This window comes from Physella acuta, unplaced genomic scaffold (genome assembly GCF_028476545.2).
Source record: "Physella acuta isolate Inbredline_101_S28 unplaced genomic scaffold, ASM2847654v3 ptg000487l, whole genome shotgun sequence".
Lineage (NCBI taxonomy): Eukaryota > Metazoa > Mollusca > Gastropoda > Physidae > Physella > Physella acuta.
The window spans coordinates 289,076-433,254 of NW_026732006.1; the positions used below are offsets into that span (position 1 = coordinate 289,076).

The 144,179-nt window shown below is 38.4% G+C and overlaps 2 protein-coding genes across 2 annotated transcripts in view; one reads left to right on the forward strand and one right to left on the reverse strand.

Moving 5' to 3' along the window:
• Positions 1-27,903: 27,903 nt before the first annotated feature.
• LOC131944283 (homeobox protein SMOX-1) lies at positions 27,904-74,536 on the reverse strand. Its single transcript, XM_059304841.1, has 2 exons — positions 73,416-74,536; positions 27,904-32,507 (listed from the first exon to the last, which is right to left on the reverse strand). The coding sequence occupies exons 1-2, from the start codon at positions 74,455-74,457 to the stop codon at positions 32,227-32,229; spliced, it is 1,323 nt and encodes a 440-aa protein (XP_059160824.1). The 5' UTR covers positions 74,458-74,536; the 3' UTR covers positions 27,904-32,226.
• Positions 74,537-137,986: 63,450 nt separating this feature from the next.
• Positions 137,987-144,179, forward strand: part of LOC131944276 (transmembrane protease serine 9-like) — a 13,753-nt gene continuing 7,560 nt past the window's right edge. The window contains exons 1-3 of the mRNA XM_059304830.1: positions 137,987-138,097; positions 139,056-139,973; positions 141,325-142,267. Of these exons, the coding sequence (XP_059160813.1) occupies positions 138,074-138,097; positions 139,056-139,973; positions 141,325-142,267 (1,885 nt within the window). The 5' untranslated portion in view covers positions 137,987-138,073. The remainder of the gene's footprint in view (positions 138,098-139,055; positions 139,974-141,324; positions 142,268-144,179) is intronic.

Genomic DNA, 144,179 nt, shown 5'->3' on the forward strand with positions numbered 1-144,179 from the left:
GTGGGGATTTATATATTAGGATGGTTTAAAAACACTGTATTACAAATTGTTAAAATTATATTGAGTGTGTAAATATTGTAATACAACTTATTAACATTGTATTACAATTTGTTAACATTATATTGAGTGTGTAGATATTGTATAGGATAAATACACCCTAACAAACACAAAATAGACAAAACAAGTTAACACCCAACAGAGAAGAGTAGCTGTATCGATCAATGATACTTACATCAATCAGCTGTAGTTGTATCAAAAGCTGAAATTTTCTAAACCAGTCCAAACTATATTAACAAAACCTAACTAATCAACCAGCCATAGCCATATCGACAGCCATAACTATATTCCATCAACTATAGCCATATCAACCCTTCATTGCTGTTTCAATCAACAAAAGTCATATCAACCAGCTATAGATATGTCAACCGGTCATGGTTGTATCAACCAACATTAGGTATATCAACCAGCTATAGCTATATACAGTGGCGTAGCGAGGTCGGGTGTCACCCGGTGCGGCACTTAATGGTGTCACCCCCCAGAGGCATAGCGACCCTCAACTTTTGATTTGCACCCCCCTCAAACTTTCGATTTGCACCCCCCACCACAAGTTTTTCTCTATATATTTTGCTATTTTTTGCCTTGGTGTCACCCCCCCCCCCCCCTAAATGGTGTCACCCGGTGCGCTCCGCACCCCCGCCCCCCCCCCCCCCCCTCGTTACGCCTCTGGTTATATAGGCGATATCAAACAACATTAGGTATATCACCCAGCCATAGCTATATCAACCAGCAATAGCTAAGTCAACCAGCCTAACTCTTCTTTTGTTTCACCTCACTCCAACCTCACCAACACGCCCACGCGAGTGTTATCGGATTTTACCGATCTTCGCATTAAAAACTCGAAACACATAAAGTTGTTGCGTCTACCCCCCCACCCATTCTCCCACCCCCACCTACCCACTGATTCTTGCATGTCACGTGATGTTCTCAAGGTGTGAGGGAAAATTTTAACGTCCCCCCGACGAGGGCATAAAAAAGCGACGCGGGCAGTAAAGTATATAGACGTTAAATGGCGCGAGGCCTCAATAGGACATTAAGTGTTGAGAAAATCTGTTGCCCAGGCAATTAGTTCTCACAAGAAACAAAGAGAAGATGGGGATTCACCTATTTATTTGCCTGATTTATGGCCATACCTATAGCGGAGAGTAAACTAAAGCTTTAAAAACTACTTGAAAACTCGAATTTCTTTGTTGGTTATGGATCTATGCGGGGAATAAAAAGGAGATGAAGACTGTTTTGGAGTTTGGGGTTAAGTAAAGATTTATTATCGTAGTGGGTAGTTTTTTGTTGTTAATGTTTATTCGGTTCCATAAAGACGGTGGTGAAGATTTTAATGTAGTGGGTTTGATTGTGATTTTGACGGTTGTTGGGTTAGATCGATGAAGAGGTGGAGGTGGGGGTGATATTATAGTTTGGGGGTGGGGGTGGGGTGGCTGCTGTTGACCTCAGTGATGTATGTACCGCAGGTCAAGTACACCTTAAGTCATTAAGTCATTGAGTCATTGGGTGCTAAAAACTACATGATGTTAAGATTTATTACACGTAAAGTCATAAATTAAGTGCGGTCAGGCGGTGTGTGTGTATGTGTGTGTGGGTGTGTATGTATGTAGGTTTTTCTTTAGGTAGGGGGTGGGGAAGGGTAATTGAGTTGTAAAACTGCTATTACCGGAATATCTGGCGACATTTACGTGTGTAACACGGAGAGTATTTTATGAGTTCAAATGAAATAAAACAAAAACCCCACAAGTAATGAGGACGGCAGGTGGTGGTCAAGTGATAGAGCACACGACTACTGTATGAAGATCTTCTGTTCGGCTCCTGCAGTCCCCCCCCCCCCCCTTCAGCTCTAAATAAGTACCCAGCTTAAATTGGAGCAATGAAAACTAACCGAGCACCAGGTTTGTCACATTTTCTTTTACGCGTCGAGTTTTAAAGAGTTCCTTTTCAAACCTTTCAAACCTGACGGTCGTTTGAGCAGATGAAGTAGAGTTCACCTGTTTTAGTGGCCTTGACCTATGAAAGGTAGTATGGCCAGCATATATGTTCCCTTTATTTTCCCCTAACGTGAGTGAGGTAACGATCCGAGCTGGGTCAACTCGGGGACGTTCTACAGACTCAAGTCAGGGATCCGAACTTGAGACTCTCGGGTCAGTAGTCGTACGTTCTACCATCCGGCCACGCCGTCAGCACGGCGAGCTTCTAACAGCAGATCAGATGTGTCTCATTTACCCCAATTAATGTGCTATCATTTTCTAGAAAACACCCCTTCCTAGTCAGCTTCACTGCAAGAGTCGCCATAAGCTTTCGATACCACTGTATCCATTCTTTTTTTAGTAACCATTCTTTTATTAACTAAATAGTATCGGTACTTTAGTAATCGACAAACGAACGTATTTTTTGACGGAGTAGATCAGTAGATTATGTGTCTTCCACGCAGGGAGATAATCAACGTAATCTCAAGTCTAGCAGGAGTTACAGAACCTAATGTCCCTCCCCCCACCCCAGCCTCCACGGGCCGCTGAAACCCCTCCGCCGTTATAAAATTATTTTTTACGACCGTGCTAAAAACACGTGACATTAATTTCTCTCCCACAAACTGGAGCTGTTGGCCGCGACTTGTAACAAAAGATCTGATTGGTTGATTGTCTGCACGTGGGTCATGTCACGTAATCTTAGCTAAATCCCAACAGCATGGAGAAAGCTGTTTCAGCCGTTAAAATATTTTCCTGTTTTGTGAGCAGTTCCCTACCATACCGTAGTCTCTACATGTTGAGATCAGTTCATAATGTGCAGCGTTTACATTCGATATAGAAGATTAATTTAAAAAAAGAAAAAAACTAAAATGCACTAAAATGAAAACATAAATTTAACATTTATTTATCTTAAAATAGAAAACATTATAGTGTTGGAAGATCGATGGTATGAAGGCTATAAAATAAATAAAGAGCGACCGAATATATTACCATTATAAATTGAATTGTATTTATTTATTCCTATTTTGAGCGCATTTAAAAGATTGTAACAAAAGAAGTTTTTATACGTCCACTTAGATGGCGGCCGGACATGGCACTAACCACTCTTTCCTTTCTTATGCCGAGGTCACAGAAACAGATGAACTCTTCTTCACTTCCCCCCCATGGACCGCCAGGTTTGAAAGTGAACTTTACTTTTACTTAAACAGAAAAAACAGCTGAAACGCTTGAAAAGAAATCGTTCATTTAAAATTAATTTTAGGATTTGAACACAAACGAGCAAACAAACGACAATTTTGCACTTTCGATTTGATGTTACCCCTCTACCAAAATTTTCATAATTTTAAATACAATTTCTATTATTTGAACAGTTACTTTTTATTATCTTTCGATTTGGTGGCACCCCGCTCATCTGTGTCACTCTGTCTGGTAATCCCCCCCCCCCCCTCACCCTTGACTCTACTGCATCCAACAAGTATATATCCAGACAAGAAACGTTCATGGAAAACATTGAAGAAAACACATTGAAGAAAACACATTGAAGAAGGTACAAGGCGTTCAACAATGCGACAGGGAATAATTAAAGCTAATTTACCGACTTAGCCTGGCGGAGACTTGTGAAAGGTCAAGATCAAACTGGGATCAAATTCACGCAACAACAAAGGTTGAGGGTCACGTGGGGAGGGGGGGGGAGGATAATTTATGCACGTCTTGCAACACATGGCGGGGAGGTAAGAAAATTTGTATACAATCTCGACAACACGTGTGCTTGCAACAGTGGATTTGTCGCGAGAGAAAAAAAAAAAACGAATTTCATCCCAGGAAATGTATGTGTAGGTGTTTTATTGTTCATACGCAGTGAGCGTGCGCCATGCGTATTTCAGGTGTGAAATCGATAAGCTTCGATACGTTTTGTATTATTATGTGCCGAAACGCTGCCTTTGTCTGAGTTGGGGTGATAAATGGTTGATTCAATGCGCGAAAAAAATATATATTCATATCGTCACGGTTGAATGAACGCACGTGATGCCCAAAATTTTAGCATAATCTGTTTACCAGATGTCATGAATAATTAGAAATTATGAACTATCTTTAAGCGATTAGGGATAGTCCAAGAAGTTATGGGGGCAGAGTAGATTTCTAGGGTATTATTCAATGCGAAAAAGAAAATATTGCCTATTGTAGGCGCGCTTGATCGATAACTTGTGTTGGCTACAGTCTAGGGTGTGGTGGGGATGGGGGTGGGTGTTAGGTCAAGGGTGCTACGCCTAGGGGTTTAGGTCTATGAGCTACTAACAAGGGGTGTCACGGAGGGGGGGGGGAGGCAGGATGTTTAAATTTTTTGTTATGCCCAAGGATAATGTCATTTTTGTTTTGTTAGTTCAGATACCAATGTTAGGAAGACTATGTTATCAACTGGGATCGATTATTTTGAAAATGATAAACTGATCGAATAATGTGATCTTGAGAGAATTTGTAGTTTTCCTGCAAAAGAAGGTGTTCATATATTGTTTAATGAATTTTTTTGTCTTAAATCAATGCTTTCAATGGGTTTTTTTCTTTTGTAGCTTGTCATGCACGTAAACTAACAATCGTACATGATGATCGGCGTGGTCGAATTGTAGAGCGTTCATACGCTAGTCCGAATGACTTGAGTCTGGATCTCGCTCTAGATACTTAACAGCACCGCCCATTGCTGGATACCTGACTCACGTTAGGGAATGTAAAGGCGACTGGGCGTAGTGCTGACCACACCATCCCTTCATATACCGAAGTCAAAAACTCTACTTCATCTGCCCTATTGATCTTTCGATCTGATAGGGGAATTACTAATCATCGGACAAGATATTTCCATGATTTCCCAATACAACGGCTGGCTAATACAGAAATACAGAAGCCTTATCGGATCATTCTTTTTGTTTTATTTGTGATACTTCAAAGCCATGAAACTTTTAATATGTTTAAATCAATTATAGACTGCCTGTTTAATTATCAGAGGCCAGCTTTGATTAAAATGTAATTTTTAAAAAAGTGCTCGTTTAAATTTGTTTAATTAATTCGACGTTATTGGCTACGCTTTGAAGATAAAGATTAACTTGAATTGAAACGCGTCAAGATCTAATAATTTTAACGTAATTTTGGCGCCTCAAAGCTCGTGTTGACATGTACTTAGTATTTAGGATGCTGTATACCGTTATTGGTGTTATATTTCATCCATGTACAGTGGTTTCTGTTATCCTTCAAAAGTATTATCGTTTATCCCACTTATCCCTCAACATTAGTATCCAATATCCAACTTATCCATCAACAGTAGAATCCGTTATCCCAAATTTGTAATATCTTCTATTTCTCAACATTGAAATCCTCTATCCCTGTATAGTATTAGCCTTTATCCCGCTATCCTGATGACATATATCACAGTTTGCTGGTATTTTCTACACCTATTGACTGTTGGGATGTATCCTACACATACATTCTATATCCCATTATTGTGGTATGCTTAATCTCTTTATGGCGGTTTCTCGTATCCGTGTACAGTGCTATCCTATGATATCCTGTATCCATATGATGGTATCTATTATCCCTGTCGAATGGTATCCTATGTTCCCGATAAAGACAGTATCCTATATTTCTGTATTGTCTGATGCTGGATATGGCGGTACCAATATAATCCTATCTTATATCCCAGTATGAAGGCATCCCCTATCCCAGTATGATGGTATCCCCTATCCCAGTATGATGGCATCCCCTATCCCAGTATGAAGGCATCCCCTATCCCAGTATGATGGTATCACCTATCCCAGCTTTGTATGAAGGCATCCCCTATCCCAGTATGATGGTATCACCTATCCCAGTATGATGGCATCCCCTATCCCAATATGAAGGCATCCCCTATCCCAGTATGATGGTATCCCTTATCCCAGTAGGTGGGTGGGGTGTGTTTGGCAGCCCAGTACCATCGAATGATGTCTCCCTCTACCGGTCGATAAAAAAAAAATGGGCTACATTATGTGTGTGTATGTGTGCGTGTTTGTGTCTGTGTGTATAGGTTTGTGTATGTATGCGTGTGTGTGGAGAAAGGGGGGCAATGAAGATGAATTGATTTCAAATCCCCCCCCCCCCCCCCACCCCACCGCAAGATATTTCTTCATCTTAAAGCCTTAGCGTTTCTACACGCGGTGAATACTATATCTATACCAGATTTATCCGGGCTATATACCGTATCCACAATAGGTTTTTCCGGGCTGGATACCTTATCCACATGAGACTTATCCGGGTTGGATACCGTATCCATATCTCCTTTAGGGCGCTTGAATCCACTTCAAACATCACAGCAGTCTCACACCTGTATCCACAACCCCCTCCCCCCAACACACCTGCAGACTATCTACCTCCATTTATCCCCCCCCCCCTTATAGGTTTTACTTATCGTTCCCAATAAGAATTAGCAGAAGTGGAAAACTAGACGTGATTTTTCTTGTATCCCATTACACAGCGGGTGTCCCAGCTTGGGTTAGATCTCTGATCGCTTTGGTGGGAGGCTAATGGGCTCACATGTTCGCTGATGAAAATATCACAAAATAAATTGATAACAGGTGATGTCAAACCTTCATACGCCTGGACCACACTATATCTTTAAATGCTAAGGTCGGAACAACAGAACTCTACTTCAACTACCACATCGGTTGTCTTTACTTTTACTTCTTCTAATATCTTCTGAAATTTTTCTTTTGTTTAGATCTCAATCTGTAATACAAGTTTAAATAAGAATCGTGCTTTACGTAAATCCTTTAGTTTATTTAAGTCGTTTTACAACATTAATTACAAAGCGGAAACGTGTAATACTAATTCGGCTATAACTTTGTTAAATTGTGAAATCCCCGTTTGATTACAAGAATTTCAAATAATACTCTGCTTCAAGATATGCTTGTGTTTTAAAATTTCAGATATATTAATCTCCATTCGCTCAGTAAAAAGTCAGGGTTGAATTTTTTTTCAAACAATCAGATTTCCATTTATCACCCCCCCCCCCCCCCCCAACGATCGCCAGACCAGTCTATCACCATCATTATCACACACCGCTAGGCCAAGCCCCAGCCCTTAAGCTGAAACTCATCTCTAGAATTTCCTCACGCGGCGCCGCCTCTTTGAGTCTAATTACTGCAAGCCCTAACCCCCTGCCCGGGCACCGCAGGCTCACGATCCTACCCCCCTACCACCCGCCACCACAGATTCTTTCATCTTCCTCGCTCGGAAATCTCCCCATCTCTACCACCGCTAACACATCCGCGTGTATCCCTAGGCTGCCGGCAATAAAACTGAGAAAAATGGGGGTATAATCTCTCCACCTTGCCCGTACCCACATTTCTGCACTAAAATGACAACTGTTTACAGATGAAATAACTTATCCCATAATGCTCTTCCTCATCCCATAATTGCATACCACCGTTTAAACGCTTGTAACGCGACCCCCTCAAATCACTCCGGAGTAAAATCTATAGATTTGGACGCACTGGACGTCTTTAGCTGCTGTGAAGCAGGTCGGTATGATGTATGGGAATTTGGAAGTGACTACTACAGGTAAAAGATGGAGTTCTGGATCTACCTGTGTTTTGTGAGTAGTGGGTGGGCCAACGCATCTTGATAGAAAAGATAATTCCGACTTGAATACAGAAGCTAAAGTAACTTCTGCAAAAAAAATTGAAAAAAGAAAATAAAAATTTTAAATGGTTTTCAAGTAGTAGAGTATCAATTAGTCTTGAGCGAAAAAATTGTTTCGTTCTCGGGTTTAAATTACCACGTAGGTATAGAATTGATAAATCCATGAGGCGGGGAAGCTGTTTCAGGGCGGTCTTGGTGCAATTCTGGGGTTTCTTACAGGAGTGGCGTTTTCTTGAGAATGATGAAGATATTCTAGAAGAGTGAAACAGGCAAAGCCTGGCAGCAGAGTCTTACAGACTTGAGTTTGTGGGACGTCATTGAGTCCACCCAGCTATGATAATGGGTACCTGAGATTAGTCAAAGTAAAGTCGGCTGGTCATAGCACTGACCACACTATCCATGGATAACCCGGGGACAAGAAAAAGGTTATCTCTACTTCATCTGTCCTATGGCACATTTGGTCTCTAAGAGGAAATACCCACTGACTGTACATCCCAGCTAGGCACATTCATCTAATTTGCTAAGTCTCAGAAGACAGAGAACTTTAGATAGCTGGTTTGTTCTTAATGAGAACGCCTTAATTGAATTGAGAGAGTTTAATAAACCGAGTAAGTTAAGTTTGAGGTGCTGTTGTTTTCATATTCTTTGTCCAGATGTTTCTATAGGTAAAACTCCGGGAGATATATCATAATTTTCTGGAGTTCAAGTACATGATGTTTTAAGTACCAGAGGCTAGTGGATGTTTGAAGTTTTATATAGTGTCTTTATATTGAGGCTTTATATCGTGTCTTTATATTGAGGCTTTATATCGTGTCTTCTTATTTAGGCTTTATATCGTGTCTTTATTTTGAGGCTTTATATCGAGTCTTTATATTGAGGCTTTATATCGTGTCTTTATATTGAGGCTTTATATCGTGTCTTTATATTGAGGCTTTATATCGTGTCTTTATATTGAGGCTTTATATCGTGTCTTCTTATTGAGGCTTTATATCGTGTCTTTATATTGAGGCTTTATATCGAGTCTTTATATTGAGGCTTTATATCGTGTCTTTATATTGAGGCTTTATATCGTGTCTTTATATTGAGGCTTTATATCGTGTCTTTATATTGAGGCTTTATATCGTGTCTTTATATTGAGGCTTTATATCGTGTCTTTATATTGAGGCTTTATATCGTGTCTTTATATTGAGGCTATATATATCATGTCTTCAGTGGCGGAGCTAGAAAAAAATGGCCACCCCGCAACAAATTTTTTCAGGTCCACCATATATATATATATATATATATATATATATATATATATATATATATATATATATATATATATATATATATATATATATATATATATATATATATATATATATATATATATACAAACACAAAATACGAACAGAGCATAGGATTCTCATTGCTGGCATGTTCGGATTTTGAAAAAAAAATGTTTTTTTTTCAATTAAAACAAATTACTACAACATGTCATGTGTGTAAGTGCATTAGTGTGTTTTGAGAAAATCAGTTTTATTTTATTTGCTACGGATTCTCGTAACATCTATTTCGCCAAAAGAATATAAAACATGAAATCTTTGTAGAAGTAATGGTGTCTCGTGTTATGATTATTTGTATGTTTATTTTTTATTTATATTATTAATTTTAAATACATTTCCTTTTTATATAAGGTCATTTTTTTTAGTAAATACTTTATAAAAAAATATTTAGTAAGAGAAGTAATTGCTTTTTAATTTGTTTAGTACAAATCTATTAAAAGAAACTTATGAGCACCCCAATTTGACTATTTAAAAAAGGGAAATAATTCATGGAAGTGGTTTGAACATTTGCTTATCTTTGTTAAATTTAATTGTAGAAGAGAGGGGACTTGGCTTTCACAGTGGTTTAAAAAGAAAGGGAAAAAGAATATACTAGAGCCTGGGGATGGTGTCTATAGAATAAAGATAATCAAACCTCAGCTAATCGTTTTACAAAACAAGCATCAAGTCAAAAATTGCAAGAAAATTAGATTTTTATAAACTATAATAAAAACTATTAGGGTCGGCCGTGGGCCCCTAAATGGCGTGGGCCACCCCGCATTGCGGGGTCTGGCGGCACTGTAGTTCCGCCCCTGCATGTCTTTATATTGAGGTTTTATATCGAGGATCTTAAATAATGTTATTATATAGAGGGATCATATTAGGGTTTATTGCAGTTTTTGACATCTCTCCAGGTTGAGAAAATCTAATTTAATAATTAATGCAATATTTATATCTTTCATGAATGCACAACAATACAATTGGTGATGGCTCAATTTATATTGCTGGTGTGTGTTTCCAAATAACCAAATTTGAGTAACATATTATGTTTTTGTGAATTAAGAACGAAGAATAAGTTAACGTATTTTCACTTTAAAAAAAATGTCGTTGGTTTGTGATTGGTCTCAGCGGTGAGTACACATTTTATGTCACTCACTCTACGTTGATTTGGCGCAAACTTTTTTTAAAAACCTATGAATAAGGAACAACCAAGGCGTGTATAACAATCAAATTTTTTTTTTAGAATAATTAGGTATTTTTGAGAAAAAAAAAGAAAGACCTTGAAATTAGCCCCCCCCCCCCCACTCCCTCCCTAGTCCACCCAAATCTCAGAATGAAACGCCGCCCATAAAGAATTTTGAACCGCCACCTCCCCCCCCCCACATTATCTCCCCGACCCACGTCTGACATCGTGTCGCCCTTAAATCAGACCCACCCCCCCCCCCCCCCCAACCCCTCCACTCACACGACAGGAGCAGCGCCCGTGCAGGGGGGGGGGGGGAGGGGCGGGGTAGCGAGTCTGTCGCTCCACTCTATTGAACTCTTCCCAATTTCCGAGCAGCTTTCATCCCACCCCCTCCCTCACTCGACCCTCCAGCTACCATCCCCATCCCCATCCAATTCGCTACAGCCTGCCAAAGTTTCAGCCCAGAATGGCTGCTGATTGGGTTTTAACAAAATTCAACCATCACCAGTGCAATATTAAAATAGTGAGAGACCCGAGTTCAGACAACCAACTTCGTGTTTACAACACGAACTCTTAACAATATATTGAATACTGTCTTGTCATTATTTGCAAAGAATAAAAACGAATATGTATTTTACATCACAAGTTACTTAATATGAATAAAAAGTTTTCTGAAGATACTTTTGGCCCAGTCTTCGTGTATTTACCACGAGAACAATAATTATTGACTATTAAAATTAGATATATATTTATCATTTAGTTACTAGTCCAGTATTACAATCTACACATAGTCACTTACCTGCGTGGTATTTCAAAACTCGAAGAGTTTAAAGTGTCGAAATGTTTAAACAAAATGCAAAAATCAGAAACTACCGGCGAAGTTTACATTGAAAAGAAGTTTAAAAGTTTTTAAAATGGTGGCCGAGAGTTGATCAAATATCACACGTTGAATGAAAGTTAAACCAAAGATTATTTAATTTTTTTAAAAACAGTTCCAACATTTTAAATGCAAAATGGGACGGCTTGGTGGAACGGTAGAGCATAGGATTGCTAACACAAAGTTTCTAGTTCGGATCCCAGTACGACAGATTGGACCCACCACGATCATATTAGTAACTAACTTAGCTAAAGGATGTAAAAGTGGCTGTACATAGTGGTGCCCTTTATTTGCAAAACTCTACTTCATCTGCCACGTTTGAGGGTAACGTTACTTAGAGTATCTTGTAGACAATATTAGCCTATAAAACCAATTCTGATTTATTTAAAAAAGTAATAAACATGTATTTCATATAGACAAATTCATACCTAAAATAAAAAATTCCAGATATCTTCTTATGGAAATGTTTTTCGCTTATTTTCCATCAATAAAGTAGCATAAAATTGTCAAGTAAAACGAAAATAACATTTAAAAACAATTTTTCTGACGATTCAATTGATACAAGTCATCTTTATTTTCCAGAAGTCGACGGTTTCCGAAAAGCATAAATTCAGTTTTAAAGGGTTCTCAAGTTTCCATAACTACAGTGCGTCCTTGGTGACCAATGGTCCACTCCAAATTACTAGACGGAAAAACTAATCCCGAATACTCGGCTGTTTTGTGCTGTAGGCGTGGCAGGAACAGCCGGCTGTTCAAGATGTAGGCGTGACACAAATTTTATGACCACGGTTTGATGTCCAATTTTAACTTGGGGAAAATTTTCTTTTTGTACCCCACCCCAAAAAAAAAATCCAACACGCGTAAAGTACTGTTCAATAGTAATTCCGGGGGATTTTTTCAAAGGTTTGATTTAATCTACGGATTGTGGGTGGGGCCGAGGGTAGGAGATAGCATACGCCCCTGCATTAGTCCAGAGCCGCTTGCATATTCAGGGAAGCGCCCAGACCAGGACGGGGACAAAGATCCCCGGGTCTTAGAATCCGTTTCCCGTGGGGTCGGGGCGGATATCTTCGGCTTTGCCGTGGCTTCTGTAAATAAGATATGGGGTAGGGGAGTATCTTGTGGGGGTGGGGGGCTCTTGTGATGTCGCTGCGCATCTTATGTGGTGTGGGGGACCGTGACTGAGGGGTCAGTGACTGGGGAGGGGGGAGGGACATAAATCAGCAGGTACGGTCAAGCCCTCTTTGGCATGACCGGCTGCATCGCCGGCTCAGCACGGCCGGACATCTGCCGGCAAAATGAGGAAGTAAGCCGTGGAATAACTCATGGGATGAAAAGATGGCTAGAGGTTTTTTTTTTAATTGGATGATAGCTATATGAGTTTGATTATGATTATTGGGAAGGTATCTTGTATGATATTTATATGTAAGTTTTATGGGTTTAAAGTCGTATGGGGCATCAGCATATGTCTTATGTAGAATATAGACGCGCAGCCTACTTTCTGTTGAAACTCAACGCATTGGTAAAATGGAACGTTGTTTACATAATTATGTGGGATATTGGTACACAAGTTACGTTGAACTTTGACATATATGCCGCGAAACTAATACGCATACGTTTCGTAGAACATTAGTTCATTAAAATAATTTAATTAATTATGTGGCAGGATAGTGTATTAAGCGTTACGTTTCAAGTGTTAAAGTGACGTAAATATAATAGACGTCACAAATCCAGAGAAAAAAATAAACGGATGAATAGTACAGGACTCATCCAGAAGATATGAAGACCGATGCAATTTTTATTAACATGTTTTTTTTTAATGCAAATTTGCGTATCAAGAGACGAACTAATGTCGGGGTGTTAGTTGGGGGGGGGGGGGGAGGAATTGATAGACGGGTCTTGAACTCATTAGAAACGTGTTGATTAAATTACCAGTTCTGAAGTATCACCCGGACACTTGAGAGATAAAAAAAAACCCTGACCGGTCATGATCAAAGCCATAACCACTTGAGAGCCGCTAGCTGACCAGTACCCCTGACCAGCGGCGGCCTTCATTTGCTAAGTAGAAAAACACGTTTTCAATGCAGATTCGCTTACCACAGTACCGCTATAGCGAAGGGCCCTTAACTCTAGCATTTAGCCCCACTTCACTACTCGATATTTTTATCAGATACACAAGTTCTGAACTTTGGTTTTTCTGTATAGAACTAGTTCTAGAAGCTTTTTAATAGTTGTAGATCTCACGTACCGAACACATGTTTGTTGAGTTTATGTTTAATGTGGTCAACCACATCACAGTATTAGGGTTTGCGTTAAGGCTATTTTCTTAGAAATACAACGCGATATACAGCGGTTGTGCTATGAGAGAACTTTTAAAGGCATAAACATTAATTCTTAAAACTAAATAAATAATAAAACGTTTTAATAACGTTTTACATGTGCACTAAAATAAAATTATATTGCCCCAAATGCTAATTTTGGGGGTATGGCTGTGAATACTAAATGAAACCAAATTAAATTAAATTTAATAGCCTTTATTATTTTTTTTTATATTGAGTAAGATGTGTTCTAATAATTCTGCATTAGTTTCAATATTAGAGAATACTTGGATTAGCAAAAATCTTTAAAAATGTACAGGTGCTAAAAAGTGTGGCTCTTATGGCCCTTCTTTACCCTATATATATATATTTATATGTATATATATATATATATATATATATATATATATATATATATATATAACATTTTAAATCGCATTTTATTGTTATTGGTTTGTAGGCCTATTCAATGTGCCAATTTTAATTAAATCACTACCGCAGTATTGTAGAAAATCTTGCCCACAATACTACACAAAAGACGAGGATGCAAGTGTTAAAGCTAGTAATAATTAGTTTATTAAATCTAATATATAAAGCTCAATTCTGTAACGCATATGTTTGTTTGTCGCTGGTTATCTATGGATTTAAGTGTTAGAAAATTATCGTGCGCATTTGTCTAAATTTATGAGTTAAAAAATTACTATTGAAAGTGTTGGGAAATCATTTTCATTTTTCAAATTATAGTAATAATTGTCGGCATGTTCATTAAACACAAGTTTTAAAAAAATATCATCTTTTACAAAAATTCTAATTATGTTTTTATTTAGTCCTATAGCGCTTACTTCCCTTTGATAAATTAGGCAAAACACAATTACTTCCCTTTATGAAACCATTGCATTAGTTGAAAAGCATTTACTTTTTAATTACTTTGTTTTGGTGTTGGGAAAAAAATAATTACATAATTAGCGGGGATTGATCAAGTGCAAATGTTTTAGGTATTTTACGGATAAGCTTGGAGTATTATAATTGTTCATTAAATTGAAACAGGCGCGTTCGTTTAAGTGAGTGCAAAAACTATGAATAAGTTGGGGTACTATAGTCGTTTATTAAGCTAAAACAGGCGATTCTGCCCCGGGCGTTTATGTTCGCGTTAGTGTTTTCTTTGTGTTTAGGTGGGTTTGCGTTAGTGGTTGCGTTTTGATTTGGTTCGTTTTTGTTCTTTCTTTTTTCGTTTTTGTTTGTGTTTTTTTTTGTTTGGGTTTGTATTTGTGTTTTTGGTTGGTTTTGCGTTTGGATTTGGTTTGTTTTCGTTTGCTTTTTCGTTGTTTTTTTTTTGGTATTGGTGTTTGTGGTTGGGTTTGTTGTTAGGTTTTTGTTTTCGTTTGTTTTTTCTTTGTGTTTGTATTGGTGTTTGTGGTTGTGGTTGGGTTTGTTGCTAGGTTTTTGTTTTCGTTTGTATCTGTAATTGTGTTAGCGTTATGTTTGCGTTTTGTTGTTTTGGTTGGTTGTGGTTTGGGTGGGCAATGCCGGGTTTATGATGATTACTAAACACACAGGTAATGGTCTTTAACGGAAAGGTTTTTCACAGAAGCCAGAGCAGGGCCTGGCCGGGACGGCTAGTAGCTAATAAAGATGATTACTTTAGCAGTGAACATTTCAGTTTTGTTGACTGTTTAAGTAAGGCCGGGATTATAGCTTTAGCAATTTGCAACCATCACAGAAACGCAGATAGTCTTATTCATAACTTCGGAAAAAAACGGTTCGAGATTTTGTAATAATGTTGACATCACTAAATAGAAAACTATTTTCATTATTTTTATAAATTTCAGATACCAACTGAGACTTGTTCTAGAACTACTGACACCAGGCTTGCTACTGTATTCAACACTGTGTGGCCATTCTCTAAAGCTCGGCCCCTACAACTATGGTGTGGCCCCCGTACGTGTAGTAACATATACATCATGTGTAGTGATAGATAAATCAATCTTGAATATGGTCTTGGTCATAGTCGCTCCCTCACTTTCCCTTCCCACTGATGTGTGCCCCACCCCCTCCCCCCCCTCTTACAACAGACGTCTCCCTAAAAAAAATGACGCCCCCCCCCAGACTGGCACCCCCCCCCCCCTCCCCCCCTCATTTCCCACTCCAGACAAACGCGTCCCGAGGTAATCAAGTTTTGCAATCAAGGAGGTCCGGGCTCCGTGACGTCAGCCGCCCAGGCCGCCAAGATCTACGACCCCCAGGACAAGATGTATGGGGGAGGCCTGGCTAGATTTGTGTCCAGCTGTCCACTCTCGGACACAGGCTGGCCCTCAAGTCCAGAGTGCGAGTTATGTCTCCCCCCTCGGACCCGGTGCAAAATAATCAATGCCAATGTCGTTTGGGGGATGGGAACTGTCTACGACTGAGCTGGAATTACAAGAAACTCCTTGATTTATTTCTATGATTATTGCTTAATCAGTGCTCATTTATTGCCTAATATGACTTAGTTTATATACACAGACGTACCGTATTTATAGGTATATTAGACTATAAACAAGTTATGGCGGTAAGAAATGAAGGCAAGTTGTATATCAGCCTTTTAGCAGTGGACGCTGTTGGAAAATCGATATTATTACGAAATGATAGACAATTCAAAGAATTAACATTTGATTGAATTTTTGAAAGTATGTTTTCATTTTAAAATCTCGTTAATAAGCATTCTACAATCCTAGCTGCATCGAAAATTTGAGGAAATATTACGGTAATTAGGGCTCTAACGGTGCAGTATAGGTTGACTATTGGCTAACTATTGTAAAAGGATAAATCTCAACGATTATTCAAAATATAACTTTAGTATTGTATCCTCCATTAGAGCATTACTAAAGTTCTCTAATTGAGGATACTTGAAAGGTTTAAATTGAAAAGGCAATCATTCATGTAGGTCAACTCGTCATTTCTTCACTAATTAAAGTCCAAGGCCTAATTAAAATTATTGCAAGATGCCGGTCAACGATAAATCAGTCAGCGGTCAGTGGCCGCTCACCAGAGCGTGACGTCTACCGTGCCACTGTTCCTGTACTCACGTCATCACTCTGATGTTGTGGCTTCTGTTGCCACCGCTGGTTAAGGCTAGTGTTAAAGTTACTTACAGCTGTGGACCTCTCACTCACTCATTTTTAACCGTAAACTCTGCTGTGTTACTTATTGAATTGATAACCTCTTTTCATTAAAAGGGCTGGGAAGGGGGGGGGGGGGTACTTCTGGAAAAATAATTCTTGTATAATTTAGACCTAATGAAGACCCGAATACATAAAAACCTTAATGTAAACGACATTATTGACATCAATAGTCCCACATATTACATCAACATCAACAAACAGCTGTGACAGATCCACACAGCAACATTCTCTCTCATCTTCAGGTCATCAAACATTACATCACCCTCCTCACACACCACAACATCTCCACACACCAGACAGACGTTCCCAGACTTAACATCACCATCATCGCACATCACATCAATATCAACACACACCACCCATTATCACATCACATCACCATCACCATCCCATCACAAATGCCATCCCATTCCATCCCATCCTCATACCATCACCATCACATCACCATCACATTTACATCAACATCACCCTCACCATTTAACCACAAATATAATCTCATCACCAACACCATCTTATTACCATCATATCACATTATATCCTATTTCATCCAATCCCCATCCCATCATTATCCCATCACCTACGCATCACCATCCTGTTCCATCAACAACTACACACATATGCATACCCAGGCATCACATCACCATCCCGTTACATAACCAAACCATAACATCAACATCCACACATATCACCATCCACAAACAACACCATCAACACACATCACCATCCTCATACACCACATTAACACCCTCCCATATTCCCATAAACACCCAGCCCTCATCTCACCCAAAAGCCTTCTCCACCGATAAGAAAACTTTCTCACCCCTCCTGTCCCAACCACCTGACATACCGGAAGTAGGAAATTTTTCCAGAGTTGCCGAACGTCATTATAGTCTTCATACCTGGTTGTTATACCTCCCATTGTAGTGGTGAGCGATGTGTTACCATGACAACATAGTTTATTGACGCCATCTTTGCTGCTATGATGATGGCGTGAAATGTGTCAAGTGTTCGCAAACGGCCTCTCGTCTTGTGTGGTCAGCTCGAATGGACGTAGTGGTCAATATGGACGAATGGAATCTAGACAGTAGAGTCAATATAGTACAATAGACAAAAAGAGAAGTATGGACTAATGGAATAAGGCCAATATGGTCAATTCAGTATAATAGTTAATGTGGGCAATAATAAAATACGGGCATTATCATAGATTTTGTACAGGGAACAATCTTGGCAAGATGGAAAGTAACTACTATGTACAGACTAGTATCTGGATAGTAAGTAGTAGAGTGCACTATGTAAACATATAATATATATATATATATATATATATATATATATATATATATATATATATATATATATATATATATATATATATATATAACAAGTTGTAGAATATTGGTGGAATGGAAGATATAGACTACATTGACTAGATGTTTCCAATAGTACAGAGGTTTCCAAACTGATTACTGCGATTTACTTGAAAACTCCAGAAATCTTGTGCGCTATTTAAACTTCTATTTACCCCATAAAATATTCTTTTCGGATAAATATGTATTGTTAAATGTATTATCATAAAAATTGGTAAACAGAGGGACTAACATTCCTTGTTCGACAATTTGGGTGCCTTTATATGTGTTTTACTTTATAGAGGTAGTGTGGTGTGTTTTTTTGACACTTTTCGGGCCTCTTTCAGCACTTAGTCTAGTCATCGCGTCTAAGTTTTGAAACCACTGACAAGGCGACCACTAAATGAACATATTGTGGAAGTAACCGCTTGAATATAGAACAGACAGAAATATAAAAGTACATATGCATTAAACATATGGTGATACATTGTTTTACATAGACAGACATGTACACAATGAACTGAGCTTTACAGTGCATGCGTCCATATTGACAATGCTGACTAACAAATGCCATAATGTGCAAATGATGGACTCAAATAAATTAAACTATCCTCTATTAAAGATGTTATACACAAATCCCTCTTTAGGTCCGCGGCCGCAGTAAATGTAAACCTATCCCGCAGTAAATCTACGAAATTCATAGATCTACAATCTACATCCTCGCATAATTCATCTCGGAATATATGTTGCACATAAGTTTTTGCTCATATGAGGGTAAGTTGATGTTGTACATTTGAATAATATAGTAACAATTTAATTTTAATTTGGTTCCACTGATTTTAATCTTTAATTGTCTAATTGCAATCACTTTTCAATTTCTTTTGACATTTGCTGGTCTCGACAAAACCAATTTCAGACGTTTAAAAACTGGTGATGTTATCAAACCCAGTTCAAACATGGCCTGATGCCGCGCCGCTTTTGGTGACAAAAACAGCCGTAAGATGTATGGGTTTCCACTGCCACGACACGACAACAGCAGAGGTCAGTCTTGGTCCCAGGTTGTACCAGCGTTAGGTTGACCTTTCGCTTGGCCTTGTGGGAATGCTTGCTAAACGGCCGAGCTGAAGGGGCCTGCACACGATAAAGCTAGACCGCTTTGTTGATGTGTTTATTCTCTTAGTTAGGATTTATAAAAAATAAAAATTTCTGAATACTGCATGGACGTACAGTGAGCATCGGGCTTTTCTGGGTTTGACATAACCTTTATGTGGTCTGAAATTTATGGCCAGCACGCAACTGTCGATGTTAATTTATTGACTCCAGTCTGTATTTGCCTGCAATGAAGTTTTCTCATATATTCTCAATCATCCAATTCACACTGTTTAACATGCACATAGCTTATCATAAGCGTGTTCTACGACCTAATAGAACAACTCACTCGGGTCGGTCTACATGAACGAAAAAACAAAACTTATTGACAAAAAGATAAAGTTTAAAAAAAAAATCAATTCAGAAAATAAATCACTTCACTACGCGACATCTTTCATCTTAAAATGAAATTTATTTCACAACACTTTGCGTTGATTATATTTCCTTATCCAACAACCCCCCCCCCCCTCCTTTTTTTTAACCTCCGAGCTAATTCGATTAAAAAATATCACAAATTAAAGCCTGTATTGTCTTTCCAGGGGTACCACGTGATCGAATCAGGGGGATTTGGTTACCTCTAGACAAGGCCAACAACTATAATTAAAAGTTCAATGTCCGCCATCTTGTCCGCGCATCCTAAGGGCATCTCCCCATTCAACCTTACGCCGGTGTTCATTGTAATTGTCGTGTTTAACAGGTTGTAAATTAAAAAGAAAAACTTAGCCTTTTCGGACACCGTCAAGGGAAGACTTGCGTTTGATGACATGAAACCTTAGAGCCTTAGCCAACCTTCATCAGTACCTGGTCATAGACGGTGTTTTTTCTCTCTCGATAATCAAGCGTGGCTAATTAGTGGAGTAATTATTGCTTTGAAGATAATTCATCATAGCCGTGAGGTTATTTTGCCGATGGGTAGTGGTTATTTGAATTATTAAAAAAAAAAGTTTAATTAAAGTTATTGGCTTCATCGACCGTCATGTTTTGATTTCCAAAGGGAATAATAGAAGAACGGTCGTTAACTGTTAGATTAGAACTGGTTTCATTGTACATTGGAAGGTTTGACTTCAAGAAGTGATATTAGCAGACAGGCTGTTTTAATGTCACACATTTGTATTGATGTCATCTTTTTTGTGACGTCACCAATTTTTGTGATGTCAACATTTTTTTGGTAATAGCATACTTTGTATAATGTCACCACACTTTTTATGATGTCACCACACTTTTTATGATGTCAACTTTTTGTATAACTTCACTACTTTGTATGATGTCACCATTTTATTGTGACGTCAACAGTTTGTGTTATGTCATCATTTGGTATGATGTCAACCATTTGTTGTAACATCAGCACACTTAATATGATGTCCCCATTTTGTTTTGATGTCACCACTTTGTATGATGTCACCACTTTGTATGATGTCACCACTTTGTATGATGTCACCAATTTGTAACATGTCACCACATTTTGCTATGCCATAATTTTGCTGGTAACCGCTAAAAATAGACTGAAGAAGCCAGATAAATATGTCGAACACTTGCTACAAACGATTCTCTTCCACCAACAGACAGTAACTTGTTTACGTTCAAGTTGTGGTCGAATGGTTTAAAGCGAAATATCCTGCATCAAAGTCTCGAGTTCGATTACATTAATGTAGGGCGTGTACTTAAAGGTTCTCTGTGACCCCGCTCCCCTCTGGAGGGCGTGGCTCCCCTAATTCTGGTGGGTGTGGCTGTAGGTTTTATGTGAGTCAACTCAGCTCTATTACATACCTATGCTATAGCGTCATTTGCCAAACGTAAAGCTGGCTTAACACTGCACAAAATGTCTTCTTACTTTGTTGTCTCTATCTCAATCGGACTCCGTCTCTGTCTCAGTCTGTCTCTGTCTGTCTGTCTTACTACATTGATACCACAAGCAGCACACGATACAACGCAGCTCCTTACGACACCGCATGTCACAACACTGACGCTGCGACTTACAACACAATACCACACAGTATAACATAACACCACACAGTATAACATAACACCACACAATATAACATAACATCACACAATATAACATAACACCACACAATATAACATAACACCAAACAATATAACATAACACCACATAATATAACATAAAAACCACACCATATAACATAACACCACACAATATAACATAACACCACACAATATAACATAACACCACACAATATAACATAACACCATACAATATAACATAACACCACACAATATAACATAACACCACACAATATAACATAACAGCACACAATATAACATTATACCACACAATATAACATAATACCACACAATATAACATAAAAACCACACAATATAACATAACACCGCACAATATAACATAACACCACACAATATAACATAACACCTCACTATATAACATAACACCACACAATATAACATAACACCACAACACAATACAACACCCTACCACACCATACAACACAACACCACACCACATAACACAGCGACACTCTCACACACCACGACACTGATTATCTCACTACCATCACCCTTGTACCTCTTCACTTAAACCTCAGTGGTATCTTCCCAAACCCATATCTAACCCAATTTACAAATTTGCGCTTTTAGCACATTTGGTGTTGTAGCTTTTAATTGTAATTATCACCGACGACCAATGTAAACACAATCTTTACCCGTAGAATGACAAATAAAAGCTCCGTTACAAAACTATTTCTTAAATTAAATCGACTTTAAAATTTTGGTTGTTGGTGGGATAGGACGTTGTGGCAGAAATAGATCTATAAAAAAAGTTTCAGAAGACGTTTAGATCAGTATGGCTTGTCTGGATTCGTGTTGTGATCATGAAACCTGAATAGCGATACTGATCTATCTGTACTAAATCTATTTTCGCTACCTTTGTCTCGTTAGGGTGTTGAAATAAAAGATACTATGTCTATATTTGTCACAACTCAGCACAAAATGGATATCTCTAATCACGCAGTTAACACGAACAAGGTTTCTATTCATGCCAAAAAAAAAAAAAAAAAAAAAAAAAAAAAAAAAAAAAAAAAAAAAAAAACATTAGAAAACAATTCTCCAAAATCCACCCCCACCCACCCCCACCCTGAAGGCGCTACCCCGGTGGGCGTTTCCAGAAATAGAAGAAATAAACCAGATCTATCTGCCCCTGCCAAAATTGGATCGGTTCACACCCTGCTCAGGTTACCATTCCCAGCCTGTCACAGAAGTTAGAATTGTCCGGACGGTGGGTGGAATTGTCCGGACGGTGGGTGGAATAGTCCGGACACGAGGCTGGAGGGGGAAGGAGACATCCATAAAAATGTCAGCCCCGCAACCGTAACCCCCGCCCTGATCTCGCCCCACGGTTTAGGCCGAGGGAGTAGCGGCCCTTACCCAAGTGAAATGAAGTAATGTGTTTCGACAAGGGATGCAACTCGAGTTTCGGTGGGTAATCTGCATTGGGGTAAAAGAAGACATTAAATAATAGTTGAATTGTGATTCGGATTGAGTCATAGCAGATTTATATATTATTATTTTTTTTTGCTGAAGTTTCGAGAAACTGGAGTATTTTGAACTAGGATTATCAGAACAAAATAGTGTACCTCATTTGACGGAGAGCCACAATAAAAATTATGTGTAGAGAAATCTAAATAAAAACATTGTTTTACCCCTAATTATTCATCCTGAAAAGCAATAGATATCATGCCTTTTTTAAACCATACTTATCCTACCATCTTTCTCTCTAGCAGAAGTTCTCTACCATCTCCCGATCTACAAGACGTATCCTACCATCCTACCCCTAACCATCCTTCCTCTATACAACACATATCCAACCATCTTCCACTCTCTAACAGACCTCCTCTATCATACCCCCCTCTACCCCACATACCCTACCATCTCCTCTACATATATCCCACCCTCCTACCCCTAACCATCCTTCCCCTCTACAACACATATCCAACCATCTTTCATTCTCTTCTATCATACCCCCCTCTACCACTCATACCCTACCATCTCCTCTACATATATCCCACCCTCCTACCCCGTCTACCAGACGTACCCTACACCCCCCCCCCCCTCACACCCCACCCCACCCCAGCCCCGCACACACACGAAGACGGTTGACGCCTCAGACCGTGAGTTGTGAAAACGTCAGCTGTGAGATTCCCAGGTGTGGCTCACGTGCAAACAAAGAAAAGATAACCCTGACTGTACGTATCGATAGAGATCGATTGCTGAAATCTCCTCCGCTAGCTACTAAAAATGATTTACCTGGGTTTAGACGACATCTTTTATTTTCTTCTGTGGACAAAGAAAAGTACTTTACTCTCTTTATATTCAAGCCTTCGTTAGTTTATGACTGGGAAAGTCTATATTTAATTGTTGGCTTTTTGTTATAGAAAAAATGGGGATTTTCCGTTGAGTGCCAGCTGTATCCAATAGGGTAACTGAAAGGCAATTGGAAATTCCCGATTTTTTTTTTTGGGTATCTCCGTTCAAATTGCAACGAGTATGTTGTCTGAATTATACGTCATGAAAGTAATTTGTTTTAAATTCTACAAATAGGTGAAAGGTAAATGAATGTGTCTGTGATGTTTCTGTCTTACCACAATGACATCAAGCATAACGACACAACGCAGACCCTTACGTTACCACATGTCTACATACTGACACCACACCCCACCCCACTACACTACACCACACAATCCAACACCACACAACATGACACCACACAACAGGAAACCGCACAACATGACACCACACATGACACCACACAACATGACACCACACAACATGACACCACACAACATGACACCACACAACATGACACCACACAACATGACACCACACAACATGACACCACACAACATGACACCACACAACATGACACCACACAACATGACACCACACAACATGACACCACACAACATGACACCACACAACATGACACCACACAACATGACACCACACAACATTACACCACACAACTTGACACCACACAACATTACACCACACAAAATGACACCCACTGACAAATACACTGGCATTGCACTGATACCACACTGACACCTCATTGACACTAAATTGACACTACACTAACACCACACAATCCAACACAACACCACACAATCCAACACGACACCACATGTCAACACAAACGTAGCCACAAAACACCACATTCCTCACATTTTCCCTAACACGCCCATCCACCAACCCCTACACAGTGTACGCCACTTCCTAAATTTCTAACATAATTTGTGCAACAGGACACTAAACGGTGTCAGGCGATCTTTTTTACACCACAATTAAAGATCCCACCCCGCTACAAGATATATTGTTTAGCCAGGATAATATGTCCCCGCGTACTTCGCTAAAAGACTTTAGCTCCTAAAGCTACATTGACAACTTGTCAGTTATCACTGTTTGTGGCGTAGATAGGGTTTGTGAAGTTCTTATAAGAAAATTATATTTCGGCTTCGGTTGAAAAAAAACATTAACTCGTAACATTTTGTAAATAAAAATTGTACTTCGAAATTAAATATTATGAAAATATTGCCATTTAACTCGTCGACATAGAAACCGAAATCATATCCTGGAATAGAAACAAACTGAACTCTAAACACAAACCACATTAACTGCTGTTATATTTTTGTTTGTTTTTGTGTATTAGGCAGTGGCCAGAGCTAGCTTCAATCCGTTTAGAGCGTGCACATTTATAAAATAAATTTTAAAAAATTTGAATTTTTAAAAGTAGTGTCTTGGATTTAAAAAAAAAAATTGATGCTTATATCACTACAACATAAAATGTTGAAAAGCGTTTAATTAAAGCACTTCTTATGTTCTATTTTCTTCTTTTTTTTTCTTCTACAGGGATTCAGGTTTTTAAATCCGTTCAAATGTCGGATTAAACAACGCCGCCATCACATTGGGATTAGCTATAAACTATTGATTGGGTCACACTTCCGACAACTCTGGAGGTAAAAATAAACTTAATCCCTTGGTGTGTTTACATGTAGATTAAGATTAGAGGATGGTTGGAGATTTGCGGTTTAATTAAAATAAACTATTTTTAGCAAGATTTTTCTTTAGATCCGTTTATAATTGTTTTTAGCTGCCACCACTGACTTCGATTCGTTACTATTAGATATGTTACAAGTAGACTATTTCGTTTTGTTTTAATTATAAACTAAATTGGGATTCAATGCTATGGTTTGTTTAGATTCTATTATACAAAATAAATATAACGTTACATATATTAAAACTTAATTTTTATCTGCCTTTGTTTTGAGTTCAATGTATTGTTTTGTTTTATTTATATTGAATTTTTCAAATGTAGCTGTATATGTTGTCCATAGATATTTTATCCATGATATCCTTTTAGCTGATATATTTTATCCTGAGAAATTTTGTCAGTGAAATAATTTGTTCTGATATAATTTATCATGGAACAGTTATATAAATATATCAAATGTAATTACCCTATGCTATGTGTTTGTTTCAAATGTATACAAACATTAATTTATTTATCGCTTCAAATCCAGAAATCCATAATGGCTAAATTGTGTTTTGTGTTCTTGTTTATGGTCGCTGTGATCAAATGTAAACTCATTGTTAGTTAGATCTCAAATGTGATTTTATATTTTACTGGTGTTTTTTTTTTAAATCTTTCACATTTATTAAACTTCACCTTGATGAGCTATGAACTTTTCATTTCCTTTCGATTGAGCGTTTACTGAAATACTTAAATTTATAGATCTAGTCATTCTATTTTTTATTCCAGCAAACATGACAGCACTCAGGTTTCATTTGTTGAATATAATAAGTATGTAAGGATGGTATATTGTGGAAGTTTATTGTTGAATTAATAACCTGCTGATTTAATATACATGTAAAATTATTCACTGCCCGGTGAATATGCCGGCAAATCATTAAATACACCTCACAATTCAATACCCCTGATAGTTAAATACACCAGCCAGTGGAATATATCCTGTTGATTGGTAGACAGGTGAGTATGGCGACCTTCCGTGTCAGTGCTTTGTTGCCGTGTTGTCAGTGACACGTGGACTTATGTGTCAGTGTCACCTGCTCCGTGTCAGGTCACGCGCGTCTGGTTTCAGCCGTTCAAAAAAAAAAAAAAAAAAATTGCAGCTGAAAAGGGAATTAACTCTAAAAGACAACGTGAATTTTTTTTCCCCCAATCCTAACTTTAGGTCAGAGAGAATCGGGTTGATGAATGTGACTATATTATTTAAAGAGATGAGGTTTAACGTGTAGGGATTAAAATGTTAAATAAAAAAAGAAATTAAATACAATCTTTAAATATAATTACTTTTTAATCTCAACATTAATTTTATAAACAAAAAATATGTGGCATATTGTAGCGTGATAAATGAAGACAACTGACCCGAGACATTTTGTGTTCGTGCTGTTTCTAGCTCTAACGACTGACCACTGGGATGATGAAAGCACGTGCATCGTGAGCAGACTAAATTGTACCAAAAACACACACACATAAAACAAAGGTAAACGTGTAGCGAAAACAGTAAGTCAAACTTAGATCGATAGACGTGACTGGAGAATGAACATTACTTGCCTGCTGACCACCGCACCACCAATCCCCCAACCCCTACAAGCTAACCCACTCACACACTGACCCATACACACAAGCTGACCCACCCCCACATCAGCTAGCCCATACCCCACAAAAGCTAACCCCTACCCCAACACACACACACTTTCCTCAACTTCTCAAAAATCTAAGTGTTTTCATGAGAGTAACCTAAAATCTATGACTTCCTTATCAACCTAAAAAGAATGACTTACACGTTCACTTTAAACTATGCCTAAGATAGTTACACAAAACTATAGAAAATATACTATATAGATATTATATTTCAGATGTTGTGGAACAATGAGATCAACTGATTATTTACCGGAGTGATTTTGTTCATGTTAAACTGTATCCCTCAAGATCGTGCTTGGTTGTGATGGATCCACGTCTGATTGGTTCAAATCATATGACAGTGACACAGTATGTGTCTGTGTATAGCACATGTGACGGTCACACAGTTATTTAAAATAGTCTGATATTGAAGCAGTTATAGGCCAGATAAAATAAATTCTGCATATGTTGCCACACTGTTTCATCAAGTTAGATAAGAAAACAAACATTGACACTCATCCCCCGCTACAGATTGCATTCACAATCTTAATCAATACTCACCCACAGCAAACAATCTTAACACACACCCACCACTCCCCACACATAATCTTAACACACCCCCACCTCTTTCCACACAGAATCTTAACACACCCACACCTCTCCCCACACACAATCTTAACACACCCCCACCTCTCCCCACATACAATTTTAACACACCCCCACCTCTTTCCACACAGAATCTTATCACACCCCCACCTCTCCCCACACACAATCTTAACACACCCCCACCTCTCCCCACATACAATCTTAACACACCCCCACCTCTTTCCACACAGAATCTTATCACACCCCCACCTCTCCCCACACACAATCTCAATAAAAAAGACTTCTACACTCCACGCGAATACAATCAGTAGAACATCGTAACCATTCCCAACCATCGTTAATTCAGTACATTCCCTAAACTACCCCACCCACATTCTCATTTCAAAATATCCCCTCCACAAAATCTCACATAGAACATTCCCTTCACTCTCCCCTTTGGTTAATTCAATTCATACCATAACTCTCACCTTCCATGCAATCTCAATTCAACCCCCCCTCCCACACAAACATAAACACACACGACCTCACTAGATATGCCCACACAACACTCTCTCCATGAATATATTTAATCACAACATTTAGAAAGAAAAACATTTTTTTTTATTTCCTGGAGGCATGGGACTAGTACAGGTAATTTATACGTACCATCTAAACAATGGCTAATCAAGTGTAAGTTTTTTTTAATAATAGGAACCTGCATGTACATTATGATCATATAAAAACAAATGAAAACACAAAAAATGATAAATATAATTTTATACACAAACACGAACATATTTATTTAGCATTAAGTTAAACATAAATTCATCACACAATATAAAATAGATTGATTTTTTTTCTCAATAAAGTTCTTACATAAATTAGTTGAACAAACAGAAAATATTCATCAATGTTGAAGCGTAATGTCTTGTCTTAATAGTACGTTGTCGTAGTGTAGTAGTTAGACGTAGTACGGTAGGGTGTCGCAATTTAGTAGAATGTTACAATAAAGTAGGGTGTCGCAATTTAGTAGAATGTTACAATAAAGTAGGGTGTCTCACTGTAGTAGAATGTTACAATATAGTAGGTTGTCTCACTGCAGTAGAATGTTACAATATAGTAGGATGTCTCACTGCAGTAGAGTGTAACAATATAGTAGAGTGACTCACTGCATTAGAAAGTTACAATATATAGTAGGCTGTCTTACTGCAGTAGAAAGTTACACTTTAGTAGGGTGTCTCACTGCAGTAGAATGTTACAATATAGTAGGCTGTCTCACTGCAGTAGAGTGTAACAATATAGTAGGTTGTCTCACTGCAGTAGAATGTTACAATATAGTAGGGTATCTCACTGCAGTAGAATGTTACAATATAGTAGGCTGTCTCACTGCAGTAGAATGTTACCAGTAAGTAGGATGTCTCAATGCAGTAGAATGTTACAATATAGTAGGTTGTCTCACTGCAGTAGAATGTTACAATATAGTAGGATGACTCACTGCAGTAGAGTGTAACAATATAGTAGAGTGACTCACTGCATTAGAAAGTTACAATATATAGTAGGCTGTCTTACTGCAGTAGAAAGTTACACTTTAGTAGGGTGTCTCACTGTAGTAGAATGTTACAATATAGTAGGGTGTCGTTCCATAATAAGTGGTCGTAATACAGTAGGCAGATGCACAATAGTAGACGGTCACAATGCAATAGGCAGTGCTGTTGTAAGCGTATGCGGGCTCGGTGATAGAAACAAAAAAAAATATCCAGTAAAAACAAAATAACAATAAATAAAACATGAAGTATCTTGTAAGTGTTAGGAAGGAAACAATTATAACTTAAATCCTCCAAATAAAATAAAAGCTAGTAAATTTGGCTGCGATGATCCAAGTTGTATAATGTTACTGAAAAACATGGATCACTGTTACTTTGGTAGAATATTGTAAGTAATTGAATTATACATTAACACATTTTGACCAATGTGAACAACTGAAGAAGATTTTGTACCAGGATATTAGTTCAATGATCGAAGAATTTCTTCACAATAAAACAATAATTAAAATTACTTCCACTGTTGAAAACATCCTATTCTATAATTTTTACTTTCATAACCCTTAAACAAATTTAATTTCAAAACAAGATCTATTAAGCGCTACAAAGAATTCGTCCAAAATCTCTAGAATATTTTAAACCTTCAATTATCCAGTTTTTTTTCAATATAACCTCAGGTTACTGTTAAAATTTTAAAGCAACATTAACTGTGAATATTGTTCTGAAATGGACACAGAATGATATCTTTATTTAAGTACAATCAAAACACAACATTTATAATCTCATTTTTTTAACTAAATTATAAAAATAACACGTATCTTTACACTCAACAAAAACAGCGAAATAAATAAAATTTAAAATCTATTCAAATATTATAAAATTTTCATTTAAAATACCTGTTACATAAAGAAATAAGAATGCCACTTGAAATTGATTTAATTAATTAATCAAACTTAAATTCACAAATTGTACTTCATCTAATGATGATGAGTTTTTCAGATGCTAAAAAATTATATTCAATATGGAAACTATAAAATCAGCTAGGCTTATAGACAGAAAAAGAAGTTAGAAAAACTAGTATGAAAACAAGTATTTTACAAACCTATTTTAGTTGTCCGAAACAAAATTTTGCCTAATTAAAACAAAGGACATCTAATGAGATAATTAGGTTTGACGTTTTTTTTTACACGAATAGACTGGAACTAAGTTTGAAATATGTGTATTCATTAATTAATTAGTAATGCTACAATTACATTAAGTGTATCAGTAAGTTATTTCATAAGGCCTACTATAATTAGTTTTATACTCAGCAAAGATGTATCAAAACACTTATTACATTACATAGGATGTATACGTTTTTCAACGTTCATTTAAGCCAAATATCAACAATACTTCAACGTTCATTTAAGCCAAATATCAACAATACTTTACTGTTCATTTAAGCCAAATATCAACAATAATTTACTGTTCATATAAGCCAAATATCAACAATACTTTACTGTTCATATAAGCCAAATATCAACAATACTTCACTGTTCATACAAGCCAAATATCAACAATACTTTACTGTTCATATAAGCCAAATATCAACAATACTTCACTGTTCATATAAGCCAAATATCAACAATACTTTACTTTTCATATAAGCCAAATATCAACAATACTTTACTGTTCATATAAGCCAAATATCAACAATACTTCACTGTTCATATAAGCCAAATATCAACAATACTTTACTGTTCATATAAGCCAAATATCAACAATACTTTACTGTTCATATAAGCCAAATATCAACAATACTTTACTGTTCATATAAGCCAAATATCAACAATACTTTACTGTTCATATAAGCCAAATATCAACAATACTTTACTGTTCCGAAACAGAACACAGACACTGCACGGCGCGGTTGAGACAAAAGTATAACCCTGACAAAACTAAGTAGATTAGTGGTCATATGTGGACATATAACACGCAGCACATTTGGTTGTATACCATAACATCATAAACAAACGTGAGAACCTCTAGCAGACGCCACAACAGACGACATCAACAACGGAACACACGTCACTTCCGAACGAACGCATTCATCCAGCCCTGTGGTGGTGAGATGCATACGTTAGACCTGGCGACCTGTTTCCGGTCACCGTTTAGCCTGTCAGAACCCGAGCGTCTCACCATCAGTCTCACCATATTGTCTCACCATTAGTCACGGGTCTGAACCAGTCTCCTACCATTGGTATACTAAGTGTGAGTTAGACCCTACTATTTCATATAAATATGTTTATAAATATTCTTGTAGACAATTGTGTTTATGAAAATTCCTTTTTTGTTTTTATTTTGTAATATTATGACAATTGTAAGTAATGTAAGGTTTCAGTACTTTGAGTATGTTTGTGGCGTATAAGTTGTCTAGGTGTGCTGCAATCATAAACATGTCCTAATTCCAGAGAACAAAGCTGAGTACGTTGTAAACACACTCATAACAACAGCTACACATCTCTGGGTACCGATGCACCACTACACACCATGTCAACCCCAACACTACACACCTTGACAACCCCAACACTACACACTTTGACAACCCCAACACTACACACTTTGTCAACACCTTCACAGTGAAACACAGAAACATCCTGTATCAATGACTTGACAAACTATACAACCAGTGACACGAACTACACAGTGTGTTGATGCCATACACCTAGAGGTGAAACCAATGAGATCTATAAAAACAGAGAGCCATTTATTTAAAATGTCACGTGGACACCTGGTGTGTCACACCTACCCTCGTACACACGGCCATCACGTGACCGCCTCATTACTCCCAATCATGTGCATTATATACAAGACAATATTTATATATATACTTATATACAAGATGTATATTCGTCTAGAGCTGATGAAACATCAAGATGTGTGAGATGACATCCAGATGTGTGATAAAGATAAGTTGACAATATATAACTGACATCAATTCATCGCGGCGTTGAGCAGGAACAACATTGGACACTTCCAGAAGTGATTCTGTGGCTTCTCAGAACGAGATATCACGGCGCCTCAAAGCTTTTGTCTTTTCCAGACCACGTTTTTCCAGACCATATTTTCCAGACCACGTTTTCCAGACCATATTTTCCAGACCACGTTTTCTAGACCACGTTTTCCAGTCCGTATTCTCATGTTAACTACACATGTTTAACTTATATTTGTTAAGTCATTTTAATATTTATAAATTCTCGTCATCGCTTAAGTCATTTTTTTTAGTCCTTGAAATCTGACTTGCATTGTATTTTGATATACTGAAAATCCGTTTGCACATGCGTATTCAAGGAACGCTTTCAAAACCATGTTGGTATTCATAACCCAGGCTATCGCTGGGAACAGATTGTTTCTTTATCTGCAGTCTCCGTCGTCGCTGAGGTCATCTTCGTCCTTGAACTCTGACTTGCAGTTGCTGTTGAGCTCCTGGATGGCCAGCTTCTCCTTCTTCAGCTTCATCCGGCGGTTCTGGAACCAGATTTTGATCTGCCGCTCCGTCAGACACAGCGAGTGCGCGATCTCGATGCGCCTCTTGCGGGTCAGGTAGTGGTTGAACTGGAACTCCTTCTCCAGCTCCAGGGTTTGGTACCGGCTGTACGTCTGCCGGCCGCGGCGTCGTTGAGCAGAGTTTGGACCTGGTGAAGAGAAAGTAAAACTCATTAGATCTTGTGGTACCAGAGAAAATTGTTACACATTAGTTGTTTATTCAGACGAGATTTTGTGATAAGAGAAACAAATTGTTACAACAATTAGAAATTTTCCTAGGTACGATCTGGTGTTAAGAACATTTTTTTACATGTTTGCAATTCATCGGGAAGAGATGTTTTGATTAGAGAAAGAAACACTATAACAATTTAAAAGTTTGAAAGTAGGATCTGGTTTTGAAATAGAGTATAAACGTGAGTAATACATCATGTAGTTCTTAACTGAGCAGATTAAGGACCCGGCTATGGGAGAGAAAAAGAGGTCAAACGTTGATAAACCGTCGAGGTGTTTCCTAAGTGCAAACATACCACAAATACTATCGATATTACATTGAATTTCCTAAACCCTGGACCAAGCTTTACCCGAACATTCATTGACAGCCGACGAGCCCATACACCTTTGTAACAAGACTTGACAGTATTGTTGTGGCTGTTGTTAAGTTATTGTTATTTAAACTTGATCATTGTTCTTTATTGCTTTTGTTGTTGTTGTTGTGTTTATTCATTGAGTAGAATCTTTGAAATAAAACTTTTATAGAAAAAAAAAATAATTGTACTATATTTCCGGCTGATTAAAGAGCTTTCACTTAAACCGGAAAGGCGTGTCGCCGCTTTATTTACCGGAATCGCTCGACACTATATTGCCAGGCAAGAGATCACAGAAGAGCCTATAGGTCTTATTTCCTGAACACAACGCCATTAGAGCTACAAGAATAAGCACTCAGTGAATCAATAAACAACAAGGCAAGAATACAAAACAGCTTTACGTAGCAAAAGCTAAGTTTTTTAGTACGTTGATTTTTTTTTTGGTAAAGTTTCATTCGATTTCTTCATATTCGTTATTTCAGATTCAGTATATACATGCTGTTATTGTAAACATATGGACATGTTTGTTGAATACTAAATCTTGGAAATTATGTTTTAACAAACCAATTAAAAATCCAGTAGGATGTGTACCTCTAAACATGATCTTTACCACTAACTGATTCTTTGATATAAATACAAGGTAAAATAAATAAATTAAAAAAAAATATTATAATGTATTTAAACGTTGACTTTTAAATTTTTGTTACTAAATGTGGTGAGTATGTGAAATATGTTGTATGTTCTTGATGACTAAGGTTACATCTTAACTTTGTAGGTCGGCTAACTCAAGTCAGCGGAACATTGTGTAAAGGCAGCCAACCGTGACGACCATTATTTCATCTGACACCGTGTGTGTAGGGGGGGGGGGGGGGGGGAGGGGCGTTAGGCCAGGTAATCCGGTACAGGTGGACACGCTTTGTACAGAGAGCTGTAGATTATATTCAGGTCTAGCTGGCTAACACATTTAGTTATATTCAAGTCTAGGTGGCTAACATTTAGTCATATTCAGGTCTAGGTGGCTAACATTTAGTCATATTCAGGTCTAGGCAGCTAAAATTTAGTCATATTCAGGTCGAGGTAGCTACATTAGTCGTATTCAGGTCTAGGGGGCTAACATTTAGTCATATTAAGGTCTAGGTGGCTAACATTTAGTCATATTCAGGTCTAGGTGACTAACATTTAGCCATATTCAGGTCTAGGTGGCTAACATTTAGTCATACTCAGGTCTAGTTGGCTAACATTTAGTCATATTCAGGTGTAGGTGGCTAACATTTAGCCATATTCAGGTCTAGGTGGCTAACATTTAGCCATATTCAGGTCTAGGTGGCTAACATTTAGTCATATTCAGGTGTAGGTGGCTAACATTTAGTCATATTCAGGTGTAGGTGGCTAACATTTAGTCATATTCAGGTCTAGGTGGCTAACCTTTAGTCATATTCAATCTAGGTGGCTAACATTTAGTCATAGTCAGGTCTTGGTGGCTAACATTTAGTCATATTCAATCTAGGTGGCTAACATTTAGTCATAGTCAGGTCTTGGTGGCTAACATTTAGTCATATTCAGGTCTAGGTGGCTACATTAAGGCCGACATATGGGCCTTGTGATACGACCTAAGCGACATTTTTTCTTAAAATTAATAACAAGAAAAATTATAAATTATTTTACATAATTAATTGCCGGTGGAAATTTATACACTATGAGTAATGGTGATAGACCGAGGTGTAAGTATTAGTGCACTAAAGCTACCTGTAATACAGCTAGGTGTACCTTTGATGGAACAAGTGGTATATATTACAACACAACAAATAACTGTGATAGACCGTGGTAATGATATTACCACACTACAAGTACCTGTGATAGACACTACAATAATCTACACCAGCACTAACATGTTGTTCTACCTTTGTGTGAATGCATGTGTGAGATGTAGGGTCGTTGTAACTCCTTCTCAACTACATGTAAACAGTGAGTTATTCAGTCAAGGGAGATAACCGTGTCTCACCTACACGAGGGGAAGTAATTGTGTCTTTCTACCTCGGTGTCTGTTGTTTGGGGTTTTATAGTCAGGGAGATGGATGGGGTTCTGTGTGGGATGAGTGCCAACATTTTTTTTCGGATGTGTGCGGGCAGTAGGAAGACATGGAAAACATGTTCGGTTTAAAATACTGCACCATGATGCAGTTGCGTGCGTTATCGTACCGTTCTTAAATAGGTTAATGAGCTTTTCTTCTTGTCCTGTAATTAGATTACTAATATCGGGGTAGGTGTCGTGGGGAGAGGAAAAGAATAGACTAATTAAAAATAATTTGATTTGACTCAATGGAAGGTTATGGTTGAGGCTCTATGCTTCACAGGGAGAAAAGAGGATAAAGTCAAGTAAGTAAATCAAGTAATTGGTTCAAGGATTTACAAAAGGCGTTACAAAGAAGTGTGTCGAGGGGAGTGGCAAACTTGCTCCGGTGGTCGTCTATATTTTGAATATATATATATATATATATATATATATATATATATATATATATATATATATATATATATATATATATATATATATTTGAAATTATATTATGTAGTTTCACTTATTTCGAAACGATGATAATCTCGAAGCTAGGCCTCCAGTCATTTCAAATATCTAGGGATTTCTGATGAAGACCTTTTGTCGAAAAGTCACAATATAAATAATAATAATAGCTGAAATGAATAATTGTATAGAGTAGTACAAGTTAAAGGACGCAGGATGGACAGAAGGAAGCAGTTTTAATCAAGAGCGAATTTTCTTGATCGGTGTGGGGAACCCCCACCACGTGACAGTGGATGGTATCCATCCATCACCATCATCCCCAACTTGCCACAGGGTTCAGGGTTCAATCGCCCTCGTTAATATCGGGGTTGGTCCGGCCTCTCACGAGGGAGGCCGTATTTGCCTAATGGGATTGCATCTATCAGCATGCATATGCGGTAATATCGGTGATTTTTGTCATGAAGGGACGCAACCCTGCGTCACCAACTCTCAAGGGGCGGGTTATCCAGCCAAATAAAACGCACTAAATAAAGGCGAAACAAAGGGGACAAAATCCAGATCCCCTCTCCTGAAAGCAATTAGGTAAGTTTATAAAAAAAATTAAAAAAAACTATTCTGGATACGAAAAAAAAACTCATGCGTAAATGCATATTTATTAAAATAGAGATTATTCAGAAATATAAACGAAATAGAGACAAAGGGTATTCTTTTGGTGAAACTATTTCTCAGTTATTCAATGTATTTAAAGATTTGTTCCTCCATCGGTAAACTTCCATCTTCTCACACCCCCCCCCCCCCAACCTCACCACCTATGACGTATCTTTTCAGGATACCAGTTATGAATCTGTGTGCCAAAAAGTTAAGAGATAATCATACGCTTTTTTTCCTTCTCCTTCCAGGGAGACAACTTTTAAGGAATTAAATTTTCGATCCATTCTCTGGAAGTTTTATTGCGGTAGATCTCGGACCCCTGCGCCGTTTGGAAATTACCATCTCGCTCAAGAACGGTGCGGCTCGGTGCAAAGAACTTTAGGGCCGCACCGTTGAACGCAACGGGTGCGCATCTTGTGCGATAATGAACACAGGGAGGGAACTCGAGCTAAAAAAAAAATGTGTTCGACAGATGCGCGTGATTTCACATCGACCGCGGTTATCCTTCTATCTGGCCGCGTCAATAACGACCAACACCTTCAAGGTCCAATTTTTATCGTTTCCATTAAGGAGAAAAGTCTACCGCATTTTTAGAGTTATGGCATTTCATTCCGGACTTATTCTACGCCCGTAACGACGCGCATATGTTAGGACGTCAGCGTATGTTATGACGTATCTACGCACCACGGGCAAGAGGGAAGTTTATGGGATATGTGCCAAAACATACAGCATCATAATACCCCGACATCTTACCGAAAACGTCACAGAATAACCTCTAACCCTCTCTACAACAATAGTGCCTAATGTAAATATACTTAGAGTACAAGAAGCAAGACGAATATAGTAGTAAGAAAACTTTACATTAAGGAAACTAGATGGTAACTAGACGGTAAGAAATAGTAATATTACCGCCTATGATACGTTAAACATTGACCATATAAATGAAAAACTAAATTTAGTATAATGTAAAATACAAAGGGATAGAATATAAACAGGACTGTCGCATATTCTCACTGCGAACAAATGTCATTACCAGAGTAAAATTTTATAATTGTATGCTACCAGGATCATGCGTATGCTTCCCAAATTCAGTAAGGATTTAAAAGCGTTGATTAAAATGACCCTAGTGTGTTCTAAATATAAAGCAGATTAAGTCGAGTAGACCAGGTGTGAGCTAATCCCTCCCGTAGCCGAGCCAGCGTTAGCGGGGACAGTTTCAATCTTGCCACTGTGGAAATCTTGACAAACACTAGAAAAACGGGAATCCATTGTGAAACGTGTCGGCCACCGCACCCCCCCCCCCTGGTGTAGTGGAGTCAGAGTGGAGTCAGGAGTCAGCTTAGTGGTGTTCTCAAGCCAACTTAGCGCAATGTTAAACCGCATTAAAATGGGATTAGGGAAGGTGAGAAAACGAACGTAAACTTACGCTTATCTACGGGGATTAACGGCACACATTTATTTCAGCTATTTGGGGGAATGGGGCGGAGGGGGTGGTGGGGGTGGGGGTTATACTGGTTGTGTAGGAAGGGCCACACAGTCACACAGATACACAGGCATACACACACATTAGTCATATATATATACAGAGGCGCAGCGACCCTTCCTGGCGCCCGGGGAAAAACTTTCGATTTGCACCGCCCCCCTCCTCAAACTTTCAATTTGCACTCCTCTCAATATTGTGATTTGCACCCCCCACTCAACCTTTCAATTTATATTTCCAACCCATTTTGGCGCCCCCTATGGTCGGCGCCCGGGGACATATGTGTCCCCCCCCTGTGTATATATATATATATATATATATATATATATATATATATATATATATATATATATATATATATATATGTAAAGTGTGTAAAGTTTGCGACATGAACAAAGATGTTATTGCTTCATCTAATTTATCACGAACTTGATTATTTTCATTAATGAAGGAACTTCTGAAACTGACTCACTTTGGTGAAAGTTTGAGCGTCTCATGATCCTATCAAGCATCCCAGAATTCCCTGCCCAAGTTGTACGAGAGGAGATGCTGTGATCCCAATGGCTGATTCCATTTCAATTTTTGTGTGCGACAAACATTACATTTGCATAATACATGACTCACTCAACGGTGATACTTCCGGTAAAAAAAAATGTCGAGGCCAATCAGAAATAGGAGAATTAGAAAAAAAAAATCCCCAAATGCAAAGCAAGACATTCCAACTGCATTTCTTAAAGCGGGGAAAACCTTTTCCGAAGATTTTTCTTTTATCATATAAAAAAATCAAGATCGAATCCTTTTCCATTTGACACGGTCAATCCCATGCTTTCCCTCGCTATCTCATGTCCAGTGCAAATACATCTCAACTCTCAATCTCATCCAAAGTTGTATTTCTTATATTTTTTTTCCCTCCAATCTCAACGATTGAACATTTTAAACTTTCTCAACCCAAACCGAAGAATCTAACCCATCTTCAATGTACAAAAAAAAAAAAAAAAAACGCGCTGATTCCAAAATGCAAATGAAATGGGCGTACGGCCTGCGCCGCCATCTTCAATTCCAGTTCCATTAGTGTTAGATTCACCATCCCGCTTGAGCTCGTAAACTACAGGCTCACGCCGGCGTATTGAAGACCGTTTTCAGATGAGCTCGCCTTCGAAAATTACGAGCCAACGAGCGCCGGACGAGCCAGCCAATCAGAAGCGAACCAATGACGTATTGACAGAAGACATTTGTCGCATGCGCATGGATGTTCTTTTTGTTCCAGGTTCCTTGTTCTACGTGGAAAATAAGAGAAATTTCAGCAATTTTTCTGGGGAAATTTGATGAAACAAGGGGCAATTTTCTTAAATTGAGCTTATGCTTGAACGGAGAGGCAGAAAAAAAATAAATAAAGAAAAATCATTCCGTTTTTATTCGAGCGAAAAAATACGAAATAAATCTAGTCTTTACGGAAATACAAGAGATCTGACGTTTTGAAATAACAGAAGACTTTTGTAATTAGTTGGGGCAGGGGTCTGCACGTGACTGGTGCATGCTGGGATGATATATCTACTAGGCATGGGGTTCGGGTTCAATGGTGGGGTGAGCAATATAAGGACGTGAAAGGGCTCAGTATCCAGATGGAGGGGGGTATGTGGGTGATATATATCACAAAATCACACACTATTCAAATATAATTTATCTAAAAAACAATACGACACACAGAAGGACGTAAAGTGCTCAACATCCAGATGGTGGTGTGTGTGTGTGGGGGGGGGGGGGGGTTGTGGGTGCCATTTTGATTAAACAAATCAATATTAATATAGTAAGTTGTCATGAGATATGTATAAGAACATAACACATCATTCACATATAATTTATCTCAAAAACTATACGACACACACCAGATACGAGAAAACGTGGAACCTATGATCAAGCTTGCATGAAATAACATTAAAAAATGTATACTTTATCAAATTAGTCGGAAACTCCTGTCGCGAATATAAACGTATTATAGTGTTAGCCCAATAACATTGAGATTAGGACTCGTGGCGTAACTTCAGCGTTGTGGCGAGAAGATGCAACAATAAAAACAAAACAAAAATAGTTAACTTAATTATCATAGCTGCGTTTTGCAATAAAGAAAAATACGCCTCACATTTCAAACCATAAAACCGACGCGATCTACGCAAGTGGTGATTCTACAACATCGTCACGACAGTTATCGCAGATCTGAAACTACAACACACGTGAGCATAGGCTCAATACTAATTCTCATTGTTCCAGCCACGAACACATTATAGCTGCAGCTACCTGTAGATTGCTGCGTGATGCTAGCTATTGATTAGCCATAGACCCGTACCACCGCAGTTAAATAAAAAAAATATTTTTTTTTTTTACGATTTGATGATAAAAGCAGGCGTATACAGAACCTAACGAAAGAAACCCTGTCTTTGTTGTGTTTCAATAGTTTAATAACATTAAGTTGTAAAACTAAACAAGGGGATGGCGTGGAGGGGCACGATCCCACAATGCACGGGCTTGCGTGAGCGCGCGTGCACGAGGGGGGTGGGGGGGGGGGGGGGACTGCAGAGGGAGATAATAATGTTTCCAATTATGCTTGCAAATCCGTGTGCTGTTAACCGTAAGGGGAGGTAATAGAGTTTAAAATCGGCAACGGAGCCGAAGACAGTCAATTCATTTCGTTCAGGCCGGCTCCATAATTCCGTGCAGCCGTTAATTGCGTCATGGCGTCTTACAAACTGGGCCTCCCTGGCCCTTTTTTGTTGGGTCCTCGGCCCGGGCCATGACAGGGGACGACAAGCCCTGTTTTTATAATTGGAGGGGTGTCCGGGGACACCAAATCTCACATTAAAACTCGGGGTTTTAAAAGGGAAGTTACGCGTCGTGGTGCGCAACAAGATCGGCGCGAGAAATGGTTTGTCGCGATAGCCGTTTAACCATGTCGCGGTTGATAGGCTTGCAAGTTTTGCCTGACCTCCCCAACCCAACCAGAACCCTCCCGGGGTTCAAAACAAAATTTTTAATGAAGTTACTACCAATCAGATAATTAGTTCATAATTATGTTAATGAATTGTGGTTAGGTTTTTTTCCTTAACACCAACCGAAAATAATTTGAAAGGTGACTATATTTGAGAACTTATAATAATGCATTTTATCAAATATTCCCCATACAGCTGCTAAAAATAAATTGGAACAAGTTTGTTTAAAGTCAATGTTTATGTTTACTTTATAGAAAACGCAAGACAATTTTTGCTCATAAAGCAACAACCACAACACAGCTATGTAAATGCTGCTGTAGTCTAGTGCATGAGTTTGGTTGTGATGTATCTAAGCTTTAGACACCATCTTTGTTTACCAGGTTCATACATGCGTTCTTTCGAGAACTACAAAAATAAACACAATTTTCCTTTTTTTAACTGTACCATCAAATAAACTAATCTCAAGTCGGTCGGGTTCCAATGTTCCCTCTAAGGGGGAAAAGCTAATGTGCAAAATGTATTTTCTGTGCGCGCTGTTCTAAAAACCTTCTACAAGGATAGATTTATTTTACAAAATCACTGCGCGGCAGCTCAAACCACTGCGCGGTCGCGCAACCGGGCAGCTTAGAGGGTTAGTCCTACTGTTTCGGGTTAGCGATTGAACTTATGGTACGGCTAACCCCTTGTGAGTTTGACGTTGTATAAGAAACACGCAGTATCAGTGTAATGTCTTTACATTTAATTTGACGCTGTAAGTATTTAAAACAAACATCATCGCCGGTCAAGAGCCGGTCGGGAGCCGGATTACAGCTACACCGGCTTCCCACCGTGTTTTATGTTAGAACGATTTCATTGAGGAGCCGGCAGCATGTTGCTGGTTGTAACCATAGCCGTAAAGCCGGGCTGATAAAACGTAAATCTGCTCATGAATAATAAGTGTGGAGAGGGCCCCCCTTCACAAGCTTGTACTCACCCATATAAAATGGTAGTCGCTTGGTGTAGGCTAGAGGCGAACGGCGATCACCCTCTGGTTATTTATAGATTTTCTCAAAATCAATGCGCAGGCTTCTAGACCACTGCGCATGCGTTAAAGCCCGTATTGCCATTAGTGTTGTGAGTTTTCACTAGCTCAATATTAGAATCGTTTAGGGAGGGAGGTGATTTATGGGAGGCGAGGGGTGAGGGGTGTTTTAAAATAAAGGGGAGGGGGTGGCGTACGGTCAGTGAAACAGATTGCACGAGGGATTTTTGTGTACCACTATAGGATGGTCAGGTTTGTAGTCGTCGTTCACAGTTAGTGCTAGATCTGGCTACCTTGATTGGGAGGTTTAATTACACTTTAAAAAGTTGTTAATGCATGAGCCTAGTCCGAAATTGAAAAAAAAAACAACCACTTGTTACATTAGAATTTCGATTGCTAAAACACTGGTCGGATTTATTCTTCACCAGTAAAATATTAATGAAATTTGGAATGCGACAGTAAAAAATCTGGTTAAAGTTTGCGTCAATTAAAAAAAACGGATTTATTTGAATCTGCGTCATTATAGTACTGGTCGAAATTATACAGCTTGATTGGAAATCACTAGCTTGTTTAAGAATGTTGACATGTAAAATAAAGTTTACAATATGATAGTTGACATGTAAAAAAAAATAATTAAAATCTGAATGTTGACGTGTAAAATAATGTTTACAATCTATTTGAATGTGTACATCTTATCGATGAAATCTGACCAATTTGTATGAAGTAAGAGAGAAACAAAGACAACAACAGCTACCATATCGAACAGAGAACAGCAACAGCTGTGGCTAGTCAATAGTGCATTGATAGCAATTCGCCTACAACTTGATACAACGTTAAAGTTTCTGTAAACATGGGAAAGTTTTTGTGGAACACACAGGGGCATTTTATTACAAAGTGGGTGTTAATATCTAATTTTACCACACAATAGGCCTACATTTTATTATAAAGTGGGTGTTAATATCTAATTTTATTCTACAATAAGCCTACATTTTCAACACCCAATACAATTTAATTTCCACGTTCAAAATCTTAACGATTGAATTACTACACAACAAAGATAATTTACATTTCGTGATACAGATATATTTTAAAGTAGAAAAATAAATTTACAAAAATTGAAACTCGTACTTGAGAAAAATGATGTCATCGTTACAGATTTTGTTTGAAATTATAATTTTTTAAATCAAATTTCTAATTCTGGAGAAATTAGCACGTATTTCCACAAGGTTCTTGGTATATACCCAAACTGCTACTACTAATACAAATCACCAAACAAATCGGCTAAAAAACCCAACCATAATTTGTAAGACTTTTTGCTTCTGCTAAAATGGCCTCATAATTCTTTCTGTATTAAATTTCTCGAAAAGATAAAAACAAAATAAGATCGCCCTAACGCCCAGACCTTTAGATAATATTTCCTTCGCTGCCAAGAAGCCCCCAAATTTATAGCCCGTCTTGACTTACGCCCGTGCATGCTGTTCAGGAAAAATATGCGTATAAAACATTATCAGTTGCATGTTAAAGAGAATTTATTAACAGATATACCAATCCATTAATTTTAGCTGGAAGCGGAGCCCTTGGCGTATAGAGGGGAAGGGGAGGAGGGTGTGTGTACAGTTAACTGCTATGAATAACCTCCAAGATAATATTTTTTTCGCGTCCGCTACGAGCTTTTATTTCAACACGTGCGAATATAAATGTAATTAATTCATTTTTGTAACGATGAGTTTAAATTACATTCATATTTAAGTCTACGGAGTTATCCCTGCATAATGTTTTAAAAATAATTAAGTTGGACTCCAAATGAACTAATTTAAGATACGTACTTAGAAATCAGTATTTTATTAATATTAAACATATTATAATTACATTAATTTACAGTACCTTTCTGCTTTACGCACTTTATTAAAACGCTTGTTCAAAAATACATTGATCAAGTCTTACCATGAGAGAGGGCAGTAGATGGCATTAAAACTAGAAACCCTTACCGTTTACCACTAGGCACATTCTATTGAGTCTTTACGATTGATTCGTTTCCATTGAACCGGTAGCCGGCGTAATTGAGCCGGTACCACTATACTGTTAGCTGGTAGTGGCCGGTACTATAATACTGTTAGCTGGTAGTGGCCGGTACTATAATACTGGTAGCTGGTATGGCCGAACCTGAAGCCTGTACTAGCGATCCGTTCTAATCAGTAGCCGTACAGTAAAACCTAGCCGTACCGTTGTGCCGGTACCATTTAGCCGGCACCACTGAGCCGGTAGCCGGAACCTAACGACGTGGACCTGGTCTGGACAACATTAACGCCTGGCCCAGCAGGCGGGATGATAATCACGTGATCTGGCTTTCAAAACATGAGCACTTCCTGGAGAGAATCCATCAGAAATATGAGTGCCCTACGTTAAAACATCTACGTCGCGAAATAAACAGCGATTTCGCTATTTTATTAGACAGAGCGTTGGTCAGTAAAAAATACAATCTCTTAGCTATTATCTGCAATGTTTTCTAGGACTGCCCGGATAGAGGGCATCTAAAGTCTAAAGCTAGCAATATTTTAGCTGGTATGTCGGACATAGGGCATCTAAAGCTAGCAATATTTTAGTTGGTTTGTCGTACATAGGGCATCTAAAGCTAGCAATATTTTAGTTGGTTTGTCGAATAAAATTTCTCGAATAGACATTTTTTTTACAAGTTTTTAACTTGCTTCCTCTGTCTGTCAACAGTCTATCTGACATAATAGATCGAAACGCTCGAGCAAAAGTTCAGACACCTCTGACAGATTCGGTTCAAAGTTAGCACATGGGTAAAGACATGAAGACAATGTAATCTGACTAGATTGGTTGCCTGATTAATTTTTTATGAATTTATTAAAATTTTATACAAATTAGTAGGCAGTCTTATCCAACTAATCCGCATTATTATACTCGCGTTATACCAATCATTAGGTGCGCAATAGTTTTTAGTCATGCAATTCTATTGTAAATAAAAAAAAATATATCATAAAAAGCGTTTTAATAGCAAGCTTTTACGTAATAATGCACTAAAAAGTAGAAAAATAAATTATTTTGTTTAAATATAGGTAATAATACACTACTTTTTGAATTACTATAAAGAAAAACGTGGGTCTTCTCTTTTATATTAGTAAAGGTATCCAATAGATAATAAAGTGATTCAAGCTAACTAATTAATACAATGTTATTATGACAATAAGGATTTCAAAAAAAAAAAAAAAAAAAAAAACTAATAACATCAAATTTTGTATATTTCTATTTCTAATCTGGAAGTTAATTGAAGTAGTGTTTGTGTGTGCAACTTCTTCTTCGTTCTTAATTTTAGTGTTGGGAGGGATTCTCTCCAACACAATTAAGTCCACGTGTCAACTGGTTTTGAGCCATTAGGACGTTGACTTCAATTTCAGCCTGCTTTTCTTTTTGGATTTGCTTCCATAGCATTTGTCCTACCAAGCACAAACTGAAAGGCGGAAGGTGTTATGAAAATTTGGAGTTGTCTCTCCTAGAAGAGCTGCTTTCCCCAGGTTTCGAACTCGGGACTTTTCGGTTTTAGCAACCATGAGCTTTACCGACTCGACCACGCCAACCCCTGTGTGTGTACGATAGTATATGTTTTCATACCACTGATTGCTACTCCTACAGGGAAAAGTCAAAGTACAATCTGTATCCGACACTTGCAATAATAAGCTCAATTCTGTATCCATTCCACTACACCAGTTCCTCACTCAACATGCCCTCAGTCTCCCCCTCACAGTCCCTTCCTCCCCTAAAACCCCTCCATAAAAAAACCAACATGCATTTCAGCACCCCCCCCCCCCCCCCCCCCAGACGACCTTTGACGTTTTCCGTTCATGTCCGCATCCAGACCGCTATAAAAAATTCATGAATGACCGCGGTCATTAGTGGCCAGGGAGGAACATCCGCTGGCCGGGCCGTTATCCCCCCTTTATGGCCATGCCGGCCCACGCGGCCAATGAGGAGCCATAAATTTCACGGGCCGAGCCGGGAGAGAGGGCCAATTAAAATATCACCAATGAATGGGGACGAAACCCCCCAACCGGACAATTGATTTTTTTTAATTGCTAGAACCCATGGGCGAGTACTGTGTTCAGGTTTTCACTTTTACAGTTGGAGTTTTTTTTTTTAAAGTGGTGGGAGGATAGGTTGATTTAGAGTCCTTAAGTGACACGAATTGGATCAGATCAAATTGGTTACACGTGGTTCTAGCGTCAGGCACCATGTATGCCAGAAAAAAGGTAGATTTTTAATTCCTGTGGTCGTCTGTCTTGAGGGTAATGGTTTGAGCCGGACATGTTTGTGTTAGAGAGACAACTAGTCAGGTCCATGCAGCAACTTTACGATACTATACAGACCACTTAATTAAAAAAAATATAAAGCGGTTTTGTTAATCACTTAACATAGCGGATTGGAAAGGAAAAAGACAGTAGGATGGAGGTGGATAAGCTGTATTTAGAGGAAAACGAGAAGTATTACAAGATGATGTATATCATAGAATCCACACGGATCTAGATGAAGAGGGCGACCCAGAAAAATTTATTGTTGAGAACTCCAAAAAATGCATGAACATTTTTAAGAGAAATGGACAAAATTAGCAAGGGACCGAAAAGGATAGGATATTGTAAAGGGTTTATGCGCCATTGAGAGTTGAAAAGGATGAATACAAACAATTGTATTAGGCATAGATATATTATACTATTAAATCTTTGGCGTGTGGTTTGTATGATTGCTATTTTATGGGGGTGATGATGTATCGGGTCACAAGTAAATCATGATACAACTTTTGAAAACGTACACTTACTTTATACATCTGTAGTAAAAATACACTTATGCTATACAGTTGTAGCACACGTACACTTACGTTATTTAACTGTAGCAAACGTACACTTAAGTTATACAACTGCAGCGCACAAACACTTAAGTTATAGGGGCTATTTATCAGATGTATTAGAATACAGTTATTATCACGATTACAGTATACATCAATAATCAATAAAGAGCGGACGTCGGTGATTTAATAGTATACATTCATCTAAGAATAAAATATATTTGATTTCAATACTTGTATTCTTCAAATAATATTATTTTCTATTGAACATACATCACTATGTTGCTTAAACAGCAGTTGTTTTCAGTATTACGCCGCGGTAAAAAAAAATTGTCAATGAAATGTCCATTTAATGAGGGTGACAGCTGCATGGTTGTTGCTGTTTGCTACATGACGTCTTTGTATGGTGGTGGCTGGTGTAGTTCAACGTGAGTCGGGTGGTGAACATGGACAGGGAAACGTGAGCAGTATTGCCAGCAGGCTGCAGACATGCATGCTATGACGAGCGTGAGCAATAAATTCATGTCTACAGTATATTATGTCTGTATAGTGCCTGTGGCGCAAGAAGCATTTTGAATATTTTCTACACGTGTCATATGTTTTATTGTCTGCATTTGATGTAATTTTACTATCATCTATATTGTTGTAATTTTCCCTCAACTTGAGTTGTATTGAATGAGTACCTCTCATTACTATATCCCACAACATTGTTCTATCCTACACATGTAACTCTAGTTATGTTGTTTATGTTAGCAATATTTAGTAGGCCATGCCTTCTATTTACAGCGTTCTAGGTCGGGGACCAATCATTCAACTCACAACTGCTATTTTAACAGAGAAGGCGAACGCATGTGTACGCGTTGGAAGTCTCAAGTTATTAAGTTATGTAAACTCTATATGTGTAATGAAAGTTTATAATTAAGACATCACATACGCAAAACAAAGTTTGTAATAAATTTATTAATAACCTTCTAGGTTATTAGCGTTATTATTTTAATATCAGTAACTGTTGTACTATATTCCCGGTAGAGAAGCGGCACAGACCCTCCTACCGGTTGAATTCACAGATTTTACTACTATCACGGTACAAATATACAATTTTACCGTTAACATTAGCTACTGATTAGGTATGGTGTGTTAACCCTAGGTGATGCATTGTACTGATGTTGAATGGTGACACTGCGTGGTTGCGCTGTGTGGTGACGCTGTGTGGTGTCACTTCACCGAGGATGTTAGTAAAATACCTTGCTGTCCCTAAACTATGCACATACAGACCCACACTCCCATATCACTCACAACCCCCCCCCCTCCCCACGCCCTCCCAGGGACACCCACAAGAGCTTATATTTCTGAATCACTCCTAGCTCCCCCCCCCCACTGTCACCGAACCGTACCAGCAATGACGTCACAAGAAGCCATAACGGGCTCACAATGGCCGGCTACTGACATCCGAATCGTAAAACCCTGCCCACAATAAAGCCGACAGAATGTGACAGACGACCAAGATCACCAGACGGTCAGCGCCTCGCTAAGTCTAACTACTGTCTAGCCCTTATAACTGCAGCCATAAAAATTTAGCTCCAGGCCTGCCTAGCTGGGAGGCCCCTTTGTGTTTTAACACCGCCCTAAAACAAATTCCAGTCATAAACCCCCGTGGGCCGGGGATGTGGGCCGGGGGTGTGGGCCGGAGTTGGACCATTCAGGTCATGTCCAGATGTCAAAATAAAACTTGGACAGGTGAAATTGTACCTGATGGTCAGCCGGTCTCAAGCGGAGAATGGGCAATAAGTATTAAACGGGATTGGTAGAAAAATGTGCCGGTAAACTGAAGTGACTTTTTGAAACTCTCAAGGTGAAGGACGATGAAAAGGTTTGACCGGAGCCGTGCAATAATTCTGTCGCATTCAACTTCAGTGAGAATTTATTTTAAGAATTCGTTTACTGATTTAAAACTTTTTTGTGGTTCTCTTTTTACAAGGAATTTAAATATCTGTCAACAAAAATATACACATTTTAATACATAGCCTTGACGGTATGCTATGCTATTAATTTTTATATATAGCCTTGAAAATGTGTAGTTATGGATTTAATATCTACCAATTTGAATCTGCCGTTTTGACAAAGTTTAATTGAAACCTATCTAACCGTGAAATATCTGATTTACAAATCTGCTACTAAAAACCATAGACTTATTTATGGACCAAATCATTTAAATTTTCAGGTTAAATATCTGTAGCCTAATAATGTGTAATACACGATTGGGCCTTTAAATATGTAATATATTTATATCCGTGGCGTTCAAAAATTTGAGTTTAGATGATCCTAGCCGAATAAAGTTTGCTATTGAAACTGTAGATATAAAATATTATTGTTAAGTTATGTCAACACGGTTATTTATTGTAATAAAACCCATCGGCTTAGAACAATTTCAAATCTCTCTAACACAAACACACATTATTAAAAATGGTGGGCTTGGATTGTATGGGTGTAGCTGTTGGTGTCAGTCGAATACATACAACACAGAAACAGGAACAAAAAAAAACATGATGCAAAAACTAGACTGATAAAAAAAAATACATGGTGACCTCTTTGTACTAGCCCATGAAAAATGTTTTAAATTTTATTTCTGTCAGAAATAGGATGTCGCATTTAGGATTTTGTTTTTGGGCGTATACAAAAGAATTAATTTAAAAAAAAAAGTGTTATAATAAAAATAGGCAACTGAATATAAAAGCAAAGGTATTCGAGTCGCCGACTTTTAAAGAAAAAATATTTAAAATCCGTCAAAATTTCTTTTTAATAACTTTTCTAAATTTAAATATTTCCTTTATAACTTAGTAATTAGTTTTTACATATACAGCTGTTTGGTGTATTACTAGGATTTGTAAGCATAAAAATTAATATAAAAAACGTTTTATAAGTCTAAATTGGATTACATCATGACACACACCTTTTTTAAATTCTATAACCATAAACACTATTAAAATGTAAAATACCTTTTTAAAAAACAAACAAAAGAAAACTATTCAAATGTTACAGGTACCATATTACATATTTTAGAATCATAAATACATCATACTAATAAATGCATACTAATTTAATATATTATAAATAATACTATAATATACAAGTCCTATATAAAGTTCTCATTTTACATTTTACAAATCCGCACGTTAAATATACCTTTTAGACTGTTAATTAAACTGACTAATGAGATTAATTTCTCGGACCACCCTAAAGAACACTTGTACTTAGTTGTGTGTAGACCATGTACAACAACTTTTAAAAACATGTTGTGCATAATGTGACATGAGCACAAACAACAATTGGATGTCACACACTTTATAACAACATAAACAACAATGGCGACCTCACATAGACCACATATACAACCAGGGGTGGACCGGCCCGCCGGTCTACCGGGAAAATTCCAATTGGCCACTAAGAACGTAACTGTAATAGTACTAGTAGTGTTTTGATTTAACAATTTAACAATTTCTTTTCCATTCATAAGTAGACTTAAAATTCAGGCTTTGAAACAAATGCAAAATAAAACTTCGACACAAAACTAACAAAAAAGAACGCAACACAAAAATAACAAAAACGCTCAACACAAAACTAACAAAAACGTGCAACACAAAACTAACGGCAACACAAAACTAACAAAAACGCTCAACACAAAACTAACAAAAACGGTCAACACAAAACTAACAAAAACGGTCAACACAAAACTAACAAAAAACGGTCAACACAAAACTAACAAAAACGTGCAACACAAAACTAACGGCAACACAAAACTAACAAAAACGCTCAACACAAAACTAACAAAAACGTGCAACACAAAACTAACAAAAACGCTCAACACAAAACTAACAAAAAAACGTGCGACACAAAACTAACAAAAACGTGCAACACAAAACTAACAAAAACGGTCAACACAAAACTAACAAAAACGCGCAACACAAAACTAACAAAAAACGGTCAACACAAAACTAACAAAAACGCTCAACACAAAACTAACAAAAAACGTGCAACACAAAACTAACAAGAACGCAACACAAAACTAACAAAAACGCGCGACACAAAACTAACAAAAACGCGCAACACAAAACTAACAAAAACGTGCATACAAAACGAACAAAAAACGTGCGACACAAAACTAACAAAAAAAAAAAAAAAAAAAAAACACGCAACACAAAACTAACAAAAACGTGCAACACAAAACGAACAAAAACGCTCGACACAAAACTAACAAAAACGCTCGACACAAAACTAACAAAAACGCCAATGTATTCCGTCTTGTTGAGTTTCTGCCTGTCTTGTTACGTTATGTCGGATGACACAGCAGGTCAAAGTTCAGCGTGCTAATTTTATATAACAAACTTTTTTTCTGTTGGACGATAGAGTAAAATTCTGCTTTGACGGTATAAACCATTGTTCTGATGGTATAATTTGGGCTAAATATATTGGAGAGCAATGTTGGGAAGCATCACATTATTTTAAAATAATATATTTGATAAGTTTTGTAATATATGATAATTCATTTTTACATCTTTATTTCCGATTTTGGGCTCGCATAATTTTAAAATGTATTTATTTGTGTCTTGTTTTTTGTAAAGGTGTCCGGTTAGATGGGCATTAAAAAAATAAAATAAAGTAGACCTCATTGAATAACTTAGAGTTCTTTAGGGTATAGAATATAGATTTCAGATGGACCCCACTAGACTTAGCTGACCCACCAAACATACCAATAACTCAGAAAACACAAATCACTTCACCAAACACAAATGAACCCCACGAAACACATATGACCCCTCTAGACATAGCTGACCCTCACCAAACACACACCTGACCCCACTTTGCTTACACTGTAATTGAAATCATGATCAACCCGACATAAGCGGCCACCATCAAAGCCGAAACACCCGGCCAACGGGGGCGCGGCCATCCCGCGGCAACAGTTGATAACGGGAATACCCGACCCAACGTGTTGGACTAATACCCGCACCTTCACGAAAAAAAAAATCACAACGATAAACTCCACAGCAGAGCTTGACGGCAATCGGACCGGCAAGGGGACAATACTCGTCCACTGGTAGCATAGCAACGCGGACGTACTTGCTTCCCTTTCTTTGCCTGTGCGCCCCGAGCTCAAAGAACATCAGAGGGTCGGCCCGGGCGATAAATTAATGGAATTAGAAGGGGCGTCGCGCCCAGAATTCATTGGGGCTCAGAAACTTATCTGCATATTGATTACAGCCGCAGACTGATTTGCCTTATGTGAGGTGAATGTCGGGAACGGGGGGTGGGGGCGGGGTACAATGGGCGCTTTGAAGCCGTCTTTATTTATTCACTTAGGTTCTTTCTTTGAATTGACAAAACTTGTATCAGGTTTATAATATTCGGAGAGAGAACTAGAGATACTTAGAGAGACAGAAAGAGAGAGAGAAAAAGAGAGAGAGATGGTGTGTGTGTGTGAGGATGAAAGAGGGAATTTGAAAATGAGTAAAATAAGAGGAAGAAAAAAAAACATCTAACAAATTAACCACTACTATTCAACACTCATTTAGCATGACGACTAAAACAGAATAATTGTATTAGCAGTAGCCTAGCCATATCATTAGAAAAATCTGTTGCTCCTTATACAAGAGAAAATGTTCATGTGCTTAAGATACGGGGACAGTTTATTTTAGTGAAATAGCTCCAGCTTTAATCTAGCTGTAACCTAACCTTAACCGGATCTAAGCTCCGTAAATTGATAGCAGCTGGGGTTGAGTTGGGAAAAAAATGGCTAAGGGGACGTTGTGTGCATAAATAGACAGAGATAGCTCTGTAAACACGTAAGTGGTAACAATTACACAGAAAATAGGACCGGACAGTAGAGCTAAAGTGGATTCGAAACCACGACCCTACATCGGTAGAAATTCTCAATGCTTTTTTCTTTCATCCCTTGAATGGAAATAGTCGTTTATCTGGTACAATATAACGTGTGTGAGTTTCTCTTTTTGTAGACAGTGAGCGATGATGCCATGCCAACATACAATATTACACAAATACATGACAATCGTAACCACTCCCGTACACATTTAACTTAATGTATCAGTTTCATATCATTGCACTGTAGCACACCATCCTACCACGTATAATACTACAACAACACGACAAACTATCTCCTGTATGTGTATTATCCCAGAGGATGCAATGTGTACCTGTTAGTGAAATTTATGTAATTGAGAACACTATGAATGAAGTTTTTAATTTTATAAAGATACACGTCACTTCCGCTAAAAGTTATATAAAGGGAATGACCTGCTAAACATTGTGCACGTCACTTCCGCCGTGTTTCTTTATTTGGAAGAACCGTTAGAATTTTAACACGCCATTTCTCAGAGTTGCTTTATGGGAAAGAGCGTGTACTTGTTTTACAAGTCACTTCCGCTGTACTTTTTTTTAATTGGAGCGAACTGCTAGAGTTTGTACACGTCATTTCCGCTGTGTTGTTTTATCAGAGGGAGCGTGTAGACTTTCGCTCACTGACTAATGACACACGCGATAAGGACAAGCAGATGGTGAGCATGGTCGGGCGTGCTTGTAGCTCACGATAAAACAGCTGACCCCCGCCCCGGGGTTTTTGTAGCAGGACGCACCATGACGGGGAGCTAGGAGCGGTGCACTGGCTCGGTGCACCGCCGTGGTGCGCGGGGAGTTGGCGAGGGGCGCGGGGGGTAAAACACAATTCCCATTGGCCGGCACCCTAACCAACGCACACAAAAGTTTGAACGATTTTTTTTTTGACGGAGATAACACGCGGAAATTTTGGAACCTTTTGCTAAAGAACATCGGATGTTATTGGACGCTGGAGACTGCCGGACTGAGCATGCTGGCGGGGATGGTAATTGGCGGAGTGTGGGGGTGTGCGGGAGGGGGTGGTTTTTTTTTTACACACATATTAAGGCGTATACAGAAGTTGATTCTGATGGAAACTAAGCAAAGGAGAATGCCGTTGTGGTGCGAATATATGCTGTTGAATAGTTATGAAAGGTTAAAAATAATCCAGAAATAATATTAAATGAATCTGTATAGGCTTATAGATAATGGCGTGGATTTGTAGGGAGGGGGGGGGGTCATACACTCAATTCTATTTTGGTTTGATAGTTTTATTTTCAATAAAACAGATAAATCAACATGTATGCGTATGTTGCGTTAGTCTGTAATATATTTCAAGAATTTGCAAAGATTTTCGTTACATCCATTCAACTAGCCAGCTGATTAATAAAACTGTGCTGGACATTTTAAACAATGAGTAACAGTTACACATTTCTTAATGTTTATTCTAGATACATATTATAAAAAGAAAAAACTTTTAGTTGAATAAAAAATATTTAATTTCAATCTCATACTCAATAATTAATACTGTAGTTGTATTATGAAAGAAATACACTTTCACTTAGTATCATGGTATTTATTTCGGTGTTTAATGATTTAGACAAATAACACCGGATAACCTCCCCTGCCAATTACCATTTGAAAAAAAATATTTTAATGGAACTATTACCTTTAAAATACGGAGATCTTTATTATCACAATAATCTAGCTAACAATCCCCCCCACCCCCACTCACTCGACACACACACATACTTTTCACACCCCCATCCTGATGCACGCCATCCAACTCCCTTTCAAAACCCTGTCAGCCAACCCCCACTCGAACCCTCTCCCCACTTCCACCCTACACTCGAACCCTGTCCCCCACATTCACCCCACAAGCCGACCCTGTACCCCATCTTCAGCTCACCCCCCTTCCCCCCCCTCCCCCCAACGACCGCTGCTGGAAGCGAGCCCCCACTGACAGTTATGTAAACGGAGCGAGGCTATCGCGACACAAGCTGTCGACGCCGCTGTAAAAACGCGCCAACGGCTCTGATCTGCGACGCTGGGAGCCGGGCCGGCTCCCGTGTTGCACCTGAGGTTTACGTCCCGTCCGTCATCCCCTGGTCAACCCCGAAGACAGCATCCCAGCAGACTTGAGACGGGCCGGTTCCAGTGGAGAAAAGGTGTTTGAGACTGTAGTAGATAAGGGAGGGAAGTAACAGGGAGATAACTCCAACGGTTCATTTGTTACATAGTGGAATAACAAATCACTTTGTTTTCAGGGGGCAGGGGAGAGAGTGAGGGGGTGGGGTGATGAAGAACGTACCGGCTTTAAAAAAAAATCTAGTGTTGATTACGAGGTGGTGAAACTGTGGACCTTGAGTTGTGTCGTGTTGAAGAAAAGTATTTCAATTAAGATTTAAATGTATGAGGAATCTTGTGCAAGAATTGATTACCTGATTGGCCAGGGCCTGCTAGATATGTTTACCACTTAATATTCAAACTATTACATAAATGCAGTTAAATTTGCCGAATAATATTTGGACTGATGTTTGTATGTTTTATATGAAAAATTGTATTTGATCAACATTACTCTTACTTGACTCTTGTTTTTTAAATAAAAATAGGAAATAAAGTTATGTTATTATAATATCTTGCTCGTGTTTTAATTGTTTTTAAAATCATTACTCCGTAAACAATTTATCAAATTGTGAAATGAACACTATTTTTATTTTTTATTTTTGGTTCAATATTAATAAATAGGTATTATATTTTTACAGTGTGAACCTTTTTCATTTTTTTAATAATGAAAATCTTAGAAGGCTTTGGATAAATTAATATACCTTTAGTTATTCCTTTCTCGATGAATTTATAGTTATAACGTTTCCCAATGAGGAGCCTAAATTTTGGACATTTGTGTTGATTTTGTACTCCCCGGGCACCATATTACAAGAAAACATAATCCGTATTTTTTTTTAACACCATCAACTGAAACAGACTAAAAAATTCTCCCCCCCCCCCCCTAAGTTCTCTGCTTCATGACCTAAACAGAATACCATGTGTGCATCTTCATTAAATAACAAAATATCATCTAGCTCATAAAAAGAAAAAAAATATATCAAGTTTTCTACATCGCCAATCAAACAAAATATGATATTGCTACATTATAAAAAAATTGATTGAATATCGCGTTATCTACATCATCAAATAAACATGACCCCATATAAAATTGTGTTGTACAGAACTGTCCACGTCTACCACCAATATTTACAAATAAAATTAAAACACAATTTTAGCAGGTATGAAAAGTTGTATGACCCAACTTTAAATAATTACATTTAAATCTCTAAAAACTATGAGTGCCGCTGTTGTAGTAAAATATTCAGCTAACATTCAGTTAACAAATTTTTAAAATGAAATGAACAAAGTGTGACTTAAAAAATTTTTTCTTCTGTGTACAAATGATACCTAAACATGCAAAGTTGTTTGGTGTACATAGAATGTAAAAAAACAAACAAACAATTAACTTTTAACCTTCGACCTAAAATAATCTGAATAAGTGTCCAATGTAACGGTGCTTGCTTAGCCCTAGCAATCTTATATGTAGGGCTGTACGCCATTGTGTTCCATGACATTTAAATCACTCGGCCTTTATTCGGTACCCAACTAGTGTCCGACCAGCGATAAGAGGGGCAGGGCCCATTAGTTCTGGCACCGGGCAGGGAGGGGCGGGGGCCCTGATAATACAGGTCTGGCCAGTTTTATGAGTGTCTGTTTTTTGTTGGGGTGCCAGGTGGGCTTGCTCATGGGAACACAGGGGCTGTGTGTTTTGTGGGCGTGTTGTGGGATTGTATAACACAGGGGCTGTGGTTTTGTGGGCGTGTTGTGGGATTTTGTAGCACAGGGGCTGTGTGTTTTGTGGGCGTGTTGTGGGATTGTATAACACAGGGGCTGTGTGTTTTGTGGGCGTGTTGTGGGATTTTGTAGCACAGGGGCTGTGTGTTTTGTGGGCGTGTTGTGGGATTGTATAACACAGGGGCTGTGGTTTTGTGGGCGTGTTGTGGGATTTTGTAACTATATGCTGTAGTGGGATTGTATAGCACAGGGGCTGTGTGTTTTGTGGGCGTGTTGTGGGATTGTATAACACAGGGGCTGTGTGTTTTGGGCGTGTTGTGGGATTTTGTAACTATATGCTGTAGTGGGATTGTATAGCACAGGGGCTGTGTGTTTTGTGGGCGTGTTGTGGGATTGTATAACACAGGGGCTGTGGTTTTGTGGGCGTGTTGTGGGATTTTGTAGCACAGGGGCTGTGTGTTTTGTGGGCGTGTTGTGGGATTTTGTAGCACAGGGGCTGTGTGTTTTGTGGGCGTGTTGTGGGATTTTGTAACTATATGCTGTAGTGGGATTGTATAACACAGGGGCTGTGTGTTTTGGGCGTGTTGTGGGATTGTATAACACAGGGGCTGTGGTTTTGTGGGCGTGTTGTGGGATTTTGTAACTATATGCTGTAGTGGGATTGTATAACACAGGGGCTGTGTGTTTTGTGGGCGTGTTGTGGGATTGTATAACACAGGGGCTGTGTGTTTTGTGGGCGTGTTGTGGGGTTTTGTAGCTATATGCGTGTAGGGGGATTTTGTAACACTTTTATATGCGTATAGTGAGATTTTATAACAAAGTGGCTTTGTGTTTTATATGCGTGTAGTGGGATTTTGTAACACGTTGTGAGCGGGTAGTGAGATTTTATAACAATATATATGCGTATTGTGGGATTATGTTAAACTTTATATGCGTGTTGTGGGATCTTAAAACACATTATATGCGTGTAGTGGGATTTTATACCAATTAATATACCTGTTGTTGAATTTTTATTACACTTTATATGCTAGTAGGGGAATTTTATAATACAGTGGCTTTAAGTTTTGTAAAAGTGTGGTGAGATTTTTTAACAATTTTTATGCGTGTAGTGGCAGAGGCGTAGCTAGGGGGGGCGGGGGGGGGGGGGGGGGGGCGGCCGCCCCGGGCGCCGACCCTATGGGGCGCCAAAAGGGGTGGAATTTTTTTTTAAAGCTGGTTTTATGCTGCAGTTTTGAATTATAATATTTATAAACAGTTTAAGATAAGAAATGTAATGGCTAAGAGCCTTTACATACTGATTTAACTGTTTTCTACCTTGATTATTAACTGTAAAACATATAATCTTAAGAAGCAGTGAGCGGCAAAACCGCTTTCCAGCTTTTCCTAGATTGTGTGTTGGCGGGGGGGGGGGGCGCTTTTTCGAGACTAAAATCGGAAGAATTTACACTAGATTGGTGGGTCAATCAGCGTTACCACTTATCAAAACAATCAATTGTATTAAAACGTATTGTACGATTGTTTAACCGCAAAATATGTTAGTGACTTATCAAGATGTTGCAAGGGGGGGGGGGGGGGCACTTTAAGGCTTACTAAAATTGCAAAATTACACTGGATTTTGAGTAAACAACCTTTAGCACTTCTTTAAGAAACTAACTGTGCTAAAGTGCATTGTACGATTGTGTAACATTTTTTTAAAAGTTAGAAAGTTGGTTACATTAAAACCCGCTCTACAAACTTTGTCCAATATGGTTGGGAGATGTGCATGGGGGGGGGGGGGCGCTTTTTTCGCGAACAAAAATCGCAAAGTATTTGTACTGGATTGGTAAGTAGATAACTCTTTTCACACTTAGAAAAGAAACCATTGTATTAACGCGTCATGTACAATTTCACTAGCCAGTGTTATTAAGTAATGACGCGACGTTAGAGATCAGATACTTTTACTTGATTGTATTACATCTTGCCTGGATCACTGTATTAAAGAGGACTAAACATCACGGATTCTTGAATCGCTATCCGATCAGTAAAATAGCATACGTTCGGAGCGAGTGGGCGGAAGACGATATTCTTGCCGAAATTTTAAGAGCTAAAAACATAAGAATATTGTACAGAGTAGATCATTTTTATTGCTTGTTTCATTACAAGTCCTAATACTGCAATTTTCATATAGTTAAGGCCACTAGACCTACTAAACGATGTAAGCAACACGACAACAGGTGATGCTTTGTCACTTTGTTCAACCTAACTGATAATTTAAAACTATAATACACTATTATCGAAATTGTTCTAAAGACACATCCAAAAGTAGACCAAATAAGCTTGGATCTTATACAAACTACACTCTAAAGCTGTGGTTCTTAACCTTTTGGAGGTACCGAACCCTACCAGTTTCATATGCGCCTTCACTGAATTCTTCTTAATAGTTTTATCGTCCACATCTACAAAATCTTATCGTGAATCATATGAGTCGGGTGTGTGTCTTGACATCCGCCGAAGCTCTGAGACTTACATACCGAACACTTGGATTCGATCGATCGAACCCAAGTTAAGAACCACTGCTCTAAGTTCGTTTGATTTTCTTTCTTTTTTTTTGTTTGTTTTGATTTCATATGGGTCATAGGCGTAGGAAGTAGGCAACACTTCGTCAACTCACTTACTTTTTATAAAGATAGAACCCTAATAATCGAACCTCCCCATTCTCTAGTTCAAAAGATTTTTTTTTCAGACATTTTTTGTCACCTTCTCTTCCTCTTTCTCGTGGAATTTACATCAGCACCTGCTTAGTGATGTTATTTACTGTCTTTCTTATATGGTGCCCTAACCACCACTTTTCCCATGCTCTTATTTCATTCTCCGTTGTCTGTAATCTAGCTGCGAGCCATACAGTAAAAGAGACTTCACATTTAGTTATAGATCATGAATGAATTTTTTTGACAATCTTGAATTCCACATTATCTTAGAGTGCTAAAACGCATTTTATTGCTGCTCATTATAATTAGAACGTCATGGGCGGTACCACTATCTTTAAACTGGTTATTACTGCTTCTTTAATCGGTACAATTCGTTCTGCATTTGTTGTTGACTATGTGCGAGCAGGCAGCACACTTCTGCGAAATCCAAGACTTCGAGCTGCTAACATCTGTTGGATTCCAGTTTGTTTTCTCTAGCTTGTTTCGTTATACCAGGGGTCTCCAAACTTTTCAGCCCGAGGGCCGCATTGACTATCAAATATCGGTTCGGGGGCCAGAGTTATTTGAAGGCACCTCTTCGGGGTGACGGAGGCCTTTAGGTGGGTGTATAGATCAGAAATTAGATTTCCCTCTCTTCTAGTTTTAGGTTCAGAAAATTTAATGACTAGTTATGTCAGCAGCAGAGGCCAATTTCTATACCCACTCTTCATCAGACATTAATGGCTGTAGCTTGCCTTTACTTTCCAGGAAGTTACCTATTTCCTTTCTTAACTTAAATACTATGCTAAGAGTTATATCACAAGAGCCATCTTACTACTCTGTATTATGGTAAATATTAAGATTCCTTGTCTGTACCTCTCAACGTGTCATTGAATTGTCTGTGGTTGAGCCCATGTAACCTCATGAAATTCTCCATCTTCAAATTTTCCGTGGACAAAAAGATCTCCGCGGGACGGATGAGAGGACCTCGCGGGCCGCATCCGGCCCGCGGGCCGTAGTTTGGAGACCCCTGCGTTATACCATCCGCCAGTCAACGAAATACCCATGTTGTATTCCAATGCGAACAATACATGTTTCTGAAAAGTTGCTCTTGTATGTCACTTGTTTGTCCTTATTCTAACACACTTATAAACCAACCATGTACCATATCACAAAAGAGATCGTTCCAAAAAAAGAACATCAAAGGCTGGTCTAAACAAATTAGCGTTTGCTACAAATCACCCTTTAACTCAGATCAGGCATATTTGTTTCTGACATTTCTAATCTTTTGTAAAAAGAAAAACGCATCTTAATGGGAATTCAATTTTACGTAAAGTTTTAAGGAACGAAAAACATACACTGTAATTATTAAACCTTGTCCGGACTGTCGCACACACGCTAACACACACACACACACACGCTTACACACACACGCTTATACACACACACTTAAACACACACGATTATACACACACACACACACACACACACACATATATATATATATATATATATATATATATATATATATATATATATGAAGGGGGGGGGGCGCCAAATTGAAAGTTCGCCCCGGGCGCCGGGAAGGGTCGCTACGCCTCTGTGTAGTGGGATTTATAAATATGAAAATAAAAAGGAAAAAAAGAGGATTTTGTCTGTATATTTGTTGCCTTCTTTTATGTGTACAATCTAAAATTAAACACAACAACAAAAATATGTATATTAACAGAAACTCCCAAGTAAATATAGATTACATTTTAAAAAAACAAATCTCGTTCGAGGTATTATGATTTACACATCAAAATGTGAAATAAATAACGTCTAGTTATGTAAATTTATCATTTAAGATATAGATTGTTGTTGACAGTAAATATGTATGATTTAAATAAAACTAATTTCTCTTACGCTTACTCCATTTTCCTGAGATATAAATTTGGGTTCCAATTTAACAGCTGTTTAATGTAATTTTTGTACCTAATTTTATGTTTAACAATTATGAACAATATTTTGTAGTTATGATATGTATGTATACATTTTAAAGTATATACTGGAGGTTTGAAATTTAGTTTGATGCATGTCTTTACATTTGTTGAGCAAATGGAAGTGAGTTACATTTCTCATAATGTGCCTACTGCGTACACGTCATAGTGGCAAAGACATGTACATAGATTTGATAAAAATGTTAAACAGATTTAATAACAGAATTAAATAATTATAACAAATTATTTGTCTCTTATGTGACTGACAAATGTAGTGGTAGCGGGGTAGGACGATGGTTGTTACTAAACCAATAGCAAATTTTAACAAACCTGTAAGTAGGTATGTTATTTCCTGCAACACTGTTTTTTTTTTTAAAAACAGTCATATAATAATTGTAGTTTATGTTATATTAATTGTCTATTTTACAATATTTTCGAAAATACACTCATAATAATTTTAAAAAAAAATTAAATACAAAATTCTAATTTTTTTAATATTCATCAAGTAATTTTTTAACAATTTGTTTTTTGCTAGATTCAAATTATTTAAAAAAAATAATAGCAAGTGTCATTAATATATTTATAAAAATATGAATCATAATTTTAAAATGTATATCGCATAATTAAACATAATTAAACACTATAAATTATTGAAAATTGTCCTAATTGATCAAGCTTATAAAATATAATGTCAATAATACTTCTAAAATTACTGTTCAAATTTATTAAATAAAGCAACACTTAACTTTTTTATAAACATGCTAAAATATAAGTAAAATATAATATAATTTAAGTCATTTGTTATTAATCTAAATTTGCATATTCTAAATTATAAATAATGTACACTTATACTAGAAATATTGTTGTAAAAAATTTAAAATATTAAAAATATTTTTTGTATTTTTTGTTGTTTTCTGAATAAACATTATGTGTACATGTCGCATTAGATATTTAACATTTAAATATCCACTTTACATGTAAACATTTAACTGTATCCTCTATCCACCATTTTCGATAGTGCGATGTTTAATGAAGATCTCTAATAAATGTCATATTAATTAAGTATGATAATAAGATCGACGTATTGTTTAATATTAGAGGTACACTGTGGCGTGAAAACATTCTACAACTATTTTTTTAAAGTAACGGAGCAATGCTAGTCCAACTGCGGCACTAAACTGTAACAATGTACTAGTATTCTAGCCCGTCATGTTTATACGGTCACGGCCTATACTAAACAAAACCACACTGCAATCACATTACTGTTTTCTGGAGACAGCTGTATAAAAGGCGACACAGCGAGCTGTTGGTGACCTATACCATCCTATGGACCCGCAGTGCTAATTAGTTAATTAGTATTCAAGTCATTGACATTTCTTAATTTGTAATATGTGTATGTCTGTGTGTTCCATTTAATTATGACCAATGTCCATTATCTTGTTTATAAGTTATGGCATGCTAAACGGATCTATAAAATGTAGGCAATATATTATATTGGATTAGGAACTGCTCAATGCAAGGCATATATTCAATTAGAATGAATTAATTCGACAGTGTAATCTGCTCAATGTAGAAAAAAAAATTACAATGGGTAGGCCTATAGTTTGATATGGTGTATCATTCACTGAAGTGAATTTATTACAATGGATACAGTTTGTAAGAGTAAATATTCCAATGAGTGTAGTTTCTTATTGTATATTATTCAGCAAAATGAAAGTAATAAAATGGGTATAGTTTGATACTTTATATACTTCAATGAAGTATCGTTTTATATGATATATCATTAAATGAAGTAAATGTATTACATTTGGTTAAATACCTCTCACCAAAACCTTATAAACCTATTTAAATTTTAAAAAATCGGCTAAACTATTTTTTTTAATTTCACCAAATGGCGATTAATTTTTGATAAATGTTATCAAAAATATTATGTAAAGAAGTTTGTAAAATGTGTATGCAAAGGTTTTAACAAAATAAAAAATAATCATCTGAGAAAAAATGAAATATTTGGGTGTTTTTTACGGAAGTAAATCTTTTGAGTATTTACTAATTCATAAATTAATTGAAACGTTTTAGACTTTTATTTTTAAAAAGAGTAACGATTAGCAATCAAACTTTTAATGTTAAATCGTTTGACTAGTTGGTTGCTAGTAGTTTATAGAACTAATTAATGAACAAAATATAAACATACATTTTAAAAAACCCACATTCATTAATCAGGCAGTCGGCGATTTGAATTAAGCTTAAATATAAACTTAAAGAAAGTTCAATTTGTTATTTTATACTTCTTGAATGTATAATAATTAATAACTGCACATTTCCTGATGGTGAATTCACATATAATTAACTATTAATTGAATCATTTGGACAAGCAAAGCAAAATGATAAAAATAAATTAAATTCTTCCAGTCCGGTCGTAATACAAGAGAAATAAATCAGAATTAGACATATATATATGTCAATACAGCGCAACAGCTTAATCTGGTACATTTATTATGGTACTGCAAAATACCATTTTACACTGTTAACGTTTTACCAACACTTGTATCAGATTGCATCTCAATTAATGGAATTTGTCATTTTTTAATTTCTTAATTTTGAGCAATTCTAATTTTTTTTCAAGTATTTAGTTTTTGTTTATAAATTGTTATTACAGAGTATGTAATGTAAACATTTCACAAATTGTGATCACCGAATAAATATTGTAAACATGTCAAAAATGTGATCACTCAGTAACTAAGTATGCTAGTGATACACACCGTGTCAATATGTAGGGACTCCAGGCATACAAACAGTTATATGTAACATCAGTTCTATCACATAACACAAAAGTCACAGATCATACAAGTCACATACATAGTGACCTGGCCGCATACAAGTTATGTTGAACAAAAGATGCTTCCAGTGTTTCTTCCAGACTTTTTTCTCCGGGGGGGCACTTGAAATCTTCGGGGGGGCGGTAAACTTTCTTCGGGGGGGCGGACACTGTTAAAAGTATATATTTTCTATATAAATTATATAAATTTCATTTCGTTCGGGGGGGCGGTAAAAATTTTTCGGGGGGGCTTCGCCCCCCCGAAGAGATGCCTGGAAGAAACTCTGGATGCTTCACATTATCACACAACATAAAACTATACATACATCTTATTGCTCATAAAGAAAGTTAATTAGGCATCAAAAACTTAGTAGAATACAACTATAACACAAGAATCAACAATTACAATACGGTATGGGTTTTAATTACTTTTTAGCTATAAAGCTATTGACTAATAAGCTAAATTTTGACAAATTGTGTAAATAAATATGGTTGCAATATTATATCTAGACACATATTAGAGTAAAAGGGTAACAAAACTAAAACCAACATTGACAGCGCTCGAAATATGAATATTCAACTATGACAAAATTAGACAAATAATTAGCCAATAAAAGTTAGCAAATTTGATAAATACAAACACACAATAAAAAGATACAATATATGACAAAGTATAAACAAAATACGGATTAAATAATTACTTAAAACAAAATTAATTAATAAAATTCAGGCTAGACCACAGAATCATTTGTATTTATAAACGCACCGTGACAAAAATATAGGAATAATGACAAATTCAAACTACTAAAAATACACCTAATAGCAAAACTATATAATTTACAAATGTTGACAAAAGCAGAAAAAGTTAAACAAAAACAAAATTAAACAACAAAAATGACAACAGACAAGTAGTGACTAATGTTGACAAAAGCAGACAGATTTTGACAAAAAACATACAACCAAAATGACGATAGAAATGTAGTGGCAAATGTTGACAAAATCAGACAAATGTTGCTGACTACAGACAAGTACCGACAAATTTTGAAAAAAACAAAAAAACAAACATAAATGACGACAGACAAATAATGACTAATGTTGACAAAAGCAGACAAATTTTGACAAAAAAAAAACAACAAAAAAATAACTGACGACAGACAAGTACTGACAAATTTTGACAAAAAACACAACACAACTGACGACAGACAAGTACTGACACATTTTGACGAAAAAAAAACACAACACAACTGACGACAGACAAGAAGCGACAAATGTTGACAAAAGCAGACAAATGTTGTTGACGACAGACAAGTACTGACAAATTTTGACAAAAACACAACACAACTGACGACAGACAAGAAGCGACAAATGTTGACAAAAGCAGACAAATGAAGAGAGAGGACCCCAGTGAGTGCCTCACGTCTGCCGGTCTCGCTTGAGTGATCCCAGAGGGGTGGGAGGTGTCGGCCCCAGTAGCAGAAGTTGTTGAAGTGTGGAAAATGGCATTGTAAGAACCAGTCGTAAAAACCTGGTCCAAACGACTCGCCCAAATTACGAGATGAAACGACCGGGCCCTTTTGTCATAGTCGGGGCCGGGGTTCGCTACGCTTGGGTACTTTTGCGTGGCTAGCAAAGCGTATCTGAGTAAAAGACCCTAATGTTCAGGAGCCGACTGTACCTGAATTTAATGGCCTCAATACGGCCCTAAACACGAAAACATTGCGCCGTTTGGCTGGTATTTCAAACATTTTTTCTTTCCTTTAGTTTACACCACAGCTGTAGGATTTCGTGATTCTTGTTGTCTAGAAAAGAAATCTTTATGTGTATCTTCTCTTCTTTCTCACCAGCGTGTTTTACGTTTAAAGTTTAATACACACTAGCATAATACATCCACCAGTTTTATAGCAGGAGGCTAAAGCACGTACATTCTCTGATAAGATGAACATGACTTAGATACACATTTATTCTTTTTTTCACGACTCTTGGCACGCATAGTGAAACTTGATTCTGGGAGAGAACCGAACCCAAACCCCTAACGTGAACTACTAACTTTCTGACCGAGGATATTTTCATGACGCGGGTGTCGGGCTAGTACAACAACACCCCCAGGGGTAGGGGAGCTAGGAACGCGGGGGTGGATCAAGTACTGGTAGGTCATATACAGATCAATATTTTATAATCAAAGAGCCGCCGGTAAAATCAACAAGGAGATTGAAGTCAGTATAGTTGATTGGTAATGGTAGTGAGATATGGTAAAAACTGTATGGTACTGGTAGAGTGCTAAGACTCTTATCTTCATTCGGTAATACAGAAAAGTAACTTTTTTTTTTTTGTAGTGTGGGAATGTAGTTAGTAGTATGCCGATGTAGTTGTTTCTTTTTGATTGGTGGTATTGTAATCGTGGGGTAAAAGTTTATTTCTATCCGGTGTTATTGTAATGGTGGTGTAAAAGTTTATTTCCAATTGGTGGTATTGTAATCGTGGGGTCAAAGTTTATTTCTAATTGGTGGTGTGGTAAGAGTGAGATAACAGTGCTGTTGTTACCGGTAATGTGCTCAGAGGCAAAGTACAGTTTATAAGATGTTGGTAATATACCGGGGTAACACCCATCTTGTATTGTTAGCTTGGGAAGGTAACCATGAATATTGTAACGGTAGTTTGCCGACAGTGAGATGTACCTTACTACTGGTGTGGTACTTGGCTGATGGTGAGGTATAAGTTACGGATGGTGTGGTAGTGTGCCTACAGTAAGATATACGCTATTAGTGTTGTTGTAGTTGTCTGAAAAACAAAACTACCTGTGGCTGAAGCGACGAAACGTTGAAGCATTCAGTGAAATACTAAGAACAAATACACAAATGACCACAGTGCGATAAGCCAAATGTTTTTCTGTTGGTGCTGTCTTATCGTTACCGTTTAAATTATTACCACGGTGGTAAGGTAAAAACCACCACAGAATGTGACCCGACATATTTGCATTAAATGCACGCGAAAAGTGTGTATACACAGTAAATAATAACTTGACTTATGAGTAGGTCACGTTGGTGAGTCGTTAAGCTGACTTGTTACATCACAGTTGGTTTGTTTTGTTCATTATACAAACATCCATTGGTTAATTAAACAATTAGTTAACTGCTGGTACGTACGACTAGTTATCACAGTGATTTTACCTCATAGATTAATGTAAACTTTATACCAAAATATAGGACAAATACTATAGAGTATAAAGAAAAAGATTGATTGAATATCGATAGCGGGTACCAAATATCGATCTTATGCGATGATTAAGTAGGTATTTATGGGGACTTAATCAGCTTTGTTTGTTTATTTTCAGACGGTAAGCACAGATAACGTCCCCTTCCCTAACCCTGACAAACACAGGCAGGCACATAATCAAGCAATGTTTTTTAAAAAATATAAAAGTCTTGTTTTCACGAAGGAAATAAATTGATAAGCAATTCAATTCAAAGCAAACATAAGATTAGCTTTCTGCGCATGCGCGTCGTGATAGAGGGCGCCAGGGGTCTTTCACAGATGTGACCACAAAAAACAAGAGGATGTTGGGAAATAGGTGTGGGAGGGAGTGTGGGGGGGGTGGTGTGTGTGTGGGGGGGGGGGGGGTCAATTTAACTCAGGGAGAGCGTGGTCCTGCATTTAGATTACATATTTCATCCGAGTCAAGGTCGGCATTAGCATACGCTTGATTGACGCCACTGGCCGTACAGTGTGTGAAGGTGTGTGAGGGTGTGTGTGTGATGGTGAGGTTAGCTGGGGGTGGTTAGAAACCGTTGATGTCAATGCAAACACAAGGGGGTAGATATCTATTAGAAAACGGACAAATGATTAGCATAGATCAAGTATAAAATGTGCTAATTAATACGGCGTGTGTTGATGTGTGTAGTGCACGTCACCACCTAGTGTAAAGCTAGATAAGTGGTTTCACACACACAAACAGACATATCAACACACACACACACATATATATATATATATATATATATATATATATATATATATATATATATATTTATTTATTTATATATTTATTTATATATATATATATATATATATATATATATATATATATATATATATATATATATATATATATATATATATATTTTTTTTTTTTTTTATATTTATATATATATATAGGTATACATCCCTATGTGATATGAGAGCAATACTGACAGTTTGAATGAACACACAATCAACACGAACCGAAACATTGACTTTGTACGTGTGTAGTGTCTGTTCCCCCGTCGCTACGTCTCTCAACCCGGACAAAACACTGCCGTGATGGTGTGGCTTACCAGTAGATTACCATCACCAGAGGTAACGATGCATGGACGCCGGGAGAAACAACCACGACACCAGCAGGACCGTTAAGTTGCTTAGCACTTCTACGCCAGAGATGGTATCGCGACTACCCTGACATACCGAGTAGATATATAGACATACATACGCATACAAGAAGACATGCTTGTATACATATATATATATATATATATATATATATATATATATATATATATATATATATATATATATATATATATATATATATATATATATAAAGAGACAGAGAGAGAGTGTGAGAGAGACTTTAAACGTAAACCCATATAACCATTCTCTACATAATTTATGTACACACATATTTTCAACTAGATATCAACGCAAATACAAATAAACACACACACACAAAACAATGCAAGCGCTCGAGAACATCTGTTACCAGACATACACCCCCACAACACATATTTACATATGCACCATTACACATATGTTTGAACATATTGCTTTTGTACGACCGTACCGTATAAACTGTGAAACTACACACGTTAGCGTTTAAAATATATTTCAACACACGTTACAGCCATACTTTCCACTTGATTTATGTTTAAGACATTATTTTTAAAACACATTCTTTGTCAACAGTGTCTTTAAATACTATTATTTTGTCACCCGTTACTTTCAACTCGTTATGTATGTAAAGCATTACTTCCAACACACATAATGTGTGTATTAACATTATCATCTGGACCCGACACACATACCAACACACCATGGTTGTGATTTCACTCGAGTGTGTCCTACATCTGACACGGTCCGACACGATTTCTAAATGTATGTCACGACACGTCACTAATACACACAGGACAGATGTCTTTACCTCGGCGCAGGTGTGTTATGCCGTGCAACACAGGTGAGATGTTTATGTTAGCTTACACGACAAATGGTACGTTTAACCTACATGTTTGTGTATGGCTATAACACATGTGATACGTTTAACCAACACATATCTTTAAGGCTTTAACACAAGTAATACGTTTAACCAACATATAAATTTTTGGCTATAACACAGGTGCTATTTTTAACACATATAAGGGTTCTAGGTTGACAAACAATTGCGTTAAGACAATTTTCTGTGTTAGATAGTTTAACCAACATATATATGAAAGGCTATAACACAGGTGATACGTTGAACCCACATACGGTTGCTAGTTTGACATACACATGCGTTAAGACAATTTACTGTGTTAGACAAAAAAACTGACTTTTAATCGACTGAAGAGCTATTCTAACAAATAACATGTCGTTTAATTTAAACACAACATGTACAATGGTATAGGTTCAACCACATATTGTCCCTTTAACTAAAGCATACCAACATATGTAAATCATGTTAATGTTAGTGCTAGACAGCAAAACTAACTTTAAACTAAGTGCTAGTCTAACGAATAACGCACCGTTGAATCTAAACACAACATGACAGTCGCATAGGTTCTACCAAATGTTGTTACCTTTAACTAAAGCACACCAACTTAAGAAAATCAAGCTAGGGTAAGAGAGAACCGAACCCAGTTCTTTAGAACGTTTGGTGGGATCACGGCCACAGAGATTACAAAAAAGCACTAAGACAAGGGGCTACTCAATTATGATATATCTCATCACTAACCACTCTATAACAAGACATTGGCTACAAGACAAACCCGTAACAAGACAGTATTTAGACTTTTCGCCACTAGACAAACCCATAAGACAGTATTTAGACTTTTCAAAACTACACAAACGCAAACTACAAACATACATACAGATATCTCTATGTACATTTGTTAAAAGTCGTAAAAAGTTGAAAATAAATTAGATGAATATTTATATATTGATTTCGATATTACAGGGTTAATTATTCTAATTAAAGAAACGAATGCAATTATTTATTTAAAACGACCGTGCCTAAAAATAATGGAAACTTTTAACTAGAATATATATATATATATATATATATATATATATATATATATATATATATATATATATATATATATATATATATATAAATATATATATATATATATAATGTCTTAGTCCTAGCACCTCCATTGCTCACACTTCAGCTCTTAGAAGAAAAAATAAAATTGACAGAAATTCTTTTACACTGAGAGCAAAATAAACGACAATTTCAAAAACACTTTTAATCGTTTCATTTATTGAGAGAGGGACCGTAATTGGAAATGGTTAATTAACATGCAGCGAACTTTCACCCCGGGCCGAAAGCTGGGCTAAATGATTGAGGCCCCGTCATCACTATGACGACTGCGACACAGTAGCAAATAATTGATTAGACGCGTGTTGGCTGTATTGATTAGCACACGGTGCGTGTCGAAACAGTGGCCCCCCAATGCCAGTGTGTGCGTGTGTGTGTGTGTGCGTGTGTGCGTGTGTGTGTGAGTAAAGATGGCGTATATGTTAAGTTAGGTGTGACGTAGCACTTTAAGCACGGACATTTATAAAAGTGAGAGTAATGTACTAACTGCTGTTAAAAGTAGTACTAGCCACCTACAATACTAGACAGACGTTTGAGAAACAGCAAACTATAATAAACTAATCACCTGATTCATATCAGTTTATATATATATATATATATATATATATATATATATATATATATATATATATATATATATATATATATATATATATATATATTATATATGAGTGTACATAAGCATATCCATATGGTTAGTTAAAGGCCTATACGTTCATCACTAATTAAAACCGTTCGCAGTTGGAGTTCTAAAATTAACCAAGTGTACCCGTGAATTGCAGTAACAATTGTGACTGGTTTAAGCTATTTAAATACAAATGGTATAATTATCAAGTTTTGATAATAAAAATGCATAAATTGAACATTGATTATCAAACTAATAATAGTTTAAAACAAGTATATGATTTTCAAAATAAGAATTGTACTAAATTATTTTTGTTCTACTTTGTATCAAAAGTTTTTGCAAATTTTGAAAATTATGTAACAAAAGTGCTGTTTTCTGTGCAATAACTAATACCATAGCTGTTTACCTCCCTTATGTTAAAACAATTCAGAGTCATCTATTTTTTAGCTTTTAATCATTAATATTTTAAAATTGTGATTACAAACACCAAATCGATTGATCATATATCGAGTTCTAATTTAGACTTAACGGCTGATGAGGTATTGGGGTGTAATTATGATTAATAATTTAAAAACTATAATCTGGATTGTTTAAATCTTGAACCACCCGGCATTTTTAAAAAATCCGATTAGAAACAAGTCATAGAAAGAACAATGGAAACAAAAATCTCTGTCCCGACGTTATGTGTTTGTGATTACAGTAGACCAACAACATATTGTATATATGTAGAAGATGTAACATATAGACTACACGGAAATGGTGAGAATTTTTATCGGAAAAATTATATCACATATAGATGAAGGGATAAATAAATCTCAAAAAGATGAAAGAATATATGGGCCTCATATATATGTTGGGATATATAAGATGTAACATAGATCACATATAGATGATTGAAAGAAAATATAAGCCACACACATATGGTAGTGGACTATGTAGTCTACATATGTTTGGAAGTGGAAGATATAGATTAGCTGCTCATGATACAAATCAAGCTTGTCTGACTAAAATGTGCATCTTGTAATCAAAACATTTGGAATTGTGGGAAATATCTTCTTTTGTATCGACACAGCACATTAAGAGATAATTATTTTAATTATTCCCAATTTGTTATAACATTAACTGTTAAATTTACATTACCAAACAACATGAACTGCTCTGTTTTAAAACTCTAATGAGGAAACTTTTTGTGTTTCACTACCAAATGTTTTAGTAAGCATTATCACGGCACAGTTTAAAGTATTTTAGAAATTAAATTTACTTGCCAAGTTTAATGACCATTATTTTCATGATTTATTTTTTGTAGTTTTTTAAATGAGAAAGTCATTTAAAAATGATTTTTTAAAAAATGTTTAGCAACAGCTGAGTATAAATTTGTAGATTGTAGTTTCTGATTTGTTTTGTCTTACTATTTTGAATTTTAGCTGCAAATGTTTTTACGATAATATTCAACTGTAGTTTCGGATGTGATGGCATACATTTGAAAATAGTGTTTTCAGATGTTTTGATAATATTGGTTATAGATATATTTTGATAATAGTGGTTTCAGATATGTTTTGATAAATCTGGTTATACGTATGTTTTGATAATAGTGGTTTCAGATATGTTTTGATAATATTCTAAATTCTAGTTTAAGACGAATGCAGATTATATTATAATTTGTTGGTCATGTTTCATGTGTTAATTTTGTAAAATGAACTTACAGATGTGTTATAATAATCAACTAAATTCCAGTTTTAGACTTGTCATGATTATATTATAATCTGTTGTGTTATATGTTTTATTATGTGTTTATATTCTAAATTATAATTTCAGTTGAGTAGTTATTTTGTAAAATGTACGTTCAATTGTGTTTTGATAATATTCTAAATTCTTGATTCATATGTATCATTATATTACAATTTGTAATATTAATATTATTAAAGAAATTTAGATGTTTTTGGTGTTATTAAATTTCGTATATTGTAGTCTCAAATTTTTTAGGATAATATGGTTACTTATACTTCCAGATGTGTTGTATGATAAGAAATTGATGCGCCTGATTTGTTTGAATGATAAATCAGTATGTCAAATGGTAGATGCCTAACTCTGATGTGCTACATGTGTATCTTTACACATGTGCTTATACTGAATGTTCTACACACCGTAAAGGGGATTGTCATACAGTTTTGGATGTTTATTCTTTTCACGATAATTAAAAATATATAAACTCATATTATAGCTAGATAACGATATATACCAGAAATCAAATTTTAAGTCTAGAAAACTTCAACAGCGAATCCCTTGTTGTCGCAACAATATCAGCAACCTAGTTCACAACCCAACCACCGCAACAACAACAACAACCTAGTTCACAACCCAACCTCACTGTACTAGAAACTAAAACATTCCATAAACGGCATAAACCCATTAATTAAGGAAAGCGTGAAAACTTTAATCAGGCACGGTTTAATTAATTGCGAAATGTGTCGCCGAGCAGGGAAAAAATAACTAGTCGGGTTGTGGGACAACATCTTTACAGGGAGGGACGGGACAGGTGGTTTAAATTTGGCCGAGGTGTGTAAGGTGTGTAAGGCCTGTGTTCTGTGATGTGTAACACACCTATACACTTCTAGCAAATTGTCTCTTAGCGGTATACACGTGTGCGCAGTGTGTAGATTTATGTAAATTTTGACATTTATTTTTTAGACAAAGTTTTATTAAGTACTGGTAAATATAATTAGAACTAGATCTAGATCTATATGTTGATGTATTTGAAAAGCATTCTTTATATGGGGTAATATTGTCAGTGGTTTTGTTTGTTTATAAAGCGTATAACTTACCGACAATTCCCATCCAAGGATAGAAGGGGGCGGGCTGTTCTGGTGATGAATTGGATGATCCATTCGCTTGTTGTGTTTGAGTACTTAAATCGTCGCTCCCTGCCTTAGGGCTCAGAGAGCACGAGCTGAGAGCATTGGGCTCCCCCGGGCTCCCGAAGGGGCTGTGTTGGCTCCGTGTGGGGGACGGTGTGGATATGTGGGTGTGGGTGGGCCACTCGAGGTTGGAGCCGTACCCGTTGAGAAAGTTGTTTGGATGGCGTTGGGCTGAGCTGTTGGCGGTGTTGGGCGTGCTGTTGACTGTGCTGTTTTGTGTGCTGTGATGCAGGCTGTTTGAGCTGTTCGTGCTGTTGGCGCTGGTGGGTGTGTGGGTGTGTGGCTGCGGTGTGTGGTGGTGCGTGCTGTGGTGTGGGTTGTGGTGGTTGAGCGAGTGGTGGTGCTGAGTGTGAGCGGTGATCAGTGGGGGCGTATCCGCGCCCGTGAGTCCAGCGTTGGCGTTGACGTTGGGGTTGACCCCCCCACCGGTGGTGGTACCCCCGCCGTGGTGAACCCCCGGGTGTAGTCCGTACGACGACGACGACGACGATGAAAGTTTGTTGTTGTTGTTGTTATTATACTTATCATGCCCAAGTGACGTGTGGTGAATCGACGAGCTGTGGGAATGCGCCGGGGTGATCGGGTACCCCGGGGTCACTGTGAGATCATTCGGGGACCCTAGGTTCCCGTGGTGGCCGGTCCCGGGGCTCACGCCGGAATACGGTGACGTATGCAGAATACTGGACGACTTCTGAACATGGTAGGAACTGTACGGCGACGCACATGATTCCGATATACTGGACACACCGGACGGATGACCGGATGAGCCGGATCCACACACAACACTGCCGTATCCAGAACTTGTTGTTTGGTATCCAGGGATGTGGTCTGGAAACCGTGGAGAATAAAGTCCATAGTTAGGTGCCGTACTGGAGCCATATCCATTCGAGACATAATGGCTTTCTGGTGGGTATTGCGGCAAGAATGGGGTCGCAAAGTAGGAATTCATGACCGCTGGATATATGATCGAAGCACTATCCTCACTGCATGACCCTGGGTCCAGAACTTGTGATTTGTGAGGCTCCTAACTCACAAACAGCCCGGAATAAATCACGCGCTGGAGAATGAGATGGTGTTGTGTCAGCCGGCGACCAATCAAAAGCCTCGTCTCTTGGAGTGTACTGTGCGCGCGCTGCGTCGCTTGGCTCGGCCCACTTTTCGTGTCCCGTGGCTCGGGCCAGTTCTGCTATCGACTTTTGGTTGGCGAACAGCAGACGAACAGTGCGCAGCAGATGTGGCTGTCTTTGCCTCCCATATTCACTACAGCAGATAGCATATTGAAAAATTTCGCACGAGAATATTATTCTGTCGTGTTCGCTCAAAAAATATTTTTTTCTCCGATGAACATGGGATTATTTTATATGGGATTACCTTATTTAGAAGCACAAAACGAACAAAAGTTTAATTGCATAAAAATTCATTTCACAATTAATCCGTAGGCAGGCCGAATTATATAGTTTTGGATTTAAATGGATTTTACGTATGTATGTTATTTTCTAAAAGAAATCGCGAAAAAAAAGTTTTATTATTTTATTTTTATTATTTTAGTTTTTTTAGGGTAGTTAATTCAGACTTCAGTTAAATTTGAGAATTCTATAAAAAAAGAATCACAGACTAAAAGGATTTTTACACAATAAAAATAAATAGTTTTACAAGACTTCATTGTAGAAAAAACATGTACTACCAGCACTGCTATGAAGTTTTATTTCTATAAATTGCTGTTTAGTCTTTTCAAGTAGCTTATTTATCTCAGGTTAAAGTCGAGTTTAACGTTAGGTATGAAACAGATAGTTCCACGATAAGGTTAGATCGAGATTTCCAACTTTCAAATGGAACAGAAGAAAATAAATTGATTTACTGGGGTAGATATTTCCCACACAAGCCCCCACACCACACGCCTGAAAATCACATGCACACTCATCACTGCCCCCCCACACACACCCACACATCACATGCCCCCACAGGTCCCCACACATGCCCGAAAATTGCATGCCTACACATCACATTCCACACATCACATCCCACACATCACATCCCACACATCCCACACATCACATCCCACACATCACATACCTACAACACAACACATGCCCACACATCACATTCCACACATCACATACCCACACATCACATCCCACTCATCACATGCCCACACATCACATACCCACATACCCACACATCACGACCCACACATCACATCCCACATATCATCTTCCACACATCACATACCCACACACCACATGCCAACATACAACACTTCTCCTTACCACCTTACATTGGTGTGACGTCAATCTCCCTTCTAATTAAAATAAGTTAACTAATTAGGCCTACAACATACATTTAAGTTTCTAAATTTGAAAGAATGAACCCGCATTGTTTGTGTTAATTTAATTTGTATTTGTAAAATGTTTATCCACATTTCTCTTTGTAAAACTACTTTGTTAAAAAAAAAAAACACAATTTTTGTTCAAATATTTAGTCAACAATTTTTTTTTTAATTGTTTTCGAAATAATTTTTTTTTTTTAAAACATTCAATCGTATTACTTACCTTACTGTCGCTCTAATTATTAGGGTAATTAACAAATGTTAATTAAATTATTATAAATGAAAGGAGAGTCTTCAGTACTAATTAACAGAAAGTCGTTAAGTTTTCCTTAATAGTCCTTTGTTTTTAAATGGTAGTAAAATAATATTTCTGCAAGATGAACCGACGGGAAGTGGTATTCGCTGCGGAGTACCAGTTACGGGCGTGTCTTGCTTGTCACAAGCAGAGGTGGGCGTGTCGAGTTTCTTGCCAGTAGCGGTGGGCGTGTTTTGTGGTTGGGGGTGGTGCGTGTTGTTTTGGAGGGACATCATGGGGGGGGGGGGTTGCTCATGACTCGGTCAAATGTCGGTATTCACACAGAGCTTGACACCACCAAGTGTAACCCCATTAATGGCTGGCTAAATTTAGCAAACCTTGGTATAAACGGCCTTGCTGTGTTTATGTGGTTTATATGTTCCTGTTTATGTGGTAGCTCTCACCAGAGTACGCTTACTAACACATAAACATACAGCATTGCATATGTCACATCAACAATCGTACATGTAACATTCAACATTGCTCTTTCAGAATTGCACATAACACATCAACATTCATACATTCAACATTCCACATAACACAACACACTTACATTTAGCATCACATCTAAACACATACATAGAACATCGCACATAACTCATCAACACATTCATTCAGCATTGCACATAACATATCTACACATAAACATTTAATATGGCACATAACACATCAACACATTCATTCAGCATTGCACATAATATATCTACACACATACATTCATCATTGCACATAACACTTCACCAAGCATCATACTAGTCCGCTTAAGATTCTCCCGTTTTAGGATTCGGCATCCGAATCTCTCTATTCCAAATAGTGTCTTTTTGCACCCTCAAAAAGGCTGTAGTGTCGATGCTATTAATAGATCTGATGACGTCGCCATCGCTGATAGGTGGTCGTATTTTGGGCTAGGTTAAGATTTGATTAAGTATACGGATATAATGAATTGAGATCACTGACTGCACATTTAGGCACGAGGGTGGCTAGGACTTTAGTGACGCGGTGTGACCAGCTGGGGCGTAGCTTTTGTTTTGTTTAAACAATACATAAATGAGGAATCTACGTTTGATTTGTGTTTTTTTTAAAGGGGTGGGAGTATTGGACGAAACTGTAACTTCAAAATAGGGTGTGTGGGGGTAGCGATAAGTCGATAGTAGAGAGGTGTGCGTGGGTGTGTGGTGGTGGTGGGGAGGAGGGAGAGGGGGGGGTTGTTGGGTAGGCATATACAAATCGGCTGAAATAGCGTGATTCATCTCGCCAATCATTTCAATAAATTACTTGGCTGTGGTTTAGTCGTCTACCCTATGGTCGTCCATGTGAGTGAGTGAGTGTGTGTGTGTCTGGGTGTGAAATGGGGGGGGGGATGGTTAAAAAGTGTGGGCCTGAATTTGTGGAGTGATGTAAGGGATAAGATGTTTGCAAGCGTTAAAAAAAAAGAACCACAACTCCCAATTTTAAAATGATAATATGCCTAAGCTTGCGTAACCCTAACTCTAATTCTAACAGGCACTATCGAAAGTAATCAAGATGTTAATTAATATCTTTGGCTTAAAGTTTAACAAACATGTTTTAGCTATCGTGCAAGGCTTAGGATTATGTTTTACACAGAATTAAAGGAAACATTTAATTTTATAAGATTTTTTAACAAATAGTTTTAATTGAAATTACTTTTAAAAAATAAGCTCTACTAATTTTTCATTTAATTACAAAAAACAAAAACAAATTAAACTCAGGATTAAAATGTTAAATGTCGTCAGAAATGGCTAATTAAAACACGTTAGCACTTGAGAAAGACAATAACGTTAATTAAGAAACGGTAATTACCATCGATGCTACCGATGAAGACAAAGATAATGACGAGGGCGTCGTTAGGATACGTTTTCAGTCGACTCATATTTGTTTTCTTCGTCAATTAAGATGATTATCTTATGTTAATTAGCGATGAAATCACTTCACTAATTAAAATAGTTGTCTTAAAATAAGCTAGCACTATCCGCACAAGCATAGTCGTATTTCTTGTATAGGTAAACTTTGAGGACAGCACAGCTAATCTAAGAGTATCAAAAATTATGTAACCTACCGTAACATTTATGAAGAGAATGAGCAATGGAGCTAATATAGCAAATTGTATGCCCTATGCATAGCAAAAGATGTTTCGATCATGGTTTTCATCAAAGTTTTAATTAAATAGTTTTAGGAAAGACTAAGCAATTAAATATAATAATTGATAGGCATTTCTTATTCGAAAGATCCCAACCCCCCCCCCCCCCAAAATGTACATACAGTGGCGTAGCTAGGGGAGGACGGGTGGGGTGGCCGCCCCGGGCGCCGACCCTAAGGGGGGCGCTTTTTCAAAGGGGGAGGGGGGGGGGCTTTTTCAAAGACAGGAATAACTATAAATAGAATGGGTAGGAGGGGCGCAAAAATGTATAGTCCGCCCCGGGCGCCGGAATCGGTTGCTACGCTTCTGTGTACATAGTGGGGCCCCATTTCATCTTCCCCCCCCCCCCCACCCATACAAGTATACAGGTATTTTGGATTGACTGAAACCATTACCCTGGAACCATTACTATAACGGAACCTAATCATAATCCTGATCCAATTCTCGAGATAAATCAAGACCAAAATACTATGTCTGAAGCTACAGTAATAATGACGTATTTAAAAAAACGACGCGTTTTTTTTTTACTTTCTCGTATATACGAAGTAGGCCTATAGAGAAAGTCTTGTAATTGTGCAAAAAAAAAAAAAAAAAATCGAGATTTTTACAAATCTCGACGTTTTACACCTCACTGATACGGAAAAACATAATTTTTCAATCTTGTCCGTATGTCTGTGTGTGTTTGTGTGTCTGTCTGTCTGTCTGTCTGTCTGTGTGTGTGTGTGTAAACAAAATAACTTGAGTACCGTTACAGCTAGGTTGATGAAATTTCATATAAAAGTATTTTATCAAAATCGTAGATCCGTATCAACTTTTGAGCGATTTCCGATAACCGGAAGTGGAACTTTTTCTACTTTCAATTTTTCAAATGCCTATATCTTGAGTACTATTTCAGATAGATAAATGAAATTTCACATATAAGTCAAAGATCTAATTCTCTACCTTCTGTCAAATTTTGAGTAATTTCCGTTTACCGGAAGTACTAACTTACGCTATTTCCGATTTCTCAAAAAACGCATGTAAATTTATAAAGTACTAATAATATTGCGCACTATTAAGAACATCTTTATTTAGCGTTCGCTTGGTGCGCAATTCTTTTTTCTACGAGATTCTATTCTATTTTTAAAAGTTTAAGTAATTAAAAATCATGTCTATATTCCGAGTTATATAAGAATATTCGAGGAAGTTTAGGGAGATCACTCCCGGTTTATTTATTTTTTAAATCTGTTTCTATGAAATACATTTTGTGTTGTTTTTCTGGCCGCACACTGTGGTTGGTTAGAAGCAAGGTATACGCAGTGTTGAACTTACGTTTTCTGTAGGTTGCACAAGACACTGAAGACATGTTATAGACATTCAGAAGACACATGGGTGGTACGTGCTGGAAACACAGAAGACACATCGTGGGACATAAACAAGACGCAACGAGGACACATATAAGACATATTAAACACACACCGACGACACATATTTTGTACATCCAGGACAACGTGTCTTTATTGAAGAGACATCGATGATTCATCACGGACACACAGAAGACACATCGTGGACATACAGAGGACACAGCGACGACATATAGAAGACATATTGAATACATACAGAGGACACATTGATGGTACAAGCTGTACATAGTGTCTTTATTGCGGACAGATCACTGATTCCCCCAAGACACATTGATGGTACAAGCTGTACATAGTGTCTTTATTGCGGACAGATCACTGATTCCCCCAAGACACATTGATGGTACAAGCTGTACATAGTGTCTTTATTGCGGACAGATCACTGATTCCCCCAAGACACACTGAGGACACATGGATGGTACATGAGATATTAAGGACCCATCGTGGACACATAAGATTTACTAAAGGCGAACCTAGGACACACTAGGAAACATCGTTCACACATCAAAAACTTAAGAGCACATGTCCGACATATCAAAGAATCATCGACGGCATACCGAAAACATATTGAGGACTTGTCTTGTGCATATCGACGACATCTAGGCGACTCATTTACGACATATCAAGGACACATCAAGAACATACTAAAACACATATTAAGGACACATCAAGAACATACTAAGACACATATCAAGGACACATGGAGAAATACAACTAAGCATGACATTGTGTTGTCACAGCTATCCCCCCCCCCCCCCTTACCCTACCCCTAGGTGTTGTCAATTCGTCTGTCAAACATAAGGCATAGCGTGTCAGACATCCATAAATTACCGCTAGCCTCGTATCCAAATGTTGAATCTCGTGACGTACCGGCGCAAACGTCATACGGGTTCGAGGTTGGTGACCTAGTTTCGCCGCATCTATTCCCATTGGCTGAATTATTTATAAGATTTGATGCTAAAATAATGGAAATAATCGCGCATCATGTTAAAACAAAAAAAAAAAAACGATTTATTATCATTTTTTTGTATTTGTTTGTTTCTGGGTTAATTGTGATTACAACTAATCAAGATTTAATCCGGTTCCGGTGGGGGGGGGGGGGGGGGGGGGTTACGGACAAGGCCGGTAACCCAATGCATCGACCAGAAACCAAGGGCGATAAATTACTAGTCAACTTATAAATTAAAGACAGAGAAAGGGAGATAAATCTCTGCCGCATCTTACCGGGGATTATTGAACAATTAATGCCTTAGTCGGCGGGCGACGGGCCAAACAAAATTAGCCCATCCATGATTTACAGCCAAAACAAAACACAGGCCCCGAGGTCACGTGACAAGCTCGCCTATTTGACTAACTAGTATTAGCGGCCCGGGGTACCGTTACGGTCGTTTAGCTACGACCGTTGAATTACCCCCCCCCCCCCCACCGCCTTCCCTCCCCATACTCTTTCTCCGTTCTCCTCCACCCCCTCCCCACTGCCTTCCCTCCCCATACTCTCTCTCCGTTCTCCTCCACCCCCTCCCCACTGCCTTCCCTCCCCATACTCTTTCTTTATGCTCCTCCACCCTCTCCCCTTCCTCTTCAGTTATCCCGTTTGCTTGCATGCTGTAGCATAAATAGTAAGAAGCTCAGAACAGACCCAACAATGGGGCGGGGTCACGCAATGTTTGTAGTAGGTGGCCTCTAGTGCTCACGGTGATGAGGTGTACCACAATGGTTGGTCTCAAATGATTTATTTTTTAGGCTACTAGACAGCGGTGTGTTGGGTTACTTGGAAGCGAGGCATCTTTGTGCGACTAGCCAGACAGCATTGTAGGGCGGCTAACAAGACAACACTGAATGGCGACTAGCCAGATATCATCTTAGGGAGACTAGCCAGACAGCAACATGCACCCCATCAATACGTGGCACAGAATATAGCATCACGTGATCCACAAAGCTCTTGTCAACAATCGCCTTAAGTAGCTCGCCATTTAGACCACAAGAATCACGAACAGAGTGTAAACTATATATGGAATATCAGCATTCACTTATTTGTGTCAATATATATAAAAAAAACATCGAACAAAATGACTTTGTATCGTCTGGTAGGCCATGATTTGGTCTCCATCTGTCGAAAATAAGTCGTTTCTTTAACTGGAGAGAGTTTTATGATTTGGATAAGATTGTCTGTTCACGTACACCAAATATAATTGTATTAATACCTGCTTGTAATAAACAGCATTTACCTTTACCGACTAATTCACGTGTACGTGCGTATCTGGGCTAATAGTGAAAGTAAAGATCATTCTCAGACGAGACTACCATTGAGATTAACACTGTTTCATCCGCCTCGTTTTTTATTTCTCTGACCCCAATCAGGTACATCTCACAGCTTGATGAACTGAGGAACGTAGTGCGGATTCGAACCGGTGAATCGAAACTCTTCAGTTCCTTTCCCTAACTACCACCCGACCACGCCGCACCAAATCGAAACACAATTGTTGTACACTCTACAATGGATAATGGCAGATGAATCCAGCCACAAATGCTAATTGATAAGTCTATTAACAAAAAAAAATAATCTAAAATCAATACATTGTTTTGAACAGTCTTTTTATTATGATACAAAAAAAACTAAACTAAATCACGACTTTCCGTGAAACTACAATTGAAGTTAATGCAACAGCAAAATCAAAAACGGCTTCGTCCGCACATCATAAAGAGCCTATCTAAAAAATACAAAAATAAACAAGCAGCCTCATAGGATATATATATATATATATATATATATATATATATATATATATATATATATATATATATATATATATATGCATGTAGCGAGCCAGCCACAAAAACCCAATCAAACATTATCTAGTTCATCAAACAAGAACACATTAATTTTATTGTAGGGTTCAAAAAACGACACCGACTTTACCGAAGAGTTTTCACATAACAACAAACGCCAGCACTGCAGATCATCAGCTCCGTGGTTGCGGTTTAACAAAAACAGATGGTAGTCCAAACAAAATAAGGGTTTAATTAGTAGTGATAGAAAATAAACAATATCCACACCCCTAACTAGTTGTTGACCTCTAATTAACGTCACACCAACTATATAAGCCAGTATCTGACAATGTGTTAAGATCAAAGGTTCCACCAACTATATACTTGAGGGTCCCACCAACTAACTATATAGACGAGGGTCCCACCAAGTAGATACACGAGGGTCCCACCAACTATACACACCAGGGTCCCATCAACTATACACATCAAGGCCCCACTTACTATATACACGAGGGTCCCACCAAACCAGAGTCCGACAAACCATATAATTGTACAGCTAGATCTACCAGAAACTCTACCGTGAGTACCATCAAAACATGGCGGGGCGCGTGAGTCTGCGGTGAGTTCCTCTAACGACGTGCTTAACATAACCGGCACAGACACACTAGCAGGAAACATTACCCCACAGATAAATCACACTGGGTCCTCCATTCAGGGGGGATCATCATCAGCACAGCGGCAGGGGGGTGGGGGAGGCAGGTGGTACACGCTGGAGGGGATTTGTTGCGCGAAAATGAGACATCATTGAGCGAAATGACGAGGGCGCGCAGTGAACATATGAGCTACGAGTTGTGAGTTACACCGATATTTAATCGGGGTGACAGTGTGGACTGGGTTCAGGGGGTGGGGATGGGGGGTGGGGGTGTATGACCTGTGTATGACAGTCACACTAGAGATGTAGCGTTACAATGGAGTTTTTTTTTTAAAATGATATGCTACATATGTACTCGTTGGGAACGATATGGTGTTAGAGGCGTGCAGATGTTGTTTTATAACAGGATTGCGAGGTGGATGTGTGTGTGTGTGCGTATGGGGAGGGGGGGGGGGGTAGGGGGGGGGGGGTTGGGTGAATGTAAAGTCATTTTGATTGCATGTTTTTTAAGGAAAGTATCAATACAGTAGGCTTGCTGTTTGTTCTGCATCTTTGACACTAAAACCCGAAATGCTTCTCTACATTATGTTTCATGTTTTATAATATTTTCTTTTTTAAACTTTCACACCGTTAGAACCTGACCGACAGGATACCTCATCCTGCCGCTTCTGCTTTGCCCACCTAAGATTATCTCTCCCAAGTTCTCCCTTTGGGCTAGAGGTTGTACACAGGGCTCCAGTTGCACGGATTTAAAGCCTAATTTTCACAAGGCCGTTTTCAGAAAACTATTATGAATAAAATAAAATATTTAAGAACTGATACTTCTTCTGTGATGGAAACGGTCATTGACTGGTTGGCAGCCAATTTATAAGAACACGACTAAATTACTTGTAAAGTTTTTTAAATTTCTAAATGCGATTAAAAATACTTTTTTTAATTTTTAGAAAACAAAAGTTATTATAAAATTCCATTTAAATTTATGTCTACTTATTGATACATTTAAACGTCAATATCAACGCAAAATATTTTGATTTAAGTGCATTTAAAAAAAGTTTGTGTTGTTCTGGTTGTTTTGAGTAATGAGTTCCCTTGGCTATTCTTAGCATCAACATGGGGGGTAACTGCCACTTTAGTCCGGCTTACTAGTTTAGAGAAACTGAAAAATAAATTTACTTTTTATCACTCAGTAAACTGCTCGTTTTATTTTATTCGTTTACGCTCAGATTTTTCAATACGTTACCTGGACCAAGTTCTGTCTAATTTGACAGATAGATAATTTAGTCTGTCAGATAGATGCATTAGTCAAGTCTTGTCATAGTATCTATGTTTTAGAGCAATTAAATTGTATGCATACTTTAATTAAATTATATAAGTGTCGTAGCATACAGGTTAATAGATACATTCAAACACACAAGCACATTCACTACTTTAATAAAAACAAGTTTAAGCACAAGTTAATGTTCGCGTACCTGTAGTTGTACACGTACAAGAATGCGTACGTATAACAAGCAAGGCTACATATTCTGATTTTTTTTCCAAGCAATGGGAACCCCATAAGCTTAAACTGCTATTAGAGTCAAATAAAGCTAGCCCTGGATATTTTAAACAAAATTATAAATGTTGTAATGTGGTCTGACATCCATTTTCTTTGTATCCCTATCTCCATATACTGTAGCCCCAACTCCATATAGTGTAGCTACGATTTCATATGCTATGATATAACTTGATACTAATGGGCTATACTGGAGCCCAAATATTCGTGTTATGCCAAGGGTAACTCTGTCGTCACCAGTGGTTTTCTCCTGAAATTATCTCCCTTCCCTTGTCCACTGTCTCTGTGCCCGCCTACCAACCCCCGCCTCGCTGTCGCAGAACGGGAAATCCCGTTTTTATGTACGTGTGTTTTACTCACCACTCCATCCGGCCTGCGGTCGGTGGGCTGAAACTGAAGGTCCTTCATCAGTGGCCTCGTTCTGGTGTTTGGGTTGTCCGTGGTCGCCATGTTGTTGAGATTGTGACGTCACTGACTGACCCACAGAATCGAGATGTGGATTGTCACACACACGCTCGGTTCTCCAGGGTAAATGGGTGACGCACAGGGTTCATGGCGGACAGGGTTCATGGCGGACAGGGTTCATGGCGGACAGGGTTCATGGCGGACAGGGTTCATGACGGGCAGGGTTCATGGCGGACATGAGGGTTCATGGCGGACAGGGTTCATGGCGGACAGGGTTCATGGCGGACAGGGTTCATGGTGGGCAGGGTTCATGACGGACAGTGTTCATGGCGGGCAGGGTTCATGGCGGACAGGGTTCATGGCGCACATGGTTTAATCTACGCTCATAGTTCAGTATACATGAATGATGTGGTTGCTGAAGGGTTTAGTCTATACACAATGACCAACCACACTCAGGGTTCACACACGACAGGTACTCACGTGTTGATGATGTTGACGGTGGATGTTTGTGTGAGGTGATGGCTACCTCACAACGTGACGGGAGAGGCAGAGAGAGAGAGAGAGGGGGAGAGAAAGTTGAGTCGAATATTTTAGTTTGTTTTAAGACTAGGTTTCTTAAAAAAACAAAAAAAAAAAACAAAGAAATGTATGGAATTTTTGCTGTTATTTCTTTCGATGTCAGATGGTGTAGGAATACAGTCAGTCTTACTGTCAGGATTTTGTTAGGGTCAGATCTATGGTTAGGATTAGTGCTAGGGTAAAAGCCAATTTTAGGATTAAGATACTAGCTAAACACTAATCTCTAATTCTAGCAGTCGACTTGTGATGAAATGCAAAGTTTAGCGTTAGGTTTTGGGCTGGGTTTAAGTTATAGATCTAGATAGAAACCATACGACATACAAGGGTATGGATAACTTGCCAGTTGTACCCATAGCTTTAAGTAAGATACTAAACTAGATAACATATGTAACAATCCTGCTATTCCTTACAAGTCTGCAATACATTTGTATTTGATGACGATAGATTGATAATCAATGAATATTTAGGACTGAAAAGATTTTCTTTTTGGCGTCTCAGAATCTTTCAGAAGTGGCACCGTCTGACTCAACAGAACGGTGACCAGAGAATTCCAAAGTCTGTATCCCTGTTATGCCAGCAACGCCAACATTTTAGAGGTGTCGTCTGCTGATGTGGCACCCACGGCTTTCATCTGACGGGAGCCACGTGATCGTGGAACACAAGAATCCTGGACTAACGTCACTGTCATCGCCTCCGTTAGCCCTACGGTTGACTGTTAAATTCCACCCCCCTCACCCCCCCAACACTGAGTTATAATTCTATCCATAGTCTGGTTGTTATACGATATCGCCTGCTCCTATTTCAAAAGAACGTATCATTCCTTAAACACCGTTCTCTCAACGATTTGATTTCATCAGTGAAAACGGGCAATGGGTTGTGGGAAATCCCAATAGAAGAGTTCAACAAGTTGAACGAAAACTGATGCGACTTCTAAAGTGTATCGGGAATTTCCGCTATGTGTCGTTGCGACTTAAAACTTTTTTACCATAAAAAAAAAAAAAAAAAAAAAAAAAAAAAAACATTTTCTCGAGCAAGCATTAATATCATCTTGTGTAAAAACGAAGATGGTTTAGTACGGGTTTAGGGGGGGGGGGGTATTCTTGCTGGTAATCTTTTTTTTTTAAATTAAATCGAACGTAAGTATAGATTAAACAAAAGCCCACCTAATTACTACACAAACTCACACACGTGAAAATGATTTCAACATTTTGATTGAAATTTGTAAAAAATGTGATTGATATTAAAATACCGGCTACATTGTATATTTTCAATGGAGGTCGAACAACTGTTAAGAGAAGTAGAGCTAAAGAAAATACCACCAAAGCTAAAGAAAATACCACCAAAGCTAAAGAAAATACAACCAAAGCTAAAGAAAATACCACCAAAGCTAAAGAAAATACCACCAAAGCTAAAGAAAATACCACCAAAGCTAAAGAAATACCACCAAAGCTAAAGGAAATACCAACAAAGCTAAAGAAAATACCACCAAAGCTAAAGAAAATACCACCAAAGCTAAAGAAAATACCACCAAAGCTAAAGAAAATACCACCAAAGCTAAAGAAAATACCACCAAAGCTGGACAAATGTCATCAAACTTTAAAGAAGATGCAACCAGAACTAAACCGCCGCTTAAGCTGCAGAAGAATTTACCAGAAAAAGGTAAAATACCACCAATGTGAAGCAGAGACCACCATAGTTGCCGAAGATACCCCCAAAGCTAAAGAAGATACCAAGAAAGCAGAACATGATACCACCAAAGCTGAAGAAAATACCAACAAAGAAAGCTGAAGAAGATACCACCAAAGTTTAAGAAGATACCACCAAAGTTTAAGAAGATACCACCAAAGTTTAAGAAGATACCATCAAAGTTTAAGAAGATACCACCAAAGTTTAAGAAGATACCACCAAAGTTTAAGAAGATACCATTAAAGCATAAGAAGATACCACCAAAGATGAAGAAGATACCACCAAATATAAAGAAGATACCACCAAAGATACCACCAAAGTTTAAGAAGATAACACCAAAGTTTAAGAAGATACCACCAAATATAAAGAAGATACCACCAAAGCTGAAGAAGATACCACCAAATATAAAGAAGATACCACCAAATATAAAGAAAATACCACCAAATATAAAGAAGATACCCCCAACTAACACACCAGCAACAAAACGAATAAAGTCTGGCTATGTAACCTTCCCTCGTAACGTTGCGAGTGTTAGCGTCTTACCAAACCATCCATCATCCATCATCACTCACCGTGTCTATTGGGTGACCTTGAGATGACGTCATGTACCTGAACCGTTCTTGACATATCTGTACTGAATGTGTGAATAAATCATACGAGTAAATGTGTTACACACATAAAGTAAAACAAACACTCATCCAAAGTATTATAAAGCATAACAATATATCAATATTTGATAGAAGCATTAAGATCTTTGAGTGTCGTTTTACATGAAGTGAAGTATTACAGTAACTGAATGAAATATTACTCTATGAGTAAAATAACACAGTAATAGGGCTGGTAAGTAGGCCACCAACCAGTTCTACGGCTCAATAAAATATGCATGAGCCATAGAACTGGTTGGTGACCTACTTACCAGCCCTATTGAGTTAAGTACTAAAATCAATGAGTAAACAGTCGCAAACACAAAAACATATAAGTCTATGTAGTTTATATCGGATCACAGGTATGTGTTGATGAGAATATGTGTATGTGAATATGTATATGTATATCAACACAGAAGTGACAGGTCTTGTGTTAAGCATGCATACAGACAGCGGACGTGCGTTAGGTTTGTGTCTAAATACATTTACACTCAATCTCTCACACAAATCCCCTGACCTTGTTCTAGGTCTTTGGCCACGTAAGTATCACTGTCTCACGTGCCCTGTGTGTGGTGCCCTAGTCTAAACTACCCAGCCACCAAATGCCCCTGTACATAATGCCCTAGTCTCAACTACCCAGCCACCAAATGCCCCTGTACATAATGCCCTAGTCTCAACTACCCAGCCACCAAATGCCCCTGTACATAATGCCCTAGTCTCAACTACCCAGCTACCAAATGCCCCTGTACATAATGCCCTAGTCTCAACTACCCAGCCACCAAATGCCCCTGTACATAACGCCCTAGTCTCAACTACCCAGCCACCAAATGCCCCTGTACATAATGCCCTAGTCTCAACTACCCAGCCACCAAATGCCCCTGTACATAATGCCCTAGTCTCAACTACCCAGCCACCAAATGCCCTAGTCTAAACTACCCAGCCACCAAATGCCCTAGTCTAAACTACCCAGCCACCAAATGCCCTTGTACACAATGCCCTAGTCTGATCCACTCAGCCACCAAATGCCCCTTGCACACGATGCCCTACTCTGATCCACCCCAAACATCTCGTCCCACTGTTCCTGCCAAGTCTGCCTCTCCCCGCCGCCACGCGAGATCTGGAAAAACGTTTACCTCTACGAGTTGTCTCACTGCACAGGGAAGTATAAACACAAATAAGAAGTTGCTCCCCTTTGATGCAATAATAGAAAGTATTTTTCTGTGGGCATCCATCTTACCGCCGAGCCCGACATCAAAGGAGGCGTCGGAGTGTGAATGACAGTGTTGCCAGTCTGTAGGAATCCATCCGACACGAGCAGGCGTAGTGTGAGTCTAAAAAAATGTAAACACTTTTCGGCGTGAGCTACAGAGAAAATTTTGGCGGTTTTTTTTTTTTTTTTTTTTTTTTTTTTTGTACTGGGTCTAATGTAACGTGTTTAAAAGCAGTCAATACGTAGGTATTTGGTTGTTGTAGGGGAAAACACAACAGAGGTAAGGAATGCTGTGTTCCTGTAGATTTTTGGATCACTATGCCAAAAAAGTTTCTAAAATATTTTTTTTGTTTTGTTTTGGATTGCATTAGCACTGACGAAAGGGGGTTTGTTTTATTGTTTTAAAAAGATGATTTGTGTGCAAGAAATCTGAGAACTTGCCGTTTGAAAACTTTTAAGTTTTAAATATTAGTTTAAAATTGTTAGTTTTTTTTTTACTGTTGTAGGTTCGCTGTTACGTTATGTAATTGTCAAGTTCTATACTATGAGTTAAATGTTATTTTTTCCACTTTTCCCGCATCAAGAGATATTCAAAGACTAAAAAATGTGTTATATTTGAGATTATTCTAATTTGTTAGGGATGTCATTAAGTTGATAACTAAAAATTAATCCCAACTAAAATTGTGACACAACTTTAGTGTAAGAACACTGGTCATAATGGTCACGGCAGGCTGAATTTTCCTTGGCGAAATCTACGTCTTTATGTTATTTATACACAGCTAACCACAATATTTCAGTTAACAACACGACACTGACCACATCATCTAAGTCACCAACACTACACTGACCACAGCATCTAAGTCACAAACACCAAACTAACCACAACATCCGAGTCACCAACACTACACTGACCACAGCATTTAAGTCACCAACACTACACTGAAGACAGCATCTAAGTCACCAACACAAAACTGGCCACAACATCCGAGTCACCAACACTACACTGACCACAGCATTTAAGTCACCAACACTACACTGACCACAGCATTTAAGTCACCAACACTACACTGACCACAGCATTTAAGTCACCAACACTACACTGAAGACAGCATCTAAGTCACCAACACCAAACTGACCACAACATCCGAGTCACCAACACTACACTGACCACAGCTACCAACTCATCACACATCTCCCAGCACGTCACGTTGTACTCACCTACTCATCGCTTGCCACCAAACAACAACAGCAAAAAGACCTGTAGAAAATGTCAAAATCCAAAATAAATTTAAATTTTTTTAACTTAAAAAAATTACAAAACAATAAAAACCCGGTACCACTAGTGCAAAACAAAAACAATGTATTAAACAAAGACTGGAACAAATTTACTTTATTAACGAATGGATAGTCTCCTCTGGCAAACAGAGATTATGCAAGTCGATTAATTGCTTTACAGTATCTAATCCATTATCTAATTTTACTACTGTAAATCTCAATAGAAACGTTCATCACACAATATCACCCTGATATTGTGTAAATCTTACAATCACAATCCAAACCCACATCACACAATCCCACACACACACATTGTGTAAACCAAACAAACCAAACATGTCACGCCACAATACAAACTTTCATGCTAAATACACAACACACGTAGACATAGACACAATGTCAAGGTCATACAAAAATCGCACCTTTACTCTACAAATGATAAAACCAGATTCTTCAGATTCCCCCTCCCCCTCCCCTCTCCCCCTCCCCCACCTAGCATCTCTGTCAGGCATCTCTCAGCTAGACATCTGATACCTTCATTGTTGGATAAGCTTTTGATGGGAGCTTTCCCCACCACTCATTTCTTGTTGGATACAGAAAGTCGGTTAGACAGTTTCTAGACCCTTAGAAAGTTACAAAACAATCAGAAAGTTACAGATCCTTAGACAGTTACAATATTGTCAGAAAGTTATAATACTCTCTGTCATTTTTCTAGATGTTTTTGAACAAAGTTGTTCTGATACATTAGAAACATTTTGCCCCCCACCCCCCTACCCCAAATATATTTTTAAAATCCAGAGCAGAGTTTCTTCCAGGCATCTCTTCGGGGGGGCGAAGCCCCCCCCGAAAATTTTTTACCGCCCCCCCCCGAACGAAATGAAATGTATATAATTTATATAGAAAATATATACTTTTAACAGTGTCCGCCCCCCCGAAGAAAGTTTACCGCCCCCCCCCCGAAGATTTCAGGTGCCCCCCCGGAGAAAAAAGTCTGGAAGAAACACTGATCCAGAGGTCAGCTTGAAAGTTAAAATATTATCTGTGCCAGGCTTAGGCCCAGTAAGTAAAGTTCCCTTTCAAACCTGATAGTATATGGGGAAAGTGAAGTAGAGTTCATCTGTTTCTGAGACCTCATCATTTGGATGGATAGTGTGGTCAATACTATGCCCACCCGCCTTTACTTACCATAACGTGAATTAGGTAACCATCAGAGCTGGTTGGACTCAAGGACGTTCTAATGACCTGAACCTGGATTCGAACTCGAGACTTTGGGATTAGCAGTCTAGCAGTTGCCATCCAGGGACCAAACCGCTCGCTACACACCGTCAGAAACCAGAAATACGAAACCAAAGTCCCGTCTACAAGCAGCAGCTCCGTCTCTAGCACGTGACTCGTGCACCCAATCAACAACGGGTTTGCAACTAGTTCCGGTTCAATGCAAAAATTTTAATTTTGTTTTCATGTACACATATTTCCTGACTAAAGTGGAATACAAAACATTTCGTTTATTTAAAAAATGAATTCTATTCTCATACATATACTCATTTCTTTTTCCCCCCTCACAAATGCACTAATTAAATCTAGAAAAAAAACCCAACTTAAAATGAGATTGCTCTAAACAGTCATAAACAAGTTTAATTACTGCTCACGGTGACGTATGGGTGAAACGTTAAACCCTCGCGTCCATAGCAGGCTCTTACGTAAATTAAAACAATTGACGGTTGGTTCGATTACGTCTCATTACATATGATTAAATTCAAAACGTTGGTCTGCCTTACGCTTACACTACTGGTGCCTACATGAGACAGTTGACGGTTTGTTTTGATTACATCTGATTACACACGATTACAGAAAACATCTAGCTTTTGCCTACCCGTATTAAAGTATGGTGCATACTCAAGTAGACTTGTGAGTACTGATGGTAGGTAGAAATGCAAGGCATTTATTTATTCCAGTACTTAATGTTTAGGTGTATGTCATGACTATTGTTTTGTATCTTTAGAGATAATGTGTTATTGGTTTATATTTTTAGAATTTATGTTTTAGAGTTGATGATAGGGGAGGTACAGAGGTAATATGGGATTTACATCAGTAAACGGAACTTGGGGAGTTAACCCTTCAATTTGTATGCATGTGTTGGGGGAGCGAGTATACTTTTATACGTTTGCAACCCTATACGCAACTCACAAAAAAAACAACCCTATTGCCTACGATATCGAAACATATCAAACAACCCTTTCTCCGACCATAAACAAATGTACCTAACTAGATGCTGTGCAGTGCGGATTGGAAGAAGACGCCACTGATAATAAAAGACTTATTTTTTTCCAGTTTGCGGTTAATTAATTAATCCTGATAGGTAGGCACCGCCCATTAAAAGAAGGTAGGATACTTTAACGAGGGCGTAAGCCGAAACCGTGACACCGTTGCCCGGGCAGGTATCATTAAGTCTGGCACCCCAGCGATGACACCGCCCTCTCCAGTGATGATCCCTGCCCCGGGGTCAACGGGAATTCCAGAGCAGGGAAATTCCCCGCCATTAACTAGCCAATAAATAAAGCTGGATCTATGCAGGGGCGGTAATTCAGGAGAGGGATCAGTGGAAAAATAAATGACAGTAGATAAGGGAGGGTATCATTGACTCCACTAGAAGGCGCAGACCTACAGAAATTGAAGAGAAAAATAATTGCATTAAATTAATTGCTGAACGTAGTGAAGGGAGTGGCAGTCCCCTTTTTAATATGTGACTTCAAGAACCTCGATGTAACTAGTGTTTGTACCTCGAAACTCGAACTAGACAGGGCAATTTGTACTCGACTATGAGTCGAAACCACGGTAGACTCGGGTTGACAGACGCCTAACTGTCCTGACTAGACTACATCTACCCACATACCCGCTTCTGACTAAAAGTAAACTACAGCCCCCGCCCTCCTCACCTTTACCCCCCCCCCCCCCCCACAACCTCCCTTCTCCACTGTATCACTTGATCGGACTTGCACACGTGTGTAAAACTATACAGTGATTCAAGAAGCCCTAGACTTAATGACTGCACTAATATTATGATAAAAAACGATTCAAAACTTCTTAAAAAATGGTAGTGGGGAGAGGGGGTGGGATGGTGGTTGGGCGTCAAACGACAGTGAAGCCACAGTGGCGAGGCCCCTACTATCCCCCCACGCCCTCCACCCTCCCATTCCCCCCCACACCACCACAAGTAAACAGTAGCGTCCCTTCCCTTGCAAGCATCCCCACCCCCCCCCCCCACTCTCCAATCAATTAAACGGTGGCGTTGACCATACTTTGAACCCACCTGTAAATTCTCCCCAAACTATAATGAGTAGAAGGAAACATCATCACTGGTCTACATTACGGCGTGATTTTATTATTACATCAACTACCCCCTTCTTCCGTTTTTTATCCAAACAATAAATGATACCATTTAATTTAAAAAAAAAAAAACTAGTAAAAAAAAAATAACCAACACTGATCAAAGAAATCTGTGTGTGGTTGTACAGAAATAGACGAGGGTCGAGCTATTGAAAATGTATTTCAGAGGGAGAAAAGCAAGTCCTTACGGGCGAATAGGACGCCTCAGTCTTCAGAAACGGGGGGGGGGGGGGGGCGCATTGCGGGGTCCACGCAACAAGTGAAACGTGGATAGCATTTTTCTTACAACTAGAAGACGAAAAAAAAAATCCAGCCCCCACATATTATTTAGCATTCATCGGAATGAATAGAAAAACCTTGGAAGCTATCGCTCCTGCTATCGAAGAAAAAGCCTTTGAAGAAAAGCGGGAATTCGTTTACCAGCGAACGCGAAAGATACCCCCGCGCTCTGGAGCTCACAGCGAGGCTGGAAGTATGGTCGCCACACCGTGTGTTTTTCCTGGGGCCGGGGAAAACGTGGATTGGAAGAACATCTGGGTGAGGTAATAAAAATTACGCTAAAATAGATGAAAGAGGAGATTTTGGCAGCTGTGCTGAGTGATAGAGAGAAGGGAGACGACTGTGGAGAGGAGAGAGGAAGAAAGTAAATTAGGAAAAGAATTTGAAATAATATAGGTTTTTTTTTTGTTTTTTTTTTTATTGAAGGGTTTAGATAGGTGGGTCATCGACACGTTTTAAAGGTGGGATTTTTGTAAGACAGTAGGTGGTTCGTTATGTTTTTAGTGGTGGGTTGTTAGTTGTCTCTGTTGCTATAGGAAGTATTATTTTGGCATTAATAACTCATTGTATAATATATATATATATATATATATATATATATATATATATATATATATATATATATATATATATAATACGATTTTTTAAAATAAAAAATAGTGTCCGGATTAAAATCATCAATTGCTCATCATGTCCTTGCACTTGCCTATTTATGAATACTGTTATTGTTTTTGTCTAGATCTGCTAATTGAAGGTTCTAGCCTAACGCCAAATTAACGTCTGCTTTGTAAAATATGTACATGCGATATTTATACGCAACCGTTATGTTGTTTTACCTAACAGATATCTATGATATTATTTTTTATTTTTTGCTTTATAATCACGTTGGATTACCGATTTATAATTATGTAGGCTTGAACTTAATCCAGGAAATTAAAACATGTAAAAATCCGACTCTTACTGAAGACTCGTTTACTGCCGAAGAAAAGATAACTCCGGATTTATTTACCGTGTTTTTATATCTGGGCGTTGTAAAACATTTTGCTCAGGTCCCTTAACGGAAGTGTTAGATGGGTGGACTTATCGCCGGCGCAACACAACGAACAGCCATTACAGTCGCACACAGTCCATAAACACGACGCTCCAAGCGCCGTCCCACTTTGTAGCGCTACACTCCGGCATTTGATAACGCCGGTTATTGCCGGCTAGACGGGACACGGACAATAAATGTCACCCTTCTGCGACATATGTTGGGCAAAATGTATCTAAGGGTGATAACTCATTTTTAATTTTCAGTATTTTGAACTCGAAATAATTTTCACAGTTACTGTTCTTTGACCATAAAATATTGTTAAAAACTGCTAGACAGAGGTCTGTTGGAATATATATTTTTTTCATAAAATAAAAAAATAAAAAATAAAAAATCATTTTTTAAAAAAGAAAAAAAAACATGGTGTCTAGCAAAAATACTAAATTTTTGAATTATATTACGTTGTATTTTTTTAAGTGCAGAATTATACGACTAAATGTTATTTGAATAAAGCGTATCAAATAGAATTTGAAAAAAATAGCATTAAATAAAAGTTAATATGAATACTGTAGTAAAAATTTAGATCTCAAGACATAAAACATTTAATACATTCCCTTTTAATTACTTTTTAACGCAGATAAATTTTGTTTATTTTACTTGCGATAGTTCAACATAAACCCATTATATTTTCTTGTGCTGGAAAAACGACACTATGGCAAGTGTTGTCATGAAAGCTCACAAAACTCAGCGCTCATCGTCTACATGGGTATTAAAAAAAAAAACGTGATAAGAATGAACAAAAAACAAAGAAACTTCAATTAGAATGTGTTTGTTATTTCCCCTTCCACTCCAGACATAAGGAAGGGAAATAACTGGGCCGGTCAGAGGTCGGGTTATGTTTGACTCGTACTGAGGGGGGAAATGTTGGCGCTCGTAAAACGGTCGTAAACGTCGAGCCCGGGGGGACCCAGGTGCCCGGGGTCGGTGAGATATGGGCTGGTTGAAGATGGGAGGCATGAAGCTAGGGGACGCTGATGGGAGTCAGCCTCCTAGCGGGGCGCTGACTCCCTGAGAGGGATTCAGAAAGATGAGAGGTGGGGGATGAAACTAAATGTGCCGGGTGTCTTGACAACTTCATGTTAAGTTTAGGGGGTGGGGTCGGAAGGTGGGGTGTATACGGTAATAAAAGTAAATGAATATTTAGGTGAATGATAGCTTCAAGAAGAGGACTGCTCACCGTGAAGGGGGACGGGAAGGGTTGGTTCTAGAGGTTTCTGTAATTGGGTTATGTTGCAAATCTGAGGTCGGTTTGGAGAGTTATGAACTGGGTAGGTGGGGGTTTGGTGTGTGGTGGGTTGAAGTGGGAGGTTGGTTTTGGTGTGTGCAGTCTTGGGTGTGTGGGGTAGGTTGAGGGGATGTGTGTGGTAAACTTGTGCATATATTGCTAGTATAAGTGAACATTGTTGTGTGTGTGTGTCTGTGTGTGTATGTGTGTGTGTGTGTGTGTGTGTGTGTGTGTGTGTGTGTGTGTGTGTGTGTGGTAGGTTTGAGGTATTTGTGGTCAGTTGGGTAGGTGCAGTTTGGTACAGTTATTCTGTGTAGCCTAATGCGTTTTATGTTTTTCTAGCTCATATGATTAAACTATAAATATACTAATATTTGTAATTTTACGTAATTCGTGTTACATAAATCTCATAACTTAACAGTTTCAAAACTAAAACTTAAACAAATATAGCATTATTTTTTTTAGAAGTGTAATGATGATTTAAAACTGTAATAGCGAGAAATGTCACATTTGATTGTACGTGAAATAATTGGTTATTTCCCTTGAATCTTTTGGGGTGTTTTACGAGAGGGTGGCTCTAGACGTGACGTCATCAGCGACAACGCCCGGGTGAGACAATCTTGGCCCGGGGGTTGGGTTACCGGGAGGGGGAATTCGTGGCGGATCTTGGCAAGGTTAATTAGCTAGATGAATTAAGTGGTGAGCGTATATCATAATTTAAATGTCTTAAATCCACCAGTGAGTGTGTGTGAGGGTGGGGGTGGATGGGGGGGGGGGGGTTGTGGCTATCAGTTTTGAGGGGTGATGGGGTTAGTGATATCAGCTTTTAAAAATAAAAACTTATTCGTAATTTGATTTAAAAGATGTTTCTAGAATCTGAACTTGAAGAGACTGTATGTGGGGGGGGGGGGGGGGGGCGGTGGTAAAAGAAGTTCTCTAGTCCCGCATATCTGTGACTGTCATGCCGGAAGATTGGTGTGGATGTGGTCTCCGGCTTGGTGCTGCCGGCTGGACTGTTATGGTGGGGTGGGAGGGGGTTGATTCATAACATGGCGCATTTTGTGGTGGGGGGGGGGGTGTGTAAGGAGCAAGTTAGTTTATATGTGCACGGAACATACAGCTGCGTATGTGTGCACCTAGAAAATTCCCGCGTTAGTGCACCTACTCTACCAGCTCAGTGCACTAGTTCTTCTATCTCAGTGCACTAGTTCTTCCAGCTCAGTGCAGCGTCAAATACATCATCAGAAAACTTACGACATATATCAGACGACGATGACATTACGACAAGGTCCTGTCATGTCGGATGTCAGTGCCACCTGACAGTGACATTCCTCACACGTATGTCCGCTACCTCTAACGGGGTCCGGTGGTTGAAAGACGAGGCGAGGGGCGGCGGCCCACGCTGACGCCCCCAGACACAGAGGCGCCCCAGCTCGAGTCTCACTGACGCCTGGCTAAACAGTCATGTGACTGCTGACATGACAATGTGACAGCTACACGTGACACTGACGTGATCATACGTGGCCGTCATGTTTTACATTTTGTCCTGTCCGTCGTCACCTCGCATACACCGTCAAGACCACCCACATCACCCCCCCCCCCCCCCGCTAATTCTTATAATTCCTACACACCATTTAAGACCAAATTATTTAACTAATTTAAGAAATATCTGTCAATTTAATTAACTTCACTGAAAAGCTTAGTTTAAAAAATAATAATCTACTTTTAACTTTGCTAGTTTAAAAGCAGGGTTTAAAAACAAAACCACTATAGATGTAAATGAATGAAGTTAGTTCTTTAACTAAATTATGCTAAACAAAAATGCGCAACAAATTTGGCCTATATAACTAATTTTAATCGATCATAAAAAATTAAAAAAAAAAAAAATAGCAGGGAAAAAAAATGAAAGAATTATTACACAATTACAGGCTTAGCTTAATTATGCATTAAATAATTACATTTTAAAAAGTAATTACTGCAACATCACAACTGGTTCATCTTCAACTAAATCTTAATAATGTAAAAGTTTGATTAAATTTATTTTAAAAAAATGTGTTCCTAGATCTATATGTAACAGAAAGATAATCCAGTCATGAGGATATAGGTATGAGTATTTAATGTGATAAGTGGTTAGCATATTAGTTTCGTAATTTTAAAATATATAGGCTGCAGTTTATGACTTTTTAAAAAGATAAATAATCATATTTTTATCAACATAATTAACTTGAATAAATAAATATTGTGTATTCTGTTCAGTTAAATGCAAAATGCAGAATTACCGATATTTTCAAATCTTGGATCAGTTTCAAACTATTTATATCATCAAATATTCCTAGCTAGCTTTGGCAGAACGCATAGGCCCTATAACTGACAATGTTTACTGTTAGTACCTTAAAAGAAAACTGAAAAAAAAAATTATGTCGGCACATACCAAAAAAGTTTCACAGATATTTTTGTGTATGATGATCTGTTATATTTGTTTAGTTCATTGATACATACATAATTTGGAGAAACACTTTTTTTTTTGTTTGTATTGATTTTTTAATAAGCTTAGTAAAAATATTAGATTTTTAGTAGTTAAAATTTACTTGAAAATTCAACTAAAAACAATTTTACCTTTCTAATATAACTAATCAGTTGATGTTGCTGATATTAACGCTGCTTTAGTCGGTATAATAAACTATACACTGTTATAACTGTTGATATAAACTAAATTACTATAATTTTGATCAACTGTATGTTAATGTATACTTTTAAATTGTTTTACTTATTGATATAAAATTATTTAAATCTTGAAATAAAAACTCAATTTTGTGAATGTTATAAACTCTAAAATATTTTATATATTTATATTTATACTATAAATTATTTAAGTTGTTCTACGCTTAAAGCTTTGTTCACACACGAAACATAACGGACCGGACTTAAACTAGTGTAATGTGTAAACAATGGTTCATTCAGTTTGGTTTACAAATAAAGTACATTAATTAACAGTTTAATTGTTTTGTATTTTCTGTGTGTACGGGAACTGACGAGTGAACACAAATTAATTTTTTTACCCAACCACAATTATTTTACAAGAAACAGTAATACTGTTAGAAGCACACACACACACAGTATCACTACAAGAAACACACACCCATCCACAGTAACATTAAAAGCAACACACACACAGTAACACTACAAGAAACACACACATACACGGCAAGAAACGTACACACACACCCACAGTAACCCGGCAAAAATACCTCACCCCACACCAATCGTACAAGGAAAAAACCAACCTGAGTTTTAAAAGCTATCGAAAGCTCGACCAAAGGTTGGCTAGAGTTCGAACCTGGATTGTGTTTACCCGCTCGCAAAAAAACTAATTATAACACTTAAATAAATCCTTCACTTTATTCAACGAAAGAAAACGGAATTAAAACTTCAAAGATAAATCAATCTTTTTTAGGAAGATTCATATCTTGAATTCTGTGAAATGTGTGTGGTCTAAGTCTAAATATAATGAACAGTTTTAGCTGGTACAAAAAAAAATTATTAAACGATGATTGCGACATTTTTTTGTTACACAATGGTGAACAGGGGCTAAAAAAGGAAATGCAAGCGGTATGTTGCAAGTTCCTTCAATAGGTGTACCGGCAGTCAGTCTCTTGTTGTGGGACATGAAAAAAAATGGGTGTGTGTTGGGGCATTCAAGCGTGAAGGCTGGGCAGACGTGCCGGCAGACTGGCTTCTGCTCAAGCGGGACCGAGGCCAGGCCACGCCCACCCGTCACATTTGAGAGCGTCAGAGGGAAGTTTACGACCAATGGGGGCCACAGCCATCGCGCGGTGTATGTGTGTGTGTGTGTGTGTGCCGAGGTGTGTATGTTTGTGGGTGTGTGTCGTGGTGTGTATGTGTGTCGTGGTGTGTATGTTTGTGGATGTGTGTCGTGGTGTGTATGTGTGTATATATGTGCCGCTGTGTGGGTGTACATGCATTGTGTGTGTGTTTGTGTGCACACATGCCTTAGGTGTGTGTGTGTGTATGTGCCGTGTTGTATGCTGAATCAACACACTCAAGGACCAACACTACGTCGTGTGTAAATGTGTTACGGATTCTAAAATAAGGTTAACGTTTGGATTATATTATTGGGTAGGGGGCGGACTAAAACTCCCGGGGGGGGGGGGGGCAGACACTGTTAAAAGTATATATTTTCTATATAAATTCCATTTCTTCGGGGGAAGAGGCGGTAGATTTTTTTCGGGGGGGGGGGGGGGGCGGGGGGGGGGGACGGACGTCAGGAGCTCCCCCCCCACCCGAAGAGATGCCTGAAAAAAACACTGGTTGCTTTAGACTAACTCAGTTAAATACAAGGTACCGAACTAACCATTATGACGCCGTGTTCAATTAGTATTGTTCATCACTAGTTTCGCCTAGTTTATTAGTAATGCCGGTTTTATAATTAACGCGATTCGATGCAACAGTAGTCACATAAAGCCAAGATCCCGTTTGATCTAAATCACAACAGAATTGATAGCCACAGGTTGACGACTTAACACATCTAAAGCTGTAACCTACATTATTTAGAGAAATGCATACATTAAATGATGCCTCGTCGTATTGGGACCACAGGGTTCACATGGGAGATGAAGTAGAGTTCATCTGCGCCGTGGACTCGGCTTATGGATGGGTCGTATGGTCAGTACTTAACCGGATTGCCTCCTTAGCTGCTACCCCCCTCCCTCCCCGATTTATGTTGGGTACTTATCAGAGCTGGGTGAACTCTAATCATGCAATTATATATATATATATATATATATATATATATATATATATATATATATATATATATATATATATATATATATATATATTAAAATTATTATGAACTAACCGAAACATCAAACTGATAACATTACATTGAAGCTATTGACCTCTGACCCACAATACGCCCCACCAGCGGAGGTCGCTACTTTACCAGCTTCCACTCTCGTAAATTCAGACGTAGCACTCCACTGAACAAATGATTCCTGCTGTAATGGATGGGCCAAAAAAAGCCGCGAGATCAAAGCCGCAGCCGGCACATGAAAGCCGCCGATGATGATAGCACTGGCCAAAAAATGATTTATTCGGTTTGGCTTTGACATGCAGACGACCAATGTTACCTGGCAATACCGACAAGCCCGCCCGCGCAGACGATATTGATGACGATTTAGTGGGTCGTGTGTTTGAGATAGATCAGTTTTATATTTGAAAACATAAATAAAAGTTAAATGCTTAAAACTAAGCTTGGGATAGTTACCGTTTTTAAACTCAGAGACGTGTAAGCTTCTAAACAAATGTAAATATTTATTTTAGATTTAAAACAAATGATAATTAATTCAAATAGTATAGCATAATTCATATTGTCTGATTTACTGTGATTTTGGGTCTATAAATATGTAAAATACATAAACTTATTAAAAAAAAAAGAAATATTAGACTGCAAAATATGTTGAAATATAAATCTAGAACTTAACTTTAAGACGAAGTTTCTTCCAGGCATCTCTTGGGAGTGGGGGGTTGGGGGGTGGGGAAGCTCCGAATAACGTCTACCTCCCTCCACCCAACCCCCCGAACGAAATGGATTTTATATATTTATATAGATAATATATACTTTTAACAGCGTCCATCCCCAGACCCCCTCCCCCCGAAAGTTTCAAGTGACCCCCCCCCCCCCTGGAGAAAAAAGTCTAAAAGAAACACTGCTTTGAGAAGAAAACATGCAACTACAAAGAGACTTGTGAAAAATATGTAGAAAGTATTTAAGGTCAAAGATCAAATTGAGCTTCCATGCGAAGTAAAATAAAAAAAAATTCACTGTTTAAGAAAAATTTAGGTAATGTTTGTTAAATGTTTTGGGAAGACAATTTGAATTGGAGTTCTACAGAAAAATAAAAACAAAAATCGACACACTTTTAAAAATAAAAACAAAATATATCAAGACAACGTTTAGAAAAAAATATAAATTCGGTACAGTTTTTTTGTTTAATTGAAATATTTGGACCAAAAGTAAAATAATTCTGTAAATTTGAAGTAGATTTGTGCCACCGAGTAGTCTAACATTTTAGGAACTTATTGACTTAACGTCTACACTTAACGTGGTAGAAAGACTTGAGTTAAAGGTGCCATTTGTATTTTGATACAAATGCACGAAAAACACTCATAAATTTTCAAAACACAGAACACTCATGAGTTTTCAAAACACAGAACACTCATGAATTTTTAAAACACAGATCACACATGAATTTTCAAACATGAATTTGACTTATAACTTATAACAGAAGAACAATGAGAGATGTACTATGACAGATGCTGGCCACACATGTATTACGACAAATGTATTATAACAGACGCACAATGACAGACGTATAATGACAGATATACCATGAAAGATATACCATGACAGACGTATAATGACAGATGCTGGCAACACATGTATTACGACAGATGTACTTTGACAGACGTATAATGACAGATGTACTTTGACAGACGTGCCATGACAGATGTACCATAGCAAGTCATACACAAGGAGGAAATCAGAACTCACCCTTACGTCTGTCTGACGGTCCAGCAAGATGACCGGATGATGGACGAAGTCGGCCCACGTGACGTCATCATCGTCCGACTCGGCCCCGCGCATCTCTGGAAAGGGGAGACAAGGGCGAGACCTTAAAATTTGACCGAGGGAGAGTTATGGCACTTGTTAGGTAGCCATTCCCGAGATTTGTGGAGGGGATCGCTGTACGGGCCGGTATTGGCTAGCAGCTAATGGGGGGGGGGGGGGGGGGCATTTTGTCTTATGGCGTTTTTGATGACGTCATTTTGATAAATGCTAAGACTCGGTCTACGACGATAAATCTACTGATTAGTGCCAAACATTTGTCCGATTTAGAAAAAAAAAATACAACACCGAGCAGATATATTTTCATAATAATTTAGGGTGATTGTCTTGTTTGAAATGTTACTGTTATTGACCCTGACAGTGTCGTAAAAATGCTTTAGGTTCTAGCACATAGTCACACGGGTCATCCAGCAATTGACCAATACGATGAATCTAATAGATCGAGTTGGAAAATATCAAAATTATAATGACAATATATTGGTAAAAAAGAAATGGGTGTTTATAATATAGTAACTTCAGGGTGACTGGAAAGATGCGTAATGAAAAATGCGCAAAAAAAAAAGTTCACAACAGCATTTTTTTTTGTTGTTTGCTTGAATCTAGCATTTATACATTAACAAAGAATAACCTCATGTATATTGTTGCATAAGAAAACATCTTTACACGAAATATGACACAATTTAAATGTATTCATTTAATTTATTTGTATTTACAAATTTTCCTGTTTGAAAAGTATTCCGCTGCGCGGTTTTTCGTGTGCGCATTTCTCTGTGAACCTTTCTTCAGACAGGATGTTTTGTCTATCTACTACGTAAGTTCTCTATTATTGTATGGATGGGGGATGTGTTGGACTCAAGGCTTGGACTAGGATACTGGGTTAGGGTAGAGATCTCAGGTGGAAATAATTGCATCGAAACTGCCCTACTGGCGAAACTTGTGGCAACACACACACACACACGCACACACAATACAAACACACACGCACACACACACATAAACACACACACACACACACACACACACATATATATATATATATATATATATATATATATATATATATATATATATATATATATATATATATATATATATATATATATATATATATGGTTGTAGAACGAGATATATTAGAATGTTGAGGTATAATAATATGCTACTAGTAAACTTTTTATAAAAGCAATTCCAGCCACCATCTTTACATCAGCGTTATGACGTAGTTACCGCGTCACATTACGCAGCAACGCCTAGCACCAGATGCTGGACAGGTCCCAGTTCTCTACCAGAGTTCACACGTCAGCAGTCAGCAGACGACCCATGGAGCACCGGCTAGTTTACGGCGCTTGTCATCCCACTTCCGGTCTCTCTCTTCACCGCCGCGCTATTACTGCGCTATCACGCATGTGCGAACTCCCGGCATCTGCATTGACCGGTGACGTAACCGCCGCATCACGCGCGGGAAATAATGTTTCGGCGGGTAAGTGTGGAAGCGATTTACCGACTCGCAGACGTTCTGCGCATGTCAGGAAATGGACTAGTGGTCAGATATGGCACTGTGATGATGGACGTCCTTGACGTTCTAATACGCATAGATCACAAGGAGGTTCTTATGCGCCACAGTAGAGCACATTTTTATGACGGTGTGATGACGCCTTCTTGGAGGTCCGGACGAATAGTTTCCCATTACGAAGCTGGGTCAGATTAGATTAAATGAGTTTCAATTTGAAAACCAAACCGTGTGTTAATGTCACACTAAATCTAAAATCTGTCAGCAATTTGACAACTATTTGGTAATTAAGTGTTAACTTACTATTAATAACTTGTCAATAGCTTTTTAAGCAACAATTAAATAATTAGTTGATTGGACGCAGCAATTCCTTCACTAAGAATTCAAATTAAGCTTTTGTTATGAAAATTTCTAAAATTCAACTTTGATATCTGGGAATCGTTTTAAGACTTTGGATGAAATAACCCGAAGTCATAATCATAAACATTGTTTCTAGACATTGTATTGCTTCGTAAATTGTCCAGTCTTAACTTTTCACATATTTCAGCAAATATAGAAAACAAAACAAGTAGAAAGTTTTGCTCAAACGTACGGTTAGTCTAACCCAGACTTTGAACCGTACATTAACCACTAATTTAACTCGTGTTCTAACCCGTATTCTAACTCTTGATGCACCCCATACACTAACCCATACACTAACCCAATGCACTAAACCAGGGGTCTCCAAACTTTTCAGACCGAGGGCCGCATTAACTATCGAATTTCAGTTCGGGGGCCAGATTCTTCCAGGCATGTCTTTGATTTTTCTGGTCAAAGTTCCTCAGCCATCACCAACAAACGTTTTTTCCTTGGACAAAAAGATCTCCGCGGGCCGGATGAGAGGACCTCGCGGGCCGCATCTGGACCGCGGGCCGTAGTTTGGAGACCCCTGCACTAAACCATGCACACATTCACTTACCCAGACGCTAAATAATACTCCGAACTCTAACACATAAGCTAACCCGCACTCTAACCCATAGATAATAAGTCTTGGCTAACCAATACACTAACCCATAATTCGACCCAAAACCTATAAAGTAGTTACTGAAATAGATACCTGCCAACAGCATTATTGTGATACACTTTGAGCCTGCTATATAACTATAACTTATTGCATAAAAACCATAACGAGAACAAAGCATTTCGTTCAAAATTTCAAACACATCTTAAACATACACATACAATATTCCCAGCAGAAGGCCCTATTACAACGGTAACATACGCATACAACATACCCAGCAGAAGGCCCTATTACATCGGTAACATACACATACAACATACCCAGCAGAAGGCCCTATTACAACGGTAACATACACATACAACATACCCAGCAGAAGGCCCTATTACAACGGTAACATACACATACAACATACCCAGCAGAAGGCCCTATTACAACGGTAACATATACCCAGCAGAAGGCCCTATTACATCGGTAACATAGACATACAACATACCCAGCAGAAGGCCCTATTACAGCTGTAGCAGCAGACGTCTAATCCATCAGAGCGTGACAGGTGACGTGGGCAGACGACACCTCAAGTGTGGGTGGTCACTTATATACAGACGACCACATCCAACCATCACCTCATCCATATTCATCAGGAAAACGAGATTAGCGTAGACTGAACAAAACACGGAATATTCACGCGAGTGAGACTTTTCTTTTTTTACATACGTTTAGCATGTTTTAAACGGTGATCGTTATTGCATTTTTTTTTCTGATTAGACTTGATTAGATTTATGTACATACAAATTTAAACAAATAGGAGCAGGCCGCATCAAAAGGCTGGGAACGTGTGAATTAGGGGTGGGTATTGGTGAATGGGGGGGGGGGGGGCTTTAGCGTAATTAGCGTTTACTTAAAATGTAAATGACTTAATTGACAAGATTTCAAGCGTCTTTGTTATTTGAAGTCCATAAGAAATTATCGTTACTTACAACCCCTCTCATTTCCCAGCGACCATCTAAAAACACATGAGTACTTGTCGCCCAAATAGAACCCCCCCCCCTCCAGTAATTTGGTACCCTACTAAAGGCCCCTTAGTACTTGGTGCCAAATCAAAGACCCCCTCAGTAAATAGCCAAACATTTTAAAGTTCCAAAAAAGCAAACTGTAGTTCTGATACATTAAAAAAAAAACAAAATTACAAAGTCGATATATACAAATAAACACATTAACAAATAGAGTTATTTATAAATATAGTTATAAATACACACATATGCATTTAAGATCATTCACTAACGTATTCTCTAACTCCTTTCCTAGCATACACACAACCATTCAAACATACACACAACCATTCAAACATACACACAACCATTCAAACATACACACAACCATTCAAACATACACACACACACACGCACACACACATACATATAAATACATATATATAAACATAAATATATTTCATATACATTCATACACACATACACATACACACGCGCATGCTAACTAGGCCTACATTACTAAAACATTATATTTGAATATTCAGCATAAGTAAGCACCGCGTCATGAAAACAAAAGGCAAGAGAAAAGACAATTTGAATTCAAAGTTAGACGAAGATAACTTCTACAAAGTTAACTCCCCTCATGAATACAAACCAGCAAAATTTGAATGAGGGGCCTCGAGGGGAGATAACTCAAGCAAAGTTAAACTATTGAAGATTTAGGCACGTGGATTATCTCCCAGTAATGCAAACGCGAATGTTCGGTTTAATTTTAAGTTGATTGTGTACATTATGGCCATGTACATTTTTTGTACAGTTGTAGGCCTTGAGTGAAGCGATAGGGAGGTGGGTGGTGGTAGTGCTGATACTACAGGAGATGTATGACACAGTGTTGAATAAAAACACATAATATTTTCAAATATTAAATTGTAAAAAAATATATTACAAAGTAATTTTAAAATAAACCGGGAGTGATCTCCCCTAAACTTTCTCGAATATTCTTATATAAAATAACAGGGGATGGAAACTCGGGCTATAGACATGATTTTTAATCCATTTTAAATACTTAAAGTTTTAAAAATAGAATAAAATCTCGTAGACAAATTAATTGCACACCAAGTGAACGCAAATAAAAAAAGCGCATAATAGTGCGCAATATTATTAGTACTTTTAAAATTTACATTAGTTTTTTTGAGAAATCGGAAGTAGCGTAAATTACTACTTCCAGTCAACGGAAATTACTCAAAATTTAACAGAAGGTAGAGAATTAGATCTTTTACTTACGTGTGAAATTTCATTTATCTATCTGAAATAGTACTCAAGTTATAGGCTTTTAAAAAATTCAAAGTAGGAAAAGTACCACTTCCGGTTATCGGAAATCGCTCAAAAGTTGATACGGATCTACGATTTTGATAAAATACTTATATATGAAATTTCATCAACCTAGCTGTAACGGTACTCAAGTTATCGTGTTTACACACGGACAGACACACACACAGAGACACACACACACACAGACATACGGACAAGATTGCAAAATTATGTTTTTCCGTATCAGTGAGGTGTAAAACGTCGAGATTTGTAAAAATCTCGATTTTTTTTTTTGCACGATTACAATACTTTCTCTATACTACGTATATACGAGAAAGTAAAAATAATAAAAAAATACATAAAAACAACGAATTCAAAAGAGGACACCATTATTGAAAATAACTGACACCCCCAGTCCATTAAGCCAGGCATCTAAAAAAAATTCATACAATTTTTTTTTATTTTTCGTTTCTTAACAATTATATAGTAATTTCTTTGGTATATTGGTATTTTTATGAGCGTATGATATTAATGTTGAACCTTAAGATAATAATATCATATGATAAGTGAGTTACAGATGATTAGACTCACATCAGAGTAGAGTCCTATGAGGGTAGAGCCACAGAATATTTAAGAATAGTAGAGTCATATGATGGTAGAGTCACAGAATAGTAAAGAATAGTAGAGTCATATGAAAATTGTGAGATGACGCTGAGAGAGAGGAATCAAAAGACTATCACCCCTACATGACGACACTCCGGTACAACAAATGACACCAGGGTACAAAATATGACACCACGGTACAATATGAGACACTACGGTACAACCAAAGACACCACTTTACAACATATGACACCATGGTGCAACATATGACACAAAAGTAAAACAGATGACACAAGGTACAACAGATGACAATACGGCACAACAAATGTCTACACGGTACAACAAATGACACCACGGTACAACAGACGACACCACGGTACAACAGACGACACCACGGTACAACAGACGACACCACGGTACAACAGATGATACACCAGTACAACAAATGACACCACGGTACAACAGATGACACCACGGTATAACAGATGACACCACGGTACAATAGATGACACCACGGTACAACAGATGACACCACGGTACAACAGATGACACCACGGTACAACAGATGACACCACGGTACAACAGATGACACCACGGTACAACAGATGACACCACGGTACAACAGATGACACCACGGTACAACAGATGACACCACGGTACAACGGATGACTCTAGGGTACAACAGATGACACCAAGGTACAACAGTTGACACAACGGTACAACAGATAACAGCACGGTAAAACAAAAACACCCCAGTGCAACATATGACACCACGGTATAACAGAGGCACCACGGTACAGCAGATGACACCACGGAGCAATATGGGACAATACGGTAGAACAAACGACACCACTTTACAACATATGACACCAGGGTTCAACAGATGAAACTACGGTACAACAGACGACACACCGGTACAAAAATGGACACCACGTTATAACATATGACATTACGGTACAGCATATGACACTACGGTACAACAGATGACACGACGGTACAACAGACAACACCACGGTACAACAGATGACACGACGGTACAACAGATGACACCATAACACAATTTCTAAAAGAAGATCTGGAGTTGTCTCCAAAGGAGTTTTATCAACTTTTCAAATGATACGGGATAGGCCGACATACCAGCTGAAAATAAGAAATATTTACTGATAAAGCTTAACAAAAGACGCTGACTTCAGTAACTGTAATAACCACATAGCCATCACAGTCCTCTAGGCAAAATCCTCAACTGGATTACAAAGCTATTGGATTAGCTGGTTGGTTTCACGAAGAGCAGGTCATACAGTGATTAAAGTGCAACACACAGCTATATAAACTAAAATAAATAACTTATTAATCAAAGTTCAGGCGTTCATGAACAAATTACATTTTCGCTGGTCAGACACCATCAGTCGTTGAAATTTTTGGAGACATGACAAGTAAAGTCTTGTAGGGGAAGAAGTAAACATTGGAGACTGGGACTTTATTGGGTAAAATTGACAACAATTACGTCAGTTATCACTAGACATGTTCTAATTGGTACTCGCAAGCAGAGTTTCTTCCAGACTTTTTTCTCCGGAGCCCCCCCCCCCGCTCCCCGAAGAGATGCCTGAAAGAAACTCTGCTCACAAGGTAAACGAAGGTAAAGTCGCCTGAGAATAACATGGCGACATGCTCTTGATGACGTCACCGATAGGTCTGGATAGATACATTGATACACCTGGAAAAGATGGTTCAGGATAGAGGACTATGAAGATCTGTGTTTTGAGTGGTGGGTGGTGTGACTGGATGTGTGGTGGATGGTGTGTTGGGTTGTATGATGGGTGTTGTGGTGGAAGGTGTGGTGGGTGGCATATGGAGTTTGTGGCATTGAAGTGGTGTGGTGAGTCGGGGTGTTGTGGATGGTGTTGTGGGTTGTGTGGTTGGTGGGGTAGTGTGGTAGATAATGAGGTGGATGGCGTGGTGTGATGGATGGTGTGTTGAGTGGTGTGGTGGGAGGTGTGGAGGATGGTGTGGTGGGTTGTGTGGTTGCTGGGGGGGTGTGGTGGATGGTGTGGTGGATGGTGTGGTGGATGGTGTGGTGGATAATGTGGTGGGTGGTGTGGTGGATGCCGTGGTGGATGCCGTGGTGTGGTGTGGTGGATGGTGTGGTGAATGGTGTGGTGGATGGCGTGGTGTGGTGTGGTGGATGGTGTGTTGAGTGGTGTGGTGGGTTGTATGGTGGATGAACGATATGGGTATTACTTTTTTTTTAACTTCTAAGACAGGGATAATGAACAGAGATTTGAGACTAATTTGATGTATTTTACCTGTCAGGGCCAAGCGTAATAAACTACTTAAGTTTCATTGACTTCATTTATTTTACTTTGTGACCAGACACATTATTTACTATTTTAAATAACCAATGTAATCCACGCAATATATATTGTGTTCATGAAACAATGAAGGGGAAAAAAATAATGATGTTAACTGTGGCTCAAGGGAAATAACCGTGATAATATTAGTGAACGAAAAGGATTCCAAAAGTTATCCCCTCTTGTCTTAAAATAAGTCCAACTGAGTAAAATATGGTAGGCGTGTGTAAGACGGCCAGTTATAAATCTCCGATATTTAAAGGCCCATAACTGTGTAACCAACGGGACAGGGGCCTCAACTCGGACAAGCTGAGCCCGGGGATTAAGTCCAGCAAATAGCTGCAAGATGTCCGCGGCGGACGCATCCATCATTGCCATGGCAACACGGATGTCACCCTCCCCCTCACACCGGAAGGACCAACCATAAACAACGGCTGCTACCTGGTGGAGACGGCGCCCCGGGGCACGGGACTGGTGGGTTGACAGGGTCAGGCTTCAAAACGAGGCTGACACTGTGTGAGGTCTACTCGGGACCCGTTGAGGTACGTTTTACATTCAAGAAGGCTCATTATAATAATTTATTCCAACGGCATTTTTTGAACAATTAATTTTTTATGTAACCGAAAATAAAGTTTTTATATGGCATTCTTCTGCAAATGTATGAATTAATATGATTTATTATATAGTATGTAATCTGGTTCAGAAATAAAATGTATGTTGTAGATTAAGTTAAAATACAAACTGATAAATGCAGGTATTCATTTCTTTCTGTGGAGAGTTCCTTGTTACGTGTAGGATTAACAGAGCGGTGTGTTAAGTTCACTAACAACTGGATGTTTCGCTGTTTGTAGGCCTACTTCATCAGCAACATAATGCTCACAAGTCTAGTGCTGTTTATTCAACTGAAAACAATAAAATAAAATATTGCATTAATTTTGATGGCTGAATGTAAAAATGTATTCATTGCTAGGAATTCAAATAATGAAATAATGATTTTTTAACATGTATTTATTTAATTTTTAGAAAATAATTTTTTTTTTTTTTTTTTAATTTTTTTTTTAGAAAATAAAAGAATACCGATAATTGAGTTTGAATGTGTAAGTAAAAAGAAATAAACAATAAGTTTGAATGTGTAAGTAAAAAGAAATAAACAATAATATTCTTTAGACCAATTAGTAAAATAAAAGTACTGGTGGCTGTAGAAGTGCTTGCGACCAACATTTTAAATTTTGTATTAGGTTTAATAACTTTACAATTTTACTACCTATTGTATTTACTTCAAGACACCAATTGTATTTACTTAAAGACAGAGGGTAAGTATATAGTTCCAGGAAGTAAATATAAATATTTCTTTACTTTTTTAACTGGGTTATCGCTCTTTAATCAACAAAAACAATTAACAAAGTGAAACAAATATTAATTTTAGGTTTAATAACTTTACAATTTTACTACCTATTGTATTTACTTCAAGACACCAATTGTATTTACTTAAAGACAGAGGGTAAGTATATAGTTCCAGGAAGTAAATATAAATATTTCTTTACTTTTTTAACTGGGTTATCGCTCTTTAATCAACAAAAACAATTAACAAAGTGAAACAAATATTAATTTTAAAAAGTATAGCAAGATTTTGAAAGCACTGAAGAAAAAAAAAACATTTTTTAAGTAAAAGCATTGTCCGCTAAAATTTGTAAGACATTTCTTTAGTGACCAACTAGAAGGTCCAGTTATTTCCCTTTTATTATTAAAGAAAGTTGTTATCAAATTAATTTTTATTGATTAATATAATATCTATTTATATTGAAACGACATATTCTCTCATTTTTTTGGCAGTGAACTTATATTGGATAGTTTGAAAAAAAAATCGCAACATCAGAAATGGATCAAAATTGTGCTCCACAATTTAGCATAAACCAACATACGCACTGACAGACAAACAGGCAGACAGACAGACAGGCGTACTTTTAGACACTGTGACTTAGTTAACATGTAAAACAGTTTTATCATAATGTTGTGGTGTTAACTTTATATGGTGCTATGTTTTTTTTTAAAATTAATTTTGTCACACGATTCTCATTAAACAGTTCAGTTCATGAACACTTGCAAAAACTGTGTTCCTTATTATTAAAAAAAAAGTGAAGGAAATAAGGTAAGTCGAGTTCTCTTACTAGCCTGACGATGCGTGGGGGCAAGTGAAGTAGAGTTCACCTGTTTCTATGACCTCGGCATATAAAGAGATAGTGTGGTCAGCAGTATGCCCAGCTGCCTTTACATTCCTTAAAGTGAGTCAGGTACTTATCAGAGCTGGATGGACTCGGGGATGATCTACAGACTTGAACCTGGATTCGAACTCGAGAATTTCGGGTTAACATCTTCAAAACTATGAGCAGTTACAATTTTTTAGTGAGAGCTATTTAATTAAGAACTTTTTGTATAATGTATACTAACTGGTGTTATTTTTTTAATATGTTATTGCTATATCGACATTCCCACATTTCTGCTATATAACGTATGCGATCCCCTTAATTATGTCCGCCCTGTTCTCTTATTAGACTGTTTAGGTTTTGTGCTCATAAATTTCATAAACTTTAGAAAAAAAAGAGCACAAACGGAATACTTTTTGTGTCAAGGAATCCTAACATAGCACACATCACGTGGTAAAGTTCCGCCAATCAACGTGTTTCAAAATGCCCGGATTTCACCCAGTACGTCATAAAACGTCACGTTTTTACCGGCTAGGTAATGAAAGCCGTTCGGTCTGGTTTAGCAAGGAGATCAATTCATTTCATCCTCCAGGAGAAACTCATCCTGAGGCTCTTGAGCTAGGAGGGGGAGACTCCCCCCCCCCTTACTCACTACCTACCCTCCGCCTGCTCCCTCACTCCTCCCCCCCCCCCTGCGTTGTACAGGCCGAACACCAGGTGTCTCTACAAGAGATTTTCCTAATTAAAATTTTCTAACTCACTGTTTCGCCGTCAAGCCCGCCCCCCCCCCCCCCTCCAACCTTCACCATGTGAAGGATGTAATACTTTGCCTATATGTGGTCTGAACTAAATGTTGTTTTACCTAGTCTGAAACTGTGACGTGCTATATCCTCTTGATGTACAGTTTAATGTTTAGTCTAAGCCTGACTTTGGCCTTGGTTTAGGCAGAAGGTTTTTCTTGAAGGAAATTTTAAGGAGAAATCAAAGCCGTACTTTTGGTTGGATCTTTGATGGAGAGGGGTGAAGAGAATAGGGTTGGGGGGAGGTTATAGAGGATGGGGAGGGGTAGAGAGGATGTGGAGGGGGTAGAGAGGATGGGGAGAGAGGGGGGTAAAAAAGAAACGGTCTGGAAGCAAGGGGAAGTGGAAGACATATGAGGACTGAATGGGTGTGACAAAGGATGGGAGAAGCGGAGAGGATGGTGAGTGTGAAAAAATAATGATGAAGTTGAAGTTGTCGAGATGGATGGTATGGGAAGAGTGGATGGGTGGGGATAGAGGATGTTGACAGAAACGACTGCAATACAAGAACAATTTTTCAATCAAGTAAATCAGAAGTATGTTTCAATCAAATAAAAAATCTTTAAAAAAAAAAACATCAACCCACTATCACGCAGGTTTAACCACAGAAAACAAAGAGCACTAGGTTATGGACTGGGAAGCGCAGAGAAATCTTGTCACGACCTGATTTAAAGCGACCTGTTTACCCTGCGTGATATGGTCAAGTTGATACCCACACAAGACACAATGTTGTCGTCCAGAGTTCAAATCATGGCCACACAATTGAACACATTTCAAATTATTGATACAACAAGTGATTCGCTACAAATATTTTTTTTTGTTTGTGTTGCAAAGACTCTTTTTTGGTTTATTTGTTTAAAAGATTTTGTAACTTTTATTATGCAGTTTAGACCCATTTCTAATGCACCGATTTTGTTACTTTTCAGTTAAATGCATACCCGAAGACAAGACAAGAATATATAATTTTTAATCTAACTAGATATTAAACTTGTCATTAAAAATTAATGAAGGGATTTCTTTATTAAATAACAAAGGGGATTAGCAGGATTAACGGTCACCGTTTTATCAGACAGCTGACAGCAATAAACTGTTGTGAGCTGTCTTCAGTTGTCTGCGAGCCGAGAGCAGACATAAACAAAGGGGCAGATAATTGTCGTCTAAACAAGGGGCAGATAATTGTCCTCTAAACAAGGGGCAGATAAGTGTCGTATAGACAATGATGACGAACGACTGGTGGAGATGTAAAGCAAATATTTTGAGTCGTGTGATGTGTGATGTGTGATGTGTGATGTGTGACGTGTGACGTGTGACGTGTGACGTGTGATGTGTGATGTGTGATGTGTGATGTGTGATGTGTGATGTGTGATGTGTGATGTGTGATGTGTGATGTGTGATGTGTGATGTGTGATGTGTGATGTGTGATGTGTGATGTGTGATGTGTGATGTGTGATGTGTGATGTGTGATGTGTGATGTGTGATGTGTGATGTGTGATGTGTGATGTGTGATGTGTGATGTGTGATGTGTGATGTGTGATGTGTGATGTGTGATGTGTGATGTGTGATGTGTGATGTGTGATGTGTGATGTGTGATGTGTGATGTGTGATGTGTGATGTGTGATGTGTGATGTGTGATGTGTGATGTGTGATGTGTGATGTGTGATGTGTGATGTGTGATGTGTGATGTGTGATGTGTGATGTGTGATGTGTGATGTGTGATGTGTGATGTGTGATGTGTGATGTGTGATGTGTGATGTGTGATGTGTGATGTGTGATGTGTGATGTGTGATGTGTGATGTGTGATGTGTGATGTGTGATGTGTGATGTGTGATGTGTTGCGTGTGGCGTGTGGCGTGTGGCGTGTGGCGTGTGGCGTGTGGTGTGTGGCGTGTGGTGTGTGGTGTGTGGTTTGTGGTGTGTGGTGTGTGGTGTGTGGTGTGTGGTGTGTGGTGTGTGATGTGTGATGTGTGATGTGTGATGTGTGATGTGTGATGTGTGATGTGTGATGTGCGATGTGCGATGTGTGATGTGTGATGTGTGATGTGTGATGTGTGATGTGTGATGTGTGATGTGTGATGTGTGATGTGTGATGTGTGATGTGTGATGTGTGATGTGTGATGTGTGATGTGTGATGTGTGATGTGTGATGTGTGATGTGTGATGTGTGATGTGTGATGTGTGATGTGTGATGTGTGATGTGTGATGTGTGATGTGTGATGTGTGATGTGTGATGTGTGATGTGTGATGTGTGATGTGTGATGTGTGAGGTGTGAGGTGTGAGGTGTGTGATGTGTGGTGTGTGGTGTGTGGTGTGTGGTGTGAGATGTGAAGGGTGTGGTGTGGTGTGTTGCGTGTGGTGTGTTGCGTGTGGTGTGTGCTGTGTGGTGTGTGGTGTATGGTGTGTGGTGTGTGGTGTGTGGTGTGTGGTGTGTGGTGTGTGGTGTGTGGTGTGTGGTGTGTGGTGTGTGGTGTGTGGTGTGTGATGTGTGATGTGTGATGTGTGATGTGTGATGTGTGATGTGTGATGTGTGATGTGTGATGTGTGATGTGCGATGTGCGATGTGTGATGTGTGATGTGTGATGTGTGATGTGTGATGTGTGATGTGTGATGTGTGATGTGTGGTGTGTGATGTGTGATGTGTGATGTGTTGCGTGTGGTGTGTGGCGTGTGGCGTGTGGTGTGTGGTGTGTGGTGTGTGGTGTGTGGTGTGTGGTTTGTGGTGTGTGGTGTGTGGTGTGTGGTGTGTGGTGTGTGGTGTGTGATGTGTGATGTGTGATGTGTGATGTGTGATGTGTGATGTGTGATGTGTGATGTGTGATGTGTGATGTGTGATGTGTGATGTGTGATGTGTGATGTGTGATGTGTGATGTGTGATGTGTGATGTGTGATGTGTGATGTGTGATGTGTGGCGTGTGGCGTGTGGCGTGTGGTGTGTGGTGTGTGGTGTGTGGTGTGTGGTGTGTGGTGTGTGGTGTGTGATGTGTGATGTGTGATGTGTGATGTGTGATGTGTGGTGTGTGATGTGTGATGGGTGGTGTGTGAGTGGTGATGTGTGATGTGTGTGTGTGGTGTGAAGTGTGATGTGTGATGTGTGATGTGTGATGTGTGATGTGTGATGTGTGATGTGTGATGTGTGATGTGTGATGTGTGATGTGTGATGTGTGTGTGTGTGTGTGATGTGTGAGTGTGTGGTGTGATGTGTGTGTGGGTGTGGATGTGTGAGTGGGGATGTGGGTGTGATGTGTGAGGGGTGTGGATGTGTGTGTGTGTGGTGGTGTGGTGTGAGGTGGTGAGGTGTGGGTGTGAGGGTGAGGTGAGTGGTGGTGGGGTGTGGGTGTGGTGTGTGGTGTGGATGTGAAGGGTGTGGTGTGGGGAGTGGTGTGGGTGTGTTGGCGTGGTGTGGTGGTGTGTGGTGTGTGGTGTATGGTGTGTGGTGTGTGGTGTGTGGTGTGTGGTGTGTGCTGTGTGCTGTGTGATGTGTGATGTGTGATGTGTGATGTATGATGTGTGATGTGTGATGTGTGATGTGTGATGTGTGATGTGTGATGTGTGAGTGTGATGTGTGATGTGTGATGTGTGATGTGTGAGTGTGATGTGATGTGTGATGGTGATGTGTGATGGTGATGTGTGATGTATATTGTGTGATGTGTGATGTGTGATGTGTGATGTGTGATGTGTGATGTGTGAGTGTGATGGTGGTGTGGTGTGTGGTGTGTGGTGTGTGGTGTGGGTGTGTGGTGTGTGGTGTGTGAGTGTGACGTGTGTGTGTGAGTGTGGATGTGTGTTGAGTGATGTGTGATGTGGTGGTGTGTGTGTGTGTGGATGGTGATGTGTGATGTGGGTGGTGTGATGTGTGATGTGTGTGTGGATGTGTGAGGTGTGGTGATGTGTGGATGTGTGATGGTGTGATGTGTGTGTGTGATGTGTGATGTGTGAGTGTGTGTGTGTGTGTGTGGTGTGATGTGTGATGTGTGATGTGTGATGTGTGATGTGTGATGTGTGATGTGTGATGTGTGATGTGTGTGTGTGATGTGTGATGTGTGATGTGATGTGTGATGTGTGATGTGTGATGTGTGATGTGTGATGTGTGATGTGAGGTGTGATGTGTGATGTGGGGTGATGTGTGATGTGTGATGTGTGATGGTGATGTGTGGGATGTGTGATGTGTGATGTGTGAGTGTGTGATGTGGGTGTGTGTGTGTGATGTGTGATGTGTGATGTGTGATGTGTGATGTGGGGTGGTGTGTTGGGTGTGGTGTGGTGAGTGGATGTGTGGTGTGATGTGTGGGGTTGTGTGTTGGTGTGATGTGTGATGTGTGATGTGGTGATGTGATGGGTGGTGTGATGTGTGATGTGTGATGTGTGATGTGTGATGTGTGATGTGGTGATGTGTGAGGTGGTGTGGGTGGTGTGGTGTGATGTGTGATGTGTATGTGTGTTGTGTGATGTGTGATGTGTGATGTGTGATGTGTGATGTGTGATGTGTGGGTGTGGGTGTGTGTGTGTGATGTGTGATGTGTGTGTGTGATGTGTGATGTGTGGTGGTGTGATGTGTGATGTGTGATGTGTGATGTGTGATGTGTGATGTGTGATGTGTGGGTGGTGTGTGTTGGTGTGTGGCGTGTGGTGTGTGGCGTGTGGTGTGTGGTTTGTGGTGTGTGGTTTGTGGTGTGTGGTGTGTGGTGTGTGGTGTGTGATGTGTGATGTGTGATGTGTGATGTGTGATGTGTGATGTGTGATGTGTGATGTGTGATGTGTGATGTGTGATGTGTGATGTGTGATGTGTGATGTGTGATGTGTGATGTGTGATGTGTGATGTGTGATGTGTGATGTGTGATGTGTGATGTGTGATGTGTGAGGTGTGAGGTGTGAGGTGTGAGGTGTGAGGTGTGAGGTGTGAGGTGTGAGGTGTGAGGTGTGTGATGTGTGGTGTGTGGTGTGTGGTGTGTGGTGTGTGGTGTGAGATGTGAAGTGTGTGGTGTGGTGTGTTGCGTGTGGTGTGTTGCGTGTGGTGTGTGGTGTGTGGTGTGTGGTGTGTGGTGTGTGGTGTGTGGTGTGTGGTGTGTGGTGTGTGGTGTGTGATGTGTGGTGTGTGGTGTGTGGTGTGAGATGTGTGATGTGTGATGTGTGATGTGTGATGTGTGATGTGTGATGTGTGATGTATGATGTCTGATGTGTGATGTGTGATGTGTGATGTGTGATGTGTGATGTGTGATGTGTGATGTGTGGTGTGTGGTGTGTGGTGTGTGGTGTGTGATGTGTGATGTGTGATGTGTGATGTGTGATGTGTGATGTGTGATGTGTGATGTGCGATGTGCGATGTGCGATGTGTGATGTGTGATGTGTGATGTGTGATGTGTGATGTGTGATGTGTGATGTGTGATGTGTGATGTGTGATGTGTGATGTGTGATGTGTGATGTGTGATGTGTGATGTGTGATGTGTGATGTGTGATGTGTGATGTGTGATGTGTGATGTGTGATGTGTGATGTGTGATGTGTGATGTGTGATGTGTGATGTGTGATGTGTGATGTGTGATGTGTGATGTGTGATGTGTGATGTGTGATGTGTGATGTGTGATGTGTGATGTGTGATGTGTGATGTGTGATGTGTGATGTGTGATGTGTGATGTGTGAGGTGTGAGGTGTGAGGTGTGTGATGTGTGGTGTGTGGTGTGTGGTGTGAGATGTGAAGGGTGTGGTGTGGTGTGTTGCGTGTGGTGTGTTGCGTGTGTTGTGTGCTGTTTGGTGTGTGGTGTGTGGTGTGTGGTGTGTGGTGTGTGGTGTGTGGTGTGTGGTGTGTGGTGTGTGGTGTGTGGTGTGTGGTGTGTGGTGTGTGATGTGTGATGTGTGATGTGTGATGTGTGATGTGTGATGTGTGATGTGTGATGTGTGATGTGTGATGTGTGATGTGTGATGTGTGATGTGTGATGTGTGATGCGTGATGCGTGATGCGTGATGCGTGATGCGTGATGCGTGATGCGTGATGTGTGATGTGTGATGTGTGATGTGTGATGTGTGATGTTCACTTCAAAGTTCACTTAAAAGTTTCAGTAAAAGAAAAAAAAAGGAAAGAAAAAAAATTAAAAATAGTAAAATTTAAGTGTTTATTTGTTTTAAAAAACTCAAGTTATGACTTACTGTTTTAATTTTTTTTTAAATTTTATAACTGCTGGAAAGTAGAGAATAAAACAAATTATATTTTCAAACTCTTATCATAGTAAACTTTTAAATGCAATAAAAATTGAAAAATGTAAATAAATAAAACTTGCTTTCTTTAGGAAAAGCAATGGTCGCTAATAAAATTTCTTAAGCATTTTAGCGACCAATTTTATTCATCGATTAACCGCAAGAATAGCGAATCGTTCACTATTACATATGTTGTCGTACCTCGTTCAAATCTGGACGCAACAGTTTATTCAAATTACATAGAAATTATTATCATACCATTCTGAAGCTTTTCAATACTTTCGATTTTTTAATCTACTGATGATGAAAAATTTAATTTTTTACCAAACTGGAAGTGAATCTAAATATCCTGTTCTAATTACTGTAGGAAACAGGCTTTATCTTATTGCAAGCATTTATCACCCTTCCATCAAAACAAGCAATTATCCTTTTACCCCCAAACGAGCAATTATCAAGCAATTAAAGCGTACTAATTATAACAAGCTACTATCGTCTTTACATCAAATCGAGGATTTATGGTATTTTCTTTAAAACAAGCAACTATCGTTTTAACCTTAACACCAGCAATTAACGAGGAATCATCACATTTCCTTTACAGCAAACGACTCACAAGAAAAAAAAACCCCACAAAAACAACGTAAATATCAACAAAAAAAAACAAAAAAAATTACAAAAACAAAAAGCGAAAGCCAAATAAAACTATACTTTGAAAGCCGTTACTGAAGTTTGCGTCTCCTTTATATTCCTCAGTGCCAAGCTTCTTACATCACATTCTCTGCACTGGAGCTCTAGAACTGGGCGTTACCAAACAGGATTCGAACCCACGCCTCTAATATCCTCAGTCACATTACCGATCGACTCGACCACACTAGTTCTAAACGTAACTCTAATCCACTGTTTTAACAAAGAAGGTTAACGCTAACGTTAAACAACGACTACTCCACAAGAACATCATCAGAAAAAAAAACCACACCTGTATACGATAGTACTGCAACAACGTGACTAAACTAATCAATTGTGCCTTGCCGCAATGCATACAAACGAAAGTAGAAAAAAAAATTGTTAAGAAAATCGGACAAGTCGTCAGAGGCGGATTCTGCTCAGCGGTATGTGGGATGGGGGGGGGGGGGGGTATAAGGTCAGGTGTGGGGGGTGTAGGAGAGGTGGGGACAGGAGTAGGTGATGTGTGTGTGTTTAGGGGGGTGGGAGGGAAGTTTAGACCTATTGAGCAATTTCTATCAATCTCAATTTTGAAGGTATTTTTACAAGTAAACAAAGTACCTTAACTCTTAATATAACATTAAATTGGTTAATCACATGAATTACATCCCATGCTGATTAAAAAAAACAACAATCAATATATTAGATTACTGAAATGCTAGTTTTTTTGTTTTTTTTTAAACTTGGTTATTTTAAAGAACGCGCATATTTACAGTTAAAAGGACTCTATGCTGGTTAAAAAAAACTCACTCCGCCAAATAATTATGAAAGAGCTCTTTGGTTTTTAGGATATTTTACTTCTATCCTGAGCCAGATTCAGATACTCGCTAAACAAGCTGGTCTTGAAGGCCTCAAAAAGTATTTTTTTTCAAACCGTGGTGGGCATTTTGTCACCAAATTTTTAGTTATTAAGATTTATTATTTTTTTTTTCAAACTGTGGTGGAGGCCGTTGTCTTTCAACTAGTTACATACACACGTTTATCGACAAACTTCTTTTTAAAAACTGTAAATATTTGGCACTCACATATAATACATTGACACATGAAAAGTTCACTTAAAAGTTACACTAAAATAAAACGAAAAAAAAAAAGAAAAAAAAGAATAAAAATAGTAAAAATAAGGTGTTTATTTGTTTTAAAAATATCTTAGAGCCTTATTAATTCTATATTCGACACTGCCTTTATTACTTAAAATTCTTCTTGTTTTTCGAATGTAAATTTTTTTTTTACCTAAACATGATATACATTACCTCCCTTGTCCAACACCACCTAGAAACAATTTGTTCATGTGACCTGAGGAACCCGCCTCAACCTGACGCCCAACCCACGCCCCTGAAACCACGACAAACTTTACTACAGCTATTAAAAGTGGTTCTGTATCACCGAACTTGATTTACCACTGGTGAACGGGACTTAAGGGCCCTTCTCAACCCGCCCTATAAATTTACAACCGTATAAACACCATGGAGGGAGGGAAAAGGGGGATAACTAGTCAAACATTGAAAAACATGTCAGCGTTTTTGTTCCAAGTTAAGTATCTGGTCTAGATTAGTGGATAGATAACACTGTAGACAAGTAGATACAGAGAGGCAGACATTTACTTTTTAATTTAGAATTTAAAATGTTATAGTATGGCATAGAAGTGTCTTTTTATTTAATGATCAATGAAAAACAGTTTGAAAAGACTGTCTATAAGCTTTACATTTTTAGAGGTAACTGTAATAGCGTGGTTAGAAAAAAAAAATCTACGAATTAAGCGTGGTAATATGACAAATTGTCTTTTAACAATGTGGATGGGTAGAGGAAGAGGGGGGGGGGGGGTAGGAGTGACTAATTTTGAAGATGTCTTAAAGCTTAGGTGATTGATTATATGTTCATCTTCAATGCAATCAATTCTTTACAGAATTAGATTTTTAAACTTTCTTCCATTTGGAAAGAGTCTTTAAGGAAGTGTGACGACACGTACTGACCCGGCTATAATATCCCGTTAAAACTATAGAACTAGCTAATTAAGCAGACAGGTGGATATGCAACTAAATTACACTAGAAAGACATACATACAGAGTTTCTTCCAGGCATCTCTTCGGGGGGTGTGGGGGGGGGGGGGGCGGAGTCCCCCCTGAAGAAAGTCTACCGCCCCCCCCCCCTCCCGAACGAAATGGAATTTATATAGAAAACATATACTTTTACCAATGTCCCCCCCCCCCCGCCCGGAAAATGTTGACAGCACCCCGAAAATATCAAGTGCCCCACCCACCCCCCGGAGAAAAAAGTCTGGAAGAAACACTGCATACATACAGACAGACAGCTGGGTAAATTGATATGCAGACAGAAAAACAGACAGATATATAGAAAATATAAGTTGTAGATAGTTTGAGATATAGACAACACCAGCCTATTCGAAACTACCTGGCTATTTTAAGCCCGGCTATTAATGGCTATTTTAAGCCCGGCTATCAATGGCTATTTTAAGCCCGGCTATTAATGGCTATTTTAAGCCCGGCTATCAATGGCTATTTTAAGCCCGGCTATCAATGGCTATTTTAAGCCCGGCTATCAAAGGCTATTTTAAGCCCGGCTATCAAAGGCTATTTTAAGCCCGGCTATCAATGGCTATTTTAAGCCCGGCTATTAATGGCTATTTTAAGCCCGGCTATTAATGGCAATTTTAAGCCCGGCTATTAATGGCTATTTTAAGCCCGGCTATCAATGGCTATTTTAAGCCCGGCTATTAATGGCTATTTTAAGCCCAACTATTAATGGCTATTTTAAGCCCGGCTATCAATGGCTATTTTAAGCCCGGCTATTAATGGCTATTTTAAGCCCGGCTATCAATGGCTATTTTAAGCCCGGCTATTAATGGCTATTTTAAGCCCAACTATTAATGGCTATTTTAAGCCCGGCTATCAATGGCTATTTTAAGCCCGGCTATTAATGGCTATTTTAAGCCCGGCTATCAATGGCTATTTTAAGCCCGACTATCAATGGCTATTTTAAGCCCGACTATCAATGGCTATTTTAAGCCCGACTATCAATGGCTATTTTGAGCCCGGCTAACAATGGCTATTTTAAGCCCGGCTGTTAATGGCTATTTTAAGCCCAGCTATCAACAACCAACCAAACTCAGCCACCACAATCACATGCATCAAATCTCTTCCACCACAATGCCTTCTACCACAAGAACATCCACTCCAATCTCACCTAAGACAAACAAATCCAACACAATCCCATCTACTACAAGCACAACCAATACAATCACAACCACCACAGTTTCCTCCATCATAATCCATTTTACCACAATCTCGTCTACAACTATCCTTTTCACCACAATCCCTTTTAAAGCCCATCCACTACAATCCCATCTACTATGAGCCCAACCACCACAATCCCATCTACAACAATCCTTTTCATCACAATCCCTTTTAAAGCCAATCAACTACAATCCCATCTACTATGGGCCCAACCACAACAATCTCAACTACCACAATCCTTTCCATCACAATCATTTTACCACAACTCCATTTAGCAAAACCCCTAAGTTGTCCCAGAACTGCAGCCCGAATTTTAGATGAAGACAACACAGCAGTCATTGAATATAAGCCCCCTCCCCCCCTCCTAGGGCCGCTCTACCATTCTTCAACAGTGATTAAAACAATGAGATGGCGTGGTTGAATGGTAGAGCGTTTGGCTTCCCAGGATGGTTCGAGTTCGGATCTCAATTTGGACTTTAGACTGTAGAATGTCACTGAGTCAACCCATCTCGGGTTAGTACCTGACATGGGGAATTCTAAATGATGCTGGGCATAGTGCCGACCACACCGTCCTTTTATATGCCGAGGTCAAGAAACAGTTGAACTCTACTTCACCTGCCCAAATGAATCGCTAGGTTGAATGAGGAATCTTTACTTCTTTCAAATTACAACATTGCCATACAAGATAACATGTGAACAAAAAATTCACTTATTTTTTCAACGACCAAAAAAAAAAAAAAAAAAAAAAAAAACCACACGTATCATGTACCCCATGAAGACCACTAACAAAACCTCTACCGGACAGGTTTATGGCCTGATTGTATAACTGTCCTGAACAAAAATCTGGCACTCTTATGGTTGCGTCTTGACAGGATGATATACACAGCCAGTAGAAGCAGTTCATCTTTTTTTTAAGACGTGTAAATTTTAAAACAGAATCTACTTGAATGTTAAGTCATTTTTATAAGTTTAATAATAGTTGGATGTCAGTGTTAAAAAAATTGTTGGACCTGGAAATATAGTTAACACACAATCCTCCATTCCAATTTATAGACTAGAGTGTAACTACATATAGAAATGAAAGTATGTCTCTGTTTGTGTCTTTCGTGCATTACCCACCCTTCATTCATTGTCATAAAACTTGGCTCCCTTGTAAGCACTATGGAGCATTCTTCCCTTTTAAGGAGTGCGACACGCAATGGATACGCTGGGTTACTATAGTCGTTGACTAACTCATATCAGGCTCGTCCTCCGGCACCCCGACATTCTACGATTTGATGCTCCGGGCTCACACGTGAGTTCTATGAGGCCTGCTTTCCTTTTAAAGAGTGCGATACACTAGGGATGCAATGAGCTACATTAACGATCACTAAATCGAATCAGGTGGGCCCGCTGGCGCCATGGCACTCGGGTCCTGCAGTGTAACAGGGAGCTCCCGCGAGCACCCCACGACGCCCCTGATTTTTGGTTTGTCTCAAAATACACGACTTTTTACACTGCTGAGCTTCGCTTAAAATATTGAGTCAGCCTTTCTTCTGAGACCGCAGCAACGCGCGGAATGGGTACGCTCGTATGTCATACAATCAAAAGACCAAGTAAACGCAAGCCATAAAATCAGAAGATCTTGGAAAAAGGAAGTAATAAAATATTTTAAAAATTACCGAAATGGAAGCTGTAAAGAACAACTGAAATATAAGCCACGAAAGACCTACCAAATGGGGGCCCTAAAAAAGCTACCAAAACGGATGTTATAATGCCCTACGAATATGTAAGCCGTAAAGGACCTACCAAAACGAAAATCGTAAAAAGACTTACCAAAATGAAAGTCGTAAAAAGACCTACCAAATGAAAGCCGTAAAAAGACCTACCAAATTGAAAGCCGTTAATAGGCCTACCAAAATGAAAGTCGTAAAAAGACCTACCAAAACGAGTCGTAAATAGACCTACCAAAACGAGTCGTAAAAAGACCTACCAAAACGAGTCGTAAAAAGACCTACCAAAACGAGTCGTAAAAAGACCTACCAAAACGAGTCGTAAAAAGACCTCCCCTCCGGCGAGCAGTTCAACACGTAGACTGCCGGCAGAGCAAGGTGTCATGGGCGCTTATCTCCAGGGCAATAAAACTCCAAACGTTGACTTCCTGTGTTAGACACAGCGTGCAATAAACTTTTGAGTCGTTTTTTTTCTTTCTTATCTGTTTTATAGCAATCATAATAAATTCTGTGTTAGCTGGATCAACCTTTAAGGTGCGCTGTTGCAAAACTGCACACATAACATAAACTGTGTTGAACTATGGTGCAAGCCATACAATCAATATTAGTAGATTAATTAAGTTTTGGACAGTGTTTACCTTTAAAATATTGGTGAGACTAGATTGATCAAATGTTTGTTTTAATTTGTTGTAACACGATATATGAGGTTTGAACTGGTTTATGAAAACAAGGAACACATATTTATTTCTCGACAAAAATGTAACTGTCATATTTGATTTTGAACATTGTTGCTTTTCATGTAACGAAATCTGTGTGTGTTTTTTGGGGTGGAGGGTGGTGGGGGTGGATAGGGTTGAGTTAGGGAGGGTTAAACATATGACATACTATTCTGGTGCTAGTGTGAAAATGTCATATATAAAGGTATTAAATGCAGCAAGTGGCTAGAATGTAGGTAGGTTATGTCAGATTCTATGTTATAAAATTTTTTTTAATGATCTTTCCCAATTGAAAATATTCTGATGCAACTATTGAATATTCTGTTATTTAAAATAGTTATAAGCTTCACTGTTTTTGAAGTAATGTAAAAGCAATTTGTGAAATTAAAAATTTGAAATTCAAACTAAGCATATAGAGTTATAGATAGAATTCATTACATTCTCAATACATAAAATCGTGATTATTCAATATTATACAGCATTGGGTCTATTAAAATTTTAATAGGTACATTAGTTAGAAGATATAAAGTTGCAGGACATTAGGTAGTAGGACATTAGGTTGTAGGATATTAGGTTGTAGGACATTAGGTTGTGGGACATTAGGTTGTAGGATATTAGGTAGTAGGACATTAGGTTGTAGGACATTAGGTTGTAGGACATTAGGTTGTAGGACATTAGGTTGTAGGACATTAGGTAGTAGGATATTAGGTACTAGGACATTAGGTTGTAGGACATTAGGTTGTAGTACATTAGGTTGTAGGACATTAGGTTGTAGGACATTAGGTTGTAGGACATAAGGTAGAAGAATATTAGGTTGTAGGACATTAGGTTGTAGGACATTAGGTTGTAGGATATTAGGTTGTAGGATATTAGGTTGTAGGACATTAGGTAGAAGGATATTAGGTTGTAGGACATTAGGTAGAAGGATATTAGATTGTAGGACATTAGGTAGAAGGATATTAGGTTGTAGGACATTAGGTAGAAGGATATTAGATTGTAGGACATTAGGTAGAAGGATATTAGGTTGTAGGACATTAGGTTGTAGGACATTAGGTTGTAGGACATTAGGTAGTAGGATATTAGGTACTAGGACATTAGGTTGTAGGACATTAGGTTGTAGGACATAAGGTAGAAGGATATTAGGTTGTAGGATATTAGGTTGTAGGATATTCGGTTGTAGGACATTAGGTAGAAGGATATTAGGTTGTAGGACATTAGGTAGAAGGATATTAGATTGTAGGACATTAGGTAGAAGGATATTAGATTGTAGGACATTAGGTAGAAGGATATTAGGTTGTAGGCCATTAGGTAGAAGGATATTAGGTTGTAGGACATTAGGTTGTAGGATATTAGGTTGTAGGACATTAGGTAGAAGGATATTAGGTTGTAGGACATTAGGTAGAAGGATATTAGGTTGTAGGACATTAGGTAGAAGGATATTAGGTTGTAGGACATTAGGTAGAAGGATATTAGGTTGTAGGACATTAGGTAGAAGGATATTAGATTGTAGGACATTAGGTAGAAGGATATTAGATTGTAGGACATTAGGTAGAAGGATATTAGGTTGTAGGACATTAGGTAGAAGGATATTAGATTGTAGGACATTAGGTAGAAGGATATTAGGTTGTAGGACATTAGGTAGAAGGATATTAGATTGTAGGACATTAGGTAGAAGGATATTAGGTTGTAGGACATTAGGTAGAAGGATATTAGGTTGTAGGACATTAGGTAGAAGGATATTAGGTTGTAGGACATTAGGTAGTAGGATATTAGATTGTAGGACATCAGGTAGAAGGATATTAGATTGTAGGACATTAGGTAGAAGGATATTATGTTGTAAGGAAAGTTAAGTAGAAGGACAAGGGGTAGCAGGACAATCAGCAGGGCACTCGGAGAGACTTGGGTAGTAGGACGTTGAGTATTAGGACATAAGCAGAGAGTTGAGTTGCATTATAGTGTGTAACAATTGGGTTAGACCTGGCAGTGGTTGATCTTTAGTTTGTTTGGTTGTGGTGGGTGGGATGGCTCTGGTTTTTAAATTGATAGGATTTTTCCCACTGAAGTGTGGGAGCCAACATTTATATTTGGCAATGTAAGTTAATAAAATTTCTAAGTGATGTATGTTGTTAATAAATATAATTTTACGAAATAATCGAGATGTCTTATTGTTAAGGTAAATCATAATGGAAATTTAAATTATATTCTAACTCTACTCTGTGATCAATTATATAATTCGAAGTTTTTGCTGTAACAGATATTATGATAAATTATTATTTAAAAAAGTATATAAATACCCGTATATTTTCTGTTGTGTAATTGGATAATTTATTTTAAAGTTGTCTCCCCTAAAATCTGTTTTGAAGTATACATGGGAGATAAATATTAATATTGATTGGATAGGGTGTAATTTGTTGGATAGCGATTGATTGGTCATTATGTAGTGGAGTTAAGATTGGAAACATACTGGACTGTAGAAGAAATGATCCATTGAGTTACGGCTTAATTAACTTAAAATTTTTAGTTTTTATAATACTTATTACATTAATTACAATAAGTGTGTTTTGTTAGTTATATTAACATATAGTATGATATTGCAAATATCAATACTTTATCAAAGTAGTAGGTGTATTCACCCCTGTTTTCGTACCCGGGAACTGACCACGGACATAATTAAGTAAGCACGTTAGTTTATTTTATTTAACACTAGAGAACTGACCACTTACATTAATAAGTAAGCACGTTAGTTTAGTTTAATTAGCACCAGAGAACTGACCACGTACATTAATAGGTAAGTACGTTGTTTCAGTTTCTTCCAGGCATCTCTTCGCCCCCCCCCCCCCCAAAAAAAAAATTCTACCCCCCCCCCCCCGAACGAAATGAAATTTATATAATTTATATAGAAAATGCCGCCCCCCCCCCCCGAAGAAAGTCTACCGCCCCCCCCCCGAAAACTTCAAGTTCCCCCCCCCCCCCCCGGAGCAAAGAGTCTGGAAGAAACACTGGTTAGTTTACTTTATTTAACAAGAGCGAACTGACCACGGACCTCTGTCAGGGGCAAATAATTGTCATGACTTTAGTAACGTCAAACGTAAAAATAATTAGGTACTAACTGTTATAAACCTTAAAGATCGACTTACTCTTGTAAATTGTTACTTTCTCGTATACGAAGTATAGATGAAGTATTGCAATCGTGCAAAAAATCGAAATTGAAATTTTCACAATTCTCGACCTTTTACACCTCCCTAAGTCGGAAAAAAACATAGTTTTGCAACTTCGTCCGTATGTCTCTGTGTGTGTGTGTGTGTTTGTGTGTGTGTGTGTCTGTAAACACAATAGCTTTAGTACCGTTAAAGCTAGGTTGATGCAATTTCATATATATATTATATCAAATTTGTCGTTTTTATCAACATTTGAGCGATTTTCGGCAACCGGAAGTGGAACTTAATCTACTTTTAGGTTTTTCAAAAAACCTAAAAGATAGATAAACGAAATTTCAATTGTAAAATAAAAGATCTAATCCTCTGCTTTCTTTGAAGTTTTGAGTAATTTCTGTTGACCAAATGTAGTAATTTAGGCAATTACCAATTTCTCAAAAAAACGCATATGAATTTATAAAGTACTGATAATATTCCGCACTATTATATACATGTTGTTTTCCATTCACTTGTTCGTAATTCTTCTAATGGATTATATTCTATTTTAAAAAGTTTAAGTAATTAAAAATGGATTAAAAATCATGTCTATTTCCCGAGTTGCCATCCCCCGTAGAATAATCGAGAAAATTTAGGGGAGATCACTTAAAAATTACTTACTTTCGAGAAAAAAAATATATATAGAAACCTCTATATTAATCAGCTTTTCAATACACTTAAAAATTTAAGAAATAGAAAGAGCTACAAAATTTTTTTTTAATAAAGCAAACGAATTTGCTTTAAATTCTTTTGTTTCAGTACAATTAACAGGTTACAATTTATCTTTGTATTTGTTTTTTTAAAGTTGTCGAATTTTTTTTTGTCTTTATAATAGTTGGCATAAGAGGCTAACGACTGTGGTGTAAATATTTTTTTTTCAACCACAAAAGACTTAAGAACTAGTTTATACAAATATATATTTTATAAATATTTTCTCGAAACTAATGCAATTCCCACAGATTTTATTAAAGATTTCGGTTTTTCCTGTGACTAAGTATGACGTATTATGTGTCTGTATGTGTATGCGTGTGTGTGTGTGTTTGTGTGAGGGTAGGCTACATATGTTCTAATATGTTAAAGTTTGTTTTGTATATAACTTCATTTTCATATGGAAACAGCAATTTTTAAATAATCAAAGCTAACATTTCTAATCCATTATCAGCAGTCTATTAAGTATATTAAAATAACTAATAATTATTAAAATATATTTTCTAATGGGTTAATTAATTAATTTATAGCAATCAAAATGTAAATTACTGAGTTAAAAAGATTGTTTATTAGGTATAATAATTGCGATCAAATTGTTACATATGTTTAATATTACTACGTATATTAAAATACTATATTGCAATTGTATTTTTACTAGGGGTATAGCTAGTAAGTTTCTATTGTGTAAAGGCGTGGTTGGGTGATAGGGTGCACGACTGATAACCAGGGGGTCTCGAGCAATAAGTGCTAACAGGTTCTGCTTGCTTCTAATAATGAAAGGGCCTACACCATTTCCTATGATCGCTACTCGTTAAATGAAAACTTGAAAGCATCGTGTCCTATATCTCCTTAGGACATTTTGTGTGTGTTGGCGTACACTGGGGGGGGGGGGAGGGATGGCTCCGTCGGGGGTGGATGCATTTGGCGGGGGGGGGGGGCATGGATGGATGGCGGCCTACCGAGGGATAGGACGTATTCTATATCTTGAGCACTTTGTCCCATAGTTTCCATGGGAGTCAAAATTTGTGAATTTTTCTCCAGTATTCCACTGAAATGTTAAATAATTTTTTTTTTTTTTTATTTATAAAATTTAAGTAATAATAATAACTTAGTTTGTTTTGTTAATTTATTGCCAAATTTTAAACTAAACCAATTATAATTTACTCTTAAGTATAGTTATTTCTTAACATATTAAAATTAAAATAGAAGTTTAATGTAAATGTGCATAGTTTGAAATCCTTCTTTGCATTTATCTAACAATTTTAGTATACACATGTTAATTGTAGAGTTATTCCCCTTATATAATTTATTCCTCAATACAATCGGCGTAAGCTGATTTACATTTCTTACGTCAACTGAAAATCTAAATTTAATACCAACCCTTCCCCGTATAAATAAGTATATTTTAAACGACTTAGTATACATTGGGCTCTATATGTTAAGCGCTTGGTTTATTTAAATGTTTCTGTGCCATATCGAACAAAAACTGCTAAGTATTAAACATTTATTTTTGTATTTAATAGGATTTTTTCAGCTCTCGTAGATGCCTTGTAATCTTAACAATCATAAAATTTGTAAGTAGTAGCATCCTTGGGTTCACGACCTCAATTTCTGTTTACACTATTTCTTGTTTTTTATATAAAAAAAATACTCATTACAAAATGCGCAGTCAACCTTCGTGCAGTCTAGAAAATGTCTAGAAAAGTAAATATTAGACATTTTTTTTTAAGTCTGCAAAATCTTTAGCTTTCGGGCTGGATTTTAAAAAGTCTAGAAAAAGTTTGGAATTTAGTTTTAGAAATAATACTTTTTCACCATGTCCGTTAGTCCACGGTGTGTATACTTACCGTGTGAAAGTGCAAATACTATCTAAAATTGTTCTTTATTAAAAGAGTGGTCGAGTAATAACACTGTACCTCTCGAGTTTACACACTATTTTACCTAAAGGTAGTCAGAGGTTAGAGGCTGTCATAAAATATTTGTTATTAAAGTAGGGGGTCGGCGTGGTCGAGTCGGTAAAGCTCATGGTTGCTAAACCGAAAAGTCTCGAGGCTCGTTAGCTGGGGACAGCCACTCTTCTAGGAGAGACAACTACAAAATTAAAACAACTGCTGCCTTGTAGTTTGTTCTTGGTTGGACAAAGGCTATGGCTGCAAATCCAAAAAGAAAAGCAGGCTGAAATCGGAGTCAATGGCCTCAATGGCGCATAACCAGTTGACACGTACGGCTTAATTGTGTTGGAGGCGTGATCGAGTCGGCAAAAAGCTCATGGTTGATAAATTCGAACAAAGTCTCGAGTTCAAACCCACTGGCAGTTAAATCTCGATCCCCTTCAACACTAATAATTAAGAACGAAGAAGAAGAAGAAGAAAGAGTGTTCGCGTAAATAACACTGTACCTCTCGATTTTACACACTATTTTACCCAAAGGCAGTTAGAGGTTAGAGGCTGTCATAAAATATTTGTTATTCAAGATGGTGGGTTAGTGGGGCTGTAGACCAAACTAGTTGATGTCATTTGTGGCTGTCTAGCTATTGGTGACTATTTGGGTTGGGGTAAAATTCGTGTAATCGACGTGACGTCATTTACTTTTACTGAACTGCGACACTTCACGCTACACGTGTGTCCATAACATACCATCTCTCCCCTTTTCTCGTGAGCCTTACACACCTGACCATGCGAGCATATTCGACATGCGCCGTTAAATAGCTAATTTTAACGTGTTTATTTTGAGTTTAGTACTTGAAAAAAAATTATTAGATCCACAACGTCTTAGGCTTTTACACAAAATGACGATGAAGGCCTACTATGATTTGGTTGCCCGATCTATCAGGGCCTAGGTCTAGATCTAATTGTTTTTAAACTCATATTTCAATACTTTCAAATGTTTAAAGATAAACTTGAAGTGCCGTGGCTTGTTTAAGAAAATTGACCACACCCCTTCGCTGATTGCAAAAATTCACCGCGATTTAACTAGTCGGGCGGTATACAGATACATTTATTCCCCATTGAGTTGGTGTTTTGTTTTTTACACGATTTAACTCGTACATTTTATAATAGTATGCAGTTTAAAAAAAAATCTTTTTTTTTTTATTCTTTAAAATTTTAGATGTGGGTATTTTGATGTAAAATTCAACATGTGGACGTCCACATTGACCCCCGCTGATTAAGATTAATGTATGTCATGAATGGATGGACATCATATTACAGGGGTCGGCAACCTGCGGCTCGCGAGCCGCATGCGGCTCTTTGGGGTCATCCATAAATGACGTCACACTCGTAGGGGGGAGGGGGGGTCCGTAATTTTGTGACGATGTGTGATGAGGGGGAGGGGGGGGGGGTCAGATGTTGCGACGTCACATTTTTGCATTATAAAAAAGCAATGTTAGAAAACGAATTTTAGACGTTATTTCGCGTTTTAGATAACTGTTTTAATAAATTGTAATAGTTTAGACAAGATTTTGGAAAAATATCGATGTTTTAAAAAAATTCAACTGCAATTTTGAGGGGGGTTCTAGGTTGAGGTGTGACGTCATTTTAGGGGGGGGGGGGTCTGGCTTTTTGTGACGACGTGTGACGGAGGGGAGGGGGGAGGTAAAAATCGTCAAAAAAAGCGTGACGTCATTTATGGATGACCCCTTTGCTGTCAAGATGCTGCTCTCTAGATCCTTACACAAATATTAATAGTTATATTTTATTTTCAAAATTCGCAGCAAATGTTTTAAAGAAACTCATCTTTAAACAAGATAAAAACACACATCAGAAAACAGTGAGGATAGGTGCAGCAGAGTGTATACGCAGAGTTTCTTCCAGGCATCTCTTCGGGGGGCGAAGCCACCCCGAAAATTTTTTACCGCCCCCCCCCGAACGAAATGAAATTTATATAATTTATATAGAAAATATATACTTTTAACAGTGTCCGCCCCCCCCCCCCCCCCCGAAGAAAGTCTACCGCCCCCCCCCGAAAATTTCAAGTGCCCCCTCCCCCCCCCCGGAGAAAAAAGTCTGGAAGAAACACTGTGTATACGGACAGCTGACAGCTGCTTGGGCGCCAAGCCCAGCCCCACAGCCGTGCTGTAACCAGCCTCATGGGAACAATTCCATGCTCGCAACTGCAGAAGTGTCGACTTTTTCGAAGATAGTTAAATGGGGAATGTTATTTTATTCAGAAAGCATGTCCTTATCTGTCAGTAATCATTAATTTGACCTCAGTGACGTAGTTTTTTAGTTATTAGCTTCCTACTGTTGAGCCAGGTACTGGACGCTGGGGTACGAGCTGACCCTGCGTTCAGTGGGGTGGAAGCTAAGCCTGGCGAGAGCAAAAAGCGACTGGTACCCGGTAATCAATCAGATACCCTAGCCCGTTAGTCGGAGTTTCTCGTGTTAGGGCCTGCCTGGCTAATGAGAGACACCTTCTGAGCCGGTGTTATTCGGAAAGAAAAAAAAAACATCTAACAGCTTCTAAAGTGGATTGCGATGGTCCTATAGTTTTGCTATTTGATTATTAAGTTCATTATTCTGACGAAACATGTGTATGTTTTTATATGAATAAATATTATTTCATATTTAAGGGTATTTATTTTAAATAATTAATACAATTAATTTACCTAATCCTATTCAAATACTAAATATTGAAATAAAAATGTTAGTGGCTCTTTAGAAACTGGGAAATTTTGAAAATTTTAACTTTTGGCTCTTCTGTCTCTAAAGGTTGCCGACCCCTGACATATATTATATCTTTAGAGCAACATGTCCCATAATTGCTATGGTTTTTTTTGTTTTTTTTTTCAAATCTGTGTTTTATTTATTCATATATAAAAAATTATTTTTTAAAACCATTTTACAATTTTGTTTTAAATAGGGTCAGGTTTATTATCTTTGTAGTGATTACATTAAAACATGGTGATTTTTATATTAAAACAAATTTTCAAAACAAGTTGGTTGTGTTGTTTGAATTATGTTTGATTTAGCTTGTTCTGATTCAACCAATAACATTTAAATATAAAATGCATAAGATTATTGCAACTGTAATACATAATGTATAAACCAATACCTATTTTCATATGAACTGAATGATCAATCAGCTGCTATAATGTAAGGCACTTTTTAGTATAGAAAATCACTTTAAGAAACCAGTTGAACATAATAAGAATATATCAATAAGTAAACACTCATGCAGGCAATAACAGAATACACTCATTGAGAGTTCTGACAGTTTTATGATCACATTGACTCTTCACATGTTGCAAAGTTGCATTAAAAAGTGTATGGTACTTACAAAACAAATTACATGGCAGCTAAGATATTTGTAATCTGTAAGAATGCCAACACTGCTGAATGTGATTTCCTTAACAAATGCTAATGTTAATTCATTTTGAAGACATTGTGTATTGTTTAAATAATGAGTGCTTCCTTATTGATTTCTCTTTATTATGTCCCATAATTGCTATGGGAGCCAAAATTTAGTCATATTAATAAAACGAGTAATTAAACAAATGTTCGTTTCTTATTTATAATTGTTTAATACTAATAATCAAATGGTTTTTCATTTTTTTAATTGCTTACCAAATCTAAACAAAACAACACATTAGTATTAAATATTGATTCATTCGTGAAATTCTATAATTTACAGTAAAATTTAATGTAAATGTAGGCTACATAGTTTGAAATCTTGTTTTGCATTTAAAATAACTTTTTAAATAAACACATTTCAACGAGAGTTATTCCCCATATCATTTATTTTTAAAATCACAAGGGGGCGGATTGCACCGGGTGATGCCCGACCTATAGATGCCACTGAATGTGTGAACAGTGTGCCTAACCACGCAGGTCCACTGACAACAACGAATCAGGTCTTGTTGTAAAAAAATACTTTTAACATGTCCTTTAAACATAGTTATTCTGTTTCTTGTTAGGTTTGAATTTTGAATTTTCTTTCTTGTCATTTTGTTATTAGCGAAATTTGCAATTATAAAGGGAAAGCACCGTGGAAGTGAATTTACGGAGAATGAAAAATAAAAACAACTATTCGATTACTTCCCTTACATATGAAAAACCACGTCACATTTAAATTTATAGTTTTGGCATAACAGTTTCACGATGTTGACAGAAATGTCGTTGATTGCTACGTGAACACTGGTTTACGATGTGACACCTACTGTCACGTAAGCGATGTGACACCTATCCTCACGTTAGCGATGTGACACATACTGTCACGTAAGCGATGTGACACTTACTGTGGTGATGTAATGTGTATGAAAGGTGTCTACGTGTGGCGGATCACTGCGTGTGTGTATATATTCTGTAGCGATACGCGAGTGTGGTTGTGTTGACGTGTATGTTGTACGGAGTGATCGAGGGTAACACGGGAAGCGACTGGTCGAGTGATAGCGGTTGTGTTGTGAGCGAGGGAGAGGGGGTGTGTTGGAATGAATGGGTAGGACAGTTGAAGGTTGGAGTAGAATGAAAACGTTTGCTTTATGAATGGACACGAAGATTCCTTAGATTAAACAGGGTGTTGTACTTAACCTATAGAGTTTGTAGGTGTTAACGTATACCTGAGTGTACTAGATTCCCGTCGCCCTCACACTTACTGTCACGTTCGTGATGTGACATCTACTGTCACGTTTGCGTTGTGACACTTACTGTCACGTTAGCCATGTGAGACCTACTGTCACGTTTGCGTTGTAACACTTACTGTCACGTTAGCTATGTGAGACCTACTGTCACGTTTGCGTTGTGACACTTACTGTCACGTTAGCTATGTGAGACCTACTGTCACGCTTGTGGTGTGACAACTACTGTCACGTTAGCTATGTGAGACCTACTGTCACGTTAGCTATGTGAGACCTTCTGTCACGTTTGCGATGCTAGACCTACTGTCAGTAATACACTAAAAATGATAAAACAAAACAGTTAGTTCTCACACTTAAACAAAACAATGAAGCCACTATTTCTTAAATAATGTTTAAAATATACTGTCAAGTTATGTTTTTTTGTAGTCCAGGTTTTAATGGATTCAATAAGGGCTTCAACTGATGGGTTAGGTTGAAAACATGAGTTATAGACCTTATGCCATTACGGCTTCAACATTAAATGACCACTAACACCTTTGATATTGACATCTATGTCCGCATCTGTTCACTTACTGTGAGTAAACTTCAGGTTAAACTAATTCATCAAATGTATTTTATGATTATATACGGTCACAAAAGTGTGACGAATGAGGAAACCGATAGACTGTTCCGAAAATAAGTGTGATTGATTGTTAGTGGTATTGTAATCTCGATCAGTTTTCGAGTTAAACATTAGGGCTAAGCTTAAGGCAGGACTAGGGTTGGTGTTAGGGGTTGGGTTAGCATTGATATTAGCAAGATATATTTGTATTTAGTTAACTTCCAGTAACCTAAACACCCCCTTTTAAAGAAGATTCTATTATCGGACACTAGTATAAGAAATCCACACATCTTGTTTTCCTAATCCACGGGGCGTGGCTGGTCGAGTACAGTAATACCATAATAAATGTGACAATATGAGTCAATTATAAGATAACCTTTTGACCTTGACCTTGATCTAGTATAACGGATGGTAGCCTCGACACGGCTAAAATGGATGACGTAGAGTCCAGAGTCGGCCGAGTAATAATGTAGGAGCTTGTCATGTTAATTGAGTAAGTAATTAACGGAGTAATTAAGACGTCTGAGCCTAGAGAATTTTGCATTGAAGGAATTCGGTCGTGGAAATGATGGTTAAGTTTTTAGTTCTGGTAAGTTTAGTTTTATAATGTTGTTTTCTTATTTATAACATTGACAGCTAGTTAACAATAAACTTAACTGTATAGACCGAACCCTATGTTTAATTAGGTATATTAGACTTCTAATCTTATGAATATTCTAACACACTATTTTGACTGTTAAATAAAGTTTCCCTTTCAAACCTGACGGTCTATGGGGCAAGTGAAGTAGAGTTCACTTGTTTCTGTGACTTTGACTGTTAGCTTATCATAATGAAAGTCAATGAATACAGATAGTGTCACAAATACGAGAATGTGTTGTGAAAAAAATGTTTTATTAACAATATTACCAATTTTTGTTGTTCAGTAGTAAGAAAAAGATGAAAATACATTAAAAATGTAATTTATTTTAAGAAAAAGTGGAAATTTTATCTATAGTTGTAGCAAATGAGGTGTGCAGTGCATTAGTGTTGTTCCATATTAGTAGCAGTTTGGAGTTTTAGTGCATTTAGTGCGTGATAGGAAGATGGAGAGGTTGTCTAGTTGAGAGACGGTGGTTGTGGGTTAGAAGGTCCGAACATGGCAGTGTCTTGACCGGCGAGGCAGTAAATGCACACACACACACACACATACACACGCTCGGACACATACGCACACACACGCACACATACACACACACACACGCACACACATACACACGCGCGGATACATACACTCAAACACATACACTCACTCACACACTCACACACACGCACGGATGTACACAATCAGACAGACACTTACACAGACAGACACACTAACTCACACACACTCACACAGACACACAGACACAAAGACACGCACGGATATACACAATCAGACACACACTTAAACAGACACACACACACACACACGTGCATCAAGCAGTGTTCACCCAAACCGTAGTTCTCTACTTCAGCCAAAAGGTTCTGGAACAGGCCAGTAGTGACACGTGCCCGTTACTCTTTCACAGCTCCTCGTGCTGGTCGCACGCGGCGCCCGTGGCTGTAGGCTGGTCAGCAGGGTCAAGGTCACTGAGACTCATCCTGTTCCAGCACATTCTCTGGAGACGCACACCACCCCTCCAAGACACCAAAACAATCCCGGCACCCTTCTCACGCCAACCGCTGGATTCGAACCCATATCAACCGAGTGCGGCACTATGAAAGCTGATTTGTTTGGAGCCATTATGGGCGGGCATGATGCCCCAGAACTTAGCTGGCCATGGCAGGGTTTGATACGGAGACGGGACGGGTTCTGTGGGGGAGCACTGATCTCCGACCAGTGGGTTCTAACGGCTGCTCACTGTCTTGTAGGCGCACGTGAGGTTGTATTTGGAACGCATCATCTGCGTGGAGATTCTACGCATGCGCAAACGCGAAGGCCTTTGATATCACTGTTCCCGTATACATACAACGCAGTGAGTAAAGTCGGGGACATTGGTTTGATAAAACTCAACGCTAAAGTAGAGTTTAACGATTACATAAAGCCAGTTTGTTTGCCTGGTGATGAGGATGGTATGGAGAAGTCGGAAGTTTGTTACATGACAGGATGGGGCGTTCAGACTCCCGATGGCTGGAGAGGCGCAGACGTTCTTCAACAGATCAGAGCCCGCCAGATGAACCAAACAACCTGCGGCGGAAGTTGGGCTCGACTGGGCATGCGCATCCAGGACACGCATGTGTGCATGGAGTTTTACCAATCATACGGGGGGTGTCGCGGTGATTCCGGTAACGCTGTCAGCTGTTTCATCAACGGCCGTTTTGTTGTAGTCGGTGTGGCGGGTTTTGTGGAGAGTGGCTGCACCAAAAGTTCCGCCCCTGACGTCTACACACGGGTCTCAAACTACACAGACTGGGTCCACGAGAGTATCAGAAGAAACTCCAAACATGACTAACAGCCTAGGGTATCAATTGTACGATGTCGGTTCATTGCGTTGATAAATGCAGAAAATCAGAAGACAAAAAAATACGCACAAAATAAAACAACATGATGTGTCGGCCATTGACTTGAAAAATGATTTCAATTAAAAAAAATTGCATATATTAAAATCTATTCTTAATTAGATAAGTATAGAAATAAAAATACATTGAAAGCTATAAAAATAGTATTGTATAATCTAAAAACTTGTAAACTCGTGACGTTTTTCGTTGTTTTTTTTTTTTTTTAGCAAGAGACAATGTGATGTCTATTTAATAACCCTAACTCTAACCCTTATCACTACCTTAATGTTAGGATTAGGTTAAGCGTTAGGGTTAGGTTCTGAGTCCATTTGACATCAACAGGAGGGTATTGTCCACCCCAAGCATGTGAGAGTGGGACTGTTATATACAAAGAATATACTTGAATTGAGCCGGGATAGTGAGGGGGGGGGGGCGTAATATTTAACTACTGTTTTTTTCCCGTACAGCTGGGGGGGGGGGGAGAGAATTTAATATATCGGAAAAAATTGCTAATACACTGCTAAGTTAGGTAATTATATAACCTAACCGCTTCTTCATTTTTGTGTCCATTTCACTTCGTTTCACCTTCCTTGCATGAACTGTGTATTAATTGTCATTAACTATCACTACCAACAACTACCTTCACCTACCAACAATTACCTTCACCTACCAACAACTATCTTCACCTACCAACAACTACCTTCACCTACCAACAACTACCTTCACCTACCAACAACTACCTTCACCTACCAACAACTACCTTCACCTACCAACAACTACCTTCACCTACCAACAACTACCTTCACCTACCAACAACTACCTTCAACTACCAACAACTACCTTCAACTACCAACAACTACCTTCACCTACCAACAACTACCTTCACCTACCAACAACTACCTTCAACTACCAACAACTACCTTCACCTACCAACAACTACCTTCAACTACCAACAACTACCTTCAACTACCAACAACTACCTTCAACTACCAACAACTACCTTCACCTACCAACAACTACCTTCACCTACCAACAACTACCTTCACCTACCAACAACTACCTTCACCTACCAACAACTACCTTCACCTACCAACAACTACCTTCACCTACCAACAACTACCTTCACCTACCAACAACTACCTTCACCTACCAACAACTACCTTCAACTACCAACAACTACCTTCACCTACCAACAACTACCTTCAACTACCAACAACTACCAACAACTACCTTCAACTACCAACAACTACCTTCACCTACCAACAACTACCTTCAACTACCAACAACTACCTTCAACAGCTGTCAGCACTGACACTACCTGCTGACCTCTGCTTGCCGAGAACGGAGAAAGTCTGCAAGATGGTGGAGAAGTCCCGTACCTTTCTCGCCGACTACAGATCCGAGTACCAGCTAGCCCGCTGGCCTGCCAGGCACCAAGCCGATCTGGACGTCAATTTCTCCAACCGGAACCAGACGCCGGCCATCGACGTCGAGTGCGGCACAATGGCAGCGGATCCTGACAGTGCCGTCATCAATGGGGTGGAGGCGGGTCTGAAATCCTGGCCGTGGCAGGTGTTCCTGAAAGGAAAAAGATTCTGGTGCGGCGGGGTGCTGATCACGGATGTTTGGGTTGTCACGGCCGCGCATTGTTTCGACACCACGCAGGATATTATTCTAGGGACCAAGAACTTCCAAGCGTGGAGCACGACTGTCTTACACAGGTCCGCAATAATCGAGGTCGTTCACCCCGGGTACAGCAAGAACACAAAAGAGCACGATATCGGGCTCATCAAGATGAACGAACCGGTGACGATCAACGATGACGTCAGACCAGCGTGCCTGCCGCGTCAGGTCTACAACCCGCGTCACGTGTGTTACGCAACAGGTTGGGGGTATTCCGCCCCCGACGGGAACTCCATGACCCTCATGCTACAGCAGCTCAAGACCGAAGTTCTCCCTCAGAGAGAATGCGAGTTTCTGTGGAGCTTCTTCGACATATCTATCCAGACAGGACACATGTGCTTGCAGTTTAACACCACGTCCCCGGGGGCGGGGGTGTGTAAAGGGGACTCAGGGGGTCCCCTCAGTTGTAAGGAAAACGGGAGGTATTATGTGCATGGTGTGGCCAGTTTCGTCGAGAAAGGTTGCAGAAAAATAATTTTTCCCGATGTCTTCACGCGTGTGGCTAGCTACACAGACTGGATTTTGAAAACGATACAAGAAAATAGTTTCCACTTTACTTGACTGGGTCTTGAAGACGATACAAGAAAATAGTTTCCCCTTTACTTGACTATTCTTGAAGACGATACAAGAAAATAGTTTCCACTTTACTTGACTATTCTTGAAGACGATACAAGAAAATAGTTTCCACTTTACTTGACTGCATCTTGAAGACGATACAAGAAAATAGTTTCCACTTTACTTGACTTAGGGAAAGTAAAGACGGCTGGGCATAGTGCTATCCACTTCACTTTATATGCAATGGATCTTTAGGTCTAAAGAGGAATCGTTACTTTTTAAAAACTTTACTTGACTGGGCTTGCAGACGGTACAAGAAAACAGTTTCCACTTTATTTGACCGGATCTTACAGACTATACAAGAAAACAGTTTCCACTTTATTTGACCGGATCTTACAGACTATACAAGAAAACAGTTTCCACTTTATTTGACCGGATCTTACAGACTATACAAGAAAACAGTTTCCAATTTTAAAATTGACTGGATCTTGCAGACTATATAAGCAGTGTTTCTTCCAGACTTTTTTCTCCGGGGGGGGGCACTTGAAATTTTCGGGGGGGGGGGGCGGTAGACTTTCTTCGGGGGGGGGGGGGGGCGTACACTGTTAAAAGTATATATTTTCTATATAAATTATATAAATTTCATTTCGTTCGGAGGGGGGGGGGGCGGAAAAAATTTTTCGGGGCAAAGACCCCCCCCCCCCCCCCGAAGAGATGCATGGAAGAAACTCTGTTTATAAGAAAACAATATCCCCTCTTTTATAGGCTGTTGCCAGTATGTCTGCTGTAATTTTAAAAGAAAAAGGTTTGGTCAATATAGTTATGCGACCCAGCAAGATTTTTGTAAAATTTTGAAAAATCTTTCTACAATAATTTTAGAACGCGCGAATAAAATACACTTTAACCCTTTATTTACGGAATTAGGTTCTGAATGAAATTTGTTCTTAAACAATGTGTTATCATATTGCTATTGGCACACTTGAAGCATACTTCGAAGGAAATTTTGTTTCATAAATTTTTAATGGCTCAAACATATATTGGTACTTATAAGCACCGTTGGGAATGTAGGACATTTTTTCCAAAAAAAATAAAAAATTTACAAAACAGCAACAAACGATACCATTTATTAACTAACTTGTAACCCTCACTCAGTGGGGATGCTTTTACCCACTGAGGTGTTGTGGTTAAGACGGGCTGACCCTGAGATTAAGTACACACCGACACCGACAGTTGTTGTCAAGTACTCGTTTATTTATAGCATCGAGCCATGACGGCGATGCAACACAGTAGTACAAACGAACTAGCCAAGATAGACCAAACAATCCAAAAAGGAAAGAAAGAAACTGTAGCCCTAAAACAAATGTAAAATAAAAAAGTTACATTCAGGACAACACCACGTGTAAGCTACAATATACACGGGTACAATAAATTATGTTTTCGGCCAGTACACAGTACTGCCAACAAGTACCAATAAGTAGTACTACAAAATAAATACTTAATTTAATACATCACCCTAACTAGTGTGCACATGCAGCACTAGCAGGAATACATAAATAAGTATTTTAACAAACATAATTTAAATATCTACACTACCTTCATTAGGTCTACATCTTGGTCCACAGACAGCAGCCTTGCGTGTGCGACACGGCTAGGCATGAAACTACCCACAATCCCATGTCACATGACATGGAACACAGGTAATTTCGCTCACAAAAGCATAAAAAAAACGTCAACAGTTCAGTTGCAGTCCCACAGGGGCCGCAACCCAATGAATAAAAACTTCATATTTTTATCCCCCTTTGGCTGTTAACCATATGTGTTACAAACTAATAACATGGTAATTATTATAACACTCATTTGTGTCATTTTCACACATAAATACAGCACAAAAGTATATTTTGAGTACGATTTTAACT

Excerpts from the sequence above, each read along its gene's own strand:
- LOC131944283 (XM_059304841.1), bottom strand. The coding sequence starts at position 74,457 with ATGAATTCCTACTTTGCGACCCCATTCTTGCCGCAATACCCACCAGAA. Across the intron at positions 32,508-73,415 it reads TCCTTGGATGGGAATTGTCG|GTCCAAACTCTGCTCAACGA; the intron begins GTAAGTTATACG and ends TCTCTTCACCAG.